Genomic DNA, 144179 nt, shown 5'->3' on the forward strand with positions numbered 1-144179 from the left:
GACTGTAACGGCGCAAGTTGGGAGCACGTAAGACCACTGAGAAGCGGATTACAGTTGTCAAGGCGAGAAAGGACAGTGAAATGGACCCACACCTTAGTCGCATCTGGCGTTAAGTAGGGGCGGATGCGCGCAATGGTTTTGAGATGGAAATGACAGGATTTGGCGATAGATTGAACATGAGGCTTGAAGGAGAGGTCGGAGTCAAAGAGAACACCTAGGCAGCGAGCCTGCGTGGTGGAGCTGATGGTAGCACCGTTGACTTGGAGGGAGACAGACACAGGAGTAACAACACTTGAGGGAGGAAAGACCAGAATTTCAGTTTTGGTCAAGTTTAGTTTAAGGAAGTGGGCAGCCATCCAGTTAGAAACAGCAGAGAGGCAGTCAGAGACACTAGTCAAGAGGGACAGGAAGAGATCAGGAGAGGACAGGTAGATTTGCGTGCCATCTGCATAGAAATGATATTGGAAGCCAAAGGAGCTAATGAGTTTACCAAGGGAGGCAGTATAGATGGAGAACAGTATGGGACCACGGACTGAACCTTGGGGGACACCAACAGAGAGGAGTTGGGGAGAAGAAGCAGAGCCAGAGAAAGAAACACTGAAAGAGCGCTGGGAGAGGTAGGAGGAGCACCAGGAGAGAGCAATATCTTGTAGACCGATATTGCGGAGGATGAGAAGAAGCTGTTGATGATCAACAGTGTCAAAAGCCTCAGACAGGTCAAGGAAAATTAGGATAGAGTAGTGACCACGAGATTTTGCAGCGAGTAGATCATTTAAATCCAAATTACCTTTTGATCAGTGCCCTGTCGTGGTTTCCCTTTGCTGGTTTCCCGAGAGTGTGTTCGTGATCGTATTATTCTGTTTTTTTAGTTTGGCTTCGTTTTGACTTCCCTGATTTCTGGTATCCTTGACTTTTGGCTTTCCCTCATCATTATGTCCCCTTCTGTACCCCTCACCTCAGCAAGTATTCCGACTATTCTTGGATACGTTAAGTCTGGACATTCTAAAGTCTGGTTAAACGTTATCCTTAGTCCTAGGTGTGATATAATTATGTGTGTTCGGTCAACTAGCAATTCTGACATTATATACATAAACCCTCACAAGCTATATCTTTTTATTTATGACATTAACACTCACACCATTAATAATAATTGTGCCTGTGAGAGATTGACTGTTTAAGTCATAAGTGTCTTTTACAACTGTTAATAATGAAAATGTAAGTGTCTTATTACAACATTAAATAATGAAAATCAATAATGGTAGATGGGTGGACACTCCTACATTTCACGCATGGGGGCAGAAGGCGGGCTGGCTTGTAGTGTGGGGTGAAAATATGTGTAGCCTAGTAGAAATGACCAATATGTACTTCCAAACAGAGGGCTTATAATGAATTAAAGTGAGTTTTAATAAAACATTTTAAATTACACAGGATTTTCCTAAGTGAGTTGTAGTGACTTCAGAACCATTTTGAAAAAAATCACATTAAAATAAAGTAGAAAACATCTGTAAACCTTAAATTGAGCTATTTTTAGCTTCACTATTTTAATCAAAAATTTGCAATTATCAGTTAAAAGTTAACAAGTCATCACAATTCCCCATATAGCGAATAGACTTCCATGTTATTTTACATCAGTCTTCTTTCTCTGACACTGAAGAGGTTACTAGCATTAATGCTGGGATTAGCTCTAGTTTATTTTAATTTATTTTTTTAATCATAGAATCTTTTACCAAAGTGTCTATTCACTAAAACAAAGGGTTTTGATGAGTTGATCAAACTGATCAAGGTGGATGAATAAAAAAAAAAAATCAGCAAATCAGCTAAATGGAGATAAGTTTCTCACTTTTTTTTTACCTAAATCAGTTGGAATATTTGTTCTCCACCCAGATAAATTATACAAATCATCAGCCACATGGTAGAACATAGATTGAATCTTGTTGCTTTTATTATAATTTGAGTTTGTCTTTTAAACGAGGGTTGAATTTTTTCATGAATGTCAAAATGTTCACTGTTAATTCAGCAGGGAATTGGTTAACTCGGTGGGTTTTATAGGAAACACAGAGTCAAAATATTTACTGTTAATTCAGCAGGGAATTGGTTAACTCGGTGGGTTTTATAAGAAACACCTGCTAGTAGGCAGACTCTCTTCAGCTTAATTATGTGTTGCATCCTTGTCATTGTTAAAATATTGAATGATCTTTGGTATCCAATGAACATCTTTCAGGGGAGGAGATTTCCTCCAGAAATCAGTGATCTTTCAAAGGCAACTGGTCCACATTGCAACAGCATTACACACTGAGATTTGAGCAGCATTTTTCAATCCGTACAAACGTCTCTGAGATTTTGCTTGGAATAATCTGAAGATATTGTACTTCTGTAGCTGAGATTTCTTTCATCACTATGTTTATTATATTTATCTTTTATTTTGTATATTTGTATTTCTCTAATCATATTTTTTTCCATCTATAACAACCACTGTGATTTAACCCATCAAATTTCTTTTATTTATTAACTCTTTATCTGTAAGCTTGTTTTCTTGTCTTAAGGCAGTTACTGTCTGTTTGGTTTTTGTTTGTCTTTATCCTGTTTTTAGTTGTTCTATAAAAAAAATTCTCATCATTTTTGCTTTTTTATTATTTTGTCAATACTTTCTTCAAAACCATTTGTTTTCCATGCAATGCTTATTTGGTGGTTTGTAGATGCTAATTAGTATTTTTTTTTCTGAACATTATCTACAGTTCCAAAAGTTTCCTTGTCATTGTTTTTCTTCTTGCAGCTATCTAGATTTCTGTTTTTTATTTCTGTTTTTAGATTTTTTTAGAGACTTCATTTTAACGCCTGATTCATTTCAGTTCCCTGGCAGAATGGAGGACCAACAGAACATTAGTTCTGCCTGGTCAGATCATTTGTTCCCAGACCAATCCATGTCAAAGTACCTTAACAGCACTGAAGAATACCTTGCATACTTGTGTGGGCCAAAACGTAGTCGACTGTCACTCCCCATGACTTTAGTATATACAGCTATTTTTTTAGTGGGAGTCAGTGGGAATCTGCTGGTATGTCTTGTGATCTTAAAGCATCATAACATGAGAACTCCAACAAACTATTACTTGTTCAGTCTTGCTGTTTCTGACCTCTTGGTCCTGCTCCTTGGAATGCCTCTTGAAGTATATGAGATGTGGAGCAACTACCCTTTTCTTTTTGGTGCTTGGGGTTGTTATTTTAAGACTGTCCTATTTGAGACAGTATGTTTTGCTTCAATTTTAAGTGTTACCACCGTAAGTGTGGAGAGATATGTTGCCATAATTCATCCTTTCCAAGCCAAGCTTAAGAGCACTCGAAGAAGGGCACTTAGAATAATTGTCACTCTGTGGATTTTCTCTATTCTTTTTTCAATTCCCAATACAAGCACACATGGGATTCTACTGCAGTATTTTCCAAATGGGAGCCTCGTTCCAGATTCAGCTACATGCACTGTAGTTCAACCCTTATGGATATATAACTGTATTATTCAAGTGACGTCACTGCTCTTCTATGTGCTTCCAATGGCAGTTATAAGTGTCCTCTACTGTTTGATGGGAGTCAAAGTAAGTGTTTAAATATAATTGTTTATATCATGGTATATATTTTCATATTTTATATGCTGTAAGCTTAGCATTGGCAAAAAAAACTATTAGTATCAAATAAACTTTTCATTACACAAATCAGTGCGGTATAAAGGTTTTCACCTAAGTAGGTCCTTTTTCAAAAAAGCTTTTCAAAATTGTTCCTGGACCAAATATAACCCATAAATCCATAAACGTATTTATTTTTTTTACTAGACTGCTCTGTTTCACCTGAACATTGTATATGCTGCAGCCATTCATGGATTCTGCCAGGGCATATTAATTGAGAATGTATACATATATATATATATATATATATGGCTTAAGGATTTTCAAGTAAAATCTAATCTAGAACATTAGTAAACATTAATAAAAATGCTCTCAAAGTGCAGAGGCAAAGATCAGGAACAACAAAATAACACAGTAGTGTTAATAAATACAATAAACAAATATGTATTAATAATTGTAATAGTGGATTAAGGAAAATTGAATAAAAAGCATGATATGGTGGCTACTGTGAACTGCAATTTCTTCTCAAGCTCAACAAGCTGACTGGTTAGGAATCTTCATACGCTTAGTTTACAGCCAGCTGGAATGCCAACGGCTTTCTATTTAAGTTATACATATTATTATAAAGTATGTGAGTGGCATTGATTAAATATATATTGCTGGCAGATTAGAATGTGAAAATAAGTCATGTATTTAAATTAGAACTAAGCAGCATTGAACCCCCATAGACTAGTATACATTTCTATAGAATAATTACTGAACATGCGTTTTTATCTTCACAGGCTTTTCATCTATTGGAAAAAAAAATAATGAGAACCACTCGTTCAAGTTAATAGAAGTGGTCAGCAGGTTCCATTCACTTACATTTACCACTAACGTCTCATTGGGTGCCCTGAATTATTGTGTACTCAAGCTCATGTTCAATTAAGCCAGCTTAGAGGAATTATCCAGTGCCAGGAAAACATATTCATTTTCCTGGCACTACAGGACCCTCTAGTGCCCCTCTACCCAGTGGTGTATCCTGATTTTGTGCTGCCCTAGGCAGGACAAAACTCAGGCGCCCCCCTCCCGCCCGCGCCACCCCCATCCAACCCTTCCCCCCGCCCGCATCACACCCACCCTTCCCCCGCCCCGCCTTCTAAATACACACACACACCTTCACTTACAGATACGCATACACTAGCTAACAGAAATACACACTCGCTAACAGAAACACACACACACACTTACAGACACACTCACTAACAGACACACACTAACAGACACACACTCACTAGCAGATACACACACACTCACACTAACAGACACACACTAACAGACATACATACACACACACTAACAGACATACACACTAACAGACATACACACACACACTAACAGACATACACAGACGCACTAACAGACATACACAGACACACTAACAGACATTCACACACACACACTAACAGACACACACACTGACATACACACTAACAGACATTCACACACACACACTAACAGACATACACACACACACTAACAGACATACACACACACACTAACAGACACACACACACACACACTAACAGACAGACACACACTAACACACACACACACAGACATTCACACACACACACACACACACTAACAGACATACACACATACTCACTCACTCACATATTTAACACATTTTTTTTTTAATTTACGCCCCCCCCAGCCTCCTTACCTTTGGGAATGCTGGGGGGTGGGGGGGTCCTATTTCTCCCTGGTGGTCCAGTGGCTGCTGGGCGGCATTGGTGGGCGGCCGGCAAGGGAGCACTTCCTCTGAGCTGTCTGCTCAGCTCCCTCGCACGTCATATTCCGGCTCCCAGCCTCACTGTGCGGCGCGCGAGGGAGCTGAGCAGACAGCTCAGAGGAAGTGCTCCCTCGCCGGCCGACCGCCAGCGCTGCCCAGCAGATCGCCCGCCCAGACGGCATGTCAGTTAGCCGCAAGGCTAACAAGGCATTTGCCCTGGGCATTTGGGGGCGGCGTTTTTTGCTGCCCCCTGGAAAATGCCGCCCAAGGCAAATGCCTTGTTTGCCTCGCGGCTAATACGCCCCTGCCTCTACCTCCCACCCCCCATCCCAAGTTGCTGAAGGGGTTAAAACCCCTTCATTGACTTACCAGATTCCAGCGCCGATGTCCCAGGGTCAGGCTCCGCCTAGGCTCCTCCCTCGCCAACGTCAGCCGCCGGGGAGACCTAAAGCACATGCACGGCTTTCAGCAGGGGTAGACCTAATGCACATGCGCGGCAATGGCCGCACACACGCATTAGACCTCCCCATAGGAATGCATTATGCAATGCTTTCCTATGGGGATTTCGGCGACGCTGGAGGTCCTCACATAGTGTGAGGACGTCCAGCATTGTTTTAAAACACTTTTCGTGTTCTATGAATACGGAAGTCTCTTCTAGTAGCTGTCTAGAGGACAGCCACTAGAGGAGGACTTAACCCTGCAAGTTAATTATTGCAGTTTATGAAAACTGCAATAATTACACTTGCAGGGTTAAGAGTAGTGGGAGTTGGCACCCACACCACTCCAATGGGCAGAAGTGGTCTGGGTGCCTGGAGTATCCCTTTAATTTCCTGATGAACCAAAAAAAACTGCTTATCTCAGTTTGGTTTGCCCAGTGTCTGAATTGTTCTGAATCACTAATGCAAATTCGACCTTTAGTTTAAATGTGTTTTGCAAAGCTTGTCACCTTTTCTACCTCCTTTTCAGTGTCTGCTCTATCACACCAATTATGTACCTTTACATTGTGCAACTCCAATTTTCCAGAATACCTGTATTTTTTGTTTTGTGTGCCCATTTCTAATCTCTTAAAAGCTTTTCTATCTTAACAAAGGATTATTTTATGTAATTTCTTCCACTTTTGTGCTCTGCATATATATCTCAACAAAATAATTGCTGTTGGTGGGAGATAATAGTTATCATTATGGTAACAAATAGATTTAATAAAGAACACACAAAAGGCATAGAACTAATTATGGACAATTCTGTCATCACAATCTGTGTACTAAATACCATATTTATGTCACAAATGTTAAATTCATTAAAGGGACACTATAGTTACCAGAACAACTACAGCTTAATGTAGTTGTTCTGGTAAGTACAATCATTGCCTTCGGGCATTTTTATGCAAACACTACCTTTTCAGAGATACAATGCATCTCTATTAGGAGGTGCTGATTGTCCAAAACGGTGTTTGGCCCTGCTCCTTGCAGATTTCAGCCAATCCAATGCTTTCCCCGTTTTTAGTTCCAGGCGATTGCTGGCAAACACCGCTGTTCGTGCGGTAAGATGGCCGCAACCACGTGTAAAGTCCCGAAATGGCGGCCACCTATGCTTAACACAAAGGATTCGTGCTGAACCATGCGAACGGCTGAAATAGAGCTGGGAGGTAAAATGTCACTTAATTGCACACCAAGGTGGTCCGGTGTTCGGTGATTTGAGTTCATTCTTGGGTAATAGTAATTCACATGTAACAAGCAATTCGGTCCTTTGTATGTCCAGCTGTATTATTATTAAGAGTGTCCAGGCAGAATTCATAGTTCCGTCACAAAGGGCTTTTGTACGATGATGGCATAGACAAGCTATGGTCCTTAAAGTGTTAATAGCTATGCACATAATTTACTTAAATACCTTAATTTTCTATAGTAATAACTTTACTTTGGAATCAGTTGCAAAGTCAGATAAATAACCTGTTAGTGACCACCATTCATAGAAATTTCAGAGATTTTAAAGAAGAGATAAGAACTATATTAGACATAACATAATAGTAAAAAACATCAACTGCTATGAAAAAAAGATTGCTTGAGCATGTCCACCCACTCTAATATTCTGGAGAATATTTGCTGAACTGGTGACTCCCTTATCACTTCCCAAAGTCAATTTGTGTTTTAGTCATATGCATAATTAATTCAAAGATGTGATCATATGTTGTAATTCACCATTTCACAAATATTTTGGGGGGGGCAATTCAGAACTGCTATTCTGTTTAACACTCATTACTTGGACTTATCACTAATACATTTTTCCACCTAAACGTTAATGCCATACATTACACCATCCTTAGTTTATTGGTTCTTCCTATTGGCTACTTCTAAATTTAGAAATGAAATAATTAGAAACATAATTAACACTCATTCTTATAAACCCATAAAATTAGGTTTTTAAAGATGACTGCCAGGGGCGCCATCAGGGAGTACAGCCAGGAGAGCTGTATGGGGCCTATGGCCCTATATCCACAATGCAAATATAGCAAGGATAACTCTCCCTCTCTCTCTCTCTTTATATATATATATATATATATATATATATATATATATTCATATCTGAGGGCCAATGAACACTGTCCTCTTGTGAGAGTTGCAGTGGCTTACCATAGCAATGCTCCATGCCGGGCCCATGAAAAAGGAAAGGCTGACAGTGGAAGATGGAGTCTGCTGGGCCCCCTCGTCACCACACATGCTGGACCACCAAGGAATCTGGGAGTAAGCTTGATTTTATGTCAAGACACGGAGGCTTATATTGCTTAACCCTTTCTTTACTGTCCACCAATAGCAGCAAAGAATACAAACAGTAAGAAAAAAATGGTATACATAGCGATAAGCCACTCCCATACCAAGTCCCAGTATAATAGTCAGCACCTCCCATAATTTTTCCTATTTCTTTGCTGCTCCACACAAGATAAGTACAACAAATTTTACTCTTACCAATAGCTGTTTTTTCACATTACCTTTATCTGTTTTGATTACTTATTATTTAGTAATTGCTTCTTATTATTATCTTGTTATTATTAATTCTGTTTTGTATCATATTAAGTTAAATTATTTTACCTTTGAGTCCAGGGTTCCACACCTATCTTTGGGGCATTCTTACATGTATTTCTCCTCTCCCTTGAGCTTCACTTTATTGCTCCTATTTTCATATCCTTTATCTTCTTATTTTTTCCTTATTTTCTAAGCTTTTTTTTGTCTCTCCCCCTTCTCCTTGACTGTTGGGTGCCAATTTGCACCTGTTTCCTCACTACTGTTCAGCTTTTTTCATGTCTGAGTTAAGCCCTTTCGGCTAAACTCACCACGAATCTGTGCTGTTCGTTAGTTTGACCGGGATATAGTACCATTCGACTATTTTGCTGCGTTTGAGTGTTTTTGCCGCAAATGGTTTTTTGTTCGGCTGTTTTGCCGTGTACTGACCATTCATCAGTTTATTCCTAGGAATTAGTCCTGTTTCGCCAAATCGGTTCACGAATTGGACACGTTCACAGGATTTTTTGCCGCGAATCTCACGAGACCGGCGGCAGCCATTTTCTAACCTTCCGTCCTTCTGGCTCTGTGTTAACTTGTGTCTCTCCCTTTCTGCCGGTGGCTCTCGAAGTGACTCCCCCGCTACTACAGACTCCACTCTCAAGGATCTATCTGGAGAACCCATGTTTAACACGGATGACCTCCATCATTCAAAGTCGGCTGAATGGCTCCCCAGCGGACCACATGGCACGTTACCTAGAAAACTTGGTACAGTGCCCCCTCAGTAAGGCAGTCCGGAGTAAGCTCAGGGCTGAATGCCCAGGGCCTTTGGTGCCTAATAAAGTCTGTGAGACCCCAGTAGTTGACCCCAACATGACCCAATTCCTCTCTAAATTGGGGTGGAAGACTCGCAAGGGTCTGGACTCGGCACTTAAATCGTGCCAAGATAAACATTTGGACATATTTGGTCCCTTGGCAAAATTGTTCGACCTGGCAGAAGATGCCAGAGCTGGGAACAGGCAGGTTGACCCAGAATAACTCTGTGGCTGGGTACAGACAGCAATGTGCATTGCGGGCAGTGTTAACACCTCCCTGTCCGTAGAACGGCGTAAAGCCATTCTCTTTAAAATAGAGTCAAAATTGGCCAATCTCACCAAGGCAGGCAAGGACGCCCAGGGTCTCTTGTTTGGGGACTCTTTTATAAAGGACCTGGGGTATTTTGTTGGAGCTTTTACAGCCCTGGATAAAGCACAATCCCAGAGGTTATTTCAAGGGCTAGTCTCTACCAGGGCTGGCAGATTCAGGGGTCGTCTGTCCGGCTGTTCTAACTACAACTCCCGTGGCTCGGGACAAGACTCCTACACACAGCAACCCCCCTATCAGGAGGAGAGAAACCTCCCTTCCCTTCTCGCGAAGGGCCATGGCGATCCAGAGGCTTCAGAGGGAACTCCAGTTCCAGACGCCCTTATGGTAAGCTTACATCTACCTCATGTTTCTTCCCATGTTTGTGTAGGGGGCAGAAAAAAATCATTTTTTCCACACTTGGTCAGCCATCACCTCCGATGCTTGGATTCTGGCCACTGTTCGGGGTTTCCACATAGAATTGGTCGACACTCTTTGTCACATCCCCTCTCCTCACCCAATCTCGTTCTCCGTGAGCGACTGCGTCTTGATAGATGTGGAATTGTCGACCCCACCGGGGTCCTCAGCAACATTTTCCTGGTGGAAAAGAAGGGCGGACAGATGCGCCCAGTTATCAATCTCCATCCCCTCAATGCCTTGGTGCGCTACTGCCACTTCAAAATGGAGGGCATCCACCTTCTGCGGGACTTACTCCTTCACGATGACTAGATGGCGAAACTGGTTCTGAAGGATGCGTACTTGATGGTCCCAGTGGGCGACACGTCCAGGGACTTATTACGTTTCCAATGGAAGGGCTACACCTGTCGCTTTACATGTCTTCCTTTTGGACGCTCGTCGGCACCTTTGTGCTTCACAAAGTTGATGCGCCCGGCCATGGCTTGGGTTGTGCAGTCGAGGAGTTCAAATAATTGTCTACTTGGACGACATCCTGATCAAGGCACAGGATCGCTCCGTCCTCCTGCGCCACCTGCAGTGGACGATAGACCTCCTCTCTTGCCTGGATTTCCTCCTCAACTGGGAGAGGTCCTGCCTGTCTCCTTCGTGATGCATGGAGTTCCTCGGTTTCACCGTAGACTGCGGAGCGGAGTCACTGAGCCTTCCTTCGTCCAAGAATCGGACCATCCACAATGAGTTAAACCGCGCACTGGCGCACCCGCAGAAACCACTATGCCATCTGGCAAGAATCATTGGTGCCTGAAGATTGCACACCTCCGCAACGGAGCATCCTATGCGGACATGATCTCTGTGGACACAGAGAAACAAGACGGATTGACCTGGTGGATCCACAACCTCTCGGCTTGGAATGGCAAGGCCATCTTCGGTTCCCAACCGGACTTTACAGTGGATTCGGACACAAGTCTCCACGGTTCGGGTGCCCACTGCAACAATATGACTACTGGAGAACGTTGGTCAGAAGACAAATCCCGACTCCACATCAACGCTCTGGAACTCCTGGCTGGCTCCTTTGCAATCCGGAGTTTTGCAAATGGGACTACCAGTGCATGCATCCAGCTGCGCATGGACAACGTCTCAGTGGTCCGTTATGTCAATCACATGGTCGGCACACAGTCAGCAGTTCTGACCCACCTGTGCAAAGGACTTTTGGGCATATTGCTTGGCCAGGGATCTGGTGGTCCAGGTGGAATACTTCCACAGCAGTCCCGAGACTCCACAACATGCATGCAGACTGGAGTACATGCTATCTGTCAGATAGCAGCGACTGGAGATTGGATGTAGCTGTGTTCTCGTTATCTCGTCTCTCTGGGATCATTTTGCCCATGACCTCTTTGCATCCCGGCTCAATACCCAGTTACCACGGTTCTACAGCTGGTGCCCGGACCTGGCTGCAGAGGCAGTGGACGCCTTCTTCAAGACTGGACCGGCTCGCTCAACTTATGCCTTCCTTCCGTTTGCCATGATCCCTCTGGTCCTTCGCCGCCAACTGACGAACTGATTCTGCTGACCCTGGAACTGGCAGTGGATGTGCCCAGGCTGTTGCCATCTTACCCAGACCTTCTTCTGGATCCATCGGGCCAGTGAAACCCTCTCCTGCTGGACGGGTAGTTGCTGCTGCGTGGAGCATTCCGGTGTTCCTGGGAAGTACAGGGGGTTTCAGACTTCCCAACTCAACACCTCCTGGCGGACACATGTGCTAGACGATCATATGGGACTGGTTGGAGAGCTTGAGCTGGCTGGTGCCTTGCTCAGAACATGGAATCCGTTTTTGCCCCTGTGACTGCGATCCTTTAATTCCTCACCTCGTTTTTCGAGGCTGGTCGTGCATATCTCACAATTAACTTGTACAGATCATCCATTTCCTTGGCTCATCAGAGCTGTGCCGTTTGCTTTGGGGCTCACGACTGTCACGCCCTGCTAGGCCTCGATACTCTTCTACTTGGGATGTCCCCTGCGTGTTGTCTCTCTTTAATTCCTGGCCTCCTAACTCGGACCTCTCCTTACGACAATTGTTAGCCAAATTGTTCTCTCTCTTTTGCCTCATTTCATGCAAACGAGTTTCGGATGTTCGTGCCCTGGACTACAATGTTCGGTCTTTCACCCCAGACGGGGTGACCTTTAACATCTCCTGACGCACTAAGACGGCTATTCGGTCGGTATGGTATCTGAGTTTTCCAGCTGCTCCGGCATTGTGTCCAGTGGCTTGTTTGCGTGAGTATGAGCTTCGGACGAGTGCACATCGTTCAGTATTGTCTCCACAACTTTTTCCCTTGGTTTGTCATCCCTGTGTCCGGTACTACCCAGGCTTGCTGGGTGAAATGGGTGTTGTCGGAGGCTGGTGTGGATACGTCCATCTTTAGCACCCATTCCTCCCGAGGGGCATCAGCCATGTAGTTTCGGGGGCACGTCTGGAAGACTTGATGAGGATGGCGGATTGGTCCCGTGAGTCCACATTTCGTGAATTTTATTTTCGACCAGTCCCTCACGTTTTTTCATCGGTCGTTGGTCAGCTTTAAACTTGCAATATGAGCCTCTGTGCCTTGGCATAAAATTAGATGATTTTGCTATTTCATGACGAAAAGTCATGATTTTATGAAAGACACATAGGCGAGTATTGTCCCACCCTTCTATGTTTATCTTACTTGATTCTCCCTCCCTGTTGACTTTTCTCTCTCATATAAGGATTCCAGGGTGTGGTAGGTATGTGTGGTGCGCACTGTGTTTATTTAACCATTTATGTTCACATGTGGCCTGGTTGTGTTTTATGTTCTTGTCATGAGGTTTTTTGCTATGTGGGTACTGTGCCCTATCTATGGATATGATGTTTCTCGGCATGCGCACTTTGGTTCAAGTATCAATTTAACCGTTGGGCTCCTGTTTTTTGTGTTTTCACAGGTTGATTCGGTGCTGGTTGAGGGTCCTCACTGCTTCCCGCCAAAATTGAACTCTACTCTACATTGGCAATTTCTTATTCTGTGATGGATTGGTCCCAGTTTGTTTATTTGTTCCTGGTTGGATTCCCACTGGATTTCAAGACAGTTGTTCTACTGCTGTTGGACTGATTCATCGGTTCCTGTTGTTTGAAAGAGGAAATATGATGGGATGTGCTGACTATTATACTGGGACTTGGTATGGAAGTGGCCTATTGCTATGTATACCAATTTTTCTTACTGTTTGTATTATTTGCTCCTATTGGTGGACAGTAAAGAAAGGGTTAAGCAATGTGAGCCTACGTGTCTTTCATAAAATTATGACTTTTCGTCATGAAATAGCAAAATCATGTAATTATAACGTTTAAAAAACTGCTGAAACGTCCAAAGCCCCTTTTCTACTCCAAACACATTCTGCATCCACTACACAATCACACTGCATCCACAACACACACTGCATCCACTACACAAGCACACTACAGTACATCTACACACACTGCATCTACTACATACACTGACTCCATTACACACACACTGCATACACTTAAAAAGCTGTAAAAAATCCACGTGTGATTCGTCACTATGAAACCTATGTGTACATTTTTGCAGTGCACATTTAAATCCTATTGCAGTTTTCATTGCATTTTGCTCTCAACCACTTAAGTATGGATATTAACCTAGATGAATCATAATATTAACTTGTGACAATATTGTTTTAATTTGATTCATGAAAAGACATTGTATTCAGGTGACAGTACCATTTAAAAAAAATAGTTTAGCACTATTCTAATGCTCTTAATTACAAACAGAAGCATGACGCTTGTATTTTTTGTACATCTTGTTTTTTTTACAAATATTTTCTTACTTGTTCAACTGCTAATAGTATAAGGATATCCTGTCAATATAATAGAATTCTACCTCTCCTAGCTGTTTATCTGGAATCTACTGTTTGCATTGCTCTGTGTATGCGTGTGTGCACTTAGACTTGCACTTTCTCCAATTCCTTGCAAGATGTTCTTATTTCTGAAAATCTCTGTTATCCTATAATTCAGTAAATGCTTTGTAAATCACAGAACAGGTGTATAAAATGGCTCTTAAACAGCTGATGGAGAGAGCTGCCTTTTACATTACACTGTGCTTAATAAGCCGAGATCATTTGGTGAATGGTTGGCTGTAAAACAGCCATTTTACTAGCATTAGTAGGAATACTGGCAGTCTTTGGGCTGTAAATCTGTTGTTTTTCATTAGGAGGAAAAGAACTGTGTGTTAACTATTGACATCAATTTATACAGTTATTCATTTGAAATCACATTCAATTTGTATTTTTGCATGAGTTTATGACTATTGCTCTATTTGTTTAAATAATACTACTAATAAAGCCCGCTCTCAACAGATTATTTTCATTCTCTTAATTATCCCTTTTCATTAGAATTTTGTTTTCCTTTAGTTCGACTCTCTTCAAAATTTTAAAGAAGTGTTTTATAGGTACTACACTGTCTGTTATTGATGTATTAATTTAACCCTCTTTAGCAGTCCAATCTCTACTTTCCCCCATTTACCTCATTAAAGTGATCATCTTGCTTTCATGTTTCCAATCAATACATTCCCCTACCCACTCCGAGCAGTTGTTCTTCAGTTGTATTCATTATTATCCTCTGACTGGCATAGTTTGTATATTTGTAAGCCACTTGGATCAAAACCCTCACATAAACATTTGTAAATTATTTGTTCAGTTAATAGTGTGACAGCCCAATAATGAAAGTAAGGTGCTTAAAAGTCTTTAAAAACAGTTCAGTATATCATAAAATACATTAGTATATTATTGATCTAGTGTTTAGATATTAAACGGCACAGGATTAACAGAAGCAAGTATTGAGATATTTAGTATTCCATGTAAATTCATGTTTAGAGCAGTGATGAATTATCATCCGATGATAACTGACAGTGCTTCTCAGCTGTGCTGACACATATTGATTAGACTTTAGTCTTTTACACTTATATGCCTAATCAGCAAGCTAAGTCTGATGATGATTCAGTATACATTATTGTTGGAGACTGACAAAAAGACTTCTGCCAATATGGAATATGCATTAATTTATCTTTTCATGCCCTCTAATTAATATGATTCAAGAGCTTGGGATATTTGCCGAAAGAATTGTTAATATCGACATATTTGTCCTGAGGTTACAGTATAAGAGCAACTGTACTTGTCATTTCCTCCTGCTCCCTGGACTTCAGCAGAAGTTGGTCCATCACCATAAACCATCTAATTTATTATTATTTTTCCCCTCTTCTTTTCTTTCTTTTGATTCAGTTCTGTCATAGCTTAAAGGAATACTATAGGGTCAGGAACACAAATGTATCCCTGACTCTATTGTGTTAGAAACACTATAGAGTCAGGAATACATTTGTGTTCCTGATCCTATAGTATCTAGCCCCCTTACCGCCCCTAAATATAGCAACATTTTCCTTTATTCCAATCTCCTGCTGCTGACTCTGCCATGATCTGCCTGCTTGGCTGACATAATCAGAAGTGTTGATCTGAGCCAATCACAATGCTTTCCCTTAGGAAAGCATTGACTGAGACCGTCAAGAGGCAGATCAGGGGCAGATCCAGCATGAGCAAAACACAGTCCTGGCCAATCCGTATCTTCTCATAGAGATGTATTGAAACAATCAGGAAAGTTCAGTGTCTCCATGCAGAGGTTGGAGACACTGAATGTCAGTGCTACACGCTGTGCAGCAATGCCCCAGGAAGCACCTCTAGTAGCCATATGAGGAGTAGACAGTGACAATACCTCTAGGCTGTAATGTTTCTCTGAAAAGACAGTGTTTAATGCAAAAAGCCTGAAGGGAATGATTATACTCACCAGAACAACAATAAGCTGTAGTTGTCCTGGTGACTATAGTGTCCCTTTAATTCCTGGCCAGGGCCTTAAATATTTGGAGCTAGGGAGCACGCGCAGAAGTTAGTGTTCCTTTTCAATAGTTGCTATAGGGATCAAGCTGAGAGTTAGGTAAATCTGCCTACTGGACCTGAGTTTATCAGTTGGCAGTTGGTGTTTATTATAAGATAATTGAATGTTTTGTTCAATTGGCCTATACTGTTTTTTATAATAAAACTACAAATGTGGTAAAAAATAATAAAGCTGTAGCAATGCTCTCCTCACTAGATCTGTTTCTGTGTCCATTTATTTTAGCTGGGATGTTTGGAGGTTAGGGGATATATTTGAATAGATAATGACAGCTAATAAAAAGCCAAGAGTAACACAGTAACTCGTGTAAGTGTGATTTATGGGCCCCCAGAACAAATAGAATAGTTGAGGAAATAGCTAAAATGACAATGAAGGGGGAAGTTATCATCATGGGTTACTTTAATCTTCCTGATGTGAACTGGAAAACCAAAACAGCTGATTGTGCCAGGAGCACACATTTCCTAAACTCCCTACTTGGATTGTCTCTATAAGAACAGTGACTGAGTCATACCACATAAAAACAAAAGTTTTAGAATTTAGAAAAACAGACTTTTCTAAAATTAGGATACGTGTAAAGGAGTCATAATCAGACTTTTTTCAAGGGAGTCAGAGAGAAATGGGATTTTTAAAAAGTTGCACTGCTGAAGGCAACAGACAATTGCATTAGGCTTGTCAGTAAAAGCAAAAAAGAAATCACTGTCATTCTCCGCGTCATACTCCGCAGATGTGGCCAAAATAGTAAAAAACTAAAAGTTAGCAATTTGTAATTATTAAAAAAAAAAAACAGAGTGAAGAAGATAGACAGAGCTATAAAATGTAATGGATTGCGTTTGGAGATAATCTCGGATCGGGGTACTCAGTTCACCGCGGAAGATACCTAACACCTCTGGAAATTCTGTGGCATTATGGAGGTACAACAACTGTTAAGAGAGAAGAGAGACACCTTCTCTAATGTGATACACTCCTCTGGCCAGACACCAGGTAAGCTCTCAATGCGCCAGACCCCAGACCACATCCCTGAGGCGGTACGGGAGAATATACGCGAGGAGATCCACGAGACTGATTGAACAGTCGGACAGCCCCTGGGCCTCTCCAGTAGTCCTCGTACCCAAGCAGGACGGTACGACGCGCTTCTGCGTAGACTACCGGAGGTTAAACGAAAAGACAGTGTCCGATGCCTATCCTATGCCAAGGATAGATGAACTGCTAGACCGGATGGCCAGGGGCCAATACCTCACAACAATTGATCTCTGTAAGGGGTATTGGCAGATACCCATAGCCCCGGACGCTATCCCTAAGTCAGCTTTTGTCACCCCATTCGGCTTATACCAATTTAAGGTAATGCTGTTTGGGATGAAAAACGCTCCAGCTACCTTTCAAATGATGGTGGACTGGCTCCTAGATGGGTTCCAGGACTATACCTGCGCATACTTAGATGACATAGTCATCTTTAGCGATACCTGGCAAGAGCACCTGGCCCATATAGAAGCAACAAACGTTTTCTCGTTCACACAGACTTTTCTATGTTTGGATTGGGGGCAGTACTGAGCCAAGTCGGAGCCGATGGCGGAGAACATCCAGTGGTTTACATCAGTCAGAAACTGTTACCCAGAGAAGTATGCTACGCCGCCATCGAGAAGGAATGCCTGGCTGTGGTGTTGGCCCTGAAAAGGTTACAACCCTATTTGTATGGACAGCCCTTTTTTTTGCTCACGGATCACAACCCGTTGGTCTGGTTAAACCAGGTGGCTGGGGACAACGCCCGGCTGCTGTGTTGGAGTTTGGCGCTGCAGCCATTTGACTTCAACATCCAGTACCGCCCAGGAAAACAAAACGGAAACGCTGACGGGTAATCTAGACAAACTGACTTGGAAAAATGATCTGTGAGCAACCCCAGACATCCCCAAGCCGATCCATGATGGATCAGACTGTGTATGCCGGCTTGTGGGCAAGGGGGAGCAGTGTAGCGGATTGCGTTTGGCTACTATCCACCATCCTTAATTTTGGCTGTCCATAACTTTTATTGTTACAACATTATGTTAAATTTCCTGTGGTTCGTTACTTTTAAGACAAGAAGTAACCAGGGAGCTGCTGAAGCATTTGTCTGGTTGTTCGGTAGGAACCCAATTGCCAACATGTTAAATATCTCCGTTCGACAAACAAACAAACTACTGAACAACCAAACCACCACGGAGAGGAACATGGCTCTAATTGACCCCCCCATCGTTATTCATACCATCCTGACTGAAAATTATACGAACGCACTGTGTATTCCCTGGGTGGGCACCGTTCGACATGCAAACACGTGGTGGTGGCCATCTTGCCAATACGAACGCAACAGCGGTGTTTGGTTGTCGAGTGTCTGGAACCCAAATCGGACACTCGACCATGCGAACACTGCGGTGACCTCCATACCTCCACCCGTTCGTGGGAAAACACATGAACGGCACGGCGTTCGGTAAAAGATACCCACGAACAAGGGGATTCATATGAACCCAGGCAGAGTCCATTGTATTGACTATTTTTGTGTTTTTCACCTCACGAACGGAGACCGACCGCAAGGCCAAAACACATGGAACTCTTTTTGGCTACTGCCTCGTGTGCGGTCGGTAAAACGAAGACCTCCAAGAAATTCCCGAACCCCTGATCCACTCTGGGTGATTTTTGAGTATGTTGCTCACCTAGATCAGGGCTATCAAGAGATATGTAATTTAGGGGTGTATGTCATAATCTTGGCGTACATCCAGAAAACAGGGAAAAATGTGTGTTTCAAATGTACAGTTAATTGTGTTATCTCTTAGGCTAAGGGGAGGGAATGTGTGGGCTGTAACCAGTTTGTGATTGGAGAATGTATAATTTTCTGTGGGTGTCTACCTTGCATGGGAGAGTTGCATAAAAGCAGGGTATGTGGCATTAAACATCAGTTCTGCTCCTGATACTGTGTGTCGTCCAGTTATCGCGAAACGCGCGTTGGGCTTTCTTTGCAGTCTTGTTGCTTTTACCAGACCTCTAGTTGACCCTTAATGTGTCACAGCTATGCTGGGGAGATCGTTTCTGGCTATGTACTGCTGGGGGTTTTTCTGAGTATTTAGTTTGAAGTTTTTAGTAGGTTGATCTATACAGCTTCTGTGCATCTGGATCTGTGTTACATTGATTCCTACTTACCATTTCCTTCTCAAACTATACAATCTCACCTATCCTTTCGATTTCCACCCTATGCTAGTGACTATGTATTTTCTGACCTTGTATAAGGTTCAATGAGTATTGCAATTATAACTTTGGACACTTATTTGCTCCTAGTTTAATTGCCACAGTAGATAGCATTCTGTATTGTTATCATCACCCTTAGCACTGACTCTTTATAATGTTTATACTGCTACATCTAGGAGTGATTAATACATACTATCTTTATCTCATAACCTTGCATTTCAAGGCAAGATTCATTTACGGGTCCTTAGGCTTTATATACTGTATACTGTATATATTCCTTATTTGTATATTTCTAATAAAATTTATTTATTTTCTATAGACGTTTTGATTTGGGGGTGGCTTTGAAGGAGAGCTGCCTGTTTGTATACGAGGGGGGCTCTCTCTCATTTTCTGTTTTTCTGTATATTATATGCTTTATGCAGGGTTATGCCCTTGTTGCCACCCCTAGAACCCGATTTTTTCTGTACTCCCTATTAGGTTTTCTATTTAGGGAGTACCATTATTCACTCCTATGTCCTTTGCAGATTTTTTGTCAGCATTCAAACGCACATTTGATCATCCCGGTAGGGTTGCCTCTGCTGGCAAAGCTCTGCTTAGGATTCGACAGGGTAACAGATCTGTAGCGGATTATACTATTGAATTCCGTACTTTAGCAGCTGAAGTGGTTTGGAATAACGACGCCCTCGTAACAGCCTTTCAGGAGGGTTTGGCCGCTTACATACTGGATGAAATAGCATCCAGGGAACTGCCTGTCCTTCTAGATGATGTTATATACTATGTAATCCTTATTGATAACCGCATTAGAGAGAGACGTAGTCAAAGACGGCTGGATACACTGGTGTTACCTGCTCTACCCAGTACTGCATTACTAGCGTTACCCGCTCCTAGGCAACCATACCAGAACCCATGCAATTGGGTGCTACGGGGTTAACTGAGGCTGAAAGAACGTATCGTAGAAGGGAGGGGTTATGTCTTTATTGTGGAAAATGGGGGCACCACTGTAATACCTGCCCTAAATTACAGGGAAACTACAGCACCTAAGGCCTAGAGAGGGGTCGGCCTCGGGTGTTATGACTTTGTCCCCTCATGTGTCCATCTCCAGACCATTTATTACGGTTTCTCTTTTGGTCAATAAAACCACTATAAGAACCAAAGCCTTGATCGATTCAGGTGCGGCAGATAACCTAATGGATGAGAACTTTGCCAAAACCGCAGCCTTGACTTTGATCCGAAAGGCCACACCCTTGGCCGTTGAGGCCATAGATGGTAGACCACTTGAGAAGCCTCTGGTGACCCATGAAATCCAAGATATAGTTATGTCTGTGGGTGCTTTACACAAGGAAAGGTTAACCTTCCAAATAATTGACTCTCCTACTGCTTCCATCGTTCTGGGTTTTCCCTGGTTAGTTAAACACAACCCAGTACTTGATTGGGGTTGTTTATACTCTCCTGGGGGGAATTCTGCCAACGAGACTGTATGGCCCATGTACGTCCCGTTTGTTTACTCAACGTGCCCACGGCTAAACCAGTTTCTGTTTCTGTCCCTTCTGTGTATGCTGACCTTGCATTGGTTTTTGAAAAAAGGGAGGCAGATAAGCTACCCCCACACCGTGAGTATGACTACCCTCTTTCTGAGAAAGAGAACCAGGTCATGGAGGAGTACATACGGGAAGCCTTAAATAAAGGTTTCATTAGAAGGTCCTCCTCTCCTGCTGGTGCTGGTTTCTTTTTTGTGGCTAAGAAGGAGGGTGATTTGAGACCGTGTATAGATTACAGAGCTCTAAATAATATAACGATTAAAAATGCCTATCCGATCCCTCTCATTACTGAGTTGTTTGATCGTGTCAAAGGTTCTAAATATTTTACTAAACTAGACCTCAGGGGGGCTTATAACCTTGTTCGTATCAAGGAGAACGATGAGTGGAAAACGGCATTCAATATACGTAGTGGGCATTACGAGTATCTGGTCATGCCTTTTGGATTGTGCAATGCTCCTGCCGTATTTCAGGATCTCATAAATGATGTCCTTAGAGATCTACTGCATGTCTGTGCCGTAGTCTACCTTGATGACATACTTGTATATTCTCCGGATTTGAAAACACATCATACTCATGTTAGAATGGTGCTCAAAAGGTTGTTGCAGAACGGTCTTTATTGTAAATTATAAAAATGCTTATTCGACCAAACTTCTGTACAATTCCTGGGTTATGTTATTTCTGAACAAGGATTCAGCATGGATCCTTCTAAATTGGAAGCTATACTGTCCTGGCCCCTTCCCCAAGGACTTAAGGCAATACAGTGATTTATAGGGTTTGCCAATTATTATAGAAAGTTTGTTAAAAACTTCTCATCCATTATTTCCCCTATCACTAAACTGACTAAAAAAGGTTTACACCCCAGGGTTTGGAATCCTAATGCTATTGTGGCCTTCGAGACACTTAAAAAGGCATTTGCCACTGCCCCTGTGTTACACCATCCTGATCCTTCCCTTCCCTTTGTACTGGAAGTAGACGCCTCTGAATCAGGTATAGGAGCAGTGTTGTCACAACAACAATCGTATGACAAACCCCTCCTTCCCTGTGGTTACTTTTCTAAACGCTTGTCAGAGTCTGAAAAGAACTACGATGTCGGGAACAGGGAATTATTAGCTATAGTGATGGCATTTAAAGAATGGAGGTACTTGTTAGAAGGAGCTAGACATAAGATTCTGGTTATAACCGATCATAAAAACCTATCCTATATCGCAGATGCTAAGAGGTTATCCTCTCGTCAAGCTAGATGGTCTTTATTTCTCTCACGTTTTCAGTACATAATCACATACAGATATCGAAATGTCAAGGCTGATGCTATCTCCCGCCAGTACGAACCTGTGGATACTATTACTTCCACTCCTGAGCCCATTGTACCCACATCTAATATAATAGCTACTACTCGTGGTTATTTCGTCTCTTTTTCTTGATGGTATCAAGTCATACCAATCCCAAGCACCCCCTGAGACTCCTATTGGTAAGCTATACATAAAAGTGAAAGACAGAAAGAAGTTGTTAACTTTATTTCACACAGCCAAAACGGCTGGTCATCCAGGGGTTACCAAGACTTACAAGGGTCTCCTCCAACAGTTTTGGTGGCCATCACTCAAAAAAGACATGGTAGATTATGTGCAGGCTTGCCGTGTCTGCACACAGTGTAAGTCCCCTAATGTTAAACCCCTGGGACTCCTTATGCCCCTATCTGTACCCAAGAAACCATGGACACACTTGTCCATGGATTTTATTGTGGATCTTCCTTCATCTGATGGACAGACAGTAATTTTGACTGTAACGGATAGGTTCTCCAAAATGGCGCACTTCATTCCGCTTAAGAAGCTACCTTCTGCGGTTCAGTTGGCTCAGGTGTTTGCCAAAGAGGTGTTCCGCTTGCATGGTATACCACAAGATATTGTATCTGACAGGGGCCCTCAGTTTGTCTCTCGGTTTTGGAGGGGCTTTTGTGCTGAGATGGGGGTCTCCTTATCGTTTACTTCCTCCTATCATCCGCAATCTAATGGAGCTGCCGAACGAGCCAATCAGTCTGTGGAGTTGTATTTACGCTGTTTCACGAATGCACACCAGGACAACTGGTCCCATCTCCTTCCCTGGGCTGAATTTGCCAGGAACACTGTGTCTCATTCTTCTACTGGCGTAAGTCCTTTTATGGTGGCTCATGGGTTCCAACCCGCTGTCCTTCCCGGTGTGTTCTCCGACAAGGGAATGTCCGCTTTGGACGGGCACCTCGCCTCCTTACGGAAGATGTGGGATCAGGTCCATGCTGCTCTTTGTCGTGCAGCTGCTGCTCACAAGAGGTTTGCTGATCGTCGTAGGTGTGTGGCTCCTTCTTATGCTCCGGGTGATAGGGTTTGGTTGTCCTCTAGGAATCTCCGCCTTAGGGTTCCCTCGATGAAGTTCGCGCCCAAGTTCCTTGGTCCCTATAAGGTATTGCGTAGGGTGAATCCTGTGTCCTACTCCCTGGCCTTGCCTCCTTCCATGCGTATACCTAACACCTTTCACACCTCTCTATTGAAGCCCTTGCTCTGTAATCGGTTCTCTAGGCCTCTTAGGCGTTCCGATGCCCTCTGCGCGGTCTCTAGTGACGTGTACGAGGTAGCTGCTCTCCTTTATTCTCGTTTCTCTCGAGGGCGGTTGCAGTATTTAGTTGATTGGAAGGGTTACGGCCCTGAGGAGCGGTCGTGGGTTTCTGTCTCTGATTTGGACGCGCCCTCTTTGATCCGCTCCTTTCATACGCGGTTTCCTTTGAAGCCTTCGGCTTCCCGCCCTTCGGGCGGTCCTCGGGGGGGGGGGGTAATTTCAGGGCTCCGCGGGCAGCGGTGAGGGGAGGCTGCAATCCTCTCGCAGCACTCACCCTCGGTCCGTCGCTACCCACGGTCCCCTCTCCCCTTACCGGTCAGCTCGCCTCCTCCTCTCCTCCTCCCAGCGGCAGCATGTCTAACGCTGCACGCTGGGAGCCGGCACTGTTATCAGAACGCCGGGGTCACTCACGTGACCCGGCGTTAAAGCGACAGTGCAACAATCACAGTGGGGGGTATAGATATCCCCCACGTATGTTTGTTAATTCTGATTGGAAGTTTTCCAATCAGAATTAAGATAAGGTTATAAATACTTACCTTTCCTGTCTCTCAGTGCCCTGTTGTGTTCTTTGCTTCATAGTATTTATTCTGAACGTGTGCTTTCTGGTTACGTACTCTCTGGCTTGTTATACTGACTTTGTGACTTTCTCCTACCCTTTGACCTCGGCTTGTTTCTCGTTATTCTGTTTTCTGGTTCCCCTTACTCGGCTTGTCTCCTGACTATTCTGTGTGTGCTTAGCCCGGCCACTCTAAGGACCGGTACTGCACACTTTCTGTGTGTGTGTGTGTCTGTGTGTGTGTGTGTTAGCGTGTTGGGTTCCCCAGAATCGTGACACTGTGTTGATTCCCTTTATGTATTTAAATGTTTCTATCATATCCCCCCGTCTCGTCTTTCCTCCAAGCTATACATGTTAAGTTCCTTTAACCTTTCCTTGTAAGTTTTATCCTGCAATCCATGAACCAGTTTAGTAGCCCTTCTCTGAACTGTCTCTAAAGTATTAATATCCTTCCGGAGATATGGTCTCCAGTACTGCGTACAATACTCCAGTGAGGAACACTGGTGGTTCTGTACAATGGCGTGAGCACTTCCCTCTTTCTACTGCTAATACCTCTCCCTATACAACCAAGCATTCTGCTAGCATTTCCTGCTGCTCTATTACATTGTCTGCCTACCTTTAAGTAAACAGAAATAATCACCCCTAAAACCCTTTCCTCAGATGTTTAGGTTAGGACTCTATCAAATAATCTGTACTCTGCCCTTGGGTTTTTACATCCAAGATGCATTATCTTGCACTTATCCACATTAAATGTCAGTTGCCACAACTCTGACCATTTTTCTAGTTTAACTAAATCATTTGCCATTTGGCTTATCCCTCCTGGAACATCAACCCTGTTACATATCTTCGTATCATCAGCAAAAAGACATACCTTACCATCAAGAACTTCTGTAATATCACTAATAAAAATATTAAAGAGAATGAGTCCAAGTACAGATCCCTGAGGTACCCCACTAGTGACAAGCCCATGCGTCGAATATACTCCATTGACTACAACCCTCTGTTGCCTGTCACTAAGCCACTGCCTTACCTATTCAACAATATTGGAATCCAAACTTAAAGATTGCAGTTTATTGATAACCCTTCTATGTGCAACAGTGTCAAAAGCCTTACTGAAATCTAGGTAAGCAATGTCTACTGCACCACCCTGATCTATTATTTTAGTTACCCAATCAAAAACATCAATAAGATTAGTTTGGCATGATCTTCCTGAAGTAAGCCCATGTTGTCGCTGATCTTGAAATCCATGTGATTTTAGATGTTCAACAATCCTATCCTTTAACATGATTTCTATTACTTTCCCCACTGCTGAAGTAAGGCTTACTGGCCTATAGTTGCCCGACTCCTACCAACTACCTTCCTTGTGAATGGGCACAACATTCGCTAACATTCAATCTTCTGGTTAACAATGATTGGTTTAATAAATCTGTTAATGTTTTTTCTAGTACACCACTAAGCTATTTTAATATTTAATTAACATATGAATTTAAACAATATTAAAATGCTCACTGTAAAAAAAAATATATATGTCCCCGTCCTCCCTAGCCCTCACCCCTGAACGGCGGGTGGGAGCTCTAAAGTAAAATAAGGAGGGCACCTATTGTCCTCCCCCACGGCCCCCACCCCTGAGTGGTGGGTAGGGGCCCTAAAGAAGAAAAAGGGGGGGAACCTATTGTCCCCCCCCGAACCCCACCCCTGAGCGGCAGGTGGGGGCCCTAAGTTAGAATAAGGGGGGGACCTATTGTCCTCCCCCTGACCCCCACCCATGAACGGTGGGTGGGGGCCCTAAATACCAATAAGGGGGGTCCTATTTTCCTCTCCCTGTGGGGGCCCTAAATTAGAATAAGGGGGTGTAGCGGTACTTACCCTCTCCAGGGGCAAGCCAGGGTCCTCTGTTCTCGCCGTGCGTGGTCCTGCTTCTGCACGAGCCGCGCGCGGCTCATCCGATGGCGATATCAGAAAGGCGGGCAGTGACCGCAAGAAGCGGTCACGTGTCCCGCCTGACTCTAAGAGCGCGCCGCGTGTCTCGGGCGTGCTCTTAAAAGGACAGTGGGAGCCGAAATATAAAACGGTCTCCCATTGGCCCCTGTCAGTGACGTACATACCGGGGTCGCAGGGGTCGCGGCTGCGACCGGGCCCGGCCCACCAGGGGGCCCGGCCGCCCTGCGACCCAGGTATGTACTCACTGGGCCAGCCTCTTCTCCTGGGGGGCCCAGGAGCCGGCCACCTCTGGGCCCCCCGAGGCTGGCCCTGCTTACACCCGGCGGGCAGTCAGGCTGGCGGGCGCGCGAGGGAGCACTCTCCCCTGAGTGCTCCCTCTTCAGCTCCCTCGCGCACCGCACTGAAACCGGAGCCGGAAGATGACGTCATCTTCCGGCTCCGGCATCAGTACGCGGCGCGCGAGGGAGCTGAAGAGGGAGCACTCAGGGGAGAGTGCTCCCTCGCGCGCCCGCCAGCCTGACTGCCCGCCGGGTGACACCACTGGACCCCAGGGAATCCCCTCAGCTCTCCCACAGGTAAGGAGGCTGGGGGGATTAAATAGAAAAAAAAAGTGTGTATGTTAGTGAGTGTATGTTAGTGAGTGTGTGTTTGTGTGAGTGTGTGTTTGTGTGAGTGTGTTAATGTATGTTAGTTAGTGTGTGTGTGTGTGTGTGTGAGTGAGTGTATGTTAGTGAGTGTATGTTAGTGAGTGTGTTAGTGTATGTTCGTTAGTGTGAGTGTGTGTTAGTGTGTGTGTGTGTGTGTTAGTGTGAGTGTATGTTAGTGTGAGTGTGTGCTAGTGTGTGTGTCAGTGTGTTAGTGTATGTTAGTTAGTGTGTGTGTGTGTGTGTGTGTGTGTGTGAGTGTATGTTAGTGAGTGTGTTAGTGTATGTTCGTTAGTGTGTGTGTGTGAGTGTGTGTTAGTGTGTGTGTGAGTGTATGTTAGTGTGAGTGTGTGTGAGTGTGTGTTAGTGTGTGTGTGTGAGTGTGTTAGTGTATGTTAGTTAGTGTGTGAGTGTATGTTAGTGTGTGTGTGTGAGAGAGTGTATGTTAGTGTGAGTGTATGTTAGTGAGTGTGTGTTAGTGTGTGTGTGAGTGTGTGTTAGTGAGTGTGTTAGTGAGTGTGTGTTAGTGTGTGTGTGAGTATATGTTAGTGAGTGTGTGTGTGAGTGTATGTTAGTGAGTGTGTGTGTGTGTTTGTGTGTGTGTGAGCGTGTGTTAGAGTGTGTGTGTGTAAGTGTTAGAGTGTTTGTCTTAGTGTTAGAGTGTGTGTGTGTTAGTATTAGAGTGTGTGTGTGTTAGTGTGTGTGTTGGAGTGTGTGCGTGTTAGTGTTAGAGTGTGTGTGTGTTAGTATTAGAGTGTGTGTGTGTTAGTGTGTGTGTTGGAGTGTGCGTGTTAGTGTTAGAGTGTGTGTCTGTGTGCGTCTGTTAGTGAGTGTGTATGTATGTTTGTCACTGAATGTGTGTCTGTCAGTTAATGTGTGCGTGTGTGTCTTAAGCACTTACCTTTCTCCAGCGCCGGACTCCCTTGGCGCTGGGGATCTCTCCGCCCCGATCCGCCTCTCAGCTCCGAATGCGCATGCGTGGCAAGAGCCACGCGCGCATTCAAACCGCCCATAGGAAAGCATTACTCAATGCTTTCCTATGGACGTTCAGCGTCTTCTCACTGTGATTTTCACAGTGAGAAACGCAGAAAATCCTCTAGCGGCTGTCAATGAGACAGCCTCTAGAGGCTGGATTAACCCTCAGTGAAACATAGCAGTTTCTCTGAAACTGCTATGTTTTCAGCTGCAGGGTTAAAACTAGAGAGACCTGGCACCCAGACCACTTCATTGAGCTGATGTGATCTGGGTGTCTGTAGTGGTCCTTTAAGTGTATGTGTTTATGCATGCACTGGCGTACATAACGTGGTCGCAGGGGTCGCAGCCCTGCGACCAGGTGCCCGCCGCCATGTGTTGCGGCCCCAGCCCGCGCAGAGTAAGCGCGCGCGCGGGGGGGGCCACGGATCAGTTTTCGCACCGGGGCCCCATGGGTTGTGTGTACGCCACTGGCCCCTGTCATGCCACATTCCCCATACACTCATGTTTTGGGGGCGTGGATATGACAAGGGCCAATCAAATTGAAATCTAGGGTATTTATACTCACCTTTTCCCTTAGTACCTTGCCCTATCGTGGTTTCTGGTTCAGTTCCCTTTAGTGCTTGTATCGTTCAGTTGTGTTTTTTTGGTGCTAGACCTTGGCTTTGTTCCTGACTCCGTTTTCTCTTTATCCTTGCTTGTCTTGTTCACCGGTTTGCTCTCCTGTGTACCAGTCCTTGGCTTGTTCTAGTTTAAGCTGTCTCTCTGTCCCCTTGACCTCGGCTTGTTCTGGACTCTGTCTTTTCTTGTCCTCGTCTAGTCCGGCCATTCTAAGGTTCGGTAAGACGTATCTTGTTTTCTTGCCTCTTGATTATGTGGACTATTCTTGTGTGTTGGGGTATATTATCATGACATTACGATAGGGCCATGGACCCCGCAGGTTTAGGACAACAGATGGCCACTCATGAGGCTAGATTTGCAGAACAGGATCACTGTATGGATCAGATGGCTCAAGCCATTCAGACACTTTTATCCAGAACAGCTCCGGTACCTGTACCGGCGCCTCCTGTAACCCCTGTACCAGACACAGCTTATATGCCTAATGCTTCAGCACACCTAACCCCTCCACCTAGGTATGGAGGGGATGCTAAGACATACTGGGGATTCCTTAATCAAGTGGAATTCCACTTTGAGATGTATCCACGTTCATTTCCCACTGATAGATCTAAGGTGGGTTTTCTTATGCACCAGCTTACTGATAAAGCACTTGAGTGGGCAAATCCTATTTGGGAGGCTAATGGACCTATGGTACATGATTTCAATAGCTTCCTTGCGGCTTTTCGTAGAACATTTGACACAACTAAAAGGTCAAAGAATGCCGCCAGGGCGTTAATGAGAATTAAGCAAGGATCTAAGTCTATAGTTGATTATGCTATTCAGTTCCGTACCCTTGCTTCACAGGTATATTGGACTAACAATGGGCTTACTACTGCATTCATGGAAGGCCTATCTGAAACTATATTGGATGAGGTAGCAGCTCAGGATCTTCCTGTACCCTTAGAGGACCTTATCGACTATCTCATCGATATAGATAACAGGATTCGTGACAGGCTATATACCAAGTCTAGAAATAGATGCTTGGTTTCCTTTAATTCACCTAGAGCTGAAACTCCTGAGGGATCTAAAGGATCAGAGGAAGAACCCATGCAGTTAGGGGTTGCTAAACTTACTGATGCCAAAAAACTATATAGGAGAAAGGAGGGACTTTGCCTTTATTGTGGTAGGAAGGGCCATATGAGACAAGAATGTCCCGTGCGTCCGGAAAACTATCGCACCTAAGACCGTATAGGGGACAGGCCTTGGGTGTGACATCAGAGTCCTCACATTTGCCTCTTAATAAATTGCTTCTCCCTGTTTCCCTGAACCTTGAAAAAAACTGCATAGCAGGGAATATACTAGCCCTGGTTGATTCTGGTGCGGCCGAAAACTTTATAGATTACGGTTTTGTTAAGGAAAATAACATACCCACTAGAGAGAAGAAGACACCCTTGGCCGTTGAGGCCATAGATGGTAGACTATTATGCGCCCCAGTTATCACACATGAAACTGAACCATTGCATATGTCTACAGGGGTGTTACACTCAGAAACCTTTCGGTTTCAGATCATTACTTCTCCTTCCTCTCACCTCGTGTTAGGGTATCCTTGGTTGCGTACTCATAATCCCACTATTGACTGGGAGTCAGGACAAGTAGTATCTTGGAGTGATGCTTGCCAAGAGTCTTGTATTGTTAAAATCACCCCTTTGAATTCTACTAATATTCCTCCTGTGTCTACTGTTATACCTCCTCAGTACATGTCTCTTAAGTCTGTTTTTGATAAAAGGGAGGCTGAAAAGTTGCCACCTCACAGACCCTACGACTGTGCTATTAATCTGCTACCTGGTGCTATACCTCCCAAAGGGAGAGTGTATCCTTTGTCTCCTCAAGAAAATCTTGTTATGGAGGAATATATTAAAGAATCGTTACAAAAGGGATTTATTAGAAGATCCTCTTCTCCGGCAGGGGCTGGTTTCTTCTTTGTATCCAAGAAAGATGTCGATTTAAGACCTTGTATTGACTATAGGGGCCTTAATAAAATCACCGTCAAAAATGCGTACCCTATAGCCTTAATCACGGAACTATTTGACAGGCTTAAACATGCCACTGTGTTTACTAAACTGGACCTTAGGGGTGCTTACAATCTCATACATATCAAAAAGGATCATGAATGGAAGACCGCATTCAAAACCAGGAGTGGTCATTACGAATGCACTGTGATGCCCTTTGGTCTTTGTAACGCCCCAGCAGTTTTTCAAGAATTTATTAATGATGTCCTAAGTGAGTACATACACACATTCGTAATCGCGTACTTGGACGACATATTAATATATTCACCTGATTTACATACTCATCACGTGCATGTTAAATTAGTTTTGAGGACTCTTCTTGTTAACGGTCTATATTGTAAACTCGAAAAATGTTCATTTGATCAATCAGAAGTCCAATTCTTGGGTTATCTAATCTCTGCTAAGGGTTTTCGTATGGATCCCAAGAAACTTTCTGCTATCATGGGATGGCCTCTACCTCAGGGTTTGAAAGCCATTCAGCGTTTTCTGGGTTTTTCGAATTATTATAGGCGCTTTATTAAAGGGTTTTCTGCCATTGTAGCACCTATGACCCGAATGACTAAAAAGGATGGTCATACTCATGTCTGGAAACCGGAAGCGCTTGAGGCCTTTGAATTCCTGAAAGCTTCATTCGCTTCTGCCCCTATTTTACAGCATCCTGTCCCTTCTTTGCCTTTTATTCTTGAAGTTGATGCTTCTGATATAGGGGTAGGTGCTGTCTTGTCTCAACGAGAATCACCTGAAAAGCCATTGCATCCTTGTGGCTTCTTTTCCAGACAGATGCCCAAAGCAGAAAATAATTATGATGTAGGCAATCACGAACTCCTTGCTATTATTTTAGCACTCAAGGAAAGGAGACATCTACTAAAAGGTACTAAGGATCCCATCCTCATTTTTACGGATCACAAGAACCTCTCCTACCTTAGTGAATCAAAAAGATTGTCTTCTAGGCAGGCCAGGTGGTCACTGTTTTTATCTTGTTTCAATTATATCATCACCTACAGACCAGGTGATTGTAACACTAAAGCAGACGCTCTGTCCAGACAATTCGAAACTGCTGACAAACAAGAGATTGATGTTACCCCTGTCATTCCCCTGGACAGAATAATAGCTACTTCTGTTCTATCTATTTCTTCTTCCCTCTTGCAAGCTATACAGGCTAAACAAAACATGGCACCTGGAGAGAGACCTGCTGATAAACTGTTCGTTGATGTTCCCGAGAGACGGGACATTATGTCATTGTATCATGACACAAAAACTGCTGGACACCCTGGTATTTCTAAAACATTATCAGCAGTTTCTAGATATTTCTGGTGGGCTTCCTTACGCAAGGACGTCACCGATTACGTACGTGCTTGTACTACTTGTGCCAGTATGAAGTCCTCCCACAGAGTTCATTGTGGGTTGTTGCATCCGTTGCCCATACCCGAGAGGCCTTGGTCCAATCTATCCATGGATTTTATTGTTGAATTGCCCCCTTCGAATGGTAAAACAGTCATACTGATGATAGTGGATCGTTTTTCTCAGATGGCTCATTTTGTGTCTCTTGTCAAGTTGCCCTCATCCAACGAACTTGCCTCTATCTTCGCCAGGGAGGTGTTTCTGTTGCATGGTATTCCCATATCGATCGTGTCCGATAGGGGTAGTCAGTTTATTTCCAGATTCTGGAAAGCCTTTTGTTCAGAGATGGGTATTTCTCTCTCGTTTTCTTCTGCTTACCTCCCCCAGTCTAATGGAGCTGCTGAACGTGCCAACCAATCACTAGAGCAGTATCTTCATTGTTTCGTGTCCCACCATCAGAACAATTGGGCTGACCTTCTTCCTTGGGCTGAGTTTGCTCGTAATAACGCTGCTCATGAATCTTCCGGTAAGAGCCCTTTTTACGTTGTTTATGGCCGGCATCCCGTTGTTCTTTCGGCTGCATTCTTTTTACAGGGCATGCCAGTTCTGGATGAACATTTGGCTGGTTTACGTACTACTTGGGAGCAGGTTCAGGGTTCTTTGGTGGATTCCGCTGCTCGCCAGAAGGTTCAGGCTGACAAGCATCGCAGGGTGGCTCCATCCTATGTCGTGGGGGACAGGGTTTGACTTTCCACTCGCAATATCCGCCTTTGTGTGCCTTCTATGAAGTTGGCTCCTCGTTTTATTGGTCCTTTTCGTATCTTACATAAGGTTAATCCTGTTTTGTATGCCTTGGATCTTCCTAGGAAGCTACGTATTCCTAACGTCTTTCACACCTCCATGTTGAAACCCCTCCTGTGCACCCGGCATGTTCCTCCTCCACCTCCAGTTTCTGTGGAGGGTCATGAGGAATTTGAAGTGGCTGCTGTACTCGACTCTCGTTTTCTTAGGGGTCGCCTCCAGTATCTGGTACATTGGAAGGGCTATGGGCCTGAGGAATGCAGTTGGATTTCCGCTGACGCTGTTCACGCTCCTCGCCTTGTGCGTTCTTTCCATTCTAGTTTTCCTGCCAGTCCTGGTCCTCCACGCCCGGCCGGGGTCCTCTGTTCTCGCCACGCGCGGTCCGCGCGCGGCTCATCCGACAGCGATATCAGAAAGGCGGGCAGTGACCGCGAGAAGCGGTCACGTGTCCTGCCTGACTCTAAGAGCACGCTGCGTGTCTCGGGCGCGCTCTTAAAGGGCCAGTGGGAGCCGAAATATGAAACGGTCTCCCATTGACCCTGTCATGCCACATTCCCCATACACTCACATTTTGGGGGCGTGGATATGACAGGGGCCAATCAAATTGAAATCTAGGGTATTTATACTCACCTTTTCCCTTAGTACCTTGCCCTATCGTGGTTTCTAGTTCAGTTCCTTTAGTGCTTGTATCGTTCAGTTGTGGTTTTTTGGTGCTAGACCTTGGCTTTGTTCCTGACTCCGTTTTCTCTTAATCCTTGCTTGTCTTGTTTGCCGGTTTCCTCTCCTGTGTACCAGTCCTTGGCTTGTTCTAGTTTACGCTGTCTCTCTGTCCCCTTGACCTCGGCCTGTTCTGGACTCTGTCTTTTCTTGTCCTCTTCTAGTCCGGCCATTCTAAGGTCCGGTAAGACGTATCTTGTTTTCTTGACTCTTGACTATCTGGACTATTCTTGCGTGTTGGGGTATATTATCGTGACAGGGGGTGGCCTATTGTCCTCCCCGGCTCCCACCCCTGAGCGGTGGGTGGGGGCCCTAAATACCAATAAGGGGGGGAACCTATTGTCTTCATTGTCCTAACTCTGATTGGTTAGCTTGAAATCCACCAATCAGATTGCTCTGTGTCATTTTACACAGCGTGGGAAAGTTCTTTGGAATTTTCCCACGCTGTGTAATTTGACTCATAACTCTCTGATTGGTTACTTCAATCCATCAATCAGAGTGTTGTTATTGGCTTGATTGCAAGCTAACCAATCAGAGTGCTGTGACAGGTAAATGTAGAGACTTACCTTTCAGTCCCTTCATTTACCTGTCGGAGCACACTGATTGGATGGCTTAAACCAACCAACCAGAGTGCTCTGAGCCTAATTGCATGGCGGGGCAAGGCTTTGTTAGCCTTCCCGCGCCCTGCAGAGCTCAGTCTGTGCGGAGCCCCTCATGGGTGAAGATGGATTATTTTTTGGGGCGCTCTAGTTTTTTTTAAGTGTGACGGTTATTATGGATTTTTATTTGCCCTTTTTTGGGGCTGAAAAAAGTAAGATTTGAGAAGAAAGAAAACATCAAATGGTAAGTTTTTTTTTTTTTACAGGTACCTATTTATTGGTTGCCCCTCACTATTTTTAGGGTGAAGGGGGTAGGTTGGGGCTAAATAATTTTTGGGGGAGGGGGGTGACTAGGGGTTTGGGGTCCCCTAGTCACCTGGGGGGGTATATTTTATTTAGGGCCCCCACCCACCACTCAGGGGTGGGGGCCAGGGGAGAGGACAATAGGTCCCCCCCTATTGGTATTTAAGGCCCCCACCCACCGCTCAGGGGTGGGGCCCAGGGGGGTGGACAATAGGTCCCCCCCTTATTCTAATTTAGGGCCACCGCTCAGGGGTGGGGAGCAGGAGGGAGGACAATAGGTCTCCCCCCCTTAGTGGTGTTTAGGGCCCCCACCTGCCGTTCAGGGGAGTGGGCCTGGGGGGAGGACAATAGGTCCCCCCTTATTCGAATTTAGGGTCCCCACCCACCACTCAGGGGTGGGGGCCGGACAATAGGTCCCCCCCCTTTTTTTTACTTTAGGGCCCCCACCCACCGCTCGGGAAGGGGCAATAGGTCCCCCCTTTAGTTTAAAAGCCCCCACTTGAGTGGCACGGGTGGGGGCTCGGGAGGGGGGCCCCGTTTTTTTGTTTTGTTTTTTTAACAGTTTTTATTTTAAAAAGTAATTTTAACAGTATTTAATTTTTACTTAGTATTAGTACATTTGTCTGAAAGACCAATTTAGGTCTTCCAGCCTTTTGGTAGATAACTCCCTAATACCGTGGGAATTAGGGAGTTATCTACTAAGCGGCTGCAAGAGAAGTCCCGAAATGCAGTAATTCCAAAGTTGCCGAAGTTCCGAATTGCCGAACTGAAGTTCCGAATTGGCGAAGTCCCGAATTTCGGAATGCCAAACCGAACTGAAAATTTTCCCCATGCACATCCCTAGTATTTTTTTTCCGTTGTTTGATATTAAAGCACTCATGATTAGGTTCACAAAAAAAGTTGGAACTACAAATTATGAGCAGGATTCTCTCAGTACAAAATTTGCATGGCTTACTGAATAGTAACAGCTCCACTGAACTTTTTAAAAAAATAAACTTTTAAGTAAGCACACTAAACCCTAACAATATTAAGAAATAACAGCCCTATAAGCATGGAGAATAAACAGTTAAATGATACCTTCCATGACAAATACAACTGAATCTTAAATGCTAGTGAATCAATTTCATCTTTACATTTTGCTAGTAGAATTGCAAGAAAATGTGTACATTTCTCTAAAATCAGAGGCTTAAAATTAGGCCTTTCCACCTCTTGTAGGTTCTGTCTGTCCCAAACCCGTGATAAGCACAAAGATAAAAAGGCTGTGCTCTGCATTTATCATGAAAATCCTTATCTGAGCATCTCTCCTGCCTGAGATTAGCCTAAGAGAAAGAAATGCAAGCAAGGAGAAGTAGGGAGAAGAGGCAGGCTATGTGTGAAAGCAATGTAGAGATAGGAGAGAAACTGACAAAATGATTTATCACAGCAGCTTTGGACATGCAATCTAAGACTGGAGATGGAAAATAGAGAGGTTGTATTAACACTATGCTATCATAAAGTGTAGGACCTGTTATGGGATGCAAGTCTGTGCTCCACAAACAGTGACTTGCAGGAGAGTGTCTTACAGTAAGTGTAACCCCAACTGAAAGCATGATTGATTCTCTCAGCAGGAGGCAGGGGTAATAGAAATAACATTAAAATATGAGATTTTAATTGTATTAATGGAAGAAACACTTAAAGGACCACTCTAGGCACCCAGACCACTTCAGCTTAATGAGGTGGTCTGGGTGCCAGGTCCTTCTAGGGTTAACCCATTTTTTCATAAACATAGCAGTTTCAGAGAAACTGCTATGTTTGTGAATGGGTTAAGCCTTCCCCTATTTCCTCTAGTGGCTGTCTCACTGACAGCCGCTAGAGGCGCTTGCGTGATTCTCACTGTGAAAATCACAGTGAGAGCACGCAAGCGTCCATAGGAAAGCATTATGAATGCTTTCCTATGTGACCAGCTGAATGCGCGCGCAGCTCTTGCCGCGCGTGCGCATTCAGCCGACGGGGAGGAGAAGAGGAGGATCGGAGGAGGAGAGCTCTCCGCCCACCGCTGGAAAAAGGTAAGTTTTTACCCCTTTCCCCTTTCCAGAGCCGGGCGGGAGTGGGTCCCTGAGGGTGGGGGCACCCTCAGGGCACTCTAGTGCCAGGAAAACGAGTATGTTTTCCTGGCACTAGAGTGGTCCTTTAATTGTATCACATAACTGAGATGGTTAAAAAACTGCAAATCTCTCTCTGTCACGAAAAGTTCACGTTATGGTAGTCACGTTGCAACATATGTTTATGAGAAGACAGAACAGTTAAAGGGTAACTGATTTTTTTTTTTTTGCAAAACTCAATAGCTAGCTAACTTTTTTTTAACATACGTTTTTATTGTATTTTTCCGTTCTATACAATCTAAGCAAAAATAGGTTGATTATCAGGATACATACAGATAATAATGTACACTTCATTAAAAACTAAAAAAAAAAGAGAAAAAAATCATGTTAACAAAAAAATTTAACAAAACATGAATATTTATTTATATTATATAAAAATATTAAAGATCATCATATAGTCGAAAACAGTAGAAGCCAATCATTATATATCTGTGTCAGCCAGTTAACATAGTAACAATTTAGACCACTGTAAATGTTAAAGAAAACCTCCTATTCTCTGTGAAAATAGGGATAAGGGTAAGAGGTGTTAGTTACAATCCGATAATATATTGGATTAGGATTTCCAAACATTCTCATACCTGCATAGCGAGTTAATTAGGCAAAGTAGATTATATGCTCCATTTGTTTAGTAAGAAATAGTAATACTTTAGCGCCCATCATACTTGGCGCATGAGTTTTCTTACAGTTACTGACAAATAAGATTTTCAATTATATCACTGTAGGTGAAAGTTTAGGATCCAGTGATCATCAGTCAGCGTGGTTTACTATAAGAATAGTGACCGAGCCACACCACACAAAAACAAAAGTTTAGACTTTCTAAAGTTTAGAATTTGTGTAATGGAGTCATTATCAGACTGGAGCAATTTAAATGGAGTCCAAGAGAAATGGGATTATTTAAAAGTTGCACTACTGACGGCAACAGAAAATTGCTTTAAGCTTGTCAGTAAAAGCAAAAAATTCAAGAAACCACTGTGGTACTCTACAGATGTGGCCGAAATAGTAAAAAACAAAAAGTTAGCATTTAGTAATTATAATATGCCGAAAATAGTTCCAGGGCATTTGCGGCTAAGTCTGCATGAAGTCTATTCACGGTTTTGGGCCATGCGAACAAGATGGCCACCACCTCGTGGTCGTCCATAGGAATTGCGGCCACCCAGACGAACACTTAGACAACTGTGGTGGAAATTGCAACAATGTATCTGTAACAAGAACCCTCTGTATTTTCAATAGTTATGGTGTTTCCCCCCACTTTGCTGCAGTGGTTATAGTGTGTTCCCCCTTGTTCTGTTAAAACAAAGGGCACGTTCCCCTGGATTTCGGGTTCCTCCTTAGAGTGCTGGATTTTGTATACTCCTTGGTGTATTCATTAGCTGGTTCGGTGAATTAAAATCTATTACAACCAGGATAATGCTGTTCAAGTAGCCGAACAAAATGCCGAATGACCGACCACCCTGCATGTGGAGTGTGCTGCTTGTTAACCTCCCCTAAGCTTAACTGACGAAAGACTGCGTGGTCAGCGTTCGTATACACGAACACGTGGTAGCGGCCATTTTGTTTACCTGAACGCAGCCAGCTGGGTTTTGCTGTTGAACGCCTGGAACCAAAATCGGACACTCAAAGGCACGAACACCGCTGGGACTTCCACCTTCCAGTGCGTTTGGCTAAATCTTCACGAAGTAATTTACTGAACGTCCTTCACCACTACATCAATGCACGAACGGTTGTTTGTTTATTCAGCCTCTACTTTAATCGTGTAAATAGATCGACCACACAGCCCAACTCCCTGGAACTATTTTGGGCAGGAAATCAAGCGTGCAGTCGGTAAAAAGAGACTTCCAGCTAACTTTGGAACCCCTGCTCTGATCTGGGTGATTTGTGTATATGTTGTTCACCCAGATCAAGGCTGTCCTGGGATGTAGGATTTATGGGGATATGCTGTAGTTTTGGGGTGTTTCTGCATTTTGGGTAAAAATTAGTACTTTCTGCCTGTGGATAATTAAGTTATTTAATTAGCTACCTTAATTATATCACAGGCAGAGGGGAGGGATTGCTGACTGTATGTGAGAGTGTTACAGCACTAATTATTGTTCCCATTGGTCTATGTTCCTTGTGTCTCTGTTTTCCATCAGGTGCAGGGGGTGTGCCTCTGGCCTGAAAAACTGTATAAAAATGCAAGCTGTTCAATAAACCTTCAGACCTTCTTACCCTCAACTTGCAGCCTCGTCTCGTGTTGTAGGGAAATGCTATACCTGCTTTAATCACTAGCTCTTTTCAGAGCTCTAAAGAACCAGATTCCTCATTGCAATCTTCTTGGATGTCGTATTGGTACTTCAGAGCGCCCTTTCATATTGGGGAAAAGGACATCTAGGCGGTAAATACCCCGTCTACTCTAGGGGTGACCGTCACAGTATAAATAAAGCTTAACAAGCTCCAGGGTGGTCTCTGGTTCGTGCGGCTGCTCAGTAAATGATCCATATAGTCTCAATTGCACGAACAGAGCCTGTTTTAAGTATTTTAGCCAGGTTTATTGCAGGGGTCCATAGTCACAGGGTAGAAGGCTGGCAAACAGACCCCTCCAAAAACCAGTGCAAGGTTACTTTCGCTACAATGTATAGCGTGGAGGAAATATGATACAGGGGGGATATGATAGAAACATTTAAATACATAAAGGGAATCAACACAGTAACGGAGGAGAGTATATTTAAAAGAAGAACAGTCTTAAATTAGAGGAGCACAGGTCTAAAAATAATATCAGGAAGTATTACTTTACAGAGAGGGTAGTGGATGCATCGAATAGCCTTCCAGCTGAAGTGGTAGAGGTTAACACAGTGAAGGAGTTTAAGAATGTGCGGGATAGGCGTAAGGCTATCCTAGACTTAAGATAAGACCAGGGACTAATGAGTGTATTTAGAAAATTGGGCAGACTAGGTGGGCCGAATGGTTCTTATCTGCCGTCATATTCTATGTTTTTATGGTTCTAAGCTATTGATCAATGAATTTCGTAAGGGAGTTAGGAGAGCCCATGGGAAAGAAGCACAAAAGTGCACAAAATGCTAGGATGTATGGAGCTTTTTTAAAAACATTTCTATGTTAAAAACTGTGGAAATGTGAGGGTTTCCCAACCTGATTTATCAGATAGTAGAAACAAATTTATTCCTGAATAATGTAGTAGCAAATAGACTTCCGAATCTCTTTTTAAATAATTTCTCCAACTGGGTAAGAGGTTGAAGTGTATTAGATGAAAATTTTTTTATTTGTTAATTTTATATCATATTCCATGCTGTCCTGCACATCTGTCAACTGATGCAGGTTACCTTCAACTCCAAGATGCTGTGCAGTGTGTGATTGCCCAAGCGCATATACGTAAATGTGGAAAGAATGGTGCTAAATCTATTTAGTATTGTTCTGCTACCTCTGACCATCTTCTAATTCTTTCTCTTGATATCCTTGGCTTTTGTGATTCAGCTCTTTCATGATTCTCATCTTCCGTTTCCTGGCAATCTTGCAGTGAATGTGTATGGTACCTCCTGCTCCTTACATTGGTGTTTACTAAGTTTCTGTTCTCACTCAACTAAACTCTACTCTTCTGGAAGATCTGCTCCACTTATTTGGATTTTTGTGCCAATTTTACACTTATGATACCAAGAGCTATTTATCTTCCTTTTCCCTAATTATATCACCATCTGCCTCTTGTTTCACTTACAATAACAAGTTATAGCAAGTCAAATCAGTCAATACCCACCCTCACAGAAAAAAAAAAAACAGGGAACAGGTGGGGGTGGGGAGGGGGGCACTCCCAGAACATGCATTTCTGAGCATTGGTGCTGCCGTAGAGGCCAAAATGTATACAAAATACAGATTAAAGAACAGCGCACACTCAAAAATACAGTTTTACATTTTACAAGTCTATCTTAGCAAACAGAATCACACTATCACTTTGATTATTTAGTTATGAAACTGAATTTTTTAATAGTTTTTTGACACATTCATTTTGCATAATATATATTCACAAAGATCTTAGAACGGATTAATTAAATACATCTTAGTTCATTTAGCACTGGCACTATTTACTTTGTCTTCCATGTTGAAATTAGTGTGGGACCCAATGATATTGGGGTACTGGAGTGTAGTGGTGGGCTTAACACAATATGGCCTTATGGTGTGACTGAGATAGGTGACTAAGTAGCCTTGCAAAATGTAAAGCTATATTTTTTTGTGTGCTCTTTCAAACTCAAACTCATGGCAGGCTTTTCTAATGCATGCCAAAATGGTTGTCTTTTCTTAAGTCCTATATTTCCCATACATTATAGATCACTACTGCCTAGCATAATCTTCTTGTGTTGAGCATTGCCTTCCTGTCCCAGTGTGTTAGCGTGATCAACATAAATGCCAATCACTCAAATGGCAAGAAAAAGGGACTTTATTTCACACTCAAATGGTGTTTGCAAAAATATGTAGGGGACAATTAACTCCAATTAACCTCTTTAAAAAAAAAAAAAAAAAAAAACTGAACAGACTTTTGCAACACTGTATATACACATACAGTGATGTATCTATCGCAAACAAGGCATTTGCCTTGGGCGGCACTTTGCAGGGGGCTGCAAAAAAAGCCGCCCCCAAATGCCCAGGCAGATCCCTTGTTTGCCTCTTGTCCTGAGGGGGTTCAAGAGCTGGCCACTTTTGAGCCTCCATGAGGCGGACAGTGAGGGAGCATGCTCACCTGAGCTCTTCCTGCTCAGCTCCCTCGCGCGCCGCTTAATGAAGCCGTGAGCTGGAATATGACGTCACTCCAGCTCCCGGCATCGCTAAGTGGCATGCGAGGGAGCTGAGCAGGAAAATCAGAGCTCCCTACTCAGCCTGTCCGCCCCTGCCTGCCCGCCCAGCAGCCTCACTGCACTGCAAGTAAGTAATCCACTCCAGCTCTCCCAGGGAGGCTGGGTGGATTTAAATTAAAATTAAAAAAATTATAATTGGTGAGTGTTGGTGGAAATGTGTGTGTGTGTGTGTCTCTAAGTGTGTGTGTCTGTAAGTGTGTATGTGTGTGTGACTGTAAGTGTGTGTGTCTAAGTGAATGTGTGTGTGTCTGTGAGTGAATGTGTGTGTGTCTGTCAGTGAATGTGTGTCTGTCAGTGAGTGTGTATGTGTCAGTCAGTGAGTGCGTGCATCTGTCAGTGAGAGTGTGCGCCTGTCAGTGAGTCTGTCAGTGAGTGTGAGTCTGTCTATCAGTGTGTCAAATCAGTGAGTGTGTGTGTGTGTCATTGTTTGTCAGTGTATATGAGAGTGTATGCATCTATCAGTGAGTGAGCGTCTGTCAGTCAAAGTGCGGCCTTGACAGGAAGGGGTGGGGAAAATTTTAATTAGCGGCGGTGCCCAATCACCCTCCTGCCTAGGGCAAAACAAATCCTAAATACACCACTGTACACATACACACTCAAAATTATATTTGTACATTTATATATCACAGTAAAGCACTGCAGAATATGCACTATATACATGATAAAATAATATAAATGCAAACACAGACTTCAAATGGCATTCTATATTTGCAGAGCCAGATTAAAGTTACCCAGGCCAGATTGGGGTATCTTCCTAGAACATTGTGCTCTATTTCTGTGAGTGGTGTAAGTGTGTTGAGAGAGAGAGAGAGAGAGAGAGAGAGAGAGAGAGAGAGAGGGAGAGTGTGTGTAGGACTTTGAGAGCTGTATATGGGGGAGGCCAAGTATGTCTTTATGTGCTGGATAGATGTTGTGCATGTAGTGGCTGATTGCATCTGTGTATGTGTGCATCCTGGTAAGTCTGAATGTCTGACAGTGGCATGTGTGTCCTCACCTACCTGCTTACCATCCCTGGTGGTCCAGTGGAGGGTGAGCAGGATCCATGGTGGTCCAGTGATGGATGAGCTTTATCACTGGTGGTCCTGTGGGGGAGTTCCATCATTTGAGACAATATCAGTTACATACTACTTTAAGAGTACTTTTGCGGTTCCTGCACCCACTCAATGAGGAGCGAGGGCACACAGGAGTTCCAGCCCAGATAGGGATCCTGAGCCCAGGGCCTAGGTTGCTGTTTTGGTGAACTAATGCTTCTGGTGACCCTAACATCCTGAATTCATACCTCACATGTTGGAAGATATGACCTTGTTGCTTGGGGAACATAATTCCTTGTGCCAAGCAGTGCCGCCATCAGGGGGTGACAACCATGACGGTTGTCACGGGCCCGGCGGCCCTAGGGATATCGCTATCTATTTGTGCAGCCACGGGCCCCCGGCTCCCTGTTACCGCAGAGGGGGGCCCAGCACACTGCCTCTTCTCTTCTCTCTTCTAATAACTCTTGTGAGACCCGTTTACCATGGCAACGCTCCGCGTGTCTCGCGAGAGTTATTAGGAGAGAGAAGAGGCAGTGTGCTGGGCCCCCCTCTGTGGTAACAGGGAGCCGGGGGCCCGTGGCTGCACACATAGATAGCGATATTCGCAATCTATGTGTGCAGAGAAAGAAAGTGGGGCCCGGGACTGCCAGTGTGCTGGTCCCCCAGGGGCCCCCATGCCACCAGACCACCAAGGAAGGAATCTCCCCCCTCCCTGGACACAGGTAAGCAGGGAGGGGGGAATAACCCCCCCCCCCCAGATTGCACATTTACACACACACTGCATACACTGACACAACACACACTGCATACACTAACACAACACACACTCTGCATACACTAACACAACACACGCACTGCATACACTGACACAACACACACACTGCATACACTAACACAACACACACTCTGCATACACTAACTCAACACACACACACTGCATACACTAACACAACACACACTCTGCATACAGTAATACAACACACACACTGCATACACTAACACAACACACACTCTGCATACACTAATACACCAAACACAGCATACACTAACACAACACACACTCTGCATACACTAATACAACAAACACTGCATACACTAACACAACACACACTCTGCATACACTAATACAACACACACTGCATAAACTAACACACACACTGCATACACTAATACAACACATACAATGCATACATTAATACAATACACACACTGCATAAACTAATACAACATACATTCTGCATACACTACACACTAACTGCATTCGCTACACATTAACACACTCTGCATTCGCTACACTAACACACACTCTGCATCCGCTACACACTAACACACTCTCTGCATTCACTGTACATTAACACTCTGCATTCACTACACTAAGACACACTCTGCATCCGCTACACACTAAAACACTCTCTGCATTCACTACACATTAACACGCTGTCTGCATTCATTACATATTTACACACACTCTGCATTCACTGCACTAACACACACACTACATTCATTACACTGACACACTCTGCATTCACTACACACTAACACACACTCTGCATTCATTACACACTAACACACACTCTGCATTCACTAAACTATGCACACACTCTGGATTCAGTATACTGACACACACTCTGCATCCACTACACAAACATCCTGTATTCACAGTACACACACTACATCCACCACAAATTGAAACACTCTGCATTCACTATACACAGACACTGGGTCTAATACACACACTACATCCACTACAGACACTGCATCCACTAAACACATTTCATCTAGTACATACAACACTACATCCACTACACAAACACACACTACATCACTGTACACACACTACATCCACTACTCAAACACACTCTGCGTTCACTATACAGACTGTATCCGCTACACAAACACACACTCTGCATTCACTGCACAAACAGTATCTAATACACACAAACACTACATCCATTATACACATTCTAATTCACTTCCACTATATACACCACATTCAGTCCTGCATCATTGTCAGCGGACTAGGTAGGGTGTGGGCGGGCCCAGGAGGGAGGGAGGGAAGGGGGAAGAGGGGAGGCCCAGACCTTGTGCTTTGTCAGGGGCCCCAAAATTTCTGATGGCAGCCCTAGTGCCAAGCATAGGAGTACTTGATATGCCCAACATAAACAACTGCAATTTTTAGTGTCTGGTTCAAATCGATGCTAGATGGAACAGATAACTTCCTCTACTTTGCCAATAAATAACTTGATCTGACAAAGATACAAATATGTATACCGAACCTTAACAATTTTTATGCAGTCAGTCCCAAGCATAACTTTTATATACAGACCTGTAATTTAAAACACTTGAACCCTGAAGAAACTACAGGTATAATTGGCTATTTTACATGCAAAAATGTATCTGAAGAAAGGGCATTTTAATGTCAATTATATATGAATATTCATAATTTTCCTCAGATTTAAATTTAACTCAGATTACTGAAAAATGTTTACTGCTTTCTCTGAAGCTCCCTCTAAAAACTAAAAATTCTCTTTAATGTTTTGTTATTTTTTCCTTTTTTTTTTAAAAATGATTTAATTGTATATATGTTTTGGACAAATATTTTGCTATTTTCTCATTACACCTCTTTTCTGTTCAGCTCAGGGATGATCGTTCGCTGGAGGCAGATAAAATGTCAGTAAATGTCCAAAGGCCATCTCGTAAATCTGTTACAAAGATGCTTTGTAAGTATCCAAAAATGAACAGCTCGAGACAGAGCAACAGTTTTCCTTTTAAAGATTCAAAGTAGCCATTCTAGTGCACTTTATGCTAACTCTTAAATCATTATCTGCTAACACAAAAATTGGATGCTTTTGCATAAAATATATGCTGGTGTCTATCCATAACCTTGAACCCTATTTTACCTTTAAAATGCAGCAACTATCTAACTTTCAATCAATGTATGTAAATTAGATCGCTTCTCCATGTACACCTGCTTAAAAAGTTCTTAGACATGCCCTTTTCTTGCTCCAGGAAGATTGTATATTAAAACGGGCATTTATATTAATGCCTATCAGTTACGCATGTTTGGGTCAATAATAAATACAATCTGACTTCTAGCTATATTTAATTAACTGAGAATACTTAGAAATCAGTTAGAATAAAGTTGTGATATAGATATATATGGCATTGATTTTCTTGTACATCAAGTTCTTCATTGTATTTATTTGCTATCTTCTTTAAGTGCAGAAATCTGTAGCATCAAAAAGATGTATGGGCAACTCCTTAACATTTACAAACTTATAATATTAGGATTCCACTTGGTATCTTATTTTTATACATATAAAACATTTAATAAAATACTGCATTATATATTCTGATATCTTGCTTCTTACTGTATGCTTGAATAGCATATTTGTGTACATCACATCATTTAATTGTTACATTATTTATGAGATCATCCTTCTAAAGTGTAAGTAGTTAAGGGAAGCAATTAACTTATTAATTAGCCAAGTGTTTTTTAAAGCAATTTCTTTTTACAAAATGCAAATATGCAAAATATGTCCAATACAGTTCATTTTAGAGGTTTTGCTAATATAAAGGAGGCATTACTTTACCTTACGATCCTTTTTTAAAGCTTCACAAAGTCTCCTACAATATACTACACCACATTAACGTTTTCACTACCAAGCACATTTTATTTGTAAAAATATTGGTATAACATTTAATTTTAACATGGAATGAATAGCAACATATAAATGTGTAATAAAACAACAATTGTGTGTATAAATTTCTTTATAGATAAGCTTAAAAATTAAAATTATGTAAATGTACACAATTTTGTATTTCATTTATTTTGTCATCTATATAATTGTTTAAGGAATGACACACAGAATGCGATGGCACAGATACTATATAACTTATGTATGCATTGAGTATAATATCCACATACAGTAAGAACAGTTTGTCATATATTTCTAAAAGCCATATGAACTATTAGGAAACTAATGGCATGGACAATTAGTTTTGTTTGATTTATGATTTGAAATTTGGTGCCAAAATAAAAGAGATGTTGATGGTTAAACAAAAGCTACTAAATTAAATAAATATATACATAGAGAAAAAAATCTAAGAAATAAATAATAAAGATATAAACCAGGGATCAGACAAACAGAATGCCTAAAATGTGCAACCAAATTCTCTAAAGTAATCGAAAGCACAATATCATAAATATTAAATGAATATGAACCAAATGAGAATTGTATAGAATTGTGTTTGGTCAGAATTTGGTCAATAACATTTCTCATTAAAAGGGTGCAAAAATAATATGTATATATTTTACAAAGCAGCGATAGGCTAATTTTTCACACCCTTTTGGTTCATCCAAAATGTTTACCCAATTTTTTTTGCTGGCTGAAATTCATTTGAGCCAAAATACTGCATTGACTACATTCAGTTGACTTAATTAAAAAAACAAAATTCGGAACTAATTGATTAGTTTAAACCCAATTTTTATGCTGTGCAGAAGGCAATTTTTTTGATCAACCTCTGTTATACAAATATAATGTTAAAAGTAAAATGGGAAGATGTAATCACTCCTTTCCTTTCCCTGATTGCAAGGAATGGTATGACCGATTGAGGCGTCCTTTACTGTTTGAGGGGGGTGCTGTGATTTTCAGCACGTTTGCGAATATTAAATAAGAGGAATTCATTTTTGGCAAAAAAATGTGTTCTTCTGCAGACCTGTAATAATTTATAAAGTGTAAATAAAGGTGAGAGAGGCTTTAAGGGCTAAATTGTGTAAATGAAAACCTACATACACAATTTTGGGTCCTCTATAGATCTTCTATTGCACAGCATGGAGGTGTTATAGGCAGGAATATGCCCTTTTCCATAAGGAATAGTGAGGGATTGGTGATAGGAAAGGGCAAAAGGGGCAAGCAGAGGCTGATTGACAATTCTTATTATGCTGCATTTTGCAAAAAAAAATTATAACAATGATATTTTCCACAACCAAATGAAACACAGTAATATTCTCTTATGAAAAAAATAAAACATTACACTGCTACATTGCTAGTAAGATTAAATTTGGATTACAGAAACAATACATTCTAAAAAATGTTTTCTTTTTCATTTTTGTACAATCAGGGTTATTCATTAAAGTAAGAATTAAAAGTTAATTGACAATGCAATTCACATATTTTACTATTAATATGACGTAAAGTCATGAATTTATTAACGACAGAGGCGAGTATTATGTTGCACTCTTTCCTTATTTCTCTCAGCAGCAAAGAAAAAATATAACATTCAAACGGTATGATAACAATAAATAGCATGAGAGGTATATCTTCCTAGCGACACGAACAGACAATCAGCTTCCGCTCTCCAGCATAATAAGCGAAGATGCGTAATCTACTTCCTCTTTCTTGCGATCCCGAACAAGGACAAACATGTCACAGAACAGGGGAACACCAACACGAAGAGGATGCCAGTAAAGGTGCAATGTCAAATGAAGCTGTAAGAGAGAGGAGAAATATGATAATATCTGAGTATAAAACTGGATGAATGCATAAATCATACTATCTGCCATCAAGTATAAATGTACGATATTAATTGTAACGGAACTCCCCGTACTCCGACCGAGTACCTTCCGTTGATGGATGCTTCCTAGCTTGCGCCGAGGACCACAAGCACCGCACTGGACACCACAACCACCGCAGACTCCACAACAGCTGTAGCTTAACTGGAGTCTCGCCGTCTTCTGTCCACCGTGGATCAGCTTCTGTCCTCCAAGACCGTGTGGGGAAGACCTCTCCTCCAGGAGAGCGTATCAGGAACAGTGATTAAAGCTCAGGGGAGTATGAAGAGCATAGCAATCCCCAGTGCGAGTATAGCTGTCCCCTCCAATCACGAGACAAGACTACATGTTGAGGGTGAAGAAGTGACTGTACTGGCACATACAACCTCTTTTATTCACATTCTACAAACATAGTACTGCCCACAGGGTTTTGAAGAACAACCAATTAACACATTACAACACAGCTAACACTCCCATTCATTACATCAGAAATTCTCCCCTCTGCCTGTGATACAATTATCTGAACACAATAGACTAACTTAATTATCATAGGCAGGAAAATACAGTATTATAAAACATATCACAGGGACCCCAAAACATGCAATAACCCTACAATATAAAATATAAAAATATAAATATATCCTCGGAAACGGGGGATCTGGGTGAACCACATATCCAAAATTCACCCAGATCCGTTCAGTAGTTTGGAAGATACGGTTTAATGCAGATTCCGCAGAACATATACAGGCTATGTAAAAAATAATTACTGTTAAATGTGTCCCCTGTTCTGTAGTTTAAAACTACTGAACGATGTCTTTGTGCACCAAATTCCGGCGAGATGACCGTGTAGAAAAGTCAAAACAGTGTCTTTCAGTTAAAATGGCCGCCATACATTGTTCTCACCATGTGCTTCATCCATTGTTCTCACCATGTGCCTCTGATACATGAAATGGGGGCCACCCAGTAACTCCACAGTTTGTCTGGTAGTCTATCCAGCCGAACCATCAGATGAAACACATGGGGAACAGTGCAACAAACGAAGGGAATCATAAAAAATATGGACAATAGTCATATTTGTGCACAATCTCCAGGTTTGTCACAGTGCACAAATCGTGTTTTCAAATGCCATATATCCCAGGGCCATAGTCAGAAGGTAGGAGGCGGGCAAGCAGCCACCTCCAAGAACACGTGGCAAAGTCTGTTCTGCCACATTAATTATAGGAAAAAGAGATCTATCTTGTCCACCACAATTAACAACAAGTGAGAAAATAGCTTCACCAATTCATCAAAGGGGTTTGGGCCCTATAATTGTACAATCAAAATAAATCTAATGTCATGAGAGCACTCTAAAATATAACCTTTATTTCTAAACGTTAAAACATCCCATAAAGGGGTATAAAGCTATAGTCTAAATAGTAAAGGGACACTCCAGGCACCCAGACCACTTCTGCCCATTGGAGTGGTCTGAGTGCCAACTCCCACAACCCTTAACCCTGCAACTGTAAATATTGCAGTTTTCATAAATTGCAATATTTACCTTACAGGGTTAACTCCTCCTCTAGTGGCTGTCTACCAGACAGCCACTAGAGGGCACTTCCGAGTTAATAGCACACATTTTGTGTGCTATAGTGTCACTGGACGTCCTCCAGCGTCGCTGAAATCCCCATAGGAAAGCATTGAAAGCATTTTTCAATGCTTTCTTGTGAGGAGGTCTAATGCGCGTGCATGGGCGGACCCGGAACCAGCGCCGAGGGACATTGGCGCTGGATACAGGTAAGTCAGTAAAGGGGTTTTAATCATTTTAGCAACTTGGGATGGGGGGTGGGAGGGAAAGGAAACCTGCAGTGCCAGGAAAACGGTTTGTTTTCCTGGCACTGGAGAGTCCCTTTAAATAAAAAGATATATATATATGTATAGAAAGTAAATAAATGGAGCACTCCTTGGGAAAATTTTCAAAGTGTATTGAAAGAGACTTGTGTCCATCAAGTTCAGCCTTCCTCACATTTATTTTTTGCTGTTGATCCAAAAAAAGGCAAAAAAAAACAGTTTGAAGCACTTCCAATTTTGCAACAAGGTAGGAAAAAAATTCCTTCTTAACCCCAGAATGGCAGTCAGATTTATCCTTGGCAATATACTTATGCAGGTGGAGTGCAAAATCAGTTCCAAACTCTCAGAAAGATCTTGAGATTGCTTCAACTCAGATATGTATGGAAATAGAAAACATATAATAGTGAAGCACAGTAACACTTAAATACATTTATACATACTAGACATAAAACACTCCTATCCACATCAAAGGGTTAGAGTCCTAGACATAACAGTAATAACAGAAAAATAGCCTCTTGCAAGATTAAAAAAGTGAGTATATGCAGTCCCAGCTGCTACTCACAAACGCTTAATGTTGCCCCTGCCCGGGCTCGATTAACACAGCAGCCGGCTTCCACACATCCTCCACGGATAGGTAATTGCACAGTGACTTTGAGCGTCGGCTTGGGGTCTTCCGGGTGCTTAAGTTGCTCCGCCCACTTTTGCGTCAATACGTAAGCCACGTGGTTACGTCACTGCGTCTTCTGCGCGTTTCGCCGCAAAGCTTCCTCAGGACGTCAGTCAGTGATACTCCAGTCCCTTGCAAGTCCACTATTTGAAGCAATCCTCTTGCACTCTATTGGATGAGTGCAGACAACCTCATTTGCATAAGTGCCGCTACACATGAAAGTCCGATGAGCGGTCACTACATAGACATTTAACCTACAGTCCCAGATACAAGTTACATTAGCAAAATAGAAGATGCCATTAATTAAACACTGTTATAATCATTGTAACCAATGTTTGCGTAATACATCTTCATATTTATTTTTTAAAAAACACATAAAAAATACCCTTAAACAGAGAGCTCATCAAGTTAAAATTTAAAATCCCAACAAAAGCAATTAAAAAAGGGAGTAATTCATAAAAAATGACACAAAACCCAATAAAAAAGGTAGTAATTCATAAAAAGTGATACAATTCGAAATCATTATTAAGGCCAAATGGAATGAGGGTATTGAGTTCATTAATCCATTTAATTTCCATTTGGCCCAATTTCCTAGTGTGATCTTCACCTCTCCAATTATAAAGTGCTTTTTGAATGCCCAAAAATAATAAACCAGAGGGATCACTATTGTGGTGTTCTTTAAAGTGCAGGGAAACCTGATGTAGTACAAAGCCTCTACGAATATTGTATACATGCTCCCCTATTCTAGTGTGCAATTTGCGTGTGGTACGTCCTATGTATCTCAATCCACAGGGGAATGTAAGCATATAAATCACATTACTTGTGTGACAAGTAATACATTCCTTTATCTTATAAGACTTAATTTGTGTAGTGAAATGGCCCCTAAATGCCTTCCGAGACCCCGTGGTTCTGCACACATTGCACATCCCACACTTATAAAAAACATTCTTTAGTCCCATAAATTTGTCCATGGACCCTAACTCCTTACTGTCTCCCTTATTTGATTTAAAAGTTAAAATACTTTTCATATTTGGGACACCCCTATGTACAATTCTAGGTTGGGTGGGCAGAATACCATGTAACAGAGGATCTTTTAGCAGAAAGTGCCAATTTTTATTAATGATGCTCCTTATTTTACCATTATGACTACCTGCATATTGACAGATAAATGGAACACCTTCTTCTCTCTCCCTATCTGTTAATACGATTTTTGAGATTTATCCTTGGGTCAAGCAGTTATCACCCTACATTGAAAGATTATCTCCTTGAATATTCTGTTTTTTGCAAGTATGCATCTAGTAGCCGTTTGAACATCCGTATGGACTCTGATAAAACCACTTCTTCAGGCAGAGAATTTCACATCCTTATTGTTCTTACAGTAAAAAAAACCTTTCCTTTGCCTTAGACGAAATCTTCTTTCTTTCAGTCTAAACGCATGACCTCGTGTCCTATGTAAAGTCCAGTTTGTGAATAGATTTCCACACAATGGTTTGTATTGGCCCCGAATATATTTGTATAATGTTATCATAATCCCTCTCAGGCGACGTTTTTCTAAACTATATAGGTTTAAATTTGTTAACCTTTCTTCATAGCTGATATGTTCCATTCCTTTTATTAATTTTGTAGCCAGCCTCTGCACTTTTTCTAGTGCCATAATATCCTTCTTTAGAACAGGTGCCCAAAATTGCACAGCATATTCAATATGTGGTCTTACCAGTTATTTCTAACTTTCGTCCCGAGAATAAATGCCCTTTTTCATGCATGACAATACCTTACTGGCCTTGGCCACTGCTGACTGAAATTGCACATTGTTGCATAGTTTGTTGTCTATAACAATTCCCAAGTCCTTTTTGTGTGTTGTTATCCCTAATTCGCTTCCATTAAGGGTATACGTTGCTTGTGTGTTCTTTACGCTGAAGTGCATAACTTTGCATTTTTCAACATTCAATTTCATCTGCCATTTGAGTGCCCAGTCCCACAGTCTATCTAAATCCCTCTGCAGCAAAGTAATATCTTGCTCACATTGTATTATTTTACAGAGTTTTGTGTCATCTGCAAACACTGAAACATGATTTCCAATGCATTCTTCAAGATCATTTATAAACATGTTAAATAGAAGGGGTCCCAGAACATAACCCTGAGGGACATCACTTTTCTACTCTGTCCAGCTTGAAAATGTACCATTAATGAAAACTCTTTGTACAATGTTTTTAAGCCAATGTTCTACCTAAGAACAAGCATTTTCATCTAGACCGATTTCCTTGAGTTTGAACACTAATCTATTGTGTGATACTGTATCAAATGCCTTGTCAAAATCCAAATAGATCACATACACTGCAACACCCTGATCTATACTTCTACTTACTTCTTCGTAGAACGCAATCAAGTTAGTTTGCTTCATACAGGGCCGGTGCAAGGACTTTTGCCGCCCTAGGCAAAAGTAAAGTTTGCCGCACCCCCCCATGTGACATCACAATGCCCCAACCATATGATCTGCCAGTGTTAACTAACGCTAGTGCTGCAGTGCCGCCGTGTGTACATTAAAAGGCCTGCAGGGACAGGCTATAGACACCAGAACCACTACATTAAGCTGCAGTGGTTCTGGTGACTATAGTGTTTCTTTAATGTGAGGTAAATTAGAGATTAGTGCCACGAATAATATAATAGATTGCTTACTTACAACCAGATGAGGATGATGATGGGCTCTAGCTGCAGTCTGGCTCCACTGGTCTGGTGTAGAACAGGCTCTTTGGAGGCTGTTTGTAACTGTGGTCACAAAAATCAATGTTCTGGGAGAACGGGAAGCAGCTCCATTTTTTGGGGGCCCTTTACACAGCTCAAGGTCTGGGTCCCAGGGTCCACCTTCATGTTCCACCAATGAGTTTGTTCACAGGGGGTGGAGTGTGTAGGGGATGCCCTGATATGTGTGTAAGGAATGCATTGTGTGAATCTGTGTTTGTATATGCAAGGGCTGCAAGGTGTGTTTCTGTGTATGTACGGGATGCAGTTTGTGCATCTGTAAGGGGTGCATTGAGTGTGTGTAAGGGGTGCATTGAGTGTGTGTAAGGAATGCATTGTGTGTTTCTGTGTGTGCAAGGGATGCATTGTGTGTAAGGGTTGCATTGCTTGTGTGTGTGTGTCTGTGTGTGTAATGCATTGTGTGTGTAATGCATTGTGAGTTTTTCTGTGTGCAAGGGGTGCCTTGTCTTTGTGTGTAAGGGGTGCATTGTGTGTGATTGTGTGTGTGTGTGTGTGTGTGATGGATGTCAATCTCTCCCCCCCTTGTCACTTCATTCTCCCCCCTCCCTTGTCACTCTCTTCTCCCCCCCTTCTTCCCCTCTTCTCCCCCCTCCCTTGTCACTCTCCTCTCCCCCTCTACTTTGTCACTCTCTTCTCCCCGCTCCTCCCTCTCTTCTCCCCGCCCCCCTTGTCACTCTCTTCTCCCCCCTCCCTTGTCACTCTCTTCTCCCCCTTGTCACTCTCTTCTCCCCGTTGTCACTCTCTTCTCCGCTCCCCCTCCCCACTCTCATTCACCCTCCCTCCCCTGTCACTCTCCCCTTGTCAATTTCTTTCTCTCCCCGTCACTTTTTCTCCCCCCCTCCCTGTCAATTTCTTTCTCCCCCTATCAATTTCTCCCCCGTCAATTTCTTTCTCCCCCATCAATTTCTCCCCCTGTCAATTTCTTTCCCCCATCAATTTCTTTCTCCCCCATCAATTTCTCCCCCTGTCAATTTCTTTCCCCCCATAAATTTCTTTCTCCCCCCTCCCTGTCAATTTCTTTCTCCCCCTGTCAATTTCTTCCCCCCACTGTCAATTTCTCCCCCCCTGTCAATTTCTTCCCCCTGCCAATTTATTTCTCCCCCATCAATTTCTTCCCCCTGTCAATTTCTTTCCCCCCTGTCAATTTCTTTCCCCCGTCAATTTATTTCTCCCGCCTCCCTGTCAATTTCTTTCTCCCCATCAATTTCTCCACCCCTGTCAATTTCTTCCCCCTCCTGTCAATTTCTTTCCCCCCCATCAATTTCTCCCCCATCAATTTCTTCCTCCCCCATTAATTTCTTCCTCCCCATCAATCCCCCCTGTCAATTTCTTCCTCCCCCCATCAATTCCCCCCTCTCAATTTCTTCCTCCCCCCCTCCCCTACCTCTGGTGTAGCGTGGCCGAGCTCTGTATGGTCCGCGGGTACAGGGAGCTTTTGTTTCCTGTACCCGGCAGGACTAAAAGTAAGTGAACACGCAGTGTGCACTTCCTGTTAGTCCGGCCAGGTACAGAAGACAGATGCTCCCTGTACCCACGGACCATACAGGGCTCGGCCACGCTACAGTGAGGGAGTGACAGGAGGGAGCACTGAGCACGTCCCTCCTGTCAGCCTCTCTCCTCATGTTGCGCCCCTCATTGACGCACCAGCTCGGGCAAAGCGGTAGTCGCCTGAGGCTCTCTACAGAGCGCTTGGGCGGCTGCAGCATGAGGGGGACCGGCGCTCCTGGCGGCGCCCCTTCCGAAGGGGCGCCCTAGGTGGCTGCCTAGTCCGCCTTAAAGGTAGCGCCATCCCTGGCTTCATAAAACCATGCTGATTTTTGCTGATAACCATGTTCTTCTCAAGGAATTCTTGAATATTATTCCTTAATAACCATTCAAATATTTTCCCAGCCACAGAAGTTAAGCTCACAGGTCTATAATTTCCAGGCAAGGATTTTGAACCCTTTTTGAATATAGGAACCACATCTGCCTTCCTCCAATCCTCCAGAACACTTCCTGGAAGAAAAGAATCTTGAAAGATTAAAAACAGAGGTTCACTTATTTCTACACTTAGTTCCTTAAGTACTCGTGGATGGATACCGTCAGTCCCTGGAGCTTTGTTTACATTAACTTTCTTTAGTTGCTGCAGCACCTTGTCTTGAGTTAACCAATTACAATTATTCTGCAAGTTTTTAGTAGCAATCATTTGCACATCTATTGCCATGGGTTCGTCCTTAATATATACAGAGGAGAAATAGTTATTTAAAATTCCTGACTTTTCCTGGTCTTCATTAACTAACACCCCCGTTTCAGTTTTCAGTGTACCTACACTTTAATTTTTTGTTCTTTTTTAGAATTTATGTACTTACAAATGCTTTGGGGTTGGTTTTGCTCTCTTTAGCTATCATTTTTTCATTTTAAAGTTTAGCAAATCTAATTGCATTTTTGCACGCATTATTGGCTTCCTTATATATTTTATAAGATGCATCTGATTTGTCCGATTTAAATGCTTTAACTGCCCTTTTCTTATTTTTAATCTCTTGTTTTACTTCTCTACTAAGCCACATTGGTTTTAATTTGTTTCTTTTATATTTATTATCCAATAGTCATACTGAGAAATGTACCGTTCTAATATTTTTTGGAGAATATTTACCAGCCAGAAACATAATCATCTTGACCCAAAGCCAGGTTAGGAGTAGACAGACTAGCAGATGCGGTTTCTGGAAGGAAACAAAGAGTTCGTGTTTTGATGGGTTCCGTAGTGAAGAAATGCTAAAGTTCATATGTTTGCAGGCATGCGACCGGGCATAAGAGTGGTATGTCAGGAAAGGATGGATACAAAACTTTCTTTGAGGAAGTTTTAGTTCTTTGAGATATATCAAAGAGGACACCTTCCAGAGAATATGAGTGAGCAATAACATCAAGAGCTCTGACGTCAGAAACCCTCTTGCAGGAAAATAAACAGAGAAGCATGACTAGTTTTGCTGATAGTTGTTTCACCCCAACCATTTAAGCTTGCGACCATTCCACGCTTCCATGTGAAGAAGCCACCATGTAAGCTTGTCTTTCGTTTCTGAGTCCAGAATGACCATATCTGTGTAGGATGCCCCTCCCCTTAGATGGAAAGTCTGTAAGCATTGTAGGGCTCGATAGTGAAAGGGGCCCGGCTTGTATGGAAGCCACTAGGAGACTGATAATTCTTGCCAATTGTTTGAGAGTAAGTTGGGGAGCTACCGGTGTGCGCCTGATTTCCTTCTTGATATTGGATAGATTTGACATCGGAAGATGCAGGGTCTGTAGAGTAAAACGATGAGACCCAGAAATTCTATGCGTTGTGGAATTACAGGAAATCTTGGTGTTGTAATGCTATAGGCACTGCAAGGTAGGCATCTTGTAGATCCAACTTTGCCATCCAACCTGATGGTTGGAGAAAATCTCGCAAACAATGTATCCCTTCCCCCTTGAAATTGTGATAGATTATATAAGCGTTGAGCTGTCTCATGTTTATCACTGGGCGGACACCTCCACATTTTTGGCAACCAGGAAGAGGTTGCTCCTTATCCATAATCTGCAGTGGACATTGGAATTTCTATGATGGCTTGTTTGCTCATCAGATCCAATATTTCCTTGGTGACAAGGTCTGCATCTTGTCGTGAAAAAACTATTCCCCTTGGTGGGGAGTATTTCACTGGCAGAGATAGTAAATCTATGATATAACCTTTCACATTGGTCTGCCCCCCACTACCAATAGGGAAGAATGTAGATTGAGAGGACTTACCATAAGGTCATCATCCTGAATGGTCCACAGGCAACTCAGGGTTGAACATGTTGTGGAAAGAAGGCAGGTGGATTCCGGTGTTCCAGGAAACTGGCCCACCCTGTATAGGAGCCTTAGTTCTGCCTAAAATAACTTCTGGTAATACGGACGGACAGACAGCTCCTGGCTCTTCCGGCTCCACCAAAATCCCTAGGGTTAAATACTTTGCACATACTTGATTGCACTTTATCTAAGGCAGTGAATGTGTGTACAAAAGAATCGAGTTATTTGACAAAATTGTCTCCAAATAGGAGACCATTGGCTTGAGCGCCCAGCTCGTTCAGAGCTATATTGGGCAAATTTAGGTAAAATTTTTAAAACTATAGATTTCCGATGCTCTGTGGCCATCGCTGTAATGGCAATGCCAATTAGGAAACGTACTCTTTGAATCCAACTTCGAAAATCTTGGCTGAAGGGCCCAAGATATCCAGGACCTTATCCTGGCAGTTCCGTAAAAAAAATATAGACTCTTATTGGGTTTTAAACCAGTCTTTCCCAGAAATTGTATTATTTTTGGATTAACTGCAGGTGTTCTGCAAGCGTACTCTGGGACCTTGGGAGTTGTCATTCTGGCCTCAATTTATTTCTGGTCACCTTATCCAAAGGCTTGTGTACTGGAGATGCTATATCTCTGGCTACGTGGTCTGAGTGAGACCATTCTGCTGACCGTGGATGGCGCAGCAAATGTCTGTGACAGGGAGTCAGACATAACTCCCATAGCTGACATTAGGGCTTCAGTCATGGCTTTTGACATTCAGTTGTCAATCAAAGCCTCCATTTCAGCAGGAGCATAAAAGTCAGCGGTGAATTCCGCTCCATCTCCAGATGTACCTGGGAATGTATCAAAAGCAACCTGAATGGGCGCAGTAGACCCAGAGGATGCTGAGGCATCTTTGCTAGACTGCATTTTCAAATCAAAACTGATGACTATAGTAAATAGAAAACCTAGAAAGGGTTAATTAAGTGAAAGTGTACTCACAGGAGTGTACTCACAATCGAAATATGTTTCACAAACACCAAAGCTGTCCAACCGCCACTAAAACTAAACCCCAACTCCGAGTTCCAACCATTGGGGGCAGTACTAGCATCAAAACGTGGTAAAAAATCAAGAAAATGGTTGCCGCAAATAAATGTTGCCGCGAACAGCAAGACACATGAACAGTGTTCGTGGAAACGAACGCAAGTCTATGGGAGCATTTGAGGCAAAAAAACAAAATAGCCGTATGTATAAGGCACTATGTGCGTTCGCGAGAACAAACTCCCGAACACTGCGTTCACGGGAAAAAAAAACTGAACGCCATAACTGAACGAAACATGCATGCGCAAGTTCGAATCTAGTGAATGACGGTTGTAACAGTAAAAGGCACACAAAAAAAATTTGCAAAAGCGCCGAACAAGGAACAGAAATCCCTGAAGACGTCCCTGATCCCTATTTATAAAACTGGGCTCAGGGAGCTCCAGAAAACATAAGCAATGACAGAAAACACAAGCAATTACATATACAAATAGCTAAATAAAATGTAATAAATCAATTTAAGTCAATAAATATACAAGCAAAATGTACCAAGAATAAACAAATGTGTAAACACTGTAAGAAATAAGTAATAGTATAATTTAAAATACATCAACTATACTACCAAATATTAAAAACAGATAATACAATTCTAAAAGGTTCAAGAGATTTAAAAGATGCCACAGTTAAGAGAACCGGGGGACCTGGTGTTACTTAACTGAGGGAGCAGCAAAGAAAGAGAGGAAGTAGATTACGCATCATCACCTATTATGGTGGAGAGCGGAAGTTGATTGGCTGTTCCTGTCACTAGAACGATATACCTCTCATGCAATTTATTGTTATCATACCGTTTGAATGTTACATTTTTTTCTTTGCTGCTGAGGGAAATAAAGAAAGAGTGCAGCATAATAGGAGCCTCCGTGTCTTAATAAAATTCAAATTTAAGGTCAATAAAGCTAAAATGGAATATTTCTCTAACTCAGCTATGCTTTCAGTTCAGCTACTCTCTCAATTTAGTGAAAAACCCTGTATATGTTTCATAAATCTGCAACTGGAATATGATTTGGAATTTTGTAAAATGTGACAACAAGCACATGTATGAGTAATGATTACATTAAAGTATATATATTTTTATTAACATCTATTCTTTCCTCCTTTATATTTCTGACCCAGACCACATCTGGTAATACTAAAGGGACACTATAGTCACCTGAACAACTTAATGAAGCAGTTTTGGTGTATAGAACATGCCCCTGCAGCCTCACTGCTCAATCCTCTGCCATTTAGGAGTTAAATCCCTTTGTTTATGAACCCTAGTCACACCTCCCTGCATGTGACTTGCACAGCCTTCCATAAACACTTCCTGTAAAGAGAGACCTATTTAGGCTTTCTTTATTGCAAGTTCTGTTTAATTTAGATTTTCTTATCCCCTGCTATGTTAATAGCTTGCTAGACCCTGCAAGAGCCTCCTGTATGTGATTAAAGTTCAATTTAGAGATTGCGATACAACTATTTAAGGTAAATTACATCTATTTGAAAGTGAAAGCAGTTTTTTTTTCCATGCAGGCTCTGTCAATCATAGCCAGGGGAGGTGTGGCTAGGGCTGCATAAACAGAAACAAAGTGATTTAACTCCTAAATGACAGTGAATTGAGCAGTGAAATTGCAGGGGAATTATCTATACACTAAAACTGCTTTATTTAGCTAAAGTAATTTAGATGACTATAGTGTTCCTTAAGCAAAGAGGACGGTAGCTTGATACCCAAGATCATGTCAGAGACGGCAAATTCTGTTCCAAAATAGCTTTAAAAGTATTATTGTACTATATGAATTATAATGTATTTTATAAAAAACAGTTAAAACAAAGGATAACAAACATCAGTGATGTCATCATATTTATCAGGTGCAGAAAATATTCTGTATTTTTTAAGAAGAGAGTATACAGTTTCTGACATTTAAAACAAATGAATAGACAATATGATAAATAGATGTACTTTCCCATATTAGCCTCACATTTTATTTTTCCTTTATAGTTGTTTTGGTGATGGTGTTTGGCATTTGTTGGGCTCCTTTCCATGTGGATAGACTATTCTTTAGCTTTGTGGTTGACTGGACGGAATCACTGGCCAATGTCTTTAACCTCATCCATTTGGTATCAGGTAATTTTTAATATATTCCTAGATAGAATGGTATACCATTCACCAATGCATGCATGTAAACGGGTATGCATTTCCTCTATCCTTATTATTTAACCCATTTTTCTTTCCAGTTTTCTTTAATCTGTTTTTTCTGCTTTATCATTCGACCATAACTCCCACTCATATACAATTAGCCTCTTAACTCACAAATTGTAGCAAACTATGTAAAATGACCTACCAATGCCTCATTGACTCAGGAGCTCAATACTATCACTCACTCCTCTTCACTTTCACATTTTTCAGAGTAACCCATCACACATCATTTGTCCGTCTTGTGTCCTTGGCAATCCAATAATATAGTCATTAACTATAAATTCTGATTTAGCCAGTTTTCTACATTTGAAAATATATGTTTAATTTTACTCTATTACAACTTTATATTATCAGGCAATATGGTTACTATAGTTAGCTGTGTTTTTATTAAATATTAGCAATATGTTTAATACAATTATATACATAATTTTATTTGACATACCTGTTATTCTAAATATATATTTCTGCTTTGCATCAGGGTTTGTCAAATGTAGGCTGTGTAAAAGAACAAGCATAGAATTCTGTTAGACAATCTTGGCTGCTGCTCAGATTGGTTTAGTTGCAATAAATCCTCTGGTGTGTTGATCTGAAGCGTGTCTTGATTAAATATCGTGGATCTGTTAAATAACAGGGTATTCCTTTTAACAAGAAATGCTTTAACACCTGCTGGCACTTGGCTGCCAACTACAAAAAAAGGGCATAGATGTGGAACATTTCTGAACTGTGGCTAAAATGTATCACCTTCTTCATTTATCTATGATATTTGAAAGTAAAGAGGAGTTTTATCATGTATATGGCTTTGGATATAATTCCTTAAGTTAAATAATTCTGGCTTTATACTTGTAACACAATAAAAGCACAAAATATGATTACCTTATTTTAGTAGAATATATAGCTATAAAATCTTCTTGTGTTTGTATATATCTACAGTTGTGTTCAAAAGTGTGCATATCCTTGAAAAATTGGTAATATATGTACCATTTTTAAAGAAAACATGAGTGAGCAGGCAAAACACATTTTTTTTTATTTCTTATGGGATTCATATTCAACTATAGGTTATAACAGAATGGCACAATCATAAAACAAAACATGGCAACAAAGAAACCATGAAATTACCCCTGTTTAAAAGTCTGCAAAGTTCAGGAAACCGTGATGATCACTCCAGAACCTTCACCCTTTTCTGCTGTAACCATGGGAGGGTTAACTTGGCCTTGTGCTTAAGGTCATTGTCATGCTGGAAAATCCATGAGTGTCCCATGTGCAGCCTTCATGCACAAGAATGCAAATTGTCTGCCAGTATTTTCTGACAACATGCTGCATTGATCTTGCCATACATTTTCAAAAGATTCCCCGTGCCTTTAGAGCTCCCACACCCACAAAACATCAGTGAGTCACCACCATGCTTCACAGTGGGGATGGTATTATTTTTACAACAGGCCTTGTTGATCCCTCTCCAAACACAGCTCTTATAGCTGTGACCATAAATTTTGGTCTTGTCACTCCAAATTACAGTGTGCCATGACAGGCGCACAATCGGATTTGCCGGCATATGCGCACGACACAGGTTATACTGTTGGAAATAATTAGTCCACAGCTTTATTAAATTATTAATAAAATAATTAAGGAATAACAAATGGGGTCATTGCCAACAAATCTTATTAAAGTTAACATCACCCCATATACATAACATACCCCTAGCAATGACCCCACAATAATAACAATAGATAACAATCTAAATAACATGTTAATACAGAAACTGGCCGCCAATATGACCACATTTCCACCAGGTTAAATTGTAGGCGTGTACCTAGACACCGCTACCCACCATATCGATTGTAGGGGTGTACCAAGACACCGCTACCCACCATATCCATTGTAGGGGTGTACCAAGACACCGCTACCCACCAGTTCCAGTATAGGGTGAACCAAGACACCACCACACCCCCAAGTTCGGAGCCACCGACGGGCTCGCACCTACCAACCACGTGCAACACTGCCAAATCCACACTAAACCTAAGGATGCCCACTTTCTCCTCCATCTACCCTCCGATTTAACCAGGCCATTCCCCGCCACAGCTCAGGACTTGACACCTAAAGCTCCTGAGCGACCCCCAAGCTCAATTTAAACAGATCACACCTTACATCCGAAAATGTACCCCATCCCCCCTTGAGTACCCAGGGAGCTTGCCTCCCAATTTGTTGTGTCTCACTGTTACACCGCCCCCACATCTGATAAATACCACCATCAATTTTTTATAAATTCCTCCTCGACACCGAGGAACCACCACCACATCTGTGGCCAGCTCCCATAGCCGGTCCACCTCCCTCTGCCTCCACCTGATCAATTCCTTTTCCGGGACCATGCCGATATCCTTCCCGCCCTCGCGGATTACCAGAATGTCCTAGATAGTACCCCTTGTTACCTTCTGGGAAATTTTCTCCACTAATGCCTTGCCACCAAAATCCCTGAAAACCAAAACCACTCCAGCTCCACCAATTCCAAAGGAAAGCCCAGTTGCGCTTGACCCGAACCGTGGCTTCCTTCTGCGCCCCTTAGATGTAAGAGTGGCCCACCAACCATGTCACCAAACCTGAAACGAAAGTAATTAGCGACAAGGCATAGCCCCAAACACAAACCCATACGTCCATAGTCATTAAACCAAATAGACCGGCCGTAAACAGGGCTTAAACCGTACTGACTCCCACCTGCCTAAACGTTTCCCCAGGTCCTCACTTAAAACCAGGCAGGACGCCTCTGTCGCCGCCATTATCCGGGAAGAATGGGCCCCAAAGTGCCCGGGATCCAAACCCAACATTGTCAAAACCCTCCAAACAAACTCCTGCAGGAATTGAAATGTGACAGCGCCGATCCGTCCCCTTTTACCAGTTAGCCACCTGGGATGTCCGGGCAAAGCACCAAGTAGCATGATGGATGCGCTTGACGCCGGGCGTACGCCTGACCCTTGCATGGAATATAGCTTTACCAAATCTCCTTTACCAGACACATCCGTTTTTGTACAACCCTACCGAATCGTTACCTTAACCGACTGAGGTTCGACAACTGAGTGTAGAACCCCCCAACACCCACCCAAAAGGCACTCACCAGCTCCCCAATCGAATTGCCCCAAGCCCCCGAGAAGGCCACCGCAAACAAACTCACCGCAAAAGTAGAGTAACGCACCACCAGGCGTTGCGTTACTCAAGGAAACCAGCCGCCCGGCACCGACATATTTCATACCTCTCCATGAGACCCGAAATGCCTGACGGATGTGACAACGTTCCATCACTTCCTCCCAATCGGTCAGTTTGAACCCTAACGCCAATGCCGCCATGCTCCTGTCCATTGCCGATGGAACGAACAAGTGGCTTAGGAACCACAGCAAGGTATCCCTTCGCCCCTCCTTTGACTGGGACCCCCCAGTGAAACCAACTACCTCATCCCACATATCCCAAACCTTCACATAGGCAGTCACCGTGCCCGGTGCCATAGGATTCCATATTGATCCTCCAAGCATGGCGTCTCGAGCTGCCACATTTCCTCCAGACCGGCCTGTCCCTCCTCCCTTGCCCCCTGGGGCCGCCATTCGCAGCTTGTCCCCTTGTGCGCAAGCCAAGTAACCAGCCCCTACCTTCCGCCAACCAGGCACGTGGCGTGCCTGCACCCGATATTAAACGACCTACACAGTGATACAAATCGCCGCCATCGGCGTACCTCCTGAACTGAGGACCCGGCTGGATGGTAAACCGCATGAACCCCGCCGTATTGTCCGTGAATTACGACTTTTCGTCTCTTAATCCTTTACCTTTTAGAGCCACGGCCACTCCCAATGGAAATAACTCAAAAGATGCCAACTTCGAATAAGAGGACTTACCTTTCATGCCTCCCGCCACCGCTCCGCGCACCACCTGCCTTCCAGGTATGCCCCAGAATCCATGTTCCCAGAGGCATCCGTGAACAACTCGATACCACCCGCAAAGGCTCCACAAGTAGCCTTTGCCATGAAACGGCTACAGACCCATTCCTCGCGACTAACCCGACATGCGAACTTGAAACTGCCTTATGAAAAACTGTGATTTCTCAGCGTGACCTTCTTGGATCTGCGAACCTTCACCTTGAACTTTCGAAGTGCAGTCAACTGATCCCCAGGCAATCGACACTCTCCTACCACCTAAACAAGTTCCAGCCCAAGCAAAGGCGTGCGGTAGGATTCCCGCGACTGTAAAGTATGTCCACAACGGCCCGGCCCAGCCGAGCCCACACAGCAAGCTATCTTACAGATAATGTACTAAAGAAACCTGTGGTGAAATCGACCTCGCCACGTGTCCTTGGAGGGGGCTGCTTGCCCGCCTCTTGCCTTTAGACTATGGCCCCTGTTCTTTTTCCCTGCAGAAAGGCTGGTTTGTGTCTTTCGGCGGACTGTTAAAACCATGCTACCCCAGATAGCTATGCCATGGAGCCCAGCCGTATACTGAAAGACTGTATGAAACACTTGGCTCCATGGCGATTGAACTGTATGTATGTGATCTGAGCGCCAACCGGTAAATATGTGCGCTCAGATCTAAGCTATCTGGGGATAGGTAGAATGTCTGTATTTTATGTAATAAATGTAACCTTGTGTATTTTATTGTATTTTTATGTCTTTTATTGTCCTTCGTCTGCCATGTGGCTAATGGAGTTTTGCCTCTGTCCTTGGAGATAATTGGATTACTTCTCAATTATCTCCAGGATAGAAGACTCTGTGGAACTGGTTTTGGGCAGAAAAGCCATGCTTCATTTGGTCACAAAGGACTTCAAGCTATCTTTTGAACCAATGGACCAATTTGGATGATTTTGATTTTGTATTTATAGTATGCTGCTTATGAAAATGCATGTTTTATGTTTGTGACATGTATATTTTAGAAGTTATAAATATTGTGAAAAAACTGTATTCCTCTGCCTGTGATAATGAGATTACCCATTGTGTTCAGTAATCATATCACAGGCAGAGGGGAGGATTTTGTGTGGGAGTGTCTGTGTGTATTGTACGGATTGATTGGTTGTTCTGTAATACCCTGTGGGCTGTACTGTGGTTGTGGATTGGGAATAAAAGAGACTGTATGTGCCAGGACAGTCAGATTCTGCTTAACCCTCAAAACGAAGTGTCGTCTCGTTATTGGTGGAATTGGATTGTATGCTGACTGCCAGGAGTGTAACCCCTTTGCATGGTTTTCCTGTTCGGCTGTTTCCAGGATTCGTAGAGTTTGCAGTTCAGGAGATTGGTGCTTACAGTTGCTGCCTGTGCATCTGGAATATCGCCTAAACGGTTTTTAACCTCTGGTGAGCAAAATGGTCCGTTACAAAACCCTTCCTGTTTCCTCTTTCACCACCCACTCCCAGACGGAACCAACTTCCCGAAGTAGGAACTGCCCCTTGGCAAGCAGAGGTTACCAATAGGCACCTGCAAACATGCAACCCAAAAGATGGAAGGGTCGCCAATAATCGAACGCGTCCCGCTCCCCCGAACCAAATCAACGGAAAGGCCGAATGATGCCGAAGATACAGAACAGGTCCGCGTCGATGTCCTCATTTACCGATGCCCCTTTCGGGTGCAATACGTTTTGTATCAGATGGAATTTGTCCACCCCTTTCTAGGGAACCACCCCCCACGGAGACACCCACAGATCCGCTAATGGCGGGGATGTAACGGACCCGCTATCCCCCCAATTGGGCTTTCTCGCGTGACCACTCGCGAACCAATCCCAGATGTTTCCCCACGGACTTGATATTCGCCAACCACTTTTCCTGGTCCCTCGACTTTGAATGGAATAGCGAACCCCCCCCCCCCAACAATCCCAGCCATAAAACTACCGCCTTCATGGGAGGCTTACTGCCTTAGCCACGGCAGCAACACACTGATCGTCACCGGTGCTGCTCCGAGCCGCAAACGCGGGGCTGAAGTCCCGGCGAGTACCCCTCCTGCCTTAGGTTTTCCTTTATTGCCGCGCCAGTTGACACCGTGACTCCCATCGCCTCCGGAACATCCGTATCCAAGCCTACCCGACGGTCTCCAGTTGCATTGACCTTTCTTCTGTCCGGCCAGCATCGCACCTCCTAGGGGCAGCCCCCAGAAAGAGCGCATTTCCTTCACCATCATTAGGAACCGGGAACCTTACCCCGATTACGCCTACTAGGATACAAGAGCCCCAAGCCAATTCCCAAAGTCTTCAGTATCTTGCGATACTTCCGCCTTTTCCCTTATCTTTTTTCCGGCCTCCTTTCTATCATCCCATTTTAAATCAAAGAACGTCTCGAGCGGAAGATAGGGCAATTTTTTTTACAAATCCCCTTAATCCAATCTTATCCTCCGCCTTCAAATCTTATCCTCCGCGAAGGACACGCGCCCATTTTGTTGCGCCGCGCCTGGAATATTGCCACACATCTAACTGTTCTCCTGCCCTGTCGGATGTCCCCGGTACTGGTACACCGTATTCCCCTTCCCTTACCCGGCATGCCATCACCACCGCCTAACTTCTGCCTCCCGACCGCCCTCCGGTGACCCCACCGTTCCGCACCGCGGGGACGGCCCCTTTTTTCCTTGATCATGACTTTAAAATGTTTTTTGCAATTTAAATAGTGTGGTGTGTTTATTGACTCACCGCCTGAACCCCCGTCTGCGCTGTCCTTCCGTCCACCTTCCCAGGCTCTGGAGTATCCGGTGGATGCCAACTCCTCTCCGCGCTGGTCCCGCCTCAAGCCCGTAGGAGTAACACTCCTCGACCTTCTGGGAGAAGATAACCTGGGTAGTCTGTTCTGATATAGCCATACCAGCCCTTCCTCCCTGCACTCTGTTCTGTCGTCCTAATCTCTGCTCCTTCTTGCTGCCTGACATTCCTGGCCGCAGGCGTCACACCACTGCCCTAGTGAAATCCTGCCAGATGAAGCTGAAGCGCTGCACTGAGACCTCCTCCTCTCCCAGGAACTGGACCTCCTCCTACCACACCGACTTCTTGACGGGCTCCTCACCTGCTCCTCCACCCCTCATCCGACCTCCTGCTGCTGTTGTGCCCGTGGGGGGGGGGGGGGAGAGCAGACGTGCTTGGGGCCCCCCAGCTGCTCCTGCAGCCACCAGTCACGATTTCTGCCACAACCTTTGTGTCCAGAATGGTGGCTTGCTTGGAGTTCTGTCTGAGGCTGATGGGAGTGAGCATGCAGCAGCAGCTCACTCCAGCCTCTCCTGTACCTCCATGCTGCCTCCTGCCTGAATACTGCTCTGTTCTTCTATGCTGCCTCCATGCTGCTGACTTCTCCCTCCAGGGCAGGCAGCTTTCACAACTGACAGGCAAGCTTAGGTTCAGTTAAAATGGCCACTTCATATAATGGCTGGTATACATGCTCCCCTTATGGCTCCGCTCTACCCAGCATGCTAGCTGTCACTAACTTCCTGTGGCTTCTATGCCTACCTCCTGGCTCTGTCAAGGTCTATTCCTCTTAGCTGTGCTGATCCATGGGCTACAGAAGTTGTGAGGCATAGCAGCTCATTTTTGTTCAAGTATCATCATATTATGCTCCTTGAAATAACCACACTGTCTTTTTCCAAAGCAGCCTGGATTTCTCCTGAGGTTACCTGTGGGTTTTTCTTTGTATCACAAACAATTCTTCTGACAGTTGTGGCTGGAATCTTTCTTGGTCTACCTGACCTTGCCTTGGTATCCAGAGATCCCCGAATGTTCCACTTCTTAATTGATTTAACACTACTGACTGGCTTTTTTTTTAGGCTTTGGATATCTTTTTATATCCTCTTCCATGTTTATAAAGTCCCATTACCTTATTATGCAGGTCTTTTAACAGTTCTTTTCTGCTCCCCATGGCTCAGTGCTTCCATGTGAGAGCTAACAGACTCATTGACTATTTATACATAGACACTAACTGCAATTTAAAAAGCCGCAGGTGTGGGAAATTAACCATTAATTTTAATTTTGATCTGTGTGTGTCACCTTGCGTGTCTGTAACAAGGCCAAACATTCAAGGGTATGTAAACTTTTGACAGGGCCATTTGTGTGATTTCTGTTATCAATATGATTTAAAAAGGAGTTAAACAACTATGTGATAATAAATGGCTTCATATGATCACTATCCTTCAATAAAAGTCATATTTCCAAATTCAATGTCACAATTTTACAATTTCTGCCAGGGTATGCAAACTTTTCAGCATATATATATATATATATCCACTTGCTTTATCTTGTCCTGTGTTTTGAATGTTATTCTCAGCAAGGTAACTCTTACTGGTGCTGTATCTACTACAGTGTTTTGCTTGAAATTCTACCACATTTAAGAGAACATTGCTACATGTGTATTAAATTCATGAGAAAGTGAAGCTATATGGATAGAATGTCATAAATTTAACATAAATATATTTATTTTAAACTATTCTGTTTACAATGTTCTGTCAATACAGAGCCTGGTAGCCCCGTTTAAAGCTAACAAAATAAGTAAAAAAACAACAACCCACAAGAATAGCAAGGACACAAAACTGATAAACATTTATAGAAAGTGTAAAACATGATGAAAGAGAAACAAGAAATTTGCAGAATCCTGATTTATGTAGTGTGTAGGGCAGCATTAACAAAACTGTTTTCCTCTCCAATAATGAATACCCGGCGGTGCTAAAGCTGATGTTATAGATAGCTTGTTAACTGGTATTCTATTTAGTTAATCTTATATGTTTCTTAAAAACCTGACTCTTACATGTATAGAATATTATTCATATTTGTGTTCCTATATCCAGACCTTTATTTAGACAAGCCTGATTACCAAATGTTATCGTTAAAAAAAACCACACAAAAAACACAGCATCTCTTGATTGCGTATACCTGCTTCTTTTTTTTTTATCATATTTTCTTTTCTGTAATATGTCATTTCCAAAGCTTATTTTTACCACTGTACTTTAAAATAATGGATGTAAAAAACATAAAACTGTTTTTTTGGGGTGCCAGTAGCAATCCTTCTCAGCTAATTCGAAAAAAGCAGAGATGGAAATTAAAAAAAAATGTTTTTTAATCATTATATTGAATTTATGTAACAATATTAATTTACATAATGCAAAAATGATTACATTTTGAGTTTTAAAGGGAAATGGCCACATAGTCAACATGATAGAAATTGCTAAATCACAAATTGCATATATATTATTATTAATATTATTATTATTATTATTATTATTAGTGCCATTTATATAGCGCCAACAGATTCCGTTGCGCTTTACAATATTATGAGATGGGATTTAACTATAAATAGGACAATTACAAATAAACTTACAGGAACAATAGGTTGAAGAGGACCCTGCTCAATCGAGCTTACATTCTATAGGAGGTGGGGTGTAAAAAACATATATACACATATATGATATATTACTATTTCAACTTTTTAATCATGATTTTAATATATAAGCTATCTTTGCTAAATTCTGCAAGGTTCTGCAACATATTATATATATATATATATATGTATCTGGGACATTATGTCTGCCAACATTTTAACTTCCTTTTTGTAATTTGATTCATAAAACCCTTTGACTTCTCAAAAAAACAGACTTCCTCATGATTCATATCTATTCATTCATTTAGAATGTCTTGTGAAAAGATTGTAAAATTAGAAAAATAATAATGACGTGTCTTCCTGTATCTGTTTAAATGTAATACAAGATTAAGAGCACAACAGTCTGAGTTGTTTCATGACTGCATTTGAAAATTGCCAGAAATGTGTATTTGTCTAAATGAGACAATCGATGGGTTCAGTCTCTTTTCGTTTCTTTGTCTGTGTTTTTTAACATTTGTGCTTGAACTTCCAATATTTTAGCAAGGCGTTCATATCTATTGCACCTTAATTTGGAATATGCTGGTTCACGTTTCTTCATTTGTCTTCTTTTAGGTATTTTCTTCTATATCAGCTCAGCTGTAAATCCTATAATCTACAACCTTCTTTCTAGACGCTTCCGATCTGCATTTCAAAATTTACTTCCTCCGCTTTTCAAGCACTGGAAACCCAAGCTTCCCGTTCAGGGTTTAGCACCACAGAAAAGAGTACTGATCCTTTCAGATCGTAACCGAAAAGACTCAACTCAAGAAGGAAGTCCTTCTTTTCCCCATCGCACCTCCATCTGTAGTTCACACCTCTCCACCGTCTTGTGAAACTACAAATGTTCTCTGTGACTTCTAAGGTTATCAATAATGAAAGCGGTTATGTGATTAAACAAATTACACCTCCAGAAGTTACCCTACTGCATTGGAAATACTGAATACTTGTTCAAATTGCAACTAGGAAACAATGTACGGTCTATACAGAACATATATGGAATATAACTTGCTAAGAAAACAACATTGTCTTTTCAGTTCCAGAGAGGATTAGAAAGTATTGTCCTGTGCATACAAATCATGATAAATAAGCAGTATTGATGTACTCTGCGGTAATAACACTGTGACTGAAAAGCATTGTAGTTATCCTCATATGTAAGCTTGAAACTGGATTTTATAGTTCCCATGGTAGCCAAGATCATTTTTCAGACCAGTCCTTAACATCCACCAATTCCACTCACAATTTTAGTATAACTAGGGACAGATTTAAAATTGAAACGGGATGATCATTGAGGACTAGTTAGAATTCAGAGATCTAACCTACAAATACAAAATGCAAACCTCCCCAAAAATGTCCAGGTTTATCACTGAGACTATTTATATTTCAATATTGCATATAAGATGCTTTCATATATATGCAACCGTGAATAAATTATATCAAAGAAGAAAATAAATATAAATTTGCAGTAAATGTGATTTTTTTCTTTTTTAAACCTTATTTAATTGGGCAAGCTTAAATATGTATTCTAAATATCTGCTTTATTGTCAAATAAATGTATCCATAAATAATACATCAACTTATTATTTAGTAATCATTCCATAGACTGAGTAATGTTTTGTTCGAAATTTTCTTATAAGCAGTCATGCATTGAAATTGTAAAAATATGGATCTCATGTGAACAGCAAGTTGTACTATTTTATGAAGCATTTCAACCTCTAGAAACATTCTTGCTCTTTAAAAAAAACCAAGCTTAACATTTATTTGAAACATTGGATGAATAACTAGTACATAAACCTACTGCTATACTAATACAAAAAGATAAATCCTGTGCTCACTCCTATCACTCCTGGCGGCAGCAACGACCACAGTACACATCAGCACCAATATATAGTTAAAAACCAAAGAAAAAAAAGTTACCTGTGCTCTCTCCTTAATCCCTATGTATATTTAGTCAAATGGAGGTCATTTAGTTACTCCAATGGCCATTGGAGGGATGCCCGCCTGCCAACATCAAGGCAGACCCCCCTAAGTGTAGGACCCGCTTAGGGGGGTCTGCCTTGATGTTGGCAGGCCCGCATTCCCTCCAATTGTCTAAATATACATAGGGATTAAGGAGCGCAGGTAACTTTTTTTCAGCAATACCAAAAACTTAAACTATAAACATAGACATTTCCATAATTTTATACTAATGAACCCAAAAATAGTGAGATTATATTATGCACATTAGTATGCATTATTTTAGAGATGTTCTTAATTACAGCTATAATAGCCAAAAACATTTGGTCAGTGTGACAAAAATGAGTAAAAATTTTCATATACTATGGGTATTTGAAGGGAACTGGTTTGCATTTTGGGAAAACTGTCACCATAATGTAAAATAATTTCTGTGTGGACATAAGGGACATAGAGAGCAGGGCCACCATCAGGGGGTGACAACCATGATGGTTGCCATGGGCCCAGCGGTCCTAGGGGGCCCGGATTGCACCGCTAATGCTCTGCATGTCCTGTCCCCCGGCCCCTCAAGGTGCATATATATATATATATATATATATATATATATATATATATATATATATATATATGTATATATAGCAAGTACCGCTATATATATATATATACACATATATCTATATATATATATATATACCCCTGAGGCCTCAAATTTACCTCCCACTCTTGCGAGCTGCGGCTGTACAGCATTGCTGAGGGTTGTCATGACAACGCTCAGTGGCACGCAATGCATGCCGGTCTCGTAACAGAAGTAGAGCCCGGAGGGGAAATATAAAGACTGCAGGGCCCCTCTGTGATGGCCCAATTGGCTGGACCACCAGGGAATCCAGTGTACCCCTCCCTGGCTACAGGAAAGAGGCAGAGAGGGGAGGAAATACATTTTTGGGGGAATTAATAAAATGATTATACTTTTTTTTTTTATTAATAAAATGTAACATAAAGACACATCCACCACACACACCATCCTCCACACAAACTGCTTTCACTCCACAAACACACACAACATCTACTACACAAATACACACTGTATCCACTACACAAACACACAAAATGCATCCACTACACAAACACACACACCACATTTAATATACAAACACCATCCACCACACAAACACACAAACTGCATTCACTCGAGAAACACACAGATCATCCACTAAACAAACACACAAGCTGTATTCACTACACAAACACACACTGCGTTCACTACACAAACACACACACTGCATTCAACATACAAACATCACCCACTACACAAATACACAAACTGCATTCACTACATACACTCTGCAGTCACTATATGCACTGCATCTAATACACATAAACACACAATAAGCAGTAACTATACACACCACATCTAATACACAAACACTACATCCACAACACAAACACACACTCTGCATTCACTATACATGCACTACATTCACTACAAACTCTGCAGTCACTATATACACACTAGATCCACTACACAAACACACAATCTGCATTCACTATACACACACTATATCCACTACACAAAACATGCACTCTGCATTCACTATACACATACTACATCCACTATACATGCACCAAATTCAGTACACACACACTTCATCCTTGCAGACAGACTCAGGGGAGGGTCATGTGAGCAGGCTCGGAGGCAGGCTCATAGAGAGTAGCCATTTTTGTCTGTCTTGACACATGCTTAAGTACTATAGAGCCTACTCATCATTTGTACCATGTTCTCAGAGCTTCCCCTCCTCAATTGCTCACTCCTGAATGAAGTACGGTACTTCGGGAACATAAAAGTTCCACTACCGTGCAGTTGGAGGGTTTCATAGTTCTTTACCTAATACTTTTTAATGCAAAACAAATATACTAGAAATATTTAGAGTTGGGAGGGAAGAGGACTTAGCTTCTGACAATGATATACTGCTCAAAAACTACTTACCAGTAATGTATTGGTAGGTTTTGACAAAAACAAAAGTATGTAATATAGAATATATTATAATATAGAAATTATCTATATCGATACTTGTATCACATTTTAAGCTGAGTAGTGTTTTCAAATCACAGTAATACGATCCACTGGACATAGTTACATATCACTGTACATATTTGTTATGTGGGTACATCATCTTGTTCTGTACAAAATATGATCCTAAATATGATTAAAGAGTTTTAAAATGATATGACAATTTGACTGGTTCTTGTCATTTTATTTTTTCTTAAATACAGTTAAAAAAAAGCTGTGAGCATACCTTGCATTGTTTAGTTAGTACATATACTAAGAGTAATTCCCAAATGGAAAAAAAAAAGAAAAGAAGATATTTTACATGCATATATTCATTGGGGTTTCTTAAAAGAGCTTCCAAAGGCTGCAGAACTTATGAACTTCCAGTCTCTTCACAGGAACATAACAAATCAAAGGCTTCTGAATTAGTAGAGTGCGCCTGCCATTTCCGTTAGCTCACAGGAGTTCCGTGGCTGTTTGATTGGCTGCCTGGAGGTGCTCCATAGGTAATTTATAAAAGTGCAGATTTCTCAAAGAAATCATCACTTTATAAATTGAGGTTATACTAGGATATTCCTTACCCATAAAGCACCTCAGCAAGCTTTTGGGGTGTGGAGTGGTTATTTAAGATGTATAATGGTTTCTAGGCATGATCTGGATGTCAATGGCACAAGACTGGTGAAATCTTAGCTACTGTCAGAGCAACTGATTTGTATAACCTATTTTTACCCATTGTAACATGGTTAACTATCACACGCCCGTGATGCTCATTTGGAGCCACCAATGGAGCAACTAATTGTCTTCTGTCACTTATCTAGTAGCAAGTATTGTGTAAGTATTTCCACAATCGTATACATAACTACAATCATTGCAAATTAAATTTGTTCACTGCAAAGAAATTTAGTTTGAAATGCTTTTGCTGATATCAGAGCTGGCGCTACCTTTCAAACGCTAGCTCTGCTCAACTCCCTTGCACTCCCACCTCACACCGTACAGCACGGGCCAGTAGGGAGGTCTAGAGATCTCCCTGCATGGTGCTGTGATGCTCACTCTACAGGCTGCCCTTTGGCTAAGAGCAGCTCTCTGAAAGTATTTCATCCCAGTCAAAGATCAAAAGAAGGCAATCCGAGGGGTCTGCTCTAAGCCAGAGGGCAGTATTTACAGGCAGCCCAGTGGACCACCAGGGAAATTGCTGGAACCCCAGTCAATAAGGAATAAGCCCCAACTCCAAAAAATAAAGCAGTGGGGTCAACTTAATTTAAAACAATATTCACAGTCACCCCACACACTACCTCCTCACACACAGTCAGCATGTTGCATCATCCTCTGCACTAACCTCTCACCCACAGTCACCATGTTACAGTCACTCTTCACACCTAACCCTTTTTATGTAAACGCTTGGTAGTGAAGGGGTTAATTGTTTTAGTAAGGTAACCCTCTGGAATAGAAAGCACTGGGTGGGGTATATTCATTTGCCGTTCTGCAATAGAATATGTCAGTAGGAGAGCATTATAAACCTGGCTACATTTTGACTCCAAGTCTGTCTGAATTACACACCACAAAAATGAGTACAGTGCTTTACTGCACAGTTGAAAATCTCCACTCAGTGGCATAGAAAATGTATAAACCCATAGTAGTCTCAAAATACCGTAAAATTAATACACCCTCTTGTAAATAGGTGACCTAAAAGACAATATATCATAATGTCAGGGTCAATGATAGGTACCAAAAATGGCCAGTAGATTCATCCAAAGGGATATGTTTTGCCCTCCTACACAGGAAGGCTTAAGCCCCTCCTAAAATATGCCCTAAACTATACCCAATGTCGAACATTAAACCCATTGTGGACAGGCAGAGGCATATCTACAGAACATAGCGCCTGTGGCAAGCACTGAAATTGCCCCCTTGTTGCCCCTTTCAAAAACACATTTTTTAGATAACTTTCCCATTACAATTTCAAGCTGTATGTAATGTGTGTATATTTTGTGAACTGACTGTATGTAATGTGGTATGTGTGCTGGCTGTATGTGAACCCTGGTAGTCCAAGGGAGGTCATACTCTCTGGTGGTCTAGCAGGGGTTTTCTCTTCCTGATGGCCTCTTGGGGGTCCTGAGGTTTGAACCAGTGGTGGATGCAGACCTCAGTAATCACAATGTGAAACTCAGCGAGTCAGAGTGCAAGCTGCGAACATCCAGGATCTGCACTCTGAGCGCCAAATCACAAGGGAGCCAGCACTAAGGTCTGCACCTGCCAGAAGTGTAAACTTAATTTTACCAGCTCTAATCTTCCCATGGCAGTGCTAAAAGAACGAAACAAACTGAATGCCTGGTCACTGCTCAGTGGCACCAGAGCTGGATTAAGTTTGCCCAGCGCTCTAGGCACAATGCCAGATTGAGGCCCCCACCTAGAGCTCTTAGTGGTGTGGGAGTGTGTGTAGTGGCTTAGTGCTGTGTGTGCTAAGGAGATGTATGGGGGAGCTGAGTGTGTCTGTGTCCCTGGCATTTTGTACCTGTGTATGTGCCTGATCAGCCTTGTGTGTAAATGTGTGTCTCTGTTTCTGTGTGACATGGGTGACATGGTGAGTGTGACAGGGTGAGGGAGGTGAGTGTTACATATATATTCCCTGGTGGAGGTTTCCTGTCCAGCGCTTATGAGGAAGTCATAGTGACTCAATATGTACCCCACACAAGTTCATAAACTATGCAACATGTCCCCCCACAGAAATCTTTATATTATGACACATAGTAATCCATGTACTATTACAAACATTAATCCTCAACAATCCATATACTCTGCTACATGTCCCCCCACAGCAATTCATATACTATGCCACAGTTTTCCTGATCAAGTGATGCACCACACCATTCACCTAAGGTTTTCCTCTTCTTGCATTTCTAAAGTCGGACACTGCCTCGTTTATATGACCATGCCCTGGCATCCTGACATCAATGATTTTTTTACATCACCTCATGTTTTGGGGCTGTAGTTATTGCAAATAAACCTTATGTGTATAAACTGAAGTGTCTTCAAGTGTTCTATGCCATGTCGTGGTTCTTTATTCCAAAAATTGCATTTATTCTGTAATCTGACTTTCTATTTATCTGATTACAGAATAAATACTACATTCTGGTACCCCTGACCTGGCTTCGTATACTTGTTTGTCTGATCTCTGGTGTCCCTTGACCTTGACTAGTTTATCCCTTTTCTTTTGTCCTACATGAAGCCCGGCCATATCTGAGCCCAGGACATAATCAAAAATTAGAGAAATCTCAATGTATCTTTTGTGGTAACATATTTTATAATAAATAAATCTAAGGATCAGTAACACATTATTGTGTATACCTATTCTGGGCTTCATACTCTCCGTGTTGATGTTACTTACCGTGACAACATGTCTACATGTCCCCCACAGCAATCTATATGTTACATACTATGACACATACACAGATCAGCCACAACATTATAACCACTAAAAGGTGAAGTGAATAACATTGATTATATACTTACAAGGGCACCTGTCAAGGGGTGGGATATGTTAGGCGGCAAGTGAACAGTGTGTTATTGAATTTCATGTGTTTAAAGCACAATAAATGGGCAAGTGAAAAGATCTCAGAGCTGTTTTGGCAGGAGAGGGACCTACACTATATTAGACAGGTGGTTTTAATGTTGCAGGTAATCAATGTATTTCCTACAGCAATCCATTTACTATACCACATATCCCTCCACAACAACCCATATACTGTGCCATATGTACCTCACAACAATCCACATACTATCCCACATATCCATACCCTTTTCCACATATATCATCCAGGTCCCGGCTCTTTATTTGCACATATTCCCTGTTACCCAAGCTCTCTATTTGCACAAACACCCCTCCCCCTAACTCACTATTTGAACATGCCTGCTCTTTACCTTGATATACTCCATAGTTATAGCTCTCCATCTGCACATGTTCCATCTCCCTCTACCTCCATGCATGCACCTACCCCCTCTCCCTTCAGTTCTCCATTTGCACATATCCCCTCTTTCCATAGCACTCTGTTTGCACAGGTCTACATTTATACAGGCCCCCTATTATACATTGCCTTTCTGGTGATCTCCTCTCTGTCTGGTCCTCAAAGCAATTAAACTTTGCAGGAATGCACATGTGTGTGGGAAGGGTATATTTTTTCCCTTTCATGCTGTCTGGCTCCACACCGAAATGACTGAGAGCAGGGTAGTGATGAGACACCATGTCTCTGTCCCCACATGTTGTAGCAACAGAGTTCTTTCATATCCAGGTGTAACGGACCGTTTCAGCATAAAAGGGGAAAAATCCGTTTAGGCGATAATCCCCTTTTCTAAAGACAGGCACAGCTACTGCAGAACATCACACTCCCGATCTGGATACGAAATAACACTCCGAACTGGAACAGCTGAACAAGAAAAGCATACAATCGGCTTACACTCTTGGCAGTCAGCTTACAATCCAATCCCCCCCAAGAACGAGACGACACTTCATTTTGAGGGTTAAGCAGGAACTGAGGACTGGGACACCCAGTCTGGCTTTTATTACAAACAAGTACATACAGGACACTCCCAGGGGGAGGATGAAATTAACCAATCACAGGGATGTACCTCCCACACATTTCCTCCCCTTAGATTAACAGTTAAACCAATTATTACATACAATAAAAATACAGTTTTTACACACACACTGTAACTTTAAAACCATACATTCAATTTCAATAAAAGTTGCATATTCAGACTCAGCATACATCAAACATAAACACTTCCAAAAATCAGCCAAATCCCTCCAGTGGATCAAAAGTTAGCTGGAAGTCCTTTATGACCGACCGCAAGCACAATTTCCTGCCCAAAACAGTTCCATAGATTTGGGCTGTGCGGTCGGTCAATTTCATGCCGAAAAACGACTAAGTCCCATTTCGAACGGGACTTAGTCTCTGGAGCTGCAAGTTCAGTATGGAAGAAGGTAAGGGTCAGCGGTGTTCGGCAGAATGTGTAGCCGATTTTAGTTCCACAGAATCTTTAGCATACACCGCTGACCGCGTTCGAGGAAACCAAGATGGCCGCCGCCACGTGCAATTAACCTGCAGTAACCTCACAGCCTGGGAGGTAAATTGCCTGCACACTTTAGCTTCTGGGTGGTCCGCCTGTGTGGCACTTGGTTCAGTAAGCCCTATTTACTGAACCAAGTGGGGGAAAGCCAGGAACAAGTTATTTTACCGGTCTGGGGACATAGTCTTAAAGGGGCATTGTTCACCAAAGTCACAATATGTCCCCAGACGGTTCTTAAAGGGCCATACACACCAATAAAAGTCCATACGTTTTCAGGGGCCATAGTCTTAAAGGGTATTGTTACCCAAAGTCTCAATAGGTCCCCAGACAGTTCTTAAAGGGCCAGTAGCAGCAATATAAATTAGTACATGCCCAAATATAGTCTTTAAGGTGCAATATGTCCAGGGGCCATAGTCAGCGGGCAGGAGGCTAGCAGCCAGGCTTCTCCAGCCCACAGTGGCGAAGTTGGTTTCGCCACACCAGGTAATCATGGAACATGGGATTTGGGGCCTAACCGGATCTAGTCTGGGTCAGTCCATGCTAACATATTGTGTAGATAAATCAGTTAACCCCCCAAAAAAGGCAAACAAAATAAGACCTATGTTTAATTTCTCTACAATTTTTTTAATCTACTATGTATTAAGCCACAGGGACACTTGAGATGATAATAATCCAAAATGAAAAAATCTGCATGCTCACCTGCCCAATAATCCTCAATGGAACGTAATATCCACTACATGCATAACAGCTGGTACTTCATAGACAATACAAAGATGATAATAATAATAATAATAATAATAATAATAATAATAATAATAATAATAATATTAATAATAATGAAGGTCTGTGAATAAGTGTTCCCATTACAGTGGCAAATTTGGGGAGGAGGCAGCAGGGCAATTGCTCCCCTTGTACCATGGTCAATGATGTCTGACTGGCAACAGGAGCTGAATGACTGAATACATCTACTCTGTTTAAAATGCCTTAAGCATGCCTTCCAATCATGCCGCATTCAACGGGACAATGCCGATTTTCAGGTTCTGTCCCACCTTCCTGTCCTCAACAAACATAGCAGGAGCACATCAATAGACACGCTCATTCTATGTTTAAGGCACTAGACCACTGCAGAGAGCACTGAAACTGTCCTCTTGCAGGTCAGCCCTATGTGATCCGACCTGAGTGATGGACAAGCAGCCTGGCATTCACTCATGCCAGGAGGACCAGCCATTACACTTGCGGTTCCACTACTTTCTGTGTGGGCCTGCCTCTTCAGGGTGGAGCTAGTGACATAATCACATCACTGATCTGCCCCCATTACCTCCCTCCCACTGATGTCCAGATTTGCAGGACGATGGAGTTGGAAAATGTGCTAACATCATTTTGTATGTATGAGTCTATATATCTGTTTCTGCATTGCTGTATTTATCTATGTGCAGTTGTATATATGAATCTGAGTGTATGTATGAATCTGGATGTAGTTATTTATCATTTTATGTATGTCTACAAGTATGTGCATCTGCTTATGTGTGAATGTATGTGTCCACTTTTTAAAATCTGTCTCAAAATCCATTAGGAGACCTCCTGATTTCAGACTCTGTATCCTCCCCTGTCGGTTCAAGCATAAATCGGAAAATAAAATGTTCCAACTGTCACACATAGGCCTACATTTCAGAAAACATGTCCTGCTGTTCTTAAAGATGCAGTCATCTCAACGCCGCTCTTTTTCCCAAAAATGATTAAATAAACAAATAAATAACATTTATTTAGATACCAATATAACATGCAATAGAAACATACATAAACCACTAAACTGTCAGGACTAACAGTGGCCCAACACGCAGAATTAAGTAAAACACGTAACAAATACAAACAGTAACAACGTATTACCGAGCCTTAGAATTAACGTAATAGAATAAACAGTCACGAGCCGAGGTCAGGAATACAGAAAGGAACAAATACGGAGAGAACAAAGCCAAAGGGTCAGGAATATCAGAAATACAGACACACACAGACACTTACAGACATTCACTGACACACACACACACACACACACTCACTGACAGACACACACTCACAGACAGACACACGCACAGACACTCACAGACAGACAGAGACACACTCAGTCACTGACAGACACACATACACTCACTGACACACACACACACACACACACACACACACTGACAGACACACAGACACTCACTGACACACACACAGACACATACTCAGTGACAGTCCCACACACTCACTCACTGAAAGACACACACAGACAGACACACACTCAGTGATAGACAGACAGACACACACACACACAGACACTCACATACAGACAGACACACATACACACTGACAGTCACACAGACATTCACTGACACACACACACACTGACAGACACACACACTCACTGACATACACACACAAACACTGACAGACACACACTCACTGACAGACACACACTCACAGACAGACACACACACACACAGACACTCACAGAAAGAGAGAGACACACTCACTCACTGACAGACACACATACACTCACTGACACACACACACACACACTGACAGACACACAGACACTCACTGACACACACACACAAACGAACACATACTCAGTGACACACACACTCACTCACTGAAATGCACACACAGACATACACACACTCAATTACAGACACACACACACTCACTGACAGACAGACAGACACACACACACACACTCACTGATACAATTACTGAAAGACACACACACTGACAGACACACACACAGTGACAGACACACACACACACACACATTTACAAATCATTTTATTTATTGCTCCCTACCTTTGGGAGCTGGTGTGGGCCCTCTTCAATCTGGAGATCTCCTTCCTGCTCTTCACTGCTCCCTCGCGTGCAGTTTAGTGATGCCGGGTGCCGGAATATGACATCATATTCCGGCGCCTGGCATCACTACAGATGGCGTGCGCGAGGGAGCAGGAAGGCTGAGCTCCTTCGCTGCCACAAGGAACCTCTCCTCCCCAGCCGGGTAACTTTTAGCAGAGTAGGCACCTGCAATGTGGAGAAAGCAGGTGCCTACTTTGCTTTAACACTAAGCATGTACTCGCAGCTCGCCGTGCTGCAAAGATGTCCATTGTGGGCCGCATGCGGCCGGTGGGCAGCAAGTTTGACATGCTTGCTTTAAACCATGAGGTAGAGGCCATTGCAACACTGCCTTTAGTTTCTTGGGATCCATCTTGAATCCTGAGGCAGATATCGTATAGCCAAGAAATTGTACTTCTTTCGATCAAATAGACATGTTTCTAGTTTACATTACAGACCATTCTTGAGTAAGGTCTGTAGAACTAGTTTTATTAGTGCATGGTGAATGTCTATCTCGGGTGAGTATATCAGTATATCATCTAGATATACTAACACAAAGGAATAAAAAAAAAATCTCTCAATACATCATTGATGAGATCCTGGAAAACAGCGGGGGCATTACATAGCACAAAAGGCATGACTAGGTATTCGTAATTCCCATTACGGGTATTAACCCCTTAAGGACACATGACATGTGTGACATGTCATGATTCACTTTTATTCCAGAAGTTTGGTCCTTAAGGGGTTAAACGCTGTTTTACATTCATGTCCTTCCTTGATTTTAACTAGATTTTAAGTGCTCCTTAAATCTAGTTTAGTAAATATCTTAGCCCCTTTTAACTTGGCAAAGAGTTCTGAAATAAGTGGTATAGGGTAAGCATTCCTTATGGTGATTTTATTAAGCGACCTGTAAGCAATACAAGGCCACAGATCACCCTCTTTTTTTTAGAAACAAAGAAAAACCCTGCTCCTGCTGGGGAAGAGGATCTGCGTATATGACCTTTAGTTAATGCATCCTGTATATAAAGGGTAAGGGATACCAGAAATATGGGAAGTCAAGTCAAACCAAGATCAAAAACCAATAATCAGAATCAGGAACGCGCTCTTGGATAACCAACAGGATGGAAACCACGACAGGGCATTAAACAATTGTAGGTTTGTTTTTAAATAACCCACTAAATCCTGCTATTGGCTGATTTGGGTCCCATGACTCCAGAATGTGCCTGCACGGCGAAAACGTGACGCCGCACGCACGTTCATGTCACTAGTGACGTCATTGTGGGCAGCGTTATTAATCCGGCCCAACGCTGGATCCGGCCGCCGATCCACAAACTGCATGGAGGGAGAGGCTCTGGGGTTGAGGTGAGTAACTTCTCATTCCTTTAATGCGACCACAAAAGTGTGTGCGGTCACACTGAGGTGCCAATCAGGCACCATGACATAAACAATAAACATGAACTTAGAACAGGTATCTGTGTAGATAACATTTATAAAATACAAGGACCAATCCAGATAGTTCTTCTTTGCCTCGAGGGTCCTAGAGTAGTTAGTTGAGGGAAACAGATCTCTTGAGGTTACAGATCAAGAGTGAGATTTTATTGCTGAACAGGATCATTCAGATTCTCATCCTCGGGACACTCAGGTGGACTCCACACCTCATGCCAGATATCCCCAGTATTTGAATTCAAGGATTGTATTGTAATTGGTTGAGATCTATGTCTCATCTGTTCCATATAGTGGCAAACTGCACCACCCACTTGTAGTTGAACTGTGAGAATTCTCTTGTCCATCCATTATAGTTTGATGAATGGAATCCATTTTATCATACTCTAACATGCATATCAAACACTGGAAAACTAGAAGCGTGGAATGTGGTGTATTCTGATGACGTTTCAATGTTTGTACAAGTCATTCAGCCTGTCCCTTATAGATTGGAAAATATGGAGCTGTCTTACTTATTATTTGAAGCCCCATTTCTATGTTATGAATTGTGAACCATTGTCTGAAACCAATGTTTTAGGCAATCCAAACCTTGTAAACATACTGGAAGTATGAAAATGGTTTGTTCTGTTGCAATTCTTGACATTAAAAACACTTCTATCCACTTACAATAAATATCCACAGCAACTACATTTATCCATTAACTGGTCCTGCAAACATAATGTGGATTTTAGTCCAATGTTCAGTCAGCCATGGCTAAGTCTTAGATTCTTACAGGAATCCCTGATCAGATTCTGAGTATTTGCACATTCATTGTTAGCATTGCAGGCAGATGCAAAAGAAGAGTTAGCTTTAGTAGAGACCGGAGCTAGAGACTGGGATGCAAAAGACACAGGATGTTCAGAACCATCATGCATTTTGTGTAAAAGTATTTCGCCAAACCATGTGGCGAAGCATCAGAGGCTAGTACCAACATTTTCTTAAGGTCCTATTGTACAAGGAGCTTTGATTCAAAAATAAATTGTTTGGCATATTCAAATACCTTTGCACACCACTACTAGGTGTTTAGCATTAGGTTTGTCTGTTGAGAGATTGTCCCTTATAGTTACTCTGTCACCTCAAACTTACCTTTCTCCTATTGTTTCCTCTATGTTTCCTCTTTCAGAATATCTGTTTTTTTTGTCTGATCTATTTCACTTAAAACCATAGAGACAAAGTCTTATGTATTTTTCCTACGCTTGAAAAAAGGTCGGAGCTTAAGGTAAGCTCTGCTTCTTTTGTCAAGCTAACTCGGGGTGAATCTTACCTTAGCTTGCCAAGTGTAGGAAAAATACATAAAGCAAAGTAGTCTCTACTTTGTCTTATGTTTTAAAGAGACATAGTTCAGAAATAAAGAACATATTCAAAAGGGGAAGAGAAGATCGAACAATAGGAGTAAGGTAAGTTCGAGGTGACAGAGTCACTTTAATGTGCTGTATGCAGCCGAGTCTACAGTTGTAAGGAAAACTGCCACTTGACAAAGGCAAAGTCATTTTGATGTTCAGAAGTACAGTTTTTCAATCCTTTGCTTTCTGGATACACGTGTGGCTGTAAGTTTATGGACTGTTTGCCAAAGACTGTTGTAATACATTTGCTGGAATTGAAGATTTACATTTGTGTATATTTTGATGTTGTTTTCATCTAAAGTTTTTTTTTTTGCTTGTAATCTAGCTGTCTAGCTAAAGGGTAGTGAGGAAAGTATAGTAATATTATGAGATAACTAATAGTTCCCCTACAAAGTATTTCCAAGAAGAAGCTTCAGGCACTTCAGAGTTAAAGCAGTTTTATTGAATAAAAAATGCAACAGAGCAACAGTTCAACCTAAACACAGGATTTTGTCAAGCTCAGCATTGTAATTTTGAGAGAAGTGACAGTTCCCCTTCAAAGTATTATCATACGCTTAAATGTAAAGATTTCAGAATTACTTTGCTAGGAAATCTGCATTTAGATTTATTAATTTTAATGCATTTCCTAAGAGATTGATGTTTTTAATTAATATCCCTAGCTATTTTCTACCTAAAGTAATTTCATTATATTGAGACAAACATGTGTCATTGCTATAGGCCTAAAGAACATCTAAGCACGTAAAAGTGCTCATGATTATTTCATTTTTGCATTATAATTATTTTCATAAACCTTTTAAGTCTCAACAAACATTGTCAGGTTTATTAAGTAAAGAGAGAATTGTTGGAATGCAAAGGGAATGCAAATGCAATTTCAAATTTAAGGCAAAAGAACTAAAAGTATAGCTGACTTTTTAAAGTTGTATTGCTTTTCCTTAAACTCGAGTGTGTGTGTGTTTGTGTGTGCTGTTTGTATTGTTTGCATGAGTGGGAGGATTCTTCTGCAGCTTTATGCATATCTAGTAATATGGTTAGCTGCATGGGGTCCAGTGGGTTGGCCAGGTACAGGTCAAGGGCAGGAGCTCGATAGCTTACCGTTCAAAAGTGCAGGGAGGAAGTGATCTGAGATCACTACCTCTAAGTGCTGCACTGTGTAAATTGAAGCTTGTCTTACTACCTGCAATCACTCCTCAGGTTGCATCAGCAATTATCTGAAGTCCCACCTCGAGTGCCATGCATAGCACATGTGCCGTAGGTTGCTGATCCCTGCATTAGACTAATGCACGGCAGAAAAAAATAGTTTCTGCCACAAATAAAACATTTTTTTTAGGATGGCTGAATTTTGGTCATATGGTGGTTAGACTCATTAGGTAATCCCTAAATCCTGGACAGTTCGGGGGTCCTTGAGGACTGGGTTGAGAACCCCTGTCATACAACATTTTTTACATTTTCAATGCTATATAAACAGATGTTGTCCAGATGTCTTATGTTTGGCGAAACATGTTAGTGTATGTTACCTTTTATGTTTTAATTTCTAATAAAAGTTAAAAACTTTTTACGCACTCTGGACCCTGCAGAAAGTTTTTTAAAGATTGTATCAAGAGGACTCCTCCAGCAATATTCTTGGTAGGTATTATACTACCCATGTGATTGGGATTGAGCAAACACCTATTTGATTCCTCTTTGTGAGTGCCTCTTCTTTTAATTCTTTTTATTTATGTTTTTACCAGTGAGCACTATTGGCAGTTTTATTCTTTTACATAAACATGCTCATCTGTGATTTGCTTCCAAGCTAGGGTACTCACACACCTCTACAAAGATCAGATCAAGGTACACAATCTGCAAAGGCCTCACTGGACAAGCACATCCATAGGCGGGGATTGTACTGCCCAGCGCTATCATTTGGAGCTGATCTAGAAGTATAAACATATAAGTATGTTTCTGTACATTTTTCACAGATTTTTAGAAAATACTACACTATATTGTGTTAACTAGTCATCTTATTTTACATATCTACTGACTGTCACCTTGTCCCCTTTTACCATATTAAACTGTAGATAATGTGCTATATTATAAATTGTATTTAACCTAGAAAAGGAAATTGAATGATAATAAAATAACAAAACTGTAAAGCCCTAGTGCAGCTACTTATGGCTTTCAAACATGTGTTGTAATATACAGTATATTTTTTTTTATATATTACCGGTATATATTACATTGATTTGTGATGAGCTGACAATTGTAAGCTAGCATAGCCAGTTTAAAAAAAACCTACAATTCAGCTAGTTTAACTTAATTTTGAGCAACTTGCCATCTCTGCAGACATAAATAGGATCATTCTAAAGAAAGCAAATACAGAGTGCACTACTGTGTAGTTACATAATGTAACCTACAATATTATCAATGATACCTACTGCCTTGAAAATACATAATGTCAAAACCTGTATGTACTTTAAAATCTATTAAAATGTATGTTTTTCTTTAACACAAATTTAGAAAAGGGGGTTGCTCATTGTACTTTCTATACATGTATTCCAATTAAAGGACCACTCTAGTGCCAGGAAAACATACTCGTTTTCCTGGCACTAGAGTGCCCTGAGGGTGCCCCCACCCTCAGGGACCCACTCCCGCCGGGCTCTGGGGGGAGGAAGGGGTTAAACTTACCTCTTTCTCCAGCGCCGGGCGGGGAGCTTTCCTCCTCCTCCTCTTCTTCCTCGCGACGTCATCGGCTGAATGCGCATGCGCGGCAGGAGCCGCGCTCGCATTCAGCCGGTCGCATAGGAAAGCATTCATAATGCTTTCCTATGGACGTTTGCGTGCTCTCACTGTGATTTTCACAGTGAGAAGCACGCAAGCGCCTCTAGCGGCTGTCAATGAGACAGCCACTAGAGGCTCTGGAGGCTGGCTTAACCCTCAGTATAAACATAGCAGTTTCTCTGAAACTGCTATGTTTATAAAAAAAAAGGGTAAAAGCTAGCTGGACCTGGCACCCAGACCACTTCATTAAGCTGAAGTGGTCTGGGTGCCTAGAGTGGTCCTTTAAATAGTTTTGTTTTGAATGTCCTAATCTGTAACTAATATTACAGGAAAGACTTGGAATAGAATTGCTCTGCAAAAGTGAAACGGGGTTGTGCTTAGCACAATAGGTAAAATGAGATAATTCTATGTAGCATCTTTTAGCTCTGTTTCATGCAGAAAATTCACTTTTTTTCTTTGGAAGGAAGAGACTAAAGAATGTGGCTATTGTTAGTCTCCAAATGGTACTGATGTATTACCCACTGGGAGCTTCCACTGAAAATGAGAAAGATGGAGGGTGTCCTATGCTTTAATGGATTTTGAATAAGCTGTTGTTTCCTTCCTCCCAATGATGTTCACTGTAAGTAGCAATTTTCTCCCTAGAAGCCTTGTCAGTAAGATTAGAGATAGACGCCATAATAGAAGCGAGTCATATGTTATATACCACAACAGACCAATCAGACTTTTGAATACCAGATAGTTATTAATGTATTACTTTGGCATTAGTTGCATATCCATTATAACATAGGTGTGAAAAGGAATAACCAGAATGATCAGAATTAAGTTTTTGAATATACTTTATGTTTTCAAATGGTAACAAAAAAATAATGATTATTCACAATGAGTCATGCTTAGTTGACTACTGATATTTTCCAAAATAGTTTGCTAAGTTCCAAATATGCCTCTAAATTGCAAGCTTTAGGCAAAACTCCTTAATTATGACATTCATACCTAACAATTTTAATGTGCATGCAAAGATTATTCCCCAAAACATCAAAGAGGGGAATTTGAGTAGGTACTGGTCCATGGATCCCACATTTTATGAAAATATGATAAATTGCCATGTTGCTGTGCAGTGATTCTCTCCATGGTGTAGATATATCAAATTATGTTATAGATTTGAGTGATGTGAGCAGTTATGCATATGTTGGTGACCAAAATTTAAGCTATGCATACCTTATGAGCAATATCTTACCTACCTCTAAACAGAAAAAGAGGGGAATTTGAGTAGGTACTGATCCATGGATCCCAAATTTTATGAAAATATGATAAATTGCCATGTTGCTGTGCAGTGATTCTCTCCATGGTGTAGATATATCAAATTATGTTATGGATTTGAGTGATGTGAGCAGTTATGCATATGTTGGTGACCAAAATTTAAGTTATGCATATCTTATGAGCAATATCTTACCTACCTCTAAACAGAAAAAGAGGGGAATTTGAGTAGGTACTGATCCATGGATCCCAAATTTTATGAAAATATTCTAAATTGCCATGTTGCTGTGCAGTGATTCTCTCCATGGTGTAGATATATCAAATTATGTTATGGATTTGAGTGATGTGAGCAGTTATGCATATGTTGGTGACCAAAATGTAAGTTATGCATATCTTATGAGCAATTTCTTACCTACCTCTAAACAGACAAGAGCTTCAATTAACTCTCCTGGGTTAGCCTTACAGGGTCGGCGAGCTCATTGGCTGAACTATTCACTTCCAACCAATTAACTAAGCCCTGCACCATTAGAATTAGCTCAGAGCTAATCCACATTAGCAGAGGAAGGAAGTGGTGCTTGGTGGGCCCCAGTACCCTGGCCCATTCCCTGGTAATGAAGAAAAGCTTTAATCTATGGGTCCCCATTGTGCTCTGCTGCTCGCTGGTTGTCTAGTGATGTGCTTCCAGCTTCTACAGAGCAGAAGAAGCCAAAAGGCAGAATCGACATTGGCTGCATGCGTCAGGTGATGACTGACATTCTTTTCAACAAAAGTTGCACAGAATTGACATTTGGCTCATGAACCCCTATGATGTTGCTGGTGGTGGAGTTACATTTCTGGCCTTGTGTAGCCAGTCAGAGGTGGCTCAGCAAGCTACTCTACTTCATCTGCTTCGGGCACACCTATATCACTTACCAGCTTTGGTTCCTGGGAGGGAATTCGTGGAAGCTGGGCACAGTGGACAAGATGGGCTTGCAGTCGAGGTCAGCAGTTTTCTTGGGGTTCTCATGCTGATTTTTGTGAATTGTCTCCATTAGGTCTTCACATACCCTTGGAGGTTTGTGAAAGAATTGTTAAGGGCAGGCCCAGGCTGGCCATCGGGCACACCGGGCAAATGCCCGGTGGGCCGCGATGGCCGTGGGGCCGAGGCCGGCAGAGGAGATCACAGGATCTCCCCTGCCAACCCCAGCAGTGCCGGCGCTATCCAAGCGCCGGCCCTGCTGTGTGTCTCCATGGGCCGGTGGGGAGATTAAAGATCTCCCTCACCGGCCTAGAGACCCTGTTACATGCGGCTGCCGGCTGCGGTGTGAGGGAGGGAGGAGAGGACCGTCGGAGCTCTAGCCAGCAGCTCCGCCGGATCCTCTCGCGAGGTCTGAGCGTTGCCGCGGTTACCGCGGCAATGCTCAGATCTCGCGAGAGTGAACTCAAGCCTGCAGGGGCTAGAGTTCACTCTCACCACTGGACCACCAGGGAAGGCAGCATGGTCCCCCTCCCAGGCAGGCCGGCTCCCCACACCCAGGCAGACCGCCCCAGGCTAAAGGTAAGGAGGGAGGGAGGGGGATATAACTTTTTTTTTTTTTACTTATTAATAAAAAACATGTTTAAATGTAAATAAAAAAATCGCACTAACAGCCCCCTCACACACACACACACACATCACCCCAAGACACACACATCACCCCCAGACACACACATCACCCAGAAACACACAGCACCCAGACACACACAGCACCCAGACACACACATCACCCCCAGACACACACAGCACCCAGACACACACATCACCCAGACACACACATCACCCAGACACACACATCACCCCCAGACACACACAGCACCCCCAGACACACACACACAGCACCCAGACACACACACAGCACCCAGACACACACAGCACCCCCAGACACACACACAGCGCCCAGACACACACAGCACCCCAGACACACACAGCGCCCAGACACACACAGCGCCCAGACACACACAGCACCCAGACACAGACAGCACCCAGACACACGCAGCACCACCAGACACACACAGCACCACCAGACACACACACAGCACCCAGACACACACAGCACCCCCAGACACACACACAGCACCCAGACACACACAGCACCCCCAGACACACACAGCACCCCCAGACACATACAGCACCCAGACACACACAGCACCCAGACACAGACAGCACCCAGACACACGCAGCACCACCAGACACACACAGCACCACCAGACACACACAGCACCCCCAGACACACACAGCACCCCCAGACACACACAGCACCCAGACACACACAGCACTCCCAGACACACACAGCACCCTCAGACAGACAGCACCCAGACACACACAGCACCCCCAGACACACACACACACAGCACCCAGACACACACAGCACCCCCAGACACACACACAGCACCCAGACACACACAGCACCCCCAGACACACACAGCACCCCCAGACACACACAGCACCCAGACACACACAGCACTCCCAGACACATACAGCACCCTCAGACAGACAGCACCCAGACACACACAGGACCCCCAGACACACAAACACACAGCACCCAGACACACACAGCACCCCCAGACACACACACAGCACCCAGACACACACAGCACCCCCAGACACACACAGCACCCCCAGACACACACAGCACCCAGACACACACAGCACCCTCAGACAGACAGCACCCTCGCTCACACACACACACACACACACACATATATATATTTTCTTTGTCTGTTAACTCACTGAGGGTTATTTTATATATATATATATATATATATATATATATATATATATATATATATATATATATATAAAATAACCCTCAGTGAGTTAACAGACAAAGAAAATTAGAAACCTAGAATGTGACGGCAGATAAAAACACCCTCACACACAGCACCCCTCTTACATACACACACACTGCGCCCCTCACACATACAATACGTCCAAATATATATATATATATATATATATATATATATATATATACACACACACACACACACACACTACAGCACCCCACACACTGCACCACTACACACATTACGCTCCAGATAAACGCTAGATCCCTTACCTTATATGCACTCTTAATCCTCTATACACACACACACAATCTCCTATACACACTCTGGGTCCTTTACACACTAGATCTCCTACACACACACACACTGCACCACCTACACACATACTACATTTCTTGTCTGCAAACACATACAACATTCTCTAAACACACCCTCTCTACAACCCCTACACACACTACGTCACCTATACACACACACTACAGCCCGTATGCACACACTCACTACATCCCCTATAACACCATGCCCCCTATACACACACTCTCTACAGCCCCTAGCCACACATATTACACCACAAACACAAATTAAATTGACCTATTTACACAATACCACACCACGCTCTACACACACGCAATCCCACAAGCAGGCTCCAAACGCATGCACCATACACTTTCCTGGCCCTTTTGTCCTCTGGTATCCCACTTGTGGAGACACCAGAGACAATTTAAAAGCAAACACAGCGCAAGCATGTTATTAAATTTGCTTGCGCTGCGCAGAACAAATACAGGGCCTCTTTCTAATGCCAGAGCTCTTCAGCGGGGCTCTGCGCATTGAACCAACTTGCTCACTTTTAGAGGGGGCGTGCTTGTCATTAGTGATGACAAAACACACCCTTCTTAGGGGGCCGCTCTGATTGAAAAATGCCCGGGCCTAATTGTTTTCCCAGTCCGGCCCTGGTTAAGGGTGAATATGTGGATTTGCATTATGTGGTCTTCCTGGATAGACCTCGTAGAGGTGAGTTGCAGGAATCAGAGAAAGGTAAGAAATTTTACAAAATGATAAGAGGGTTCATATTTTGCATATCTGTCTGACTTAACTCTATAGCAACAAAAAAAGCAGAAAAAACAAGAACCAATCAGAAACAAGTAATGTGAATATAAGGCACAGTGAAACCAAGCACTTTATTTGCTGCTCCATCCACAGGACAGGTCAGAGTTTCTGTTCTCTTCACTATCTTTCTATATTGTATTATTGTGTCGGTTTGCTTTATTTTATTCTTTGGGGATAGTGTCAGTGTGGATTCTGTTTATGCTCCCCCTGTTTTACTTTTCTACCCTTTTCTCTGGCAGGCTCTGCCTGCACATCAGGTCTTAATTTTCTACCCATTTCACTTGTAGACTCTGTCTGCACACTACTATGCCTTGTTTGTCTGCTCTTTTCTCTGGCAGGCTTTGACTATATACTCCTTTCTTTGGCAGGCTCTGTATACATACTAATGTAGTTTATTTTTCCCTTTTCTGGCAGGCTCTGCCTGCTCACTTCTCTCTCTCACTTCCGTTCCGATGCGCAAATGTTCCCAGTGGGTTTCGGTGTATTTGTTTTTCCCACTTGTTTTTTGTTGTTTGTTTTCCCCCTTCCTGGTGGAGATAGAGTGCACTAATACCATGTTGTGTGCTACACTTTGAAGGTTATTGGTGGTTCTTGGCAGCCATCTTGGATCTCACATCTTGTGAGATCCATGGTGATCATCTTGGTGCACCTGCATGGTCATGAGTGCCTGCCCCTTCTTTCACCTTTGAAGGGACAGCTGCAACTGGAAGCTGGATCCACTGGTGTTTGCTGTCCTCACATCCCGGAGAGGCCCCTTCCGGTTAGACCTGTTTGCCGCTTGCAACAATCACCAAACTCCAAACTTTTTCAGCTGGCTACCGGATCCAAAGAGCAAATTGGTGGACACATTTCTTCAGACTTGGCTTATGCTTTTTCCCCATTTGCAATGATTGTGATGGTCCTTCACCATGTCTGGTTGCAACAGGCGACGAGAGCCCTGGTTGCTCCTTTATGGCAGTTCCTGGCTTGGTTCCCAGACTTCTGGTTATTTAAGTTGGGATGGTGCAACTAAATATATATATATTTTTTTTCCTTAGGAAGTGAAGTCAACCTAATTGGTTAGACTAGACTGGGAACAAATGTATTCCCATGTTTGTATTCTTATTAGTTAACAGTTTATTATTTTGTTCTATTGTAACTCATTGAATTTTAATAATACTTAGCTAAAACAACAATGGTGGAAACACTAACACTAAGGTGATTTGTTTTAATGGAAAGTTAGTTATATTCTGTTGCAGAACCTGATTTTATTTCAAGACTTTTATTTCAAGTAGCTTTTTTTGATACTTTCTAAACAGCAATAAACAATACAAGATAATTTCAATGAGGAAAATATAAACCACATGAGACCAGCCACAGTATAAAACCCAAATGCATTATCTTTCTTTATTTCTTCATAGACAGCAGCTAAATAATTTATTTATGTGATGTTTGCTTTTTGTTCATTACCTAGGTCTCTGTGCTGTTCTTCAAGGTTTCCACTTTTCACCTATGGGTGTTATAACACGACCCTCCACTCCAGAACCCTGGACTTAGCTGCTTTGTGGTCACCTGCTCCCAGCCCCCTTCTTTCTTCCCTCCCTGCCCTGGATCTGTGCATCATTTCACAGCATTTTGTCGTTCCTATTACCACCTCTGCCAAGCCTTTCCCTTCCTATAGACTCCTGGGAATTTTCATCTTTCCTTAAACCCTTGGCCGATGGCTCTTGGTTTGGTAATCCAGTGGCCACTGAATGTCAGATTCTAAGCCAGTTCCAAAACCCGTTCTTGTCTCCAACACCAAGTCTGGCATTTACCGGGTGTTGCCTCGACCCCAATGGGGTCCCCCTTTTTAACAAAGATGGGTTGCACCATCCACAATCTTCGGAATGATAGCCCACAGGCCATATTGATCAGCATTTTTAACTTCAGGGATGCCGCCCTCTTAGCAAAGCTGATAGCGGCAAATTGAGAGGAGTGTCCTCGCTCTATTGTAACTGGCAAGGTCTGTGAAATCGCTGAGGTGGATCTCAGAATTCTTGAATTCCTAGCCAAACTCAGTTGGAATCCCTGCAAGGATCTTGAGGCTGGCTGGCCACACACCTACAGGCTTGCTCCATATGTCTGGCTCTCCCTATTACAAATGCCCATCTTCCAGGACCCTAGAAACTCTGGATCTTTCTTCCCCCACGGTGATCACCCATGGTGAGGCCTTGACTCAAAGGCTGAGAGGTAGAGGCTGAACTGGAGGGTAAGGTAGCAAAAGACATTTCTCTAGCCCAATTGTGGGTTTTCCCAGCAACATTCTTCAGGTCTATAAGCAAGGCAACAAAATGCAACCAGTCATTCATTTTAATCTTTGATTGACACTGCCGATTCAAGAGGAAGGGAATTAATTTCCTCATGGACCTGCTAGTTTGTTAACTGGAACACTAAGCTGGATTTATAGGATGCCTGCCTTCAAGGACCTTCTTCACTTCCCTTGGAAGGGCCACACAGGTTCTTCACCTATCTGCCATTTTGAACTATTATCAGTTCCTTGATGGTGCAAGCCTGTTACAGCATGCACCAGATCTTCTACTTAGATGACCTCATCTTATCACAGAATCAGGCCACTCTTCTTCTCAATGTTTCTTGGGCCTTAGACCTCTTCCAATGTCTAAGATTTGTTGTCAGCTGAGATAAGTCACTTCCCACTCCCTCAACAAGGATGGAATTCATGGGATTCATATCATTTTCAGCACCGACACCTTCTCCAAACTCCGCTTGATCTGAAATTAGATGTGTCAGGTCCAACAGTGCCTCACAATTTGTGTCCAGCAGTTGGCCAGTATAATTGGACTACTGGCATCCTTGATACAAGCCATATTTTCTTGTCCTCTGCACTAACAGACTATCTGGAGTGGTTGAAGATCATCAAGCTTTAAATGGGCCTCTCCTACATGTTTCTCATCTCCTTGGACAGTGACACCAAGGACAAGCTTCACTGGTTGCTTCATAAAATGAGGTATTTTATGGCAAGAACATTATTGGGATGTCATCAGAATTATATGCTGAGTGTTATAAGCCTCCAGAGCTAGGGTGCCAGGCTCGGAGATCTCTCTAATGGGGGTTGTTGGCCTCAGGAAGAGTTTGGATAACATATCAATGTTGCCATTTCTGTTGGGTTCTTTTGCATTGAGGTTTCTCAAAGGGCCACACTGATACTTGTATCAGACTCCAGAAGGACAATGGTTGGCTATGCGGTACGTCAACCACCAATTGTACAATCTGCAATTTTGGCATCCCGGGCCAAGGACTTTTTTGGAACTGAATATCATGGTACATGCAGAATACATGCCGGTCCTGAGCAACATGACAGTGGATTGGAACTACTATTAACTTTCAGACCCCAATGTTTGGACCCTGAATCTAGGGTCATCTTCATGAAGACCTGTTTCCTTTGAACCTGAGTACTCAACTTCCCTTTTTATACAGTTAGACACTGGATCCTGAAGATATGGCAGTGAATGTCTCTCTCCAGGACAAAAGTGGGAATGCAATTAAGCATTTTGACTGTTTCTAATGCTTAATTGGGTAATTCTGCAGGTCCATCTTCAGACTGTGGCCATTGTTCATTTTGCTCCTTTATGTCTCACTCAGCTAGTGCTGCAGTTAGCCAAAAAGTTATCACAGACTCCAACATCCCGATTTACATCTGTTGCCCAGGGCTAGAAGATCTTACTACTCTACCTGATGTATTTAGGCTGATGCATGACACAGGAACTGGATCACATTTCTGCACCTGTGGCCTCAATTTGTCAATTCCTTACTTCCCTTTATGAAGTGGGATGTGCCTGCAGGACAGTGAATGGTAATCACTCAGCAATCTCCTCTGTGCAACAAGGTTTTGATGTTTGATATTCCATCTCCTCATTGTGGGTACTAGGATCTCCAGACACCAGCAGAGTGAAATACCCCTGTATATGGGATGTGGATTGTGTCTTACCCCTCTTTGAGTCTTTGCCCTTGATCGCTCCTTGCAATACCTTTCAGCCAAACTAGCGACCCTCTTTTGTTTAACTGTTTCATGTCTCTTGGTGCACTAAGTCAATTTTCTATCTGGCCATATGCCCATTAGCCTATCTCTGAAAGTATAAAGTATGAAGTATCTGGCAGGTGTGAATGTGTGTCACTTAAAGGCTCACTCTTACAGGGCGGGAGTTTCTACTTCCAAGATTGTTTCAGGGGGAATTTATGCGATATGCAGATTTATCATGGAGTAGGTCTCCTCCCCCCCCCCCCCCCCCTTCAACCACTATTGTGGACAGAAAGAGTCCCTGTGGTTTCGGGCTTCAGCTGTCAGCTCTAGCCACTCCCACAGCAGAGCTGACAGCCTCAGCACACAAAGCGCGTTCACAGTGCTTTGTGTGCTGATAGCCCGTCTGAAGTATTCACCCATGCGTGAATACGTCAGACGTGAGGCCTTTTTAGGGCCTCTGAACTCGGAAGTTCCTCTGGTGGCCGTCTGATTGACTGCAACAAGAGGTGTTCCAAGCTTCCAATGTAAACACTGCATTTTCTCAGAAAATACAGTGCTTACAAGAAAAAGGCTCCGGGTAGCTGTAGCACTCACCTGAACAACCTCATTAAGCTGAAGTTGTTCAGGTGACTATAGTGTCCCTTTAAAACTCAACACTCATCCCTCATCTTTGAACGTACACAATTGGAGCCTCTATGACTTGAAATAAAATTAGATGATTTTTCTGTTTCAAAAAGTGTGTTAAAATGTTATGAAAGATATAGTAAGTATTGTCCTCCCCTCCCTCTTTTTTCTTTTTTTCTACCCTATGATTTCTTTACATTTGTTTGTTTGTGCTTGGGCTCTGTCATGTTATTCATACCTTGTTCATGCCTTATAGCACTGTTGATGAAAAATTGTTGCTTGAGACTTTATGTTTGTGGTGTGCCCTGATATTTCCAACAATTGATCTGGTTATACAATTCCCTATTTTTGTCTTTCAGCTTGAGTTTTGATTCAGCATGTGGTGAGCTCACATGCTGTTTTCCTGTAGAACCTTTTAGTGACAGCTTTTAATCTAATCATCTGCAGACTGTTTGCCAGCCATTGTGATACTGGGTTGTTGTTTTCTTGCTCTTTTGCAATTTCAGATCAGTTATTGTTCCTGGACTTCTTGCTACCACTACATTGGCATAAAAGGAAGACGTTTGCGGTGGTTCTTTGACATTTGGCTCGTCTTATATGATTGTTTATTATTTGCCTCATTGGAGTTTTTTGTTTACTATTTTTATTTGCTGCTGTTTGGAAAATAAGGAAAGGTTTAACCCCTTAAGGACGGAGGACGGTTCAGGACCGTCATCGGCATTTTTCCATTGCCGACCGATGACGGTCCTGAACCGTCCTAACTTTAAGATTTACTTACCCGATCGCCGTCATTCCCCCGGCGGCGATCGGCAGTGCTCCCGTTGTGGGGAGACGGCCTGCAGCCCAGACAGTCTCCCCATGGCGGATTAGGACCCCTGTGGCCATGTGATCGCTCAACAGGGCGACCACATGGTCACAATAGGTGTCCATGTGTCTGCCTGCAGGGGGACTGTCTGTGCTGACAGGCAGTCTCCCTGCATGTGTAAAATCATAAAAAAAAAAAATGAAGTTAAAGTTAATTTAAAAAAAATAAATGTTATATATGTGTATATATATATATGATATATAGACATATATTATATCTGTATAATATATGTCTATATATCATACATATATATAATGTCTTGCTAAGTGTATTTTTATATTAATTTGTACATATATTAATATAAAAATACACTTATAATTAAATTACACATGTATATATATATAATATATATAATAACTATATATATTGTATATATATATTATTATAAAATACAAATAATAAGTAATTTTAATTAAATTAAACGTAAAAATAATAATAAAAATTTTAAAAAAATTATATATCTATACCAAATTTTATTCTAACTGTATTTTGATATTAATATATATATATATTTATATCAAAATACACTTAGAATGAAATTGTATATATATCTATGTATATATAAATAAATAAAAAGAATACGAACTATTCATATGTCCATATACAAAATTACATAAATAATTATATAAATATACACGTAGACAAATATATAAATATGCATATATATTTAAATTCTACGTCTGTATTTATGTAATATTTTTACATAATTAAGTTATTTTATTGATTGCAATTTAAGGGACCTGCCTGCCAACCCAGGCCGAAAGTCCAGAGAATTTAATTTGCTATCACTGTATTTTACCCTTTAACGTTCTACAACACCCTAAAACCTGTACATGAGGGGTACTGTTTTACTCGGGAGACTTCGCTGAACACAAATATTAGTGATTCAAAACAGTAAAACATATCACAGCGATGATATTGTCAGTGAAAGTGACTTTTTTTTGCATTTTTCACACACAAACAGCACTTTTACTGATGATATAATTGTTGTGATACATTTTCCAGTTTTGAAACACTAATATTTGTGTTCAGCAAAGTCTCCTGAGTATAACAGTACCCCCCATGTACAGGTTTTATAGCGTTTTTGAAAGTTACAGGATCAAATATATGGGTCAAATATTTTTACATTGAAAATGGCCAGGTTGGTTACGTTGCCTTTGAGAGCGTATGGTAGCCCAGGAATGAGAATTACCCCCATGATGGCATACCATTTGCAAAGGAAGACAACCCAAGGTATTGCAAATGGGGTATGTCCAGTCTTTTTTAGTAACCACTTAGTCACAAACACTGGCCAAAATTAGCGTTCAATTTAGTTTTTGACTTTTTTCACACACAAACAAATATGAACGCTAACTTTGGCCAGTGTTTGCGACTAAGTGGCTACTAAAAAAGTCTGGACATACCCCATACCCAAATACCCTGGGTTGTCTACTTTAAAAAAAATATGTACATGTGGGGTGTTATTAAGCGATTTATGACAGATAATAGTGTTACAATGTCACTATTGATACATTTTAAAAATGTATGTTTTGAAACCACAATATCCTACTTGTACTTATATCCCTATAACATGCAAAAAAAATAGCAAAAAGCATGTAAACACTGGGTATTTTTAAACTCAGGACAAAATTTTGAATCTATTTAGCAGTTTGTTTTCAATCGCTTTTGTAGATGAGTAAAAGATTTTTCACATAAAAGTCAAAAAACATGTATTTTTTTCAATTTTTCATCATATTTTTTCATTTGTTTTTAAATTAAATTACATGAGATTATATAAATAATGGTATGGAAAGAAAGCCCTTTTGTCCTGAAAAAAACAATATATAATTTGTACGGGTACAGTAAATGAGAGAGCGGAAAATTACAGCTAAACACAAACACCACAAAAGTGGAAAAAGATGCCTGGTCGCAAATGTACAACATCGCAAAAACAGTCCGGTCCTTAAGGGGTTAAAGCACAATGCCACCTCTGAGTCTTTCATTAAAAAATGATAATGATGAAACAGCAAAACCAAGTAATTACAAAATAGAGGCCAAAAAAGATGACATGGAAGAAATCCCTAAACTTGTCGAAAATATGTTGTGTTGTTAAAAAAAAAAGAAAGAAAAGAAAAGAAAGAAAGAAAAGAAAGAAAGATTAATCCTGCATCTATAAGTTTAGTTTGGATGAAAAATAAATCAAAGACTAATTTCAGACAAAATAATACAGGCTGCTAAGAAAACAAATTTGAGCCTATGAGATTGTTATGTGTAACCAGCTGTACAAGAAAGACCCTATGGACTGCTTCTAATAAGTATTTCCTGTTACCCCTTAACCCCTTAAGGACACATGACATGTCTGACACGTCATAATTCCCTTTTATTCCAGAAGTTTGGTCCTTAAGGGGTTAAGGACGGAGGGAATTTCTGACCAAAACAAGACCTAGAATTTGAGCTATATATTTGTTCAAACATAATTTACCTTTTTTAAGTGCACCTATACTTATTATATATTACTATTATTATTATTGCCATTTATATAGCGCCAACAGATTCAATATTATGAGAGGGGGGATTTAACTATAAATAGGACAATTACAAAAAACGTACAGGACTGATAGGCTGGAGAGGACCCTGCTCAAATGAGCTTACAATATATCGTTTTGTGCAGGTGAAATAGGGCTTTCATTTCACATTAAATATTTATATATGGAACACAACTTAATATGAATCAAATCTAAAACAAAGTGTGAGATATTAAGAAATTGTATTTCCCATGTTCTGCATGCCATTTTAACTGTGAATGTCATAATATTGTTAGCTTTTATTGCAATAAAACACACATATTTCTGTAATACAAAATAATGTAGCACTCTAAATACTGCAGTAGATACAGTATCTTCAAATATAAAATCTGTAATGGACAATAAGATATATATATATATATATATATATATATATAGTGCAGACTATCTGATAACGCTTTTATGGAGGTACAGTAGAGTGTCTGGGAGAGAACTCAAATGTACGAGATTCCTATTATTCATGGCTCTGGGTTTGAATAGCTCCATTGAGAGGGATACTTCCCACAGTTTTATGTCAGGAATGGTGTCATTCAGTCAGATGTATATACGGTACTCTGTCACATATAGAAAAAAACGGGTCGCAAGAGTATTCTGAGAACGGACAGCAGCTGAAATAGCCTGCCCTTCGGTGGGTCCCCGCTCAGAACTCAAGCTGGTTTTAGCTCATCTTGTGCCATTACAGAGAGAACATATCTGAAGCATATCAGACTGGTCCCACCCATACGGGCAGTCCAGATCCGAAATGCCAGCAAGTTATCTCTTACAGATACATAGTTACATATCTGTAAAGAGACTTGCATGCATCAAGTTCAGCCTTTCTCACATTCGTTTTTGCTGTTGACCCAAAAAAGTGGCAAAAAACCCAGTCTGAAGTGCTTCCAATTTTGCAACAAACTAGGGAAAAAAATTCCTTCTTGACCCCAAAATGGCAGTCAGGTATCTCCTTGGATTAAGCAGCTATTACCCCACTAATTAGAAATGATATCCCCGTATGTTATGTTTTTGCAAGTATTTATCCAATTGCTGTTTAAACATCTATGGACTCTGATAAAACCACCTCTTGGATGTATGCAGCTTGTATACATCCATCCCACACAGGCGAGGTATGGAGACTACTGCGCAGGCTTTGGACAAACTTGAATTAGACCCAAATATGAGAGAATTTGTCTTACTACTGCTTGAATTGGTTTTGTCATGTAATTATTTCACCTTTGATAATGATTTCTTTTTACAGATACAGGGAACTGCGATGGAGGCCAATATGGCTTCTTCCTATGCCAATTTATATATGGCCAAGTTTGAAGAAGACTTTGTTTATCCACATCCTTTATTTAAGTATGTTGTTGTTTGGCTTCGTTACATCGACAACGTGTTTTTTCTTTGGAATGGTTCAGAGGTGAACCTTTTACAATTCAGAGCTGACTTGGATCAATATGTGCCAAGTGTCAAATTCACTCTGGAATATGATACTAGTAATATACGTTTTTGAATGTCCTAGTAAGTAAAATTGAAGATAGTTTGTGTTTTGATTTGTTCCGAAAGCCAACTGACAAAGTTGCATTTCTACAGGCAAATTAGTTTCATCCTGCTAATATGATTCAGATTCTTCTTTTTGGTCAGCTATTACGTGTTCAACGGATTGTGTGGCAAGAAGCAAATTTTTATACCAAAGCACGTAAGATGAGAGAAGATTTTCGTTCCCGTGGCTACAGTGAGACTTCAATACAGGAAGCATCTGACAAATGTTTGTTAAACATATTATCTACAAACATTGGCATATCCTACAAAGTGATCCATCGATTTGTGATCTCTTCAGTGAGAGACCTCTGATGGCATATCAGAGATCAAAAAATATAAAAAGTTTAGTATCACCTTCTAGAGTTAGAATGCCTACTAAGCCTCGTACAACTTGGTTGACACCAATCAAGGGCATGCACCAGTGAGGACATTGTGCCAATTGTAACAATGTTACAACTGGCTCTGGGTTCACACATCCAAGAACAGGTAAAATGTTCGCCATTAAGGAATTTTTGTAAAAAAATTTTTTGCATAAAGTCATGGTACAGATATCACTGTTTTATTTACATAAAATATTGAGAAATAACAATTATCTGTATGCGTCAAATACATAGAAAACAGGAATTTGTTGATAACAATTGTCTGTGTGGTTTGTGAATCAAGATGTGTTTAAGTAAATACAAAAACAAAGAACAAAGATAACCCTGGTAGAATGGTATGGAGTGTATGTTGGAAGTTTTCCCCTTCGGTTAGCTTGCCCATGCTATTGCGTCTTGCCCAAGGGTGCGTGTGGGATCCCCCCTCAGGTGGAATGCTGAAGGTACGTGCCCCACCAGGACCAGGATAGATGTGTACGAGTGGTATCTGTCTGAGAGGGAGTAGCAAATTTCCTCCATATTCCTAGTGGTTTCCACTCTTTGGATCCAATCTCTTATGGGCGGCAGGTTTGATTTTTTCCAGTATATAGGGATCAATTGGTTTGCCGCTGTTATCAAATGTAGGAGTAGTTTCGTTTTTTCTTTGGGAAAGTTTGGTGGTGGGAGAAGGAAGATGAAAGAATCTGGGGTTGGGGTCAGTTTTTCCCACAGTATCGTCTGTATGAGGCTAGAATAGTGCCTCCAGTAGGTTTGTATTTCTGGGCAGGACCACCAGATGTGTGATGCTGTGCCCTAGGGGTGAAGGCATCTCCAACATTGATCAGAGGATTGGGGGAATATGGCTCCTAGTCTCTCTGGTGTATAATACCATCTAACTATTCTTTCATAGTTACTCTCTTGGGTCTCTGTGTTTCTAGATGTTTTGTGGATATTTCTAAAGCTTTTGCGCCATCTATCAGGTGATATGGTGATATTGAGCTCCGATTCCAATGCAGAAGTGAAGGCCTGAGGGTGTTTGGGCTGTATGGAGAGAAGGAGAGTGTACATGACAGAATAAGCTTCTTTTTTAAGGAATTTTTTAATTGTCAAACAGATCGTGTAATTTACTTTATCAAGTGTCCTTGTGGACTTGGTTATGTTGGCCAAACTTCTAGACCCCTAAACGTACGCATTGGGGAACATAAAAGTACCATTCGCACAAATAAATGGCATATTCCTCTGGCTAAACATTTTATTGACTTGGGCCACTCTGTGGCTCAATTGCGATTTCAGGCTATAGAACAAATAAATATACCCTATTCTGGCTGTTCCCTTGCAGATTCGCTCAAACGGGCGGAACTTCAGTTGATTTATCGGTTGGGCACATTATTTCCTCACGGGTTGAATGAAAATTGCGACTTCAATCCCTTCAGGTAAAACCGTTGGATTTAATCATGTGACTCATCACATGGAATGTACTACACCCATTTTTTTTACTTTCATGCTTTGATCACATTGAGGTTGTTCCTCATTTTTTACCTCTGCCTGTAGTTTGTGTTTTTTGTTGTATCTTTTGGTATTATATGATTTTAGTCTTTTTTTTCTTGTTTTTTATTAGTCTCTTTTCTTTTGGGATTTTCTCTACCGGGTGGCCCTCTGATGATATGATCTCCCCTATGAAGATGGACAAGTACTTATCCTACTTTCAACTATTTATGGCGGATGGAAATGACATTACACAGCTGTGACACATTCGGTCTGGAGCACATATTCTCTGAACATTTTTGTGGATGGACTACCAGTATTATATGGATGCTTTGTGGATATTCTCTAGAATCTTGTACCATCATTTTGAGTTTAATGCATTTTATGTATGGTTGTTGCATGCATTTCATGAGGAGCATTGACCAGTTAGGCATGCTTCCATGATTTAAGAGTATTGGTATATACACCCAGCATTTTTATATAAGTCATGAGGAACATTGACTAGACAAGCATGCTTCCATGATCTTAGCTAATTTTTGTTATTTACTTATTATAGTTGTTTGGATTAAAATACTATATATTGCTATAAGATTTAACTTCTATGCTTTGCAATAATGATTTTGCCCACAAATAGAATGATCTCCATATATAAGTGTCTTTCTTCCATTCTTATAACCTAACCAGATGGATGTCACGGACCCTTTTTTCATTTTATTAATATATTTTTTCCACTTTTTCTTATTACATTATTTGTTTCTTTGTAAATATTTTTTTTCCAGTTATTTATTAGTTAAAAGAAGGGCTCCTGTCTTTGCAAGTATCGTGCCCCATGTATGATATCGATCTACTGATTCTTCGATTGACAGGGGCTAACTTATGGTCTTCCTTCTAAATGGATGTATTTTGGAACTCATTATGCTTTCCAAGCACCATTTACGTGCATGCGCGGGTTGACGATCAGGCTCCTTTTCTGTTTGTATGAGTTGGAACGCATAGTGTGTTCCATTCCGCAGGCTCCTCCTTAGTTTCTGTGAGTTGGAACGCACAGCGCGTTTCATGCCTCTTTGCTGATTCATTAGAATGACGCCATCACTTTTGAATGCCCGGAATTGGTTTATCCACATCAAAGAGCTCCGGTACCGATATTTTATAAATGGTACACATTAATGTATTCTAGTCTCTCTCTTGTTGGTGGGGTAAGTGCTTTGTGATTTTGGGTGGCTTATTATGTGGTGCAGATTTCTTTATATGTCTTTAGATGAGATAGATTGAGATACTACTTTATTGTGTTTATTATAGACAAAGCTGGTTAAATGTTCTATTCATACATATTATCTGATACCTACATATGTCTGTCCCCTTTTATGTTGTCACTGAGCTATATGTACAGGGAGTGCAGAATTATTAGGCAAGTTGTATTTTTGAGGATTAATTTTATTATTGAACAACAACCATGTTCTCAATGAACCCAAAAAACTCATTAATATCAAAGCTGAATATTTTTAGTTTTAGCTATTTTAGGGGGATATCTGTGTGTGCAGGTGACTATTACTGTGCATAATTATTAGGCAACTTAACAAAAAACAAATATATACCCATTTCAATTATTTATTTTTACCAGTGAAACCAATATAACATCTCAACATTCACAAATATACATTTCTGAAACAAAAACAAATCAGTGACCAATATAGCCACCTTTCTTTGCAAGGACACTCAAAAGCCTGCCATCCATGGATTCTGTCAGTGTTTTGATCTGTTCACCATCAACATTGCGTGCAGAAGCAACCACAGCCTCCCAGACACTGTTCAGAGAGGTGTACTGTTTTCCCTCCTTGTAAATCTCATATTTGATGATGGACCACAGGTTCTCAATGGGGTTCAGATCAGGTGAACAAGGAGGCCATGTCATTAGATTTTCTTCTTTTATACCCTTTCTTGCCAGCCACACTGTGGAGTACTTGGACGCGTGTGATGGAGCATTGTCCTGCATGAAAATCATGTTTTTCTTGAAGGATGCAGACTTCTTCCTGTACCACTGCTTGAAGAAGGTGTCTTCCAGAAACTGGCAGTAGGACTGGGAGTTGAGCTTGACTCCATCCTCAACCCGAAAAGGCCCCACAAGTTCATCTTTGATGATACCAGCCCAAACCAGTACTCCACCTTGCTGGCATCTGAGTCGGACTGGAGCTCTCTGCCCTCTACCAATCCAGCCACGGGCCCATCCATCTGGCCCATCAAGACTCACTCTCATTTCATCAGTCCATAAAACCTTAGAAAAATCAGTCTTGAGATATTTCTTGGCCCAGTCTTGATGTTTCAGCTTGTGTGTCTTGTTCAGTGGTGGTCGTCTTTCAGCCTTTCTTACCTTGGCCATGTCTCTGAGTATTGCACACCTTGTGCTTTTGGGCACTCCAGTGATGTTGCAGCTCTGAAATATGGGCAAACTGGTGGCAAGTGGCATCTTGGCAGCTGCACGCTTGACTTTTCTCAGTTCATGGGCAGTTATTTTGCGCCTTGGTTTTTCCACACGCTTCTTGCGACCCTGTTGACTATTTTGAATGAAACGCTTGATTGTTCGATGATCACGCTTCAGAAGCTTTGCAATTTTAAGAGTGCTGCATCCCTCTGCAAGATATCTCACTAATTTTGACTTTTCTGAGCCTGTCAAGTCCTTCTTTTGACCCATTTTGCCAAAGGAAAGGAAGTTGCCTAATAATTATGCACACCTGATATAGGGTGTTGATGTCATCAGACCACACCCCTTCTCATTACAGAGATGCACATCACCTAATATGCTTAATTGGTAGTAGGCTTTCGAGCCTATACAGCTTGGAGTAAGACAACATGCATAAAGAGGATGATGTGGTCAAAATACTCATTTGCCTAATAATTCTGCACTCCCTGTATACATGTACTTTTTTCACGGATGTTTATTTCCTTGGTAACCATAATCAGATGCTTATGGTTGGGAGGATCCCAATCATTATGGGTGGCCACCCATATTCCTCAGGTGTTTTCTACGACTTTTTTTTGTAGGTATATAAGGTGTTTCTCATTCTTTCACAACAGTCTCCCTTGACAAAGGCATTCTGCTGAAACGTTGGGAGCTTACTGATTGATTTTTCTTCCCTCTTCTCACTAGGTTTGGTATGCATCTGTTCCTTGTATATAGATTTATTTGTGGGTTGTTATGATTTGGTATCTCATATAGCTATTTACTACACTGGTATTCAGCAATTAATTTACTATATATTTTGTTCATATGTAATTCTAGAACTTTTGGCAATTTCTCTGTACCATTTGTATGGGAATGTTTGTTTTTGCTTTGATTTCTTGATATGTATAGCGATAAATCCATTTGCTGTGGACCCATCTAATACAGATTTTTGTATATATTTATGGTTGTGCTCCTTGCTTGAGTAATACTTGTAACTTTTTTGGTCCTATGGGAATGGGACCTTGTGTGAGTGAGCACCCAGTGTCATTTGTTTAGCTCCTTCTTGAGACTTTATTAATATTTGGAGTGTGCCTACCTATTTTAATTTTTAAAACCACCTCTTCAGGCAGAGAATTCCACATCCATATAGTTCTCACTGTAAAAAAAACTTTTCTTTGCCTTAGATTAAATCTCCTTTCATCCAGCCTAAATGCATGACCTCATGTCCTATGTATAGCCATGTTTATGAATAGATTTCCAGATAATGGTTTGTACTGGCCTGAGTATATTTGTATAATAATATCATATCCCCTCTGAGGTGACATTTATCTAAACTGATTGTTTAACCTTTCTCTGAGCAGGATAAGAGGAATAGAGAGTCAAGTACCTCCATTGAATAGTATCGTTGGGGGCTTTGTTGTCAAAACATACACTTAGTCCTTCCCCCCTTCGAGACTTCATTTTAGGGCTGGTACTGATATCCAAATTGATCTTAATATGCATCCTCTTACACCTTGCACAACATATACCTACAGCTGGTAATACTGCACATTATCCATTACTAAATCCTGAAGAGCATTTTTTTTATGTTTAGCTCCAAAGTGCCTTTCTCTAAAGTGCATTGTAGAACAGTTAACCCAAAGTATTGGATTTCGCTAAACAGGTTTGGTAAAAAGTGTAGCACTTATGATAATAGAGATCTTAGAAATCAGCCAGGCCCCTCCAATGCCCAGTGTCCAGGCGGGTTCCGCCACATTCAGCAACATCTGGGGGCCCGCAGGTTGGACAGCCCTGCGCTAGAGTATTACTATGTGTATCTAGTAAGTATATATCTCACCAGTAAACTTTCATAAAAATCATCTGAAAAGATACATATATAGACAATATAGTGCAGACCATCTGATTTTAAAAAATTCATGTAGTGCACACTTAACCCCTTAAGGACCAAACTTCTGGAATAAAAGGGAATCATGACATGTCACACATGTCATGTGTCCTTAAGGGGTTAAATAGAAAAATGGGAGTTCACACTCACATTTCCCAGAGCCTAATGAACCCTGGCTCTGGGTGGGATAAACTTCTATGGAGAGGGAAAGGTTCCCACAATCTGGTTCCTCAGAGAGACCAAACTTTCTTCTGCAGCACTGTATGGGAGACACAACCAGGAGCACACAATGGCACAGTATAAAAATATATATTTATTGTAAAACTGCTTACTCAGCAAGATGTGGGCTTGTGACAAACAAGTTCCCACTAAAAGTGCTTGTTTAAAAGTCAATTGCTCCTGTCACTTCCTTGTTCCTGATCCTGGCTCCGCCCCCTTATGACGCAACGCGTTTCACCCATGTGACCTGGGCTTCCTCAGACGTCCTCTTCATGCAGCTTGCTGTCCATTTGTATCCAACGCTCTGCCCCCCTTCATTTCTCATTGGTTGGATTCACACAGCTTGTAAGTCCCTCATCTCTCACATTTGTTCATCCTAATGGAGCTCTTATGATTTTAACCAGTTACAGCTCACCATACATCTCACCCAGTAACATAATAAGTATACATAAGAGGAAATAAAGAAAAACATAATTATTCTCTAGATAAGTACATTGTTCTCTACCTTATATTGAAGTCACCAATCTTATATTAACATTTGTCTTTTCTGCTTATATTCCTATTGGCTTTAGGGTGGTAAGGGGACTATCTACTAAACATGGTAAAGTTTAAAAATATGTCTTGTAAAAAGATAGAAGTGTATTAGCCAAAAAGACATACCTTACCATCAAGACGTTCTGCAGTATTAGTGATATTGCAGAAGGTCTTGATGGTAAGGTATGTCTTTTTGCTGATGATACTAAGATATGTAACAGGGTTGATGTTCCAGGATGGATACGCCAAATGGCAAAAGATTTAGTTAAACTAGAAAAATGGTCAGAGTTGTGGCAACTGACATTTAATGTGGAGAAGTGCAAGATAATGCATCTTGGACGTAAAAACCCAAGGGCAGAGTACAGAATATTTGATAGAGTCCTAACCCCAACATCTGAGAAATGGGATTTAGGGGTGATTATTTCTGATGACTTAAAGGTAGGCAAACAATGTAATAGAGCAGCAGGAAATGCTAGCATAATGCTTGGTTGTATAGGGAGAGGTATTAGCAGTAGAAAGACCTCACTTGGAGTAGTGTACGCAGTACTGGAGACCATATCTTCAGAAGGATATTGATACTTTAGAGAGAGTTCAGAGAAGGGCTACTAAACTGGTTCATGGATTGCAGGATAAAACTTACCAGGAAAGGTTAAAGGATCTTAACATGTATAGCTTGGATGAAAGACGAGACAGGGGGGGTCTCACCAGTATTCTGTACAATGGCATGAGCACTTCCCTCTTTCTGCTGCTAATACCTCTCCCTATACAACCAAGCATTCTGCTAGCATTTTCTGCTGCTCTATTACATTGTTTGCCTACCTTTAAGTTATCAGAAATAATCACCCCTAAATCCCTTTCCTCAGATGTTGAGGTTAGGACTCTATCAAATCTTCTGTACTCTGCCCTTGGGTTTTTACGTCCAAGATGCATTATCTTGCACTTCTCCACATTAAATGTCAGTTGCCACAACTCTGACCATTTTTCTAGTTTACCTAAATCATTTGCCATTTGGCTTATTCCTCCTGGAACATCAACCCTGTTACATATCTTAGTATCATCAGCAAAAAGACATACCTTACCATCAAGACCTTCTGCAATATCACTAATATTGCAAAAGGTCTTGATGGTAATCTATGTCTTTTTGGTTAATACACTTCTATCTTTTTACAAGACATATTTTTAAACTTTACCACGTTTAGTAAATAGTCCCCTTACCACCCTAAAGCCAATATAAGCAGAAAAGACAAATGTTAATATAAGATTGGTGACTGCAATATAAGGTAGAGGACAATGTACTTATCTAGATAATAATGCTGTTTTTCTTTATTTCCTTGTATGTATACTTATTATGCTAATGGATGAGATGTATATATGGTGAGCTGTAACTGGTTAGAATCATAAGAGCTCCATTAGGATGAACACATGTGAGCAAGAGATGAGGGACTTACAAGCTGTGTGAATCCAACCAATGAGAAATGAAGGGGGGCAGATCTTTGGATACAAATGGACAGCAAGCAGCATGAACAGGACGTCTGAGGAAGCCCAGGTCACATGGGTGAAACACATTACGTCATAAGGGAGAGGAGCCAGGATCAGGAACAAGGAAGTGACAGGAGCAATTGACTTTTAAACAAGCACTTTTAGTGGGAACTTGTTTGTCACAAGCCCACATCTTGCTGAGCAAGCAGTTTTAATTGTTTTACAATAAATATATCTTTTTATACTGTGCCATTGGTGTGCTCCTGGTTGTGTCTCCCATACAGTGCTGCAGAAGAAAGTTTGGTCTCTATGAGGAACCAGATGTTGGGAACATTTTCCTCTCCATAAAAGCTTATCCCACCCAGAGCCAGGGTTCATTAGGCTCTGGGAAATGTGAGTGTGAACGTGTGAACTCCCATTTTTCTATTTAAGTGTGAACTACAAGAATATTTTAAAATCAGATGGTCTGGAGTACATGTCCAATAAAAAAATATATATATTTTTTTTTTTTTTTTTTTTTAATTCTTTATTTTTGTTGTGCATTGTAAAACAGACGGCTATATCAGCCACAATAGCAGTTGTAGGCAGTCGTAACGTGTCATATGATAGTACATTACAATTTTAGTGAATTAAGTGAAAATAAGACACAGTAGTTAAACTCCTGTAGCGTGGAGGTGTCTGCACATTTTTAAGTATGTGGAATTTGAGAAACAGGCTTTTCTGAACATTAAAACATTAAAACATGTTAATTACAACTGATTAATAAAATAAGATCACAATAACAAAATAAATTCTATAGTCTTGCGGCATATAGAGCGGTGTCGCTCGTCTGGTAGGCGGGACATAGTAGGGTCATTAAGGCTAATCGCGTTAAACACATCATGGGTCCACTATGTGTATCGGTTACCGCATTGTTAGGACTAGACCTATGAGTAAGATGAGAGTCTACGAGTATAGGCTTGTGTGTGTTTTGGGTTTGATAGGTCCGAGACATTCTCCCGCTAATTGTGTCTGTGTATGGGTGAAGTCGAGTGGGGGCTTAGAGGCCTGGTATAGGCCTGTAATGGGGCTGCGCGTGCCTAGATTGAGGCAGCACCCGTGCTGTTCGTTGGGATCTTTGTGGCGGGTAGGGAGTCATTTTAGCGGGTATGTCTCCGGGGTGCTTCCCCCCCAACGCATGTATAAACATACTACTATGTACAGGTCATTCAGTTAAACGCTATCTGAAAGTAGTAAGTAGGATAGCAAAGATAGATGTAGGCAAGACACAAAGGCAAACAATAAAAATAATTAAGAAAATAAGAGAACAAGGCAGCAGTGTTATGAGCAGCCATAGCGGTTTGACAGTCCCCTTTCTTAATGGTTCAGGTGGTGGTTGCGGTCTGCGTCGTGCGGGTGGGCCTGCCTGGAACGAAGGGTTCAGAGGTAGCTGGGTTCCACTTGTGTGGCTTGCGGGCTGTGGGAGGTCGCCTCATGGCGTCCGCTGGAAGGCCCAGTGTAGGGAGGAGGGCTTCAGCCTCTTGTAAGTTCGTTACGAGGTGCGTGGCCTCCCCGTGGAGCACCTGGAGTTTGCAAGGTGATCGCCATCTGTATTTGACGTCGCGCTCGCGGAGCAGAGCGGTGAAAGGCCTTAGGGTAGAGCGCCAGGCCATAGTCCCTCTTGATAGGTCAGAGTAGATCGATAGTGTCATGTCCTCAAAAAAGATCGGCGCGGTGTTTCGGATTGCGGCCATGATTAATTCCTTGTCCTGTCGTTTCTGGAGTTTGATAATTAAGTCCCTAGTTGCTGTCGGTGGGGCCGTTGGTGGTTTAGGGATCCGAAATAAGCCCTCTAGGCCCACTCCTTTGGCCTGTTTTGGTGGTAATATAGTGCTCACCAGACGCCTCACGAGGTGGGGGAGTTCAGCTTCTGGGACAGATTCAGCTATGCCTCTGACCTTGAGGTTCTGGGCACGTCTTGTGTCCTCCATTGCTGCCATGGTCTGTTCCATCTTTGTGCGTTGTTGTTGCATTAAGTTCATCTCCAGTTGGAGTGCGGCAAGCTGCCTATTATGCGCATGGGAGGTTTGTTCCACGGTTGCCATGCGGTCAGTGAGGCCCTTTATGTCCCTCCGCATGCCCGCCACATCTTCCTGGATGTTCTGTCGGAGCTCTGCCAGCAGCTCCCTCATCTCTGATTTCGTGACCGGAGCTGAGTCGGGTTGTGTAGCAGGCTTTGTGGCAGGTGTCTCCGGAGCTCGCATGGCGGGCAGACAGATCTCGTCCGGCTCAGAGAGCATGTCGTCGGAGTCTTCGAGGCCGTCCATGTAAGCGGCCATGACAGGGTCTGGGGCACTTTGCGCTCGCCGCCACAGTTCTCCAATGCTGGTGCCCGCCCGGGGCAAGTCGGGCTTAGGCTTCTTGCTTTTCCTGCCCATAACCACTGCGTACTCGGGTGGCTAGTCTGCGTTTTTTGGGGGGTAATATCTCGGGTTTTGGGGTCTTTTAGGTCGTTTTTCGTCGGGAGCTCGCTGCGGGTGCGACTTGTCGGCTCGGCAGTTGGCTCCGCCCCCCAAAATATATATATTTTAACCACATGTGAAGGGGGGACTGCCTTGGTTGTACAAATGCAGGCTGTACCCAGAAGCAGACAGGGCTCCTGGTGGGGCTGGCTAGACGATGGACGGTCCAATAAGACGCAAAATTTAGGGCCTCAAGACTCTGGGGTATAGAAGGTACGCCTCAGCGAAACTTAATCTAAAAAAGCAAGAACAAGGGGCGTGACCTAAGACCTAGTCATTGGTTTATCTTGTCAGGATCCATTATAGCCTAAGTCACCGATGACACTAGGAGAACAGCTAAGTAGTATGATGTGATGGTAGGCTAGACCAACTGACTACCCTACAGAGGACAAGGTCTACAAACCGGGTAGGTAGATTTGGTTTGGTCTAAGACAGGCATGTGTAAGATGATATTGAAATATGAGAGAATCTGTAAGTTGAAATGTATAGCAACCCCCAGAATGTACTCATGTATGCATGAATTCTCGTATACCCTTTTTTACTCTGTACCCTACCACTTGGTTACTACGAAAATCAATAAACTTCAATTAATAAAAAAAAAAAATCAGATGGTCTGCACTATATTGTCTGTATATGTATCTTTTCAGTTGATTTTTAGGAAGGTTTACTGGTGAGATATATACTTACTAGATACACATAGTAATACTCTAGTACAACATATTTTTATGGATATTACATAGTAGAACAACCCATATACATTTATATAACCCATAGGGGAATATTAACTAAACAACATAATCCTATGCACATGCTAAATTTATATTAATTTGTCTATAGAGTACATATATAGCATTGATTTGAAATGGATTCTCTTCTAAATCTTTACATACTGTGAACTTGCACAAGTACTCACATCTATTTACATATACTTCCCACGTGAAATGGATTATCTACTAAACCAAAACTCATTAAAATAAACAGAATTATTTAAATGTACACAGATTATCACCTTATAAAATTATGGGGTTAATGTACCACTCTACAGGCTTATATATAGTATACAGCTGCTCATGAAAGAGAGAAAAAAGAGAAAACAAGGAGAGAAATCTAAAAAGCAATAAAAAGGGCAAAACAAGACATTAGTAAAATATACATATTTATAAGAAAATGCAGATCAAAGTCCCCAAGATCCCCAAGACCCACCTCATTTCCTGTTGTAACAATGTTTTGTCCAAGTCACCCCTCCCCCCTCCCCCTCCAATTTCAGTAAACTTTTTTCTATTCCCAGAAATTTCACTTGAGTCGGATCACCCATAAGTTTTTGTGTGAAATGTAAGGATTGTGGATGTTCTTTAAAGCCCCTGCAGATGTTTCAAACATGCTCTTCAACATGGGTATGGATTTGTCTTGTGGTTTTTCCCACATTTTGCATATTGCAGGGGCAAGTCACAACATAGATGCAATTCTTAGTAAGACAGGTAATAAGTTGTTGAATTTTGTATTTATCGCCCATAATACTACCCTCTAGCTCTTAAGCACTTGCTTTGAAGCCCCGTCCCCCTACAGGCGATACAATATCCACATAAAAAAAAACAAAAAAAACTACCTCATCATTAAGGAAAGTTTTGATCTTATCTTTCTCATTCCTAAAACTGTTTTTTATTAGATGATTTTTTAATACTTGGTACCCCTCTGTAGATGATTTTAGGTCTCTTGGGAATTATATATTTTAAGAGAGGATCTCCAGATAGAATGAACCAGTATTTATTAATAATGTTCTTTAAATTCCCATTGTCCCTGAGTAATTAAAGATTAATGGAACTTCCATTGTTTCAATTACAGTTTGATATTTCTTTTTGCTTTCATGAGACTCTTTCTCCTTCAAGAGGTCATCTCTATCCAACCTCTGTACCTTCTGAAATGCCTTCTTCAATATTTCTTCTGTATAATCTTTAGCTCTAAAGTCATCTAATATTTTTTAGACTAAGTTTCATACACGTCCTGGTTAGTACAATTTCTCCTGATCCTCATCAGTTTTCCCTTGGTAAAAACTGTTAACATCTACCTTCTTAAAGAAGGTTTTATTCTGGATCTTACTCACTGATATAAAAATATGTAGATCCAAAAAATGTACTTCGCTGTCACTATAGTCAATGGTCAGCTTCACCACCCAGGTATTAGAATTAAGATATTCAATAATAAATCTAAGTTCCTCCCTAGGGCCCCTCAAAATTCAAAACAAGTAATCAATGAAGCGGCGATAGGTAACCAGATTATGCACCCAGCAATGCCCACCATAGATATATATTTCCTCCCAAAAGGATTTAAACAGGTTGGCATAGCTCGGTGCGAATCTAATCCCCATCGCCATCCCAAAGACCTGCAAATAAAAGTAGACATTCCCTGTCACCAAAATGTATAATTTCTCCAGTCCACCTCCCCAAGATCCATAAAATAAGACCTGTATCTCTCAAATATGCTTTGGGGGTCCTAACAATTGGTTGAAGAAATTGGTCAATATATTCCGACAAGGCGGCAGATATCGATCCTAATGCCTGGAGGGGCCCTAGGGAGTAACTTGTACTTATTATTGAATATCTTAATTCTAATACCTGGGAGGTGAAGTTGACCATTGATTGCAGTGACAGCGAAGTACATTGTGGTGTTATGGAGAGAAGCTCAGGCACAGAGTGTAGTGGCGTTGTTGAGACAGGCTCAGGCACTGAGTGTAGTGGTGTTGTGGAGAAAGGCTCAGGCACTGAGGGTAGTGGTGTTGTGTAAGCAGCCTCAGGCACTGGGTGTAGTGGTGTTGTGGAGACATGCTCAGGCACCGAGTGTAGTGTTATTATGGAGACAGGCTTGGAGACTATGGTGAGGCCTAAAAGAAAGCAGTTGTTGTTGGGGGATTCTATCATAAGAGGTGTTGAGCTGGACAATAGTGCTCTTGTGAGATATTTTCCCAGAGCTACTGCACACAGAGACAGGAGACGTATTTGTAATATTGTTAAGCGAGCAAAGCAGAAAAGGGGAATTGGATGTACCTGTCCATCAAGGGACAAATTACTTGACTTTCAATGAGGTTTCAGAGGTAAAGGATGTTTTTTGAGTTTTTTTCTAATGATATACGGCAGGTTGCTTCCACACTGTCATTCTCTGAAGTTTTGCCTGTGCATAACACTCAGAACGACAGGCGGATGCATATTAGGGACTTTAACTTGTGGCTTGGTGAATGGTGTAGGGACTAAGGATTTGGCTTTATTTCTCATGGTAGCTCTGTTTTGAATGGAAATAAACTTTACAAAACAGATGGTTTGCATCTTTCTCAAAAGGGAACAAATGTTCTCAGTGAGCAGATCAGAGGTTTTGCTACGATGTATTTACACTAGGACGAGGGGGCAAAAGGGTGATAAAACAATTGCCCCCTCCCCCCCCCACCCCAAACAAGGACAGAAGGTGCCTGTAGCAAGTGTGTTAAAAAATGATAATAGGAGTAGGTGATGTGTAGAGTCCCACAAGGGGAAACCGACATCAGGAGAGCTCCACTTTAATCAATCCTTAGATTGATTAAAGGTAGGGTCTCCCTTCCTCATTTCTTCTACAGTGGAGCTCTCCTGATGTTGGTTTCCCCTACTCCTATTACCTACATATTTTGGAGGGTTACCCCCTCATTGGAGCTCCCTATTAGGTGGTTACAGTGGTGCAGCTCATGAGCCCTTGACTTGTATCCGGACTCCTGATCTGCACTCTGTTTACTTTATTTCTCCATTTTGTATTAAAAAAATATAAGCTTATAGTCATGTATAATGAGAAAAATGACTGGGACATAGCTGTACCAGGGTAGTCTTTATATAGAAAAGACAGGGAAGGCAAGAAAGGGGGAGGGGTGGCCCTGTATGTGAATTATATCATAAAATGTAGCTTAATAATAGTTAGTGAGGCAAACATAGAGTCTGTTTGGGTTATGTTAGAATTTGGTAATCACACAGTAAATTGTGTAGGTGTGATTTATAGGCCCCAAGAAAGTTGAGAGTTGAGGAACTAGCTAAAATGACAATTAGGAGGAAGTTATCATCATGGGTTACTTTAATCTTCCTGATGTGAACTGGAAACCAAAAGAGCTGCTTGTGCCAGGAACACACATATTATAAACTCCTTACTGGGATTGTATCTAAAACAAGTCGTTGAGGAGCCAACTCATAAAGAGGCCATACTAGATTTAATGTTAACAAATGGAGATTTGGTATCAGATTTTACTGTAGGTAATCATCAGTCAGTGTGGTTTAATATAAGAACAGTGACTGAGTCACACCACACAAAAACAAAAGTGTTAGACTTTAGAAAAACAGACTTTTCTAAAATTAGAATATGTGTAAAGTAGTCCTTATCAGACCGTAGCAATTTAAATGGGGTCCAAGAGAAATGGGATTATTTAAAAGTTGCACTGCTAAGGGCAACATAAAATTGCATTAGGCTTGTTAGTAAAAGCAAAAAAATCAAGAAACCACTGTGGTACTCCGCAGATGTGTCCAAAATACCGTATATACTCGAGTATAAGCCGACCCGAATATAAGCCGAGGCCCCTAATTTTACCCCATCTATAGGCTGCCCCCCATGCCTTACTCCCCTAATCTATAGACTATTTTACCCCCCCCCCCCCACCCCATCCCTCACTTACCTGATCTGTAGGCTGTCTCTGGCTGCATGTGTTGCTCCCCTGTGGTTTCATTCAGAAGAGAGAAGCAGGGATAGATGCAGCTTCCTGTCCCTGTCTCTCTCCATATACAGCGCCACCTACTGGCCGGCGCCCGTATTGCAGTTCATTTTAAATCTCACACGAAAAATAGCAGAACAAGCTGAAAAAATCTATGTTTTTTGCATCTATGTATTTTGCATCTATGTTTTTTGCATTTTTCACACTGCACTTTCACTGATGAGATTGTCACTATATGTTTTACTGCTCTAAAACACTCATATTTATGTTCGGCGAAGTCTCGTGAGTACAACAGTACACCCATGTACAGGTTTTTTATATGGTTTTGGAAAGTTACAGAGTCAAATGGAGGGCTTGCAAATTTACTTCTCTGGACTTTCTGCCTTGGTTGTCAGGCAGGTCCACCAATAGCCAATATTTAATTGATAAAATCACAAAATTATGTAAAAAGAATAATATATAATCAAAATGATTCAACCCCCTGAATAGAATACTTCACAACAGCACAAATATGGAAAGCAGGTGTTGTCTCAAGCACAGAGAGAAGAAATAAAAAGTAAGGGCTGCGCCTGGTAAAAAACTAAATCAAATCGTCCAAATAAAATAAGTGTAAAAAAAAAAAAGGAAAGTCTTATCTCAAAACGTCTGATAAAATCGTGTAATACGGTGGTGTTACATCCGGAACAATTTTCCTTGTTAGGTTCTTCCTTGTATCTCAGCTCATATATGAAAGACAAGAAAAATATATAGGAAGCCAAATAGTGTAGTATGCTTGGTAATAGGTGAGATGAAAATGTAGCAATCTTGAATGCAAACTCACATTTGGAGGAGCTAGAACCCGCTCTGGTATGACAGGCGTACAGTGATTTTGATCCCCGCTTATGGGATGTGAAGTAGATATCCTTCGTCTGTGGTATGTTTCCTTGGTCCGTAATATGATAGACACTCGGGTAGAGAGAAACAACCAATAGTGCACACTGAGTTAAAAGCTATTAAATAAAATAATAAGATAAAATGAATACTCACAAGATAGGAGCAGGTCAACTGCTCCTATTTGATAGCGTTGGTGGTATAATCCCCACCTAGGATTGCTTGGAGTCCGATGTAATAAAAAATGCCAGGTAAAAAGTGAATAAGTGTATATAAAAAGATAAAAAGTACAATTAAAAGTAACAGAATATACTTTAATATTTAAAATACACAAATATTATAACCATAAACGTGTTTCACCAATACGGCGTTATCAATATGGGGAAAGGACCTGATACCTGGCAAGAAAAACAATATATAGCAAACATAATGCTTTGAAATTGGCGCCAAAAATTGGATAGCCAATCACAACAAAGGTTTAAGGTTAATGAATTAAAAGCAGTGTTAAAACAAATTAATTACAATATTGCAGGGTAAGAGTACATAATGGGAGCTTGAATATGTCCATACATATGAAAACGAACAAAATCTACGTAAAAATGATGAAATATAGCACGGTCACGTGACCGGCATGTGAAAACCAGAGCATACTGGGAGATGTAGTACGACGCCGGCGGGCACTGCGCAGCTGCCGGCGTCTTCGTGACCACGTGGGAGGAGCAGCTGTAGGGGAGGCGCGGTCTCAGTCACGTCAGCGCGCATGAAACATGCGGCTGACGTGTAAGGGAGAGACGACGGCTCGCACAAAGCTGCGGCCGTCATCAGGGGATATTTGATGCGGCGGATAGCAGCTGTCGTCAGGGAAACCGGCAATATAAACAAGTCGGCTCGCACACAGCTGCGGCCGGCTATAAACTGAGAGGAAATAATAAAATAATATGATAATATAATAATAATAAATAATAATGAATATAGTGATATGTACACATCATGCCTGATCCACTGCATCAGTATGATCAGGCATGATAACAGAGGGAAAAAGAAAAAACATACATAAGATCACAGCATATGTACAAACAGCAGCAACAATCTGAATAAAAATATTGGTTATACAGTGGAAATATATAAAGGATATGAAACATAAAAGTGTCACAATAAAAGTACAATGCAGATAAAAGGAAATAATACCAGAAGAATAAAAATTATAAAAAATTAAACAGATCAAAGTCAACATTAAGACCGTGGGGAGCGAGGGTTTGAAGTTTGTAAACCCACTCCATTTCTTTTTTACCTTTAAATATTTTTAATATTTCCGCCCCTCCACGGAACCACACATTTTTTTATTCCGATACATTTTAACATTTTTGGATCTTTATTATGTATAATAAAATGTTTGGATACTGAATGATACAGGTATCCATTTTTAATGTTTCTGCAGTGCTCGCTTAAGCGTGTTTTCAAGCACCTTGTGGTCATTCCAACATATTGGAGGCCACAGGGGCATTCAAGCAGATATATGACATTTTTCGTAGAACAATTAATAAAATCATTAATTTTATAGACCTTGTTTGTTCTTTTTGATGCAAATTCAGTAACTTTATGGGGGACATTGGGGTCAGTAGTTCTGAAAACTATGCACATTTTGCACTTACAAAAACCTTTAATTTGTGGAAAAAAAGATACAGAGGGGGTCTTTTTGGTTTCTCTAGTATAGTTCTTAGTTAAAATCGACTTGAAATTTTGAGCTCCCCTAAATATAATATTTGGGCGCTCCGGTATAATTTTATTTAGTGTTTCGTCTTGTTTTAAAAGGTGCCAGTGCTTTCTTATAATCTTTTTTACATTATTGCTTTTATTATTAAAAATAATTATTAAAATTAAAATTAAAAATAATTGGTAAAGGCATTGCTATATCTGTAGTTTTGGGTTTATATTTTAATAATTCATTTCTATCTTTTTTTTGGATATCCCTTATAGTATTTTCAAGTTCTATTTTAGGGTAATTTTTCTCAACAAATTTTTCTTTTAAGAAATCGGCTTGTACATTAAAATCTGTTATTTCCGAACAATTTCTTCTGAGTCTGAGTATTTGACTTTTTGGGGCGCTGTCTAACCAGGGTTGATAGTGGCAACTGCTTTTATCTATAGCAGTGTTTGCACAAACTTTTTTAAAAAACGTCTTTGTATATAGTTTCCCATTTGCTATAAAAATATTGAGGTCTAAAAAGTTAATTTGTTCTCTGCTGTATTCATAAGTAAGAATAATACCTCTGTTATTTGTATTCAAATTAGTAATAAAAGAGTTAAGTTCGTCTTCGGTACCATCCCAGATAAAAAAAAGGTCATCAATATATCTAAAAAAGGAGACTAGGTTTGCTCTCCAAGCATGGTCGCTAAAGATGGCTTCTGACTCCCAATGAGCCAAAAATAAATTTGCATAGCTGGGAGCAAACCTAGTCCCCATGGTAGTCCCTCTTTTTTTAAGATAAAATGAGTTTAAAAACCAAAAATAATTATTTTTTAAAATAATATTAATACCTTATAAAATAAATTCAATTTGTTTACCAACGATTCTACCTTCCTTTGATAAGATATTCTTTACAGCCTGACATCCTATATCATGAGGTATGATTGTATACAGTGACTGAACATCACATGTCACTAATATAAAACTGGGTTTCCATGTAAAGTTATTTAAAAAGTTTAAAAGAACCATGGAATCTTGAAGATAGGATCTCATGAGTCTGACTGAAGGCTGTAAAAGAATATCTATATATTGTGAGAGATTACATAGGAGAGAACCTATGCCTGAGACAATGGGTCTCCCTGGGGGGGAGGATTCCTTTTTATGAATTTTTGGGAGGAAATAAATAACAGGTGTTACAGGAAATTGGTTGTTTAAAAACTTGAATTCGTGTTTATTTAAAATACCTAAAGTTACGCCATTATTTAAAAATTGAATAAAAATATTTTGAATTTGTTTAATAGGGTCGGATAGGAGTTTTTCATACACATTTGTGTCATTTAATTGTCTATATGCCTCATTTATATACATTTGTGTTGATTGAATGACTATCCCTCCGCCCTTATCAGCAGGTTTTATCACAATACTTTCATCATTTTGAAGTTCTTTTAGTGCCAATTTCTCTGAATGTGTGAGATTGTGGGGATCATATTTATTATTTTTGATTTTTTCTAAGTCTTTTGTAACTAGTTTCTCGAACATAGTAAGGGGGCGGATTTAAAATGAGCAGGATAAAAAGTAGATTTTTCTCTCAAAGGGGTGTTGATTACATTTTGGTTGTGAGGAGATATAAGCGGGGTTAAAACTGAATTTTGCGTAGAGTTTTCTACATTTTTTTCCATAAAAAATCTTTTAAGGGTGGCTTTCTGGACAAATTTATTTACGTCTATAAAAGCTTTGAATGGTTTAAAAGTATTAGTGGGGGCAAACTTAAGACCTTTAGTTAAAACCGCTATGTGTGCACTGGATAACATTTTCTGAGAAAGGTTAAAAATGCCAGCACTAGTACTAATTTGAGAAGTTGTTATCTTTCTAATCTTTCTCTTTTGCTCACGTCTGCCACTTCTTTTTCCTCTAAATTTAAAATCCTTTTTTTTGGATGTGAGGGGTGTGGTGTCTGGGCTAGTGCAGTGTGGTGAGTTCGGATTTCTAAAAAATGATCATCGTTTTCAAATTCGGAATCCAGTGAAAGTAATTGGTACCTATTAGGGTGATTAGGAATTGGGGGTGACTTGGGGTAATTGGAAGATTCTTTGTGATTGTTAATATACTTTGATCTTTGTGGTTTGGGAGAAGGTGTTGGTATTGGGGTCTTGGTGTATTGTGATACATTGGTGAAGGTGAAGTGTTCTGGTGAGTACGATATGAATTGTATCGATTTCGTTGAGGGAATGAACGGTATTGATTAGTGTTATAGTGATGTGATCGCTGTGGTGGGCCACGATGGTAGTTATTTGGTGCCCTGTGTGTATACGTATTTTGTGGTGAATAAGGTGGTCTTTTTGTGTTTTGATATTGGTGTGACCGGTATTTTGGATATTGCCTCTCTGGATTTTCGTAAGATTTTTGTTCACGATGGGTATTAGTTCTTGTGGGGTAACTTCTTTGGACTGGATATTGAGAAGAGTATTTTTTATTTAGATGATAAGTTCTGACTTGCTTATTTAAATAGTCAGTTTTATCTCTAATGTATTTTTTTATTTTTATGTGTTTCGTTTCAATTTCAATTTTTTCAATTCTACTTTGAATTAGAATAGAATTTTGTTTGTATGCCTGAGTATCGATGAAGGGTAAAAGTTTGTCTCGAAGATCATTAATTTCTACATCTAAAATAGACAGTTTTTTACTTTTTTTATTATAAGAGTTTCCATAAGGCCTAAAGTGCAAAGTTCCAACTTATTATTCCACTCTTCCATAAATTCTAAATCATCCTGATCAGAAGTGGGTAATTTTGAGTAATCGTAAGCTGCGAGGGGTAATTTGTTCATCAATGTACTTTTTTAGAGTGGCTCCTATTTTAGCTTAATTTCTTTGCTTAGAATATTTTCTAATTTGATGAATAATTCCTCTTGGCTTATCTTTGGATAATTTATATGCATAGGACTAATGACTTCTGTATCAAAGGCATTTTCTACATCAATGATATAGTTGTTTCTGAAGTCGAAAATAGACATATATTTTTATTCAGTTTGTTGCTGCTGTTTGTACATATGCTGTGATCTTATGTATGTTTTTTCTTTTTCCCTCTGTTATCATGCCTGATCATACTGATGCAGTGGATCAGGCATGATGTGTACATATCACTATATTCATTATTATTTATTATTATTATATTATCATATTATTTTATTATTTCCTCTCAGTTTATAGCCGGCCGCAGCTGTGTGCGAGCCGACTTGTTTATATTGCCGGTTTCCCTGACAACGGCTGCTATCCGCCGCGTCATATATCCCCTGACGATGGCCGCAGCTTTGTGCGAGCCGTCGTCTCTCCCTTACACGTCAGCCGCATGTTTCATGCGCGCTGACGTGACTGAGACCGCACCTCCCCTACAGCTGCTCCTCCCACGTGGTCACGAAGACGCCGGTAGCTGCGCAGTGCCCGCCGGCGTCGTACTACATTTCCCAGTATGCTCTGGTTTTCACATGCCGGTCACGTGACCGTGCTATATTTCATCATTTTTACGTAGATTTTGTTCGTTTTCATATGTATGGACATATTCAAGCTCCCATTATGTACTCTTACCCTGCAATATTGTAATTAATTTGTTTTAACACTGCTTTTAATTCATTAACCTTAAACCTTTGTTGTGATTGGCTATCCAATTTTTGGCGCCAATTTCAAAGCATTATGTTTGCTATATATTGTTTTTCTTGCCAGGTATCAGGTCCTTTCCCCATATTGATAACGCCGTATTGGCGAAACGCGTTTATGGTTATAATATTTGTGTATTTTAAATATTAAAGTATATTCTGTTACTTTTAATTGTACTATTTATCTTTTTATATACACTTATTCACTTTTTACCTGGCATTTTTTATTACATCGGACTCCAAGCAATCCTAGGTGGGGATTATACCACCAACGCGATCAAATAGGAGCAGTTGACCTGCTCCTATCTTGTGAGTATTCATTTTATCTTATTATTTTATTTAATAGCTTTTAACTCAGTGTGCACTATTGGTTGTTTCTCTCTACCCGAGTGTCTATCATATTACGGACCAAGGAAACATACCACAGACGAAGGATATCTACTTCACATCCCATAAGCGGGGATCAAAATCGCTGTACGCCTGTCATGCCAGAGCGGGTTCTAGCTCCTCCAAATGTGAGTTTGCATTCAAAATTCATACATTTTCATCTCACCTATTACCAAGCATACTACACTATTTGGCTTCCTATATATTTTTCTTGTCTTTCATATATGAGCTGAGATACAAGGAAGAACCTAACAGGAAAATTGTTCCGGATTGAACACCACCGTATTACCCTTTTTTTTTACACTTATTTTATTTGGACGATTTTATTTAGTTTTTTACCAGGCGCAGCCCTTACTTTTTATTTCTTCTCTCTGTGTTATTTTTAAGGGTTCTTTAAGGGACTCCCTTATAGGGTTGCTGCCATACTGTGTTATCTAGCGCTTACTCGTTGTTTTGTTTTTACGTTGTCTCAAGCCCACCTGATGCAATTAATCAAGGGCTTCAATAGCTGCACCTGGTGTGCTTAAGTTCGAATACTAGAAATACCTGAGCTGGTTTGGGGCTTGTTGAGTGTCACGTTTGACTGCATGTTAGAAATATGGCTAATCAAAAGAATGGTCCACAAAGTTAAGAGAAGAGATCATTACCTTCCACAAGCAAGGAACAGGATACAAAAAGATAGCCAAGGCACTGAATGTTCCTAGATACACCGTTGGAATTATAGTTCAATGTTGAAGGAACAGTGGTTACACTAACTGGATTTAACAGAAGAAGAAAGCTATCAATGGCTGCAATCAGATTGCTGAGAAGTCAGGTTGTGAAAAACTATTGAGTGACTCCAAAAGACCTGCAGCAATACTTGGTGGCAATAGGCACTTATAGTGAGCAAGATGTGTACTAAACACAGAAGGATTCCATGCTAGAACTCCAAGACGTACACAACTACTGACCCAAAGGCATAAGATGAGTCGGCTTCAATATGCTCAAAATCATATAAATAAGCTATAGAGATATGGGGATTCTGTTCTGTGGAGCAATGAAACAAAACTAGAACTTTTCAGCCCAATGGATCAGCGGTATGTCTGGAGGAAGTAGAATGAATCATACAATGAAAAGAACACCATGCCGATAGTTAGGCATGGTGGTGGTTCAATGATGCTCTGGAGCTGCTTTGCATCCTCTGGCACTGGAAACGTGAAGCATGTGAAAGGCAAGATGGATTGTTTGAATTATCAGGAAGTCATAGAGAAAACATCATGTTGTCTGTAAGGAAGTAGAGACTTCGGCGTCATTGGATCTTCCAAAAATACATTGATCCCAAGCATACCTCAAATTTCACCAAGGTTTGGTTGCAGAAGAAGTCTTGGAAAATTACACAGTGGCCATCACAGTCACTTGACTTGAACCCCATAGAAAATTTAAGGTGGGATTTGAAGAAAGAAGTTGCAGTACGCAAGAAGAAGGTTACATTACACAAACACAAGAATGTTACTGAACTTTAGGCCATTACTCATGAGCAATGGGCTAAATATTCCTCAGGAACGCTGCATCTCTTTTGCAGCAGATCATAACAGCAAAAGGGTATTCTACTGAGTATTACAGATACTTGTCATGAAGGGGTTGAATAATTGAGACACTGGAGAAGTCATTATAAGTTGCATTTTTAAATTAATTTTTGCAAACCACTTGAAGCATTTGATGTGTTGAGCTATTTCAATTGCTTTGCTTTGATTTGATCATTGCAAACAGCTGAAAGTCTGTAAATGTTAACAATAAACCTGTTTTTCAATAGGGGTTGAATAATTGTGATTACAACTATATAGATAGATAGATAGATAGATAGATAGATAGATAAATAGATAGATAATTTCATTCTCTGTGTGTATATATATATGTAATCCAGGAGCTTAAAAGTAGAATTTTAAAAATAAATATATAATACAGTAATACATTATCGGACAGATACTGTAAAATAGATCAATAAAAATATCAATACAGAATACAGAATAACGGCTGAAAAATTCTTGCAAGATAACTAGAATACTCAAAGTATCTAGCCTCAGTCCTGTGTAGCAGCACTGTATGGAAATCTAGATGTGAAGTCCAGATAATAAATAAATCAGTCCAGGCATATAAGCAGATAAATATTGCACAGAGAGTAATTGATATGTCTCATAAAACACCTATGATCTGCTGGAAGATCAACAGCAGAATCAACTGAGGTGTTTAGGAATTACTCTACTTTCATATAAAAATGGAGGAAATATACATATAAAAATAAAAATAAAAATAAAACCAGACTAACATAAAAGATCTAGGCTGGTTAGTATAAAGAACTGACAGCCTAATAAACAGTCTTTCAGTCTGGGAGATCTGGGCTGGCTGCCAAGAAACTGCAACTGTAGTATCAAAAATAAAAATAAAAATCGATGTACAAATAAAAATTGTGAATCATATAGATACTTTAGAATTTGATCCGTGTAACACAAGGATGACTTGTAGATAATGATGGCTTTGAAAAGAAAAATTGCTTTATTATGAAAAGTCCGTATTAATAATAAAAACAACAAAATATTGCATCAAAAATATACTATCGAACTGTTGCAAGGTAGAAAGTAAAAGGACCATATAACCTGTACAGTCCCTCTGGATGGGTGTGGATGATGGTATTTTCCTTCCAAATCAATATTGCAGCAGCCGGTGAGGACGGCGTCCGTGTTCTTTGGTAGATCACCTCCGACCTCACATCGAGGGGTGAATCACTAGAGTGACGTCAGACAACAGTTGTAGAATGTCGAGTCCTACTTTCTCCAACAGTTCTCTTCGTGTAGGTTACAGCCTTACGCGTTTCATAGAGTGCAGCCCTATTTCATCAGATGCATAACCTTGTCTTGTTCCATATCGTTATATATATACACATAGTATCCCACAAGTCATCAATTAAATAATAATTGGGCATCAAATCTGGATAGCATACAGAATGTAAATGTTATAATTATAATCGATCAATTCAACTAGGAACCATAAATTCATGTAGTACATATCAATATATCTGCAGATAATTAGAGTATAACACACTTAATTAGCTCTTGAAAAATCGAATAAATGACAGAGAATATCTGAATAATAGTCCCACAAGAACCACATACTAAATGAATTTATTTGGGAAAACTGCCCATTCGGCGCAAAACTGTCCCTATGGCGTAGGTACATTGATGACTGTTTTTTTATTTGGAAGGGAGACCTGGAATCATTGGAAAATTTTAAGACTTAGACAAAAATAAACTACCAGCCAAAGAGAACTCTGGCAGGAAGTAAAAGGGTTACAGGGGTAGTAGAGGGCATAACCCTAGGTATATGGAAAAAACAGAAAAAGTGATGAGGAGAGCTCCTCGTGTAACCGGGGTGCTCCACCTCACCACTACTACCCCCTGATAGATATCCAATAATACTTGCTTAAAAACTGACAACCTTTATTGAAACAGAAAAATAATCACAATAATAATAGTATAAATCTCCAACACACTCAGGGTGTGTGTTGTTTTTTTCGTGAGTGTGTTGGAGATTTATACTATTATTATTGTGATTATTTTTCTGTTTCAATAAAGGTTGTCAGTTTTTAAGCCAGTATTATTGGATATCTATCAGGGGGTAGTAGTGGTGAGGTGGAGCACCCCGGTTACACGAGGAGCTCTCCTCATCAAATTTTAAGACTTATCTGAACTATAACCCATACAATCTGATATTCACCTTCTCACATTCAAGAGAGAAGGCTGAATTCCTTGATCTAAGCATCTACATTGAGGAAGGTAAATTTCATACAAAAACATACAAAAAGAATGTAGACTGCAATAGTTTCATACCGTTCCACAGTCACCACAAACCTACATGGCTTAAGAACATTCCTCAGAGCCAATTTAGGAGGATAAAAAGAAACTGCTCACAGCCGGAAGTGTGCAATCAACAAATGTACAAAATGAGACAAAGATATGTAACCAAAGGGTACCCCATCCCACTTTTAGACAAAGCTCTAATTAGAGCTAAAGGCATCCCAAGGGAGGAGACTCTACAGAAAAAGGTGGAAACCCGAGTAAAACAGGATCAGACACCAGCATTCATCACTCAGTATGACAATCAAGCGTCAACAGTACAGGACATCTTAAGAAAACACTGGGGTATTCTTAGAAGTGATCCCAGCCTGTCTGATATTACTACAGACAAACCCCAGATTATTTATACGAGAGCACCTATTCTGAAATTGATGCTGGCACCAACACTAAAAGCCACTCATCAAAATCAAAGAGAAGTCTCTGACAAAGGTTTTTCAACGTGCAATAAATGTCAAGGGTGTAAAAATAATCCTCATCAAGCAAACAGGAGACTAACTTTTACATCAGCTGATGATGGGAAGGAATATAAAATTATGTCCAATATGAATTGTAATACCATTGGGGTAATTTATTTAATAACATGCCCATGCCTTAAACAATATGTGGGAATGACAAAAAGACAACTCAAGACATGAATCTCAGAACACATACGGAATGTGAAAAAGGGTCTACCTACACATAATTTATCTAGGCACTTCAAGGAATTCCATGGTGGAAATCCAGAAGGTCTAGATTTTATGGCAATACAAAAGGTAGAAACCAATTGGAGAGGGGTTGATCTTGAAAAAAAACTTAGACCAGAAAGAAGCTAAATGTATTTTTACTCTTAATACCCTAGTACCCAAGGGTCTTAACGTGGACTTTGAACTAAATGCTTTCCTATAAGACATTTTAAGAGGGGTCAGAATTATTATTTTTTTTTTTTTTACTTATTCTTACTGGTTTTATTGTAACTGTTTCTACTATTTCTGATATTTAATTTTTCTTCCATATACCTCTTGGTACTTTTGCTGTCTCTATTTTATATGATCTATGTTTTAATCACCATGTGGATTTTTCCCACATTCTTTGATTACTTCCTATTACAATTATGCTGCTATCTCCATCGGCTGGTTTAGAAATGTATAGATCTTCTATGAGCAGCTAATCTCTTGCAAATTCCACCAATTTATTCATCTAATGTTTTATTTAAGGACACAAATTGCAATTTTCTTTGTCACATTCTTTTATTTCTGTCCAATTTTAGTTTGTGGATCTTGTGGGATTACCATTCAGACATTTTGTGTCATTTACTCGATCGTATATGAGTATATCAAATGTGTTATTAACAGACTTGTTTTATGTATTGATAAGAACATACATATATTTTGTTTTTTAATGTGCTGCATATTTTCTCTTTATTATGGTTTATATTTTTTATCTATTTCTTTATTTATTATTCTTTATTTATTTTTTACATTTCATCAATTTTCAGATCTGTCTATATGTACCATATCTATTTGGGGTTCCTGACAGTGGCGTACACATGACCTATGGGGCCACGGTGCGAAAATTGATCCGTGGGCCCCCCCCCGCACGCTTACTCTGCGCAGGCCGGGGCCGCAACACATGGCGGCGGCACCTGGTCGCAGGGGTTGCAGGCTTGCGACCCCTGCGACCGCGGTATGTACACCAGTGCATGCAGATGCACACACACTTAAAGGACCACTACAGACACCCAGATCACATCAGCTCAATGAAGTGGTCTGGGTGTCAGGTCCCTCTAGTTTTAACCCTGCAGCTAAAAGCATAGCAGTTTCAGAGAAACTGCTATATTTCACTGAGGGTTAATCCAGCCTCTAGCGGCTGTCTCACTGACAGCCGCTAGAGGAGCTTCCGCGATTCTAAGACACTGAACGTCCATATGAAAGCATTGAGTAATGCTTTCCTATGGGCGGTTTGAATGCGCGCACGGCTCTTGCCGTGCATGCGCATTCGGAGCTGAGCAGCGGAGGGATCCCCAGCGCCAAGGGAGTCCGGCGCTGGAGAAAGGTAAGTGCTGAAGACACACACACACTCTCACGAACAGACGCATACACACTAGCTAACAGACACACACATTTACTGACAGAGACACACTCAGCGACATACATACATACACACTCACTTACAAAACACACACTCACTAACAGACATCAAACAGACTCACTAACACAAACACACTCAGTAACAGACACAGTAACAGACACACTAACACTCACAGTAACACTCACAGTAACACTCACAGTAACACTCACAGTAACACTCACACACAGTAACACACACACTAACACTCACAGTAACAGTAACACACACAGTAACACTACCACACACACTAACACTCACAGTAACACTAACACACACAGTAACAGTAACACACACAGTAACACTAACACACACACTAACACTCACAGCAACACTAACACACACACTAACACACACAGTAACACTAACACACGCACACACTAATACTCAGAGTAACACTAACACACACACTAATAGTCACAGTAACACTAACACACACACTAACACTCAGAGTAACACTAACACACACAGTAACAGTAACACACACAGTAACACTAACACACACACTAACACTCACAGTAACACTAACACACACAGTAACAGTAACACACACAGTAACACTAACACACACACTAACACTCACAGTAACACTAACACACACACACACACACACACACTAACACACACAGTAACACTAACACACACACACACTAACACTCAGAGTAACACTAACACACACACTAACAGTCACAGTAACACTAACACACACACACACAGACTAACACATTTTTTTTTATTTAATCCCCCTCCTTACCTTTTGGAGTGCTGAGGGGATTCCCTGGGGTCCAGTGGTGCTGCTGGGCTCCTGGGGGGCCGGTCACCCGGCCGGGCAGTCAGGCAGGCCGGCGCACGAGGGAGCACTCTCCCCTGAGTGCTTCCTCTTGAGCTCCCTCGCGCGCCACGTAGGGATGCCGGCGCCGGAATATGACGTCATCTTCCGGCTCCGGTATCAGTGCGGTGCGCGAGGGAGCTGAAGAGGAAGCACTCAGGGGAGAGTGCTCCCTCGCGCTCCGGCCTGCCTGAGTGCCCGCTGGGTGTAAGCAGGGCCCGCCATCGGGGGCCCCACCCGGGGGAAAAGGCTGGCCCAATGCATACATACCGGGTCGCAGTGTCGGCCAGGCCCCCTGGTGGGCCGGGCCCGGTCGCAACCGCGACCCCTGCGACCCTGGTATGTACGCCACTGGTTCCTGATTCATTTATTTAACAAAGTGCAATATTTAATTAATATTCTTCTATGTGTGTTCAAATTTAGTATGTGGTTCTTGTGGGACTATTATTCAGATATTCTCTGTCATTTATTCGATTTTTCAAGAGCTAATTAAGTGTGTTATACTCTAATTTTATCACATGACAAAAGGCTTCATATTTTGCATAACTTTCTTTACTTTATGCCTCCAGCAGCACAAGTCAATCAGAAACAACTTTAAACCAATCAGTAACAGGCATCACATCCATATATAAAGCCCTGACAGACACATGACTTCCTCTTTCTTTGCTGCTTACCAGCCAAGGCACAGGTCAGAGTATTTTGCTCCAAACTGTTTTTAATTTATACTACATTTATCATTATATTTGAATGCTTATGGTGTGGTATTTGTTCCCTGCTACCCTCTCCCTTCTCTCCCCTGATAATTTGCTAAATTGCTTTTACATTTTGGTATTAGATTTGCTTTTCTACCCTGATAATTTGCTAGTTGCCTTTACATTTGGTATTAGCTTTGTCTTTTTAACCTGATATTTGCTAAATTCCTTCTACATTGTGGGGATTAGATTGGTCTTTCTACCCTGATATTTGCTAAATTCCTTTTACATTGTGGGGATTAGATTGGTCTTTCTAACCTGATGATTTGCTAAATTGCCTTTACATTGTGGGGATTAGCTTTGTCTTTCTACCCTGATATTTGCTGTTGCTTTTCTGTTTTTAAATTAGACTTGTCTCTGCTGGCACTTTGTTCTATCACATTCTCTGCTTTAGTCTCGCACGGATCACAGCGTTTTACCGCAATCGCGTTTGGTTTGCTCTGGTGCCAGGACTTCAGGGCAGGTCTCTGGGGCTTGGGGGTACCGCGGGGACTCAGAACTGCATCGGCGGGCCTTTGCGCGCGAACGGCGGCCATCTTGAATCTCGCGGCTCTCGCGAGATTCACGGCGGCCGTTTTGTTTTAGCCAGTTCGTGATTCCCACGAACTGGCAGCTTGATCTGTACTGTCTAAAATAAGTTTCCTGTGAAATAAAGCTCTCCAAGTCCTTTTCTGGGAGATTATGTATGGAATGTTCACTGCTGAAATCAATACTGTTACATAGCACTGGCAGGTGGAATAAAGTTTTACAGGTACCTTTACTGGAGGATTATGCATGGAGTGTCCACTTATGTAGGACTGATCCCTGCTGTGCGCATATAGGGGATGCAGTAATCATGTCTGCTGGCAGTTTGCTCTATAATGTTATATACAAATGTCATGTTGAATAAAAGTTTTCTTGTACATCTAGAGGATTATGAATGGACCGTTCCCTGCTATGGGCATATAGTGGATGCATTACTCTATCAGGGGGCAGGGAGATTCAATAGAGACGCTAATTTATCCAGCTCCCTACTCCCACTGGACCTCACAAGCACTGGATACACTCCTTCCCCACAGGGATACACCTCCCAGGACATAGTAGTGGAGGCGCATAAAGGAGTGATTAACAGGGGTGACCCCCCTTACGCTGGGTGAACCCCAAGTGTGGCAGACACCTGTCCAAGGACATTGTGGTACAGGGGTGACCCCCCTTACAATGGATGTACCCATAGCGAAACTGGTCCCTGTCCTAGTGACACACATATACTAGTGAACCCCCCTAGTGAACCCCCTATGCTGGGTGAGCCCCAAGCGAATCTGGTTCCTGTCCTACTGACATACATATACTGGGGAGAACCCCTGCGCTGGGCGAACCCCAAGCGAATCCTATTCCGGTACTAGTGACATATGGGGTTCACTGGGGTTAACCCCCACGCCCTAGGACGGGCTCATAACCACGGAGTACGATCTCTTACTGTATACACAGACCAGAACACACTGGATACATGTATGTACTGTTGTACGATCCTGTCCCCCACAGACCGAAGGGTGTGAACCAACAGGTCGGACTTCCCTCAATATCCCCGACCGATTTTCAGGCGAGGATTAAGGCCGCCAGGGCAGCTCCGGGGGAAGAAGTCCACTCCAATATGCTGGCTAACAACCCATACGACAGAGCGGGTGCAACGGCACCAACACCAATGGAAGCGAGAGATACCGACAACGTTAGGTCGGACACCTTATCATCTAAACACCATTGGAAGGGCTCCAACGCGGCTTCCCCAAAGGGGAAAGAGAACACCCCGACTTAACGGAACCGTCTTTCAGAACGTCCTGTCCATTAATCATCTCAGGCTCCATCATCAGGGGACGAAGACTTCATCCCTCCCCCTTCTCTGGAGATCATGAGAGAATGGAGAGCAGAAGAGTCTCCATCTGAAGAGGTAAAGTGACAAGACCCACCTAGCAAGAAAGGTTTTCTTTGGCACACTGGACACTCTCGTTTGACTCACGCTCCATCCGATACCCAGGTCATCCGAATGGGGTTTACCGGAGCACCGGGCACACTTGCCCACTTCCGGCTTCGGGGAAAAGAAGTCCGAGATAAACTCAGGGTGGAATGCCCACACCCTCTATGACCGAACAAGATAGTCCTCACCAGGGAGCTCGGTATCACTGTGGTGATATTTATGTCCCGATCAGGCCGGGGTCCATGTAAAGATGTAGGAGAAGGACTCAAAACTAGTTAGGATGAAATACTGGACATGATCAGCCCCTGGTAAAAATTCTATACTTTGCGGAACTGACCCCACCCAAGACTCACCGCTAGAAGCTCACGATGTGAGGGAATGGGTGCAAAGGGCAATATGTAGGTTGGGGAACGCAAGGCAGACAGGGGCAAAGAACGGCGCAAAGCAGCCCAATTAAAGATGGATTTAAACCATTGAAGTTAGGGACGAAAGAGCGAGGACCTCAGGCGGACGGACTATCATTTGGAGAAACATTTATCTCAGCAACGGTTTGGTAATAAGGAAGAAGACAGGAGACTATTGCCCAGTCATCAACCTATGCCAACCCAATGGTTTTGGGGAGTACCGACAACTCAAGAAGGAAGGTATCCATCTCCTAGGGGACCTACTCCTCGAAAAGGGTTCGCAATGTTGGATTTGAAGGACACTTACATACTGGTTCACATGGTGCCTCATGAAGTTTCTGAAGCCAGTCACGGCGCACTGAAGAGCAAAGGGTATCCGCTGTCGCATACCTAGACGACTTGCCGACCTTTTGCAAATCCAATTCCTGACTACGTTCACAAAACTAGATTTATGTTACAGTTTCGGAAATTGTTGGGATTCATAGTGAACAGAGAGGAGTCGGTTCGATCCCAGTTCCGAGTGATATGTTCCTCTACTTCGGAATAGATTCCACCTTGGGCGGATTACACCTTCCCACATCATCGATAACGACAATTCGTAAGAAAATGTGACGGGTACGGCGGAAAGGCACCATAATCCTTTGACTATTGCCCAGGACCACTTCACTACCGGGCCAGACATCGGCTGAAAGCTCACTGCCTGAGATCCGGGCACACCTATGAAATTGGGATCAGAATAGCAAAGACTTCGCTAGTACTCATTACCGAGGTAAAGGAGTCAAGCATGACACCCAGAATGATTGTCCTTAATTGGGATCATCCTCGGCTTCTTCAGTTTTAACTTGCTTTCGGGCAGATACAAAAGGAGAACATCATCCATTGATAATGCAGGAGCGTCTGGAGTTAGTGGATTGGTGTCTTCCAAGGGAGACTGGTATGTCAAGGGACTATCGCAACCAACTAGAGACCTATTATGGGACTCATGGACAACAGGTATTCCCCGAAATAACTTATCCGCATGGAACACCTGGAGTTTGCTGGTGTATGGAAAGGGACTGCGATCCTTCTATTACCCCTATCTCCTCGATGTTGAATCTTTTCGAACTAGTCAGATAACACGAACCTATCCCTCCGTCGGCCGTAGTCACATTACTTTAAGGTTTTTTCGTCAAGTATCAGATATACTGGAGTTCGACGTAGACGGCCTTTTCGGTATCACCAGAAGGAATGATTTCTACAGTGTCTCGTAGAACTAAATCTTATTCGCGTCAGTATCTTACCCTGTTCCCGGCGGTTCCCCAGTCTTTGTACAGTTATAGCGGTATTTTGTTATACGGAGATACATATATAATAATATTTTTTTTTAATTAACTTTCACTTTAAATTTTTTTATGATTTTACAGTTGCAGGGAGACTGCCTGTCAGCACAGACAGTCCCCCTGCAGGCAGAGACTAGGACACCTATTGTGACCATGTGGTCGCCCTGTTGGGCGATCACATAGCCCCAGGGGTCCTAATCCGCCATGGGGAGACTGTCTGGGCTGCAGGCAGTCTCCCCACAACGGGAGCAACGCCGATCGCCGCCGGGGGAACGACGGCGATCGGGTAAGTACATTTTAAATTTAGGACGGTTCAGGACCGTCGTCGGTCGGCAAGGGAAAAATGCCGATGACGGTCCTGAACCGTCTTGCGTCCTTAAGGGGTTAAGCTCCTGGATTACTTTATTTCTATATTTGTCTTCTACCTTGGGATTTGGTGGAACCCCACTTTTTCCAGTTTCTGAGCTTTTATCTATTCACGCATTGTCCTATTCCCTCTTACTCAGTCTTTGATAGACATGCTTTCTGGCTATCAGGACGCATTACTATCATATATAGATATGTATATATATATATTCTTAGAATGAAATTAGGCACATGCAACCTCAGATGAATAACACATGACATATTACACGATGTCATGATTTATTTAACACATATAACGACAAGATGGAGTAGCCATGTTTGAAAAGCTTATAAATCATTAATTTAAAAGGCTAAGTAGCAGACAGGTGCTGCTAATCAAATGTCCTTGATTAATCAATTTAATTCAGGTGTTCTTCAGGAGCAAACATCAACAGTGATCTTAGAGAAGCAATTGTTGCTGCCCATCACACTGTGAAGGCATTTTTCAAACAATTTTCAAAGTCCATCATTCTACAGTGAGAAAAATTATTCAAAATCAGAAAAAATGGGGGCGTGGCTTGAACAAAAAACAAATAACAAGATGGCGCTAAAACAGCAGACATTATCCGGCGAAAAAATAGAAAATTCAGCATCCCAGAAGTATCAAATCTGCCTGATATCAAGCTGTAGGAAAAAAAAGGGGAGGGTGCAAATCCCCCCTAGTGAGGGCGCTAATCAATACTGACAGCATCTACAGCTCCTGAGGAAGTCCCGAAAAACACAGGACAAAACGCGTTGAGCCTTTACACAGCAGTCCAGAGACTTCATCACCACTATTGCATTAGGAGCCGCAAGTATTTTCAGCCCTAGGAGTCGCGACCCAGGGCTGTTTGCATCATCTTTATATTTGTTTGCTCAGTGGTTGGTGTTGGCTCTTTGGTCTCAATTGTTTAATATTGATTTTTATTTTCTATGTATTAATAAATGTTGATATTTTAATATATTCACGTACTTGTCAGTATTGATTAGCGCCCTCACTAGGGGGGATTTGCACCCTCCCCTTTTTTCCCATCTCTTGTTTCTTAGGCTTTATTGGGGTGAGCCTAATTTGAGTGGCAGCTTTTCACCTATAGAACACTTCTATTTGCACCTAGTTTCTGGATCTATTTCTATTTTATATTGGATTTGATATTAAGCTGTCATTTGACAGGCCTACCCTGCAAGTTTGACCTAAGATGGCGCCAGCGGAGCTGAGTGAGGAGGAGGCATCCCACGATGAAGAAGAGTCTCCTGCCTCTCCTCTGGCACCTGGCCCCTAAAATGAGTCGTCTCCTCTGGCACCTGGCCCCTAAATGAATACTCGTCACCAGCAACAAAACGGGATATTAAGGACCTCCTGCTGGAAATGAGACAGGTGTGGAAAGCATACCTGCGCGCAACTCAAGCAGAGCTGGGGTCCCTGTATCAAAGGCTTACCGAGGTGGAGTCCAGGGACAAAGCAAGGGAACAACAGCCTCAGACTACCCAAGATGAGATCCGGGACCTCGCTCAACAAGTTCAGAGGCTAACCAGGACTGTGACAGCGCTGGAATCCTGGCACAGGAGGAAGAATATCTGCCTTAGGGGGGTGCCGTAGTTCATTACGGGAGATACCCTATTACCTTTTCTCCAGAGACTACTGACCTCCATGGGTGCTAAGAGAGTTGCAGACCCTGAGATGGTCACTTTGACGTTATGGATCCGCAAAGCCGCATCTGCCCCGGATGCACCTAGAGACATCACAGCAGTAACTAAGGACATTGCGGCTCGATCCGCCATAATGTCCCGCTCTAGAGAGCTTGGTGATATCCACTTTGAGGAATGTACCGTGGCTTTCTACGGAGATCTCCCATTCACTATTCTGGTGGCGAGGAGGCAGCTAGCACCAATTGCAAGATGGCTGCGAGAAGCCGCAATTAAATATAGGTGGGGATAGAGGGTTCCCTAGTGTTTCAGAAGGGAGATGACATACTCACATCAGCCCCCTTTGGAGAACAGGCAACCTTTCTCCAGCATCTACACCTGTCACCCACTGACCTAAACGGGACCCATACAAAGCGCTGACCCCCAATATACCTAAGGCACCTGTAGCCATAGTTCATTGATAGCCCAGGGAACCCCACATTAAAGAAGCCACAGGAGGTTTTGTCATCCACTTAATGACCCATAGACTACACAAGTTTGTAAGAACCTTTGTTTAGGAAATGTTCTCTGTGGTATTGCCCCCTCTCTGTTTTGCTTTGTTTTGCTTTACATTCCTCAGTTACTTTCTTTCTATATATCCAGATACTCACACCTAGTGGAGGGTTATATTATATTATTAATAGTCAGGAGTAGAAAAAAATAGCTCATAACACAGGCCTCTCATGAGGAACTCTTAATTGACATAGTGTATGTATTGCCTCATCCAGAACTCTGAGACTCATTTTTTATTATCTTATTTTTCCCATAATGTGAACAGTTGTAATTGTGTGTGCAAACTACAATAAAATACAAATATTTTTATTTTTTTAAAATCTGAAAACATTTGAGACAGTTGCCAAGGTGTATTGTTCAGAGAAATTGCAAAAACCCAATAGTTACATCTCAGACTCTATAGGTTTCAGCTAGCATGTTAAATGTTTTTGACAGTACAATTAGAAAAAGACTGAACTAGTGTGGTTTGTTTGGAAGGGTGGTCAGGAGAAATCATCTTCTCTCCAAAAAAAAAAAAAAAAAACAGGGCAACAAAGGTTAGGTTTACAAAGTTGCATCTAAACAAATATCAAGACTGCTGGAACAATGTTCCTTGGACAAACGAGACCAAGGTGGAGGTGTTTGGTTATAATGCACAGTGCCACATTTGGCGAACACCAAACACAGCATAATATACAGGAAAAGAGAGCGCTAGTACTAGATGGATAACTAACTATCGTGGTAACCAATAAATAGTCTAAATAAAATGAATGAAAATAATGACTATTTCTATATAAATCAGCAGCTAAAACAAAAGAAATTTCCTAATTCCTATGTAGAGATGCACATGCAAATTTCAGCGCTTAGTGGATAGTCCCCTTATTGGTAATAAGGGTGTCTCAATGTGAAGAGCGATAAAAAACAATAAAACATTTGTAAATAAGGTAGAGAATAAGATGGAAGATCAAAGGTAAAAAACAACTAAAGTCCAAAATAATTGTGGAAAAATACCAATAAAAGAAAAAAGAAAATCCAAAGTCTGCAAAATCTGAGTGTAAGTCCTGCACAAAAATAGTCCAATAATGTAGTGGATGATGGTGGTCCAAATATATGTGGAAATACCTTAGATAGAAGGAGACAAAACTGTATATAGTAACTCTGGGACAAAAATTGTATTTCTCCAGATATAAAAGATCCCCCCTACATAAATACTCTTACACGAATAAAATCATAATATTCATCGTGAAGCAGTGAAAAAAACTCCGTGCTCGCTCGTGTAAAGTCCAGATGGAGCTCCGATTCCCCAAAGAAGACAGCAGCTGCCCGGTGCACTCGGGAGGGCTGTCTATGTTGGCACTGACGGGGAAACAACTTGCGATGAATGCGGCTCCTATCAGGAACTTGTAGAGCAGGGTATGCTGCAGATGAGATCTATGCTGGCACCTTATCAACGCGTTTCGCCCTTCCTCTGAGGGCTTTTTCAAGATAGGTGCTTCATGCCTGGCTTGGCAGTTAAATACTTTGCCGGGCAAAACTAGTTCAAAGCTTCAAATAAAAACTGGAATAATTTAAACAAACATAAAAGTACCAAAACCAAACAATACCACCCAGGTCTGCTTCAGAGGGCAATAACATAAAAATGCATTCATAAAAAAATATACTTCTAAAACACATGAAACCTAGATCATACAGTTGCAACAATAATTAGAGTTACAGTTGATACATTTGTATATCTTCCTCTAACATTGTAGTATTATGGATTTACTTTGTAAGTATACAATAAAGACTAAGAGGTTTCACTGTTAGTAGTTTAGAACGTTTTCTTGATGTGAAAACATAAAATAAATAAAATAAAATAAGTAAGCAGTCTGTATCTTAGAGGTTGCATTAATAATAAAATGCAAAATTAGATTGTCTAGTAATCTCGCATTTTTCTTTAGAGACAGAAGTTGGTTTATCTCTTAAAGAATAAGTGCTTGATATAGCCCAAGACTCCCCACATAACATAAAATATAAGGGACATAGTAATATTCTATATTGAGACTGAAACCTAAAACGCTATGTTTTAGATATAAAGTTTTTAGATACTATACAATTTTTGATAACTTCAGGTTTTTAAAGGCACACATCCCAGATGGATTATAACTTTTTTTGAAATCCTAACCAAAAGGGAGGTATATACACTACTTGTGTATCAAAAATAAGGTGTATTGAAAAGGATGAAACACATAAATCAATCAACTAAAAACTATAATATATTCACTAGTTCTAGTTCTGCATTCAAGCCTGAGGGGGTAAGGGTCTTCAAATTGTAGATCCAGAACATTTCTCGGTATGTTAAGATTTTGCTCAATTCACCTCCCCTCCAGGGTACTTCTATCTTTTCAATACCACAGTATGACAAGAGAGTGGGATCACAGTTATGATGTGTTCTGAAATGGTTAGAAAGTGTGTGTTTGTCAAATAATCTTTTTATATTGTAGACATGTTCTCTAAGTCTAACTCTGAGTGTTATTTTGGTTTGACCCACGTATTGGAGGCCACACGGGCATTCTAGCTTGTATATAACCTGTTTGGTATTGCATGTGATGCAGTCCTTGATATTGAATATTTGTTTAGTTATCGAGGATTGGAAGGTTGTAGAATTTTTCCCTTTAATGCTTAATTTGCATATGTGGCAATTCCAACATTTATAGTATCCCTTTAGGCCACTCAGTAAATGGTTAGATCTTACAGATTAATATTCGTTTCTTTCTCTTTTTCTTCTCTATATTTACCTCTCTATTTTTTAAGAGGCAGTGGTATTGATTCAAGTTCTCATACCACAACTCTGTATATACTTTCCCAAACGGAAAAAAAGTTGTTAATAATTGTTCTTATTACCTAATTAAGGGTGTCTCATTGGACAGATTAATATTTGTTTCTTTCTCTTTTTCTTCTCTATATTTACCTCTCTATTTTTTAAGAGGCAGTGGTATTGATTCAAGTTCTCATACCACAACTCTGTATATACTTTCCCAAACGGAAAAAAAGTTGTTAATAACTGTTCTTATTACCTAATTAAGGGTGTCTCATTGGGATAAATATATGTTTATACATAAAGAGTACATTTAAGGTAGATGTGTGTATCATTTTTCTAATTCGTATATATCATAATTCTAAGCTATTCTAATATCAAATTATAAATAAATTGAATCTATATTAATATCTATTGGGCACTTTAGTATAAGTGATCTATGTCTTTTAAATCTATTTCTCCATTTTGCTGCCGATATTATCACGTCTTTTCTTGATAGATTTATAATTGTTCAACATCTATTTCCTGGGACTGTTCCCCTGGCGACCACTAGATGGCCACATTATCATACATTTCAACCTCTTTGAACTCCTCTGTTGGAACGCATGATTCAGTGGAACGCGGAAGTGAAGGTCCACTTCCTGTTCCGGTTTTCGGCTGATACAGACCGCGGGAATTTAGATGACAACTAGAACTGAAAGAAATCAGCTGGATGTGATCAACTACCCCACCAATGAGGGACGAAACAGAGGAGGACGCCCAGATTATCATCAACTAACTCAGGGGTTAGCCCTATAAAACGGGACTGGTGGGAGGGTGGGATTAGGCTGTATTTTTTACTCTGTTACTTCTGTATGTAATTTTAATTTTTTGGTCCCTGAGGAAGTTCCAGACTGTGAACGAAATGCATAGGACATTTTAAGCCTGTATTCCAATTTTTATTGTTGGGTGATGTTTCATCCTTAATAAAATCGTTTTATTTTTTCCACCATCCTGCAAGTCCTGTTTTTTCACTTATCGTTTTGGAGCAAGTGGAGAAAGGCATCAGCCCCCCATTATTATCGGGGGAGGCACCCTAGAGCGCTATCTTTCATCTATATCTCGTGAGTGCATTTCATGAACACTTACCTAATATCAAATACAGATTTACACTATGTAAATTGTTGTTTTTTAATTTTAGACTTCTCAGTCGTATCCCAAATATTTCTGGTTGTTTTGTATTAATGGTTAGATCTTGTAGGCTTATTAAAACTGTGTACTAGTCTGTTTCTTAACGTGGAAGCCCACCTAAAGATTATTCTAGGTTTTGTAGGTAAAAGCATAGCTAAAGCTGTATCCTGTCGTAGCAGATGCCAATGCTTCTGTATACTTTTTTTTTATATTGTATGCTTGAGCACTATAGTTGAACACTAAAGGGCATAAGTCCTCGGTATTTAAGTCCGACTTAGCTCCTTCTTGCTTTTTATGCAGGATATTTCTGCGTTCTATATTGGTAACTTTAAGGAGGGCTGTATCCAGTGCTTTTTCGTCGTACCTTTTTTCCATAAATTGTTGTTTTACTTTCTGGAGTTGTTGGTCACATATATCAGGGTCAGTACAGTTTTTCTTGACCCTTAAAAAGTGGCCGAAAGGGACCCCTGATAACCAAGAGGGATAGTGGCAGCTAGAAGTCTGAATATAGCTGTTCACATCTACACTCTTGAAAAAAGTTTTGGACTTGAGAATGTTGTGTTGATCTGTATATAGGACCAAATCCAAAAAATTTAAACTGGTGGAACTGTACTTGTATGTGAAGGATATATATCATATTTCAACAGAAATGAATACAATCTATCCTTTACATACAAGTACAGTTCCACCAGTATAGATTTTTTGGAGTTGGTCAGCCCCCTAGATATCATATATCAACAGAAATGAATACAATATATCCTTCAGTTGTTTTTTACCTTTGATCTTCCATCTTATTCTCTACCTTATTTACAAATGTTTTATTGTTTTTTATCGCTCTTCACATTGAGACACCCTTATTACCAATAAGGGGACTATCCACTAAGCGCTGAAATTTACATGTGCACCAAACACAGCATAGCAGCACAAATACATCATACCAAGTATACCAATTATCAAGTATGGCGGTGGAGGGATGATGATTTGGGCTTGTTTTGCAGCCTCAGGACCTGGAAACCTTGCAGTCATTGAGTCAACCATGAACTCTTTTGTACATCAAAGTATTCTAGAGTCAAATGCGAGGCCATCTGTCCAACAGCTAAATTTGGCCAAAATTGGGTCATGCAGCAGGACAATGATCCCAAGAACACTAGCAAATCTACAAAAGATTGTCTGAAAAAGAAAATAATCAAGTTGTTGCAATAGCCCAGTCAAATTCCAGACCTCAACCCAATTGAAATGCTGAGGCGGGACACTAAGAGAGCGGTGCATAAACAAATGCCAGCAAACCTAACTGACCTGAAGCAACATTGTAAGGAAGAGTGAGACGAAATTCTTCCACAGAGAAACTGATTAAGTCAGAAAATGGTTACATCAAATTATTGCTGCTAAAGGTAGTTCTACAAGCTGTTGAATATAAGTTGTACTAAGTTTTTCACACATGACTTCTCTATTTTGATTTGATTTTTGTTAAATAAATCATAACACAATATATGTCATGTGGTGTTGTTTATCTGAAGTTGTATTTGCCTAATTTAAAGACCTGATATGATTGTTATTATATCCTCATATTTAAATCAGTATATTTTGAGGAAGGTGTATTTTGTTTTTCCCATGACTTTTACATAATTTAATTCTAAGTGTTTATTTATTTAATTTGAAATGTATTTATTTTTTTTTCAACATAATTAAGTGATTTTACTGATTATATGTTGAGTGATCTGCCTGACTATCTAGCAGCCAATCTGTCCGTCATGCCGATCCGAGTCATGTGATCACAGTGTCATCACGATTACATGACTCGGATGGGTGGGATTGGCTGCAGGATGACTGCCTCAGTTGTCAGACAGTCCCCACATTTGGCACGGAGGGTAAGTGTGCTGTCTGCAGGGAGGGCCCGATCATAATGGCTCTAATGGCGTTATAGCCCTCCTTTTTTAGGATGTCATAGCATGCCCCAATAGTGTTAAGGGTTTAACATCACTTGGTGAATTTATTAGAGGTTGTTCGCAATTTTTTTTATTTTTTTTACTTATTCTGTCAGGATACACTAATATGCCCAACATGCAGGACTTAAGTAAAAATAAAGTAAACCATAAGGCATATTACCAGTCTTTCAAATGGCCAGATTTAATGTATAAAAAGAAAAGTACAGGATAGGCTGAGGTCCACAATACAGAGTGTACGTAAACGGTAAGCAAGCCAAAAGTCACGGAATAAATAAGCCAGAATAGTTAAATTACAAGCCAAAGTTCAAAGGAATACAGAAGTGGGAATTTTCAAGTAACAAGCCAAAGTCAAAATACACAAGATACAAAACCATAAGCGTGCTCTCTGATAACCACAATGGAAAACACAACAGGGCACTGAGAAATTATCATAAAATCACACGTGTTCCCAATGGTCAGGGACTAAGGATTTAACCAGGAGCCTTAAAAGGCTCTGACTTGCAGCGGCCGGCGTCTCTAATGATTTCAGATCCAGCCGCTGTGTGAGGGGAGGAGCATGAGGAGCACCCATCAGGACCGAGACCGTGGTAAGTGTGGACCAGTGGCATTCCCGTTTCATACAACGAGATGCGCCCACAAGGTCCCAGACGGCTCTCTGTCAGGAGTGAATCAGCTGGGCGCTGTGACAATTCTGATTAAAGTGTTATGCAAGTAGAAGGGTTGTTCAAAACAATTCACATTTAAAATTCACATATTTTATTAGCTTTCAAATATATATATATATATAAAGTGTGAGTGCACATCTTTTATCTTACCTATCACAACTACAGTTTTAAAATACTACACTATTATTTCTTATCTGTTCTCTCCACATATACCTTGTCAAGGATTACTGAAGCGCTGCACCTACCCCCTTGTTTTTATCCCGTTTTCTGATCGGAAAAGAGAGACTCTGTATTCGTGTTTGAGCTGCTTGTGGACTATTATCATCTTATGTTTTATTATGAATTTTATTTTTGTGTTATTGTGTACTTTTATCAATTAACCTTGTTACACCCTTCTTGCTGTCAATCAGA

The 144179-nt window shown here is 41.4% G+C and overlaps 1 protein-coding gene across 1 annotated transcript; it reads left to right on the top strand.

The window, feature by feature from the left end:
• The first annotated feature begins 2744 nt into the window (after positions 1 to 2744).
• NMUR2 (neuromedin U receptor 2) lies at positions 2745 to 70282 on the top strand. The gene is made up of 4 exons (XM_063445396.1): positions 2745 to 3584; positions 44399 to 44483; positions 59412 to 59537; positions 69520 to 70282. Exons 1-4 carry the CDS (start codon positions 2862 to 2864, stop codon positions 69777 to 69779), a joined length of 1194 nt encoding a protein of 397 aa, XP_063301466.1. The 5' UTR covers positions 2745 to 2861; the 3' UTR covers positions 69780 to 70282.
• Positions 70283 to 144179: the final 73897 nt, after the last annotated feature.

Source organism: Pelobates fuscus, chromosome 3 (genome assembly GCF_036172605.1).
Source record: "Pelobates fuscus isolate aPelFus1 chromosome 3, aPelFus1.pri, whole genome shotgun sequence".
Classification (NCBI taxonomy): domain Eukaryota; kingdom Metazoa; phylum Chordata; class Amphibia; order Anura; family Pelobatidae; genus Pelobates; species Pelobates fuscus.

What these genes read in the sequence shown, in the direction of transcription:
- NMUR2 (XM_063445396.1), top strand. Translation starts at nt 2,862, where the DNA reads ATGGAGGACCAACAGAACATTAGTTCTGCCTGGTCAGATCATTTGTTC. An exon ending in ATCTGTTACAAAGATGCTTT is followed by an intron (nt 44,484 to 59,411) that starts GTAAGTATCCAA and finishes TTTCCTTTATAG; the next exon opens with TTGTTTTGGTGATGGTGTTT. An exon ending in CCTCATCCATTTGGTATCAG is followed by an intron (nt 59,538 to 69,519) that starts GTAATTTTTAAT and finishes GTCTTCTTTTAG; the next exon opens with GTATTTTCTTCTATATCAGC.